General features: G+C 42.0%; 4 protein-coding genes across 8 annotated transcripts; all 4 read right to left on the bottom strand.

The window, feature by feature from the left end:
- Nucleotides 1-14,512: 14,512 nt before the first annotated feature.
- LOC117447712 (probable polypeptide N-acetylgalactosaminyltransferase 8) lies at nucleotides 14,513-36,895 on the bottom strand. The gene is made up of 11 exons (XM_034084545.1): nucleotides 36,718-36,895; nucleotides 20,538-20,886; nucleotides 20,183-20,349; nucleotides 18,376-18,562; nucleotides 17,091-17,288; nucleotides 16,825-16,939; nucleotides 16,322-16,507; nucleotides 15,592-15,729; nucleotides 15,356-15,448; nucleotides 15,083-15,253; nucleotides 14,513-14,632 (listed from the first exon to the last, which is right to left on the bottom strand). The coding sequence occupies exons 1-11, from the start codon at nucleotides 36,893-36,895 to the stop codon at nucleotides 14,513-14,515; spliced, it is 1,902 nt and encodes a 633-aa protein (XP_033940436.1).
- Nucleotides 36,896-47,012: 10,117 nt separating this feature from the next.
- On the bottom strand, nucleotides 47,013-54,752 carry ndufa9a (NADH:ubiquinone oxidoreductase subunit A9a). Its single transcript, XM_034086070.1, has 11 exons — nucleotides 54,654-54,752; nucleotides 52,973-53,146; nucleotides 51,420-51,517; nucleotides 51,208-51,299; nucleotides 50,611-50,752; nucleotides 50,386-50,488; nucleotides 50,102-50,172; nucleotides 48,714-48,790; nucleotides 47,710-47,805; nucleotides 47,380-47,446; nucleotides 47,013-47,287 (listed from the first exon to the last, which is right to left on the bottom strand). Exons 1-11 carry the CDS (start codon nucleotides 54,706-54,708, stop codon nucleotides 47,117-47,119), a joined length of 1,146 nt encoding a protein of 381 aa, XP_033941961.1. The 5' UTR covers nucleotides 54,709-54,752; the 3' UTR covers nucleotides 47,013-47,116.
- A 906-nt stretch (nucleotides 54,753-55,658) lies between these two features.
- On the bottom strand, nucleotides 55,659-112,731 carry dyrk4 (dual-specificity tyrosine-(Y)-phosphorylation regulated kinase 4). 4 transcript variants are annotated; one of them, XM_034084387.2, is made up of 15 exons: nucleotides 112,462-112,731; nucleotides 110,048-110,117; nucleotides 82,140-82,223; nucleotides 72,774-72,926; nucleotides 72,464-72,614; nucleotides 72,081-72,244; nucleotides 70,760-70,896; nucleotides 69,409-69,549; nucleotides 67,208-67,346; nucleotides 66,884-66,965; nucleotides 66,590-66,762; nucleotides 66,395-66,455; nucleotides 58,417-58,546; nucleotides 58,133-58,269; nucleotides 55,659-57,790 (listed from the first exon to the last, which is right to left on the bottom strand). In XM_034084387.2, exons 1-15 carry the CDS (start codon nucleotides 112,491-112,493, stop codon nucleotides 57,528-57,530), a joined length of 1,917 nt encoding a protein of 638 aa, XP_033940278.1. In that variant the 5' UTR covers nucleotides 112,494-112,731; the 3' UTR covers nucleotides 55,659-57,527. The 4 variants fall into 4 exon arrangements, with proteins under 4 accessions (XP_033940278.1, XP_033940282.1, XP_033940281.1 ...); XM_034084391.2 differs by lacking the exon at nucleotides 82,140-82,223; XM_034084390.2 differs by lacking the exons at nucleotides 110,048-110,117; nucleotides 112,462-112,731 and adding an exon at nucleotides 85,046-85,457.
- A 763-nt stretch (nucleotides 112,732-113,494) lies between these two features.
- wfdc1 (WAP four-disulfide core domain 1) lies at nucleotides 113,495-137,087 on the bottom strand. Of its 2 annotated transcripts, none has more exons than XR_004552317.1 (7): nucleotides 136,672-137,087; nucleotides 116,075-116,270; nucleotides 115,849-115,932; nucleotides 115,273-115,413; nucleotides 114,910-114,969; nucleotides 114,760-114,819; nucleotides 113,495-114,658 (listed from the first exon to the last, which is right to left on the bottom strand). XR_004552317.1 is itself a non-coding variant. In XM_034085461.1 (7 exons), the coding sequence occupies exons 1-6, from the start codon at nucleotides 136,762-136,764 to the stop codon at nucleotides 114,761-114,763; spliced, it is 624 nt and encodes a 207-aa protein (XP_033941352.1). In that variant the 5' UTR covers nucleotides 136,765-137,087; the 3' UTR covers nucleotides 113,495-114,658; nucleotide 114,760. The 2 variants fall into 2 exon arrangements, 1 of the variants encoding a protein (XP_033941352.1); XM_034085461.1 differs by having other exon boundaries at nucleotides 114,919-114,969.
- Nucleotides 137,088-144,179: the final 7,092 nt, after the last annotated feature.

Here is a 144,179-nt window from a genome sequence, read left to right as displayed (position 1 = left end):
AGTATCAACCCTAATAGATTACGTTGACCCAACCCAAGTAAATTAAGTTGGTAACAAACCTTATAAATGTGCAGTGTGCATCTTGACCGGGTGGCGACAATACCTATTGACGCAGCAACCACTGTAAGTAATATTCTTGTTTAATTAGACTTCTCTATTTCATTTATTCTACTCTGTATAATTGTTCTGTAGTTATTGTAGCTAAAACGGCGCTTTTGAGAGATTTTAAATCTCAGATCTGATCACGTGAACCTGTTACACAGGGCTCAGTAGGCAATCAAGCGTGCGTTAAAATAGGCAGGGCCTCTCAGATGTCGCCCATCAGCTGTAGAGAGTTAACTAATTAGAGGGGCGTGGCACCACAGCTGTGTGAACTGAGCAATCAGGCGTCCATTTAGGTAGCTCTTTCCTTGAGCGTCAGCTTCAGCGTCAGACAGACAAAGACATTGGAGTCCTGCGGGAGTAAGACTGACAAAGACATTGGAGTCCTGCAGGCGTCACGAGGGTGGCAAAGAGGAGGCAAATCCTACTCTGATTGAGCTAAGTATTGCTGGTGTCTTATTTTTCTTTAGCTTTCTAGCCCCTCATGCTATAATCATGTGTATTTTCTCCATTCCTGTTCATGTGTCTTCTCGCAATTATCACTGGCCCGTGTATCTCCTAATCGCTATAACCGGTCTGCTCTCGTCTATCCCACGTGCTCCACTGACATCCAACATCTAGTTTCAGGCGGCCTGTGGAACTGCCAGTCAGCTGTTCCTAAGGCTGACTTCATCTCTGGCTACGCCTCCCTGCAGACCCTGGATTTCCTTGCTCTCACTGATGCCCCTTTCACACCAGCGCCTTTTCAGCTCCGGCTCGGAGCTAGAGCCTGAAAAGCGCCGGGTTTTCCAGTTCACACCGGAGCTGCGCCGGCTCTTAGCTCCGGAATCCGCTTCATTTCCAGCTCCAAAAAATTGTCGGTCCAGAGGCAAGAGCTTTGGAGCTAAGAGGTGACGTCGCTTACGTCTCTCTTACGTCGAGGCGTGCAGGAAACTAAACCCACCTCGACTGTTATGCCTGCCTACAAGCAGTAGTGCCTATAAACACACTTTATAAAGTCAGGCAACACTAACCAGGCTTCGTGTGATTCTGTTTATTTGTACCTTACTTTGACCATCCGTTCACTGTTATCGATCATTGTGGAGAGAGGCAGACGTGTTGTTTTGTATTATTGCAGCTATCGGATGCAAGTAGTCAGTTTAGCTTCGGTTGCTATGCTAACATCACCCGTTTTATACCAGAGAAACTTTCATAACAGCGTTGTGATACCAAACAGTGTCAATTCAGACTGACACACATTCACTTAGGCTAAGGGGAACTGGGGATATGCATCAGCTGCTTGTGTGAGTCGGACAGTGAATACTTTAGAGCGGCCGCTGCAGTGTGAGCTAACCGGGAGCTAACGGGAGAATACACTCCTGTGGAAGAGCAGCACTGCAGCGGTCGGTAAATGCTGCAGAAACACATTAATAAACAATGAACCACGGCACTCTGGAGCAAAGTATAAGGTTGGAGAAGTCGTTATTCAATTTATTCTGGCTTCGTGTGATTAAAAGCAACACGATCATCGACCCGACGCTGTTGTTGTTGTGAGCGCCGTAATGGCTGCCTTTGGGGAGCAAATCAGCGATGAAAACGGTGACGTCATGACGCAGCTCTGGGGCGCCAGTGGGCGGTGTGCACAGAGCGGGAGCTGAAAAGGGAAACCGGAGCTGAACCAGAAAAGCTCCCGCTCGGAGCTAGAAACTGAAAAGCGCTGGTGTGAAAGCCGCATGAGACCTGGATTACTCCATCCAACACATCCACCCCAGCAGCTCTCTCCACGGCATATTCCTTCTCCCATACACCCAGACCCACTGGCAGAGGAGGTGGCACTGGTCTCCTGCTCTCTCCCAAATGGAGCTTTTCCCTCTTCAAGCTACCTAACTTCACTCCTTCCACCTTTGAATTCCATGCCGTCACAGTAACCCATCCTATACAATTAACCATTGTTGTTCTCTACCATCCACCAGGCGCCTTGGGGACTTCTTGGAGGAATTAGATCATCTCCTCTCCAACAAGTCCTCCAACTCATACGACCAAATGGGTCGATTGTTTTAAGCCCTTATTACCACCAAATATGTCGTTTGTTCAAGCGCTTAATACGACCTATAATTACGTTTTAAAATTGTCGGCCTCGAGTGCTCCCGTTGAATGCAAACGTTACAGAGGGTTGTTTATTCACAAATAACCCTCTCTGTAAAATCCTAAATTGTAGGATAGTTTGGCCATTAAAACGCTTTATGATTAGATTTCTAGCGAGAAGTATATATTGTACTTTTAGAATCCACGTCCAGTCGATATGTAGGATCTATAGTTTGATAGATATTACGAAGATGATTTGAGATTTCGTCAGGAGAACGTGTATATGCGGCAAGCTTCCATGTAAAGTTACGGGTTGAAAACAGTATTTCCGGTCTCGCCGTTTTCTTAATAAAACCAATGATCAAATGATTTAACAGTGATATCTGCACTACTCATCCACTAAAAAAACATCAGTTTATCCTAGTTAATTATACGACATTAATTGGTTTAAATTGTGTACAATGTGTTTTTCCCATAGGTTTTTCTCTTTCGATTCTGAGAGACACATTTCTTTTTTCAGAGGTTTTGATAGGCTAAAATCACGCCGCAATGCACGTCGGGATATGGTGTTTATGTGATATGAAATCGGAAAACATTAAAAATAATAATAATAATACTTTATTCCGAGTGTTCTTGCTTTTCTCTTTGAAAGTCATCACATAATGGCATTGTAATACACGGTTCGGCTGCATTAAATATTACATATCTGCCCTAGATATGTATTTATAGAGCCCTGATCAGAAGACCTTTTGACAAACTGGAAGAGATGCCGACAAAACTGAATACGTGACGTGAACCATAAATATATCAACAATTAAACAACATCTTCCATTTCTTTTCACACAATGCGTCATGTTCGTCTTTGTGTATCAACACTAATTCGGCTGACTTTTATATTTGATCCAATTAGTAGATAGTCTGTATTTACACCATAACGGTGCACATTATAGAAAGGGACTTTTTTGTAGTTTTTAAAGATATTACTGATTTTCTGAACTACCTTTCCAACTCCTCATGCAGTTGACTGTTACAGGTCTATACAGATGCATAAGCTTCACATCGAGAGACTGAAACTGTATTTTCCTTTACCGTTCTGTTTTAAACTCACAATAAAGTGAATAGTCATATTATGTACGATATTATTATGTTTTATTAACTAGACCACTGGTCTAAACCGCACCTCCTAGTGGTTAAAGCACGTTATTGAATGTAGTTGTTGAATAAGTTATATTTATTTAGTTATTGATGAAAACATTTAAATATTAAGAGTAGCCTACATACAAAATAGGGGTCAATGATAGAAATATAGAATGGAAAATATCTAGAAGATACTGTAGTGATCTCTACAGTAAAACAGTTTAGTGCAGGACGTCCAAAGATATTAACAGGAGGATGTGCAAAACAGACAAACTGATAAGGCTGAATTTTACTTTAAGGGTTGTTTATATTTCACATCATTAATCAGAATCTGCAAAGTAACAAAAATAAATGTAGTAGAGTAAAAATACCAGGTTAACCTCTGAATTGTAGTGGAGTAGAACAAAGTAGTACATGCTGCTGTAACAAAAACATTTCCCAACTTGGGATCAATAAAGTATCTTATCTTAAGATGATCGATGGCTACTGCCATATTTGCTAAATGTGCATCTGAACCTTGACAAGTGCATGTTTCAGGCTTATCAATTAACAACAGGAGGGGTCACAGACATAAGTCCAGCTGTCATGTGGTATTAATGCTGCCCATTATGGACACAAGCAATTTTCACCCATGTATTAATTATATGTTTTAAATTTGATAACACCAATGTGTTTCGTGTCCCCTAAACCTCCAGGGATGTATACAGTTTAATACTGGCAACTTCTAATTGTGGGCAATACGAAAACGTCTTTTAAAACTACATTTCCCAGTAGAGACGTGCCATAGAACATGTTGCGAAACACACAATAGGCAGCAAGTGTAATTCTGGGGGGGAGGGCCGGGCTGGACCCGTCCAAGTCCAGTTTTGGATAGTCTGGCGTGGTTCCATTCCATTTCAAAGAGCTTTGACGCTCAGCGTAACCTTGTCACACTGCCACTCCAATATCCAATCACAGAGCTTGAGGGCTAATCACGGGGTTTGTAAAGCAAGGCGGATGTTGTAGTCCCAAACGATAGCTGGGGATTCTGGGTAGTGTAGTGTCTTCGGAAACTCTGTCGTGTCTAAACTCCGAAAAAACAATTTGTTTCTCCGAATCGAAGGTTAAAAACACAAAAGCATTGTACACAATTTAAACCAATCAATATTGTGTAATTAACAAGGATAAACTGATGTTTTTTAGTGGATGAGTAATGGAGATATCACTGCGTAATCATTTGACAGTGTGGGGAATACTTCCGGTTTTATTATGAAAACTTCGAGACCGGAAATACTGTTTTCACCCACGCTAACTTTACATGGAAGTTGCCCCATATACAGTACACGTTCTCCTGGCGAGACCTCAAATCATCTTCGTATATCTATCAAACTGTAGATCCTACACATCCACTGGACGTGGATTATAAAAGTACAATATACACTTCTCGCTAGAAATCTAATAAAAAAGCATTTTAATGGCCAAACTATTCCACAATTTAGGATTTTCCAGAGAGGGTTATTTGTGAATAAACGACCCTCCGGAGCGTTTGCAATCGACAGGAGCATGTTGTTTCTTACACGACCACTAGAGGGGCTACACTTTAAAACGTGTCTCTGGGTCGTATTTAGCTGCTGAACAATCGACCTATATGGTCGTTTTTTGTAGGAGGACAGGCTGCTCCTCTCACACATCTCTGATACTGGCCCTCCCGCTGTACTTCTCGGAGACTTCAACCTCCAGACAGGGAAGATAGACGAACTAACATCTCTGTTAACCGCCTTTGCTTTCTCACTGTCTCCGTCCCCACCAACTCATAAAGCTGGCAATGTCCTTGATCTCATATTCTCAAGGAACTGCACTACTTCTAACCTCTCTGTAAACCCGCTCCACACATCCGATCACTTCTTCATTTCATTCTCTCTACCCCTTTCCAAACATAGCAAACTAATTTCTTCTCATCCTGCACCTGTCCGCCGTAACCTCCGTTCCCTCTCCCCCTCTACCTTTGCCTCATCTGTGCTCTCAGTCCTCCCTTCCTCTGACTCGTTCCAACTCCTGCCTCTAAACTCTGCTGCAGAAACTCTCCTCTCTACTCTCTCATCCTCTCTGGACTCTCTCTGTCCTCTCACATCTCGGCAGGCTCGTCAGTCCCCTCCTGCTCCCTGGCTAAATGACGCACTGCGTGCTAATAGAACCGTCCTTAGGGCAGCAGAGCGGAAATGGTGGAAATCCAAACACCGCGACGACCTCCTAACCTATCAGGCTCTCCTCTCCTCTTTCTCTGCTTCGATCTCTCAGGCAAAAAGCACTTTCTTTCAAGATAAGATCCAATCTTCCTATTCCAATCCTAAAAAACTATTTTCCATCTTCTCCACCCTCTTGGACCCCCCCCCAAAGCCCCTCCCCCCTCCTCACTTCTGTCAAGCGACTTTGTTAACCACTTTGAAAAAAAGGTTGATGATATTCGCTCTTCTTTTTCTGACTCACCTTTACTCACCGATGGGTCACCAGACCCTCCTTCCACCCGCACACTAACCTCCTTTTCCCCTCTCTCGCCAAGTGAGGTTCTTACCCTCATTACCTCTGCCCGCCCTACCACCTGTCCTCTGGACCCTATCCCTTCAAACCTCCTTCAGACTATCGCTCCTGATATTCTACCGTTTCTCACCCATTTCATCAACACTTCTCTAACTTCTGGTCACTTTACAAACAGTCTCAAGGAGGCAAGAGTAAACCCTCTCCTAAAGAAACCCACTCTCAACCCGTCTGATGTTATAAACTACAGGCCTGTCTCTCTCCTCCCGTTCCTGTCTAAAACACTTGAACGCGCTGTCTTTAAACAACTCTCCTGTTATCTCCATCAGAACAACCTTCAGGATCCGCACCAGTCTGGTTTCAAGGCAGGTCACTCCACAGAAACTGCCCTCATTGCTGTCACTGAGGAACTGCACACTGCTAAAGCAGCCTCCCTCTCCTCTGTCATCATCCTGTTGGACCTGTCTGCTGCATTCGACACGGTGAACCATCAGATCCTCCTTCGCACTCTCCAAGAACTTGGAGTTTCAGGCTCTGCACTTTCCCTCCTCACCTCATACCTCAAAGACCGTACCTACAGGGTAACTTGGAGAGGGTCCGAGTCCGACCCTTGTCAATTAACTACAGGGGTCCCTCAGGGCTCTGTTCTTGGTCCCCTCCTCTTCTCCCTGTACACAAACTCGCTCGGAACTGTCATTATCCCGCATGGTTTTTCATACCACTGCTACGCTGACGACACCCAATTAATTCTGTCCTTTCCCCGCTCAGAGACCCAGGTCGTCGCACGCATCTCTGCTTGTTTAGCTGACATCTCTCAGTGGATGTCCACTCATCATCTCAAGCTCAACCTTGACAAAACTGAACTGCTTTTCCTTCCGGGAAAAGATTGTCCCACTCTTGACCTGACTATCAACATCGGCACCTCTGTTGTTTCCCCGACCCAGACTGCAAGGAATCTGGGTGTGATCCTAGATAACAACCTGTCCTTCACTGCAAACATCGCTGCTACAACCTGTTGCTGCAGATACACGCTTTACAACATCAGGAAGATACGTCCTCAGCTGACCCAGAAAGCGACGCAGGTTCTGGTCCAGGCTTTCGTCACCTCACGCCTAGACTACTGCAACTCCCTCCTGGCTGGTCTACCTGCATGTGCCATCCGACCTCTGCAGCTCATCCAGAATGCAGCGGCTCGTCTGGTCTTCAACCTTCCTACATTTTCCCACACCACGCAGCTCCTCCGCTCCCTTCACTGGCTTCCAGTGACTGCAAGAATCCACTTCAAGACACTGGTACTTGCGTACCATGCTGCAAATGGATCTGGCCCTTCCTACATCCAGGACATGGTTAAACTGTACACCCCAGCACGTGCTCTACGCTCTGCATCAGCCAAACGACTCGCTGCAACCTCGCTGCGAGGGGGACCCAAGTTCCCATCAGCAAAAACACGTGGGTTTGCTATCCTGGCTCCAAAATGGTGGAATGAGCTCTCCATTGACATCAGGACGGCAGAAAGCTTACACACCTTCCGGCGCAGACTGAAAACTCATCTCTTTCGACTCCACCTCGAGTGATAGAACTACTAACAAAGAACTGCTAACAGAGTACTTATATACTAATAAAGGACTGGCTTATCTATAGCCAGTTGAGTAGCACTTGAAATACTTGGCTCTATGAAACCTGATGTACTTATATGATTCTGTTTTCTTCAAGGTTGTGTCTTCCTGGTCGAATGTACTTATTGTAAGTCGCTTTGGATAAAAGCGTCAGCTAAATGCAATTTAATGTAATAAATAAGTAGTATCAATCCTAATAGATTACGTTGACCCAACCCAAGTAAATTAAGTTGGTAACAAACCTTATAAATAAGTAGTATCAATCCTAATAGATTACGTTGACCCAACCCAAGTAAATTAAGTTGGACCAATCAAATTGCTTAATCTAGAAAGAAAGTGATTTAATCATGTGGAAATATTGTCCATGATTTAATTATGTTCATTCAAAGAGTTATTTCTTTGATTGCTCTCACATGAAATGTGTTCTTTTGATGCGGCATGTCTTAGCAGTCCTTTATCAGTCTGTAATGCATGTTTCCAGTTGCAAAAACCTTTAACAGTAAAAGCCGCATCAGATGAAGACGTATTTACTTTAAACTGTCTACAGGGGAAACAAAAGGCTGCGTCTGCTTTTAACGAATATTCAAGCCATGGTCTGTTGTTGTACCATGCAGCGGCAAAAGTGCGCTTCTTTCCTGAAAACAATCTCCCTGGATAACGATCCAGTTTCACCTGGTTGGGTTTATTAACCCCAAGATCATCTGGGGCTGTTGGTCTTGGAGCGGTTGCTGGCCCAATAGTAGGCTACCTGTTGATGTGCTGCAAGGTAGCGTCTGTAGTGGAGGAGGAGGAGGAGGAGGAGGAGGAGGAGGAGGAGGAGGAGGAGGAGGAGGAGGAGGAGGAGGATGATGATGCTGGCGGGTGTGGTACAGGGTGTGGCAATGCAGGTGGTGATGGTAGGGGCACAAGGAGCTGTGCCTCAGAGGACAGCGTTGGTGGCGGCCGCCTTGATGAGTCAAGGATTGGGCTCGCTAACTCAGCCCCGGGGTTTGCCGAGGTCAAGCTTGTGACATTAAGGCGTGCTGCTGCAATGGCAGGTGCAGGATCGCCAGCAGCTGCATCGGCTGCAGTTCTTTCATCGCTATTTCGTTTTCATAAATCCTTAGACCTTTTAAGCCAATTTCTGATGTCCATTTTGTAATTCAAACAGAAATGGGAGTCTACAGAATGCACAATAAACTAATCCAGAATAGGCGGCAGAGTGTGGCGCTGTGATTGGTCTAAATGTGGATGAATCACAAATCACAACAGACACATGAATTTATTTGACGTAGCCTGCGATTTTTTTAAGTTACTATCTGACATCACATACATCGTAGCATAACAATTCACCGTTTATAATTAAAAAAAAATATATATATATTTAATATAAAAAATATATATATATATTTTTTAAAGTTTTAAATAATACAAAACGTGTTTATTGGGGGAGGGCAGGAATATCAAATGGGAGGGCCCTCCCACGGCCCCGGGCATGCTCAAACTGAATATTACAGTCGTTGATACTGTCTCAGGGTCTGCTCCCCCCACCGAGCCATGCATGAACTGAAAGCTTGACCTCTGCTTCGAACACTTGGAAGCCTCCCTGTCACACCAGTACCAACCCTTGGGTCAGTCAGATGAGACAAACGGCTTCACTTAGGGCATTTGGTTCAGATACATGACTCTCATTACCACAGGGTGGGTTGTTTTTCTTTTAAGGCTATTCATACTGCTAAGCAGAGGATGTCTGTAAGTTGGCAAGCTGTTAAAAACCCCTACTATTTTTAAAATAGGCCTAATGTCAGGGTCCTCTTAATGTCTAATTCTGCATGTATTCACATTATATGGACGATGTTTCCACCTGGTAAAACTAGAGGCTGCACGAAACTCAGGCCAGACCATTCTGTTCTGCTTTAACAATTCAATTTATAGATTCTACGTCGAAACAATTAGCTTTTATTGTTTCCAATGATAACGTCACCTTAAGTGGAGGAATGCAAACCTGTTTTCAAATGTAAGGTTTTGAATTTGTTTGACATTTCTCAGTAATGACACCCTCAGACACCCAATTCCATTCATGCTATGCCTTCAGTAGTAACTCAGATGTTAAGGGGGATGAAGCTTTTCCTCCCAAATCAGATATGCTTTGTTTTTCAACAAAGGTATACATTTCCTGCATCATATCTTTCTCACAATTGTTTTTTGTGAGCTGCACACAGGTGATACTGAGTCTTCTCGAGTAATAGATTATAAACCATACCATGCTTAAATAGACTCCTAAGTTATTATTTAATATGTATGTGACATATGTAAGAAAAGGGAGGGAAGAGTCAATTATATTGAGTAATTGCTTTTATATTGGAACATTTATTTCTCAAACCTATGTTTTATGGAAGAGAAAATGTATTTCTGATAAACTAATATTTTATCAAAAGGTAAATGGTGAATTAATATAACATTTAGAATAATTGAGAAGGGGTTATATCCACAGGGACAAGCTCGCCTTTAACTTAAAATAAAATGTCTCTGCTTTGGACTGATGAGTTTATGATCCTTGCATGTTAAATGACTAACACAAACCTTACATTTATGCATGTGCATATGTCAGGAAGGCTCCCAAATAATTCTATGGGGCCTATCCTATTTTTGTAATTAAATGATAATGTGCTAATCCATTACCTTGAGTTGTCTTCACTCAGGAAAACATCCCTATCAAGTGTTAACCCAATAACTAGGACAGCTCTGAAGGCCAAGGGTCAGAGAGAGAGAGGGTCACACTCTCCGGCTGCAGAGAGCACCCCCAGCCACGGGCAAGGAAGCACGAGGTCGTTCGAGATGAGAGGATTCTACTTTTCAACTTTCTGAGGAGATTGGATGCTTCTTCATCTTTCTGCTCGGTGGGCTCAAACAGACAACCCTGCAGGATGAGCGAGGGCTTCAGAGGCTTCTATAATACAAGGTTCCTTGTTTCTTGGAGGAGTTTGATGTCTTCCTAACCTCTCCCATCAGGGGGGGGACACCATGGATGAATAAAACGAATGTCAGCCATATTTTGTTTTTCTGCAGAGAGAAATTTGAAGATCACGTGACATAGACGCCAGCCATAGTGAATGGTGAAAAAAAACGTAGGGATCTTACAATTTCAGAGGCGTTTTTTTAGAAATACTACGTCCCAAGTTGTGGACCAACGTAGTTATTACACGTTTTTTTGTGAGACTGGGTTGGTAGATCAGCAGTTTCTGTAATACTCAGAGCAGTCTGTCTGGCACCAACAACCATGCCACGTTCAAAGTAACTTAAATCACCTTTCTGATCTGCCGTTTTAACTTCACCAGGTCATCTTGACCATGTCTACACGCCTAAATGTGTTTAGATGCTGCCATTTGATTGGTTGATAAGATAGCAATATAAAGAGCAGTTGAACAGGTGTACCTAATACAGTGGCCGGTGAGGCAATAGGCTATAACTTTTCTTTGATACCCAAACAAAAACAATTCAAAGACAAACCAATTTAAACATCAACTTTATTTCCAAATTTAGATTTAAAAAGACAATAATAATCAAACATATTCTAAACATAGGCCTCCATCTACAAAACTTGCTTTGGATTCCATTGTTTGAGTTGAACTGTGAATAAAAAGTCTACCAACCATGGTTTGTAAATACACAAAATATAGCTTCTGATTTCTTGGCGGTAGAGGTATCAAAGCTCCCCAGAATAGACAAGTCATTAGAAAAACACCAAGATAATTTACACACTCAACATAAAGAATACATATTCACTCAAAAAGAGGTACCATCCATTCTGTAACACAATTTTAACTTATAACGTTTTTTTAAGACACACATTCCCTTCTCTGAATAATTCAGATCAGATCGCAGAAGTAAAACCTGACAAACATTTAATGACCAAATGCCATAGTACATACATTTAAACCTGTCCGGAACCCATTCATTAACATCGTTTTTGTAGAAAGTATACGGTAATTATTTAAACTGTGGACTTATTTAAGCTGTGAACCTGTCCTGTTAAAGTTTACGTTATCAATGCATGCTCTTTTTCCCCCCTCCCCCCATTTCTGAACCCTTTTTATTCTTCAGCCCACTGCTTTTCTCCTTTCATTGGCTTTCACTTCATTTACTTCTACCTTGATTATTTGAATTTGTCTATACTGAGGTGTAGCTGCAGTGTAAAGTTGAAATAAATTACCAAGAAAAACATTTATATTGGACTGGATGTTCACAAAACGTATTGCATTAAAATGCTTCCATATGGGGCAATTGGAACAACTGGCTGAAGTAAAACAGGGTAACATTTCATTCCATCAACGCAATGAAAGCACTTGCATCTATCTGATAGCATTTGTTGTTGTGAACACAGCTACCATGGAAGAAATTCAGCAAACTATCTTCAACATTTGCATTAGCTTTTGCATATAGTATATTTAGTGTCCCCGAGTGAAAAGATTGCAATGATGAAAATGAGCTGAATCGTTTTAGGTTGCGTTTCATCCCGATGTAAGATGCTGCCTGTCAACAATCCCCTAATGAGATCTATTGAGAAACATGCCTATCACTAACCAGGATCCTTAGCCTAACAGCATCAACGCCACTAAACCTTAAAGGTGGGGTAGGTAAGTTTGAGAAACGGGCTCGAGATACACTTTTTGTTATATTCCATGGAATGCTCTTAACATCCCGATAGAAATTAATATCTTAAGTGCTTTGACAAGAAAACCATACAAAAATGTCATCTGTGGAAGCCGTAGTACTGTAAAAAGCACGACCAATCATCTGAGCCGGCCCGGCTAAAATAACTGGATGGACCTGCCTGTCAGCCTTCCATCTGTGCACACACTTATCTCGTGCCCTCATTGGTCATGTGCGCGTTCGTGTATGTTGGAGGAGGGGCTCTGTAAGGAAGTAGCTGATTTCTTCCGGCTGTGTATTTTTTATTTATTTATTTTTTGTAATTCTAGCGCACTCAAGCTGGTTTCTCCAAAATTACCTACCCCACCTTTAAAGGAATAGAACCAAATAAAATGTCTCATTCTCTGGTCCAGTCAGAAAATATCACATCCACAATACAGTATTTAGGGAAAAGACAATACATGTAAGATAAGATTTATCAATATACTTTTAAAATCCCAAATATAGTACCTTAAAGTGGACCTATTATGCTATATTCGAAACATATATTGTAGGGCCATACCTATACAAAACATGTTTTTGCTTAAAATACCAAACAGATCACCCATTGTAGCCATGCCTCATATCAGGGGCGGTTATATGGGGGGCAGGGGGGACCAGTGCCCCCCTAAGACTGACCTCTGACCCCCCCCTGTGGCCCCCCTAACAATGAAACGTTTTTTTTAAAAGAATGTATATTTTCTGGTACTCGGTTTGCCAAAAACCGCAGGATTTTGTTGCTGTAATGTGAGATTGTGCAGACACCCTTATGTAAAGTAGAGATGTAACTGTTCATTGCCTTTATTTTTATATAAATATGGTGTTAGTGCAAACATTGCACTATAACTTAAGCTGAAGCTAACAGTAATAACTAGGGGTGTAACGGTTCACAGAAGTCACGGTTCGGTTCATACCTCGGTTTGGAGGTCACGGTTCGGTACAACAACAAAAAAGCAAAAAAAAGTCCCAAATGCATAATTCCAGGTTTGTTGTTATTTATGTTTGAACAGTAGTGCAAGTTTCAGTCTCAAAATAAAGAACTCTGACATTTTGAATAATTAACTGTATTAAACAGTTAAAAACAAACCATACACAGTACACTCAGATGGCCATATTATCTATAATGGCTGATATCAAACAAAAAGGTTTCATTTCAAGCTGTAAAACTAAAAAGGATGTCTTGAAAATATCCACCACTCGCACACCTCATCGTTATTGTAGTCCACAGGGAACCCGAAATGTTCCCACACAGCTGATTTAAAAGAAGCAGGTGGGTTTTAGCTCCTGTGTGTTATCTGAACTCACCATACTAACTTTTCTTCTTCTTGTATTTTGTTCGTTTTGTTGTTGTGTTTCTTCTTGTTCTTCATTTGTTGTTTAAGGGCGGCTGGCAAACAGCTTTTAGGCGCAATACCGCCCCCTGGATTATATATAGTGTAGTGGATACTGCCCTGAATTACTTTTTTCCCACTCGTAAAAAAAAAAGGCGTATTCGCCGTGTGACTGCATGTGCCGAACCGTGACATCCGAACCGTGACGGTACGGGACGAATACGGATACCGTTACACCCCTAGTAATAACTACAAGATCTATCTGAAATAAATAAGTGTACTGAAACAAATACCAATAACTGTATTGCATAGGTTTTCTTATGCGCAATTACTTCATACTGTCTAGTTCTCTTTTTCGTCCTGCATTTATTGTGCCCCCCTCAGAAAATAACTGGCCCCCCAGTGCCCCCCCCCCCCCAGTCAAATTGGTCTAGAACCGCCACTGCCTCATACTGCTCATACCCCTCTTTTTCAGCCCTGTTAGACTAGAGAAACGCGGATTTTGGGTCCTTAGCTTGAAAAAAAGAAAGAAGAGGAGGCGGAGCTAATGCCTGATCAGAATTCTAGTGGAGATAAAGTTACATTCTGCTGTGATAAAACACCATCCTGTTCTAAACATATTAAGGATTATTTCTGAAACAGTATGGAGCTCAAATGCTTTTTCTCTTGCGGGTTTATCACAAGGTGAGTTCCTTTTTTTATTTCCTGCTTTTTAAACACATGTGCTCTACAGTACAGGTTAGCTCTGAGTGTTAGCAGGCTTGCTAATGTAAACAAAGACGAGATTACATCCAAAACACGTCAGGCATTGTTTCTGATAGCAACTTTCTGTGGGTCCGCCGCCGATTTGACGTCATATCGGCAGCAAATCTGTATCCGCTCATTTTCTGACGCTGCGTGAGTTCCCCGACACACCGGGGACACATATGTATGTATAAAAGACATAAAAAAGTGCATTTTGCATGATAGGTGCCCTTTAAATTATAAGCATGATAGCGTGACTGACTTTCTTTGAGACTGACCTATGAGCAGAGAAGTGCACTTCTTGTTGGCCGCAAACACACAGACAGACACACTTTAAAAGGCTTTGATTATGTGTTGGACTTCCCATCTTTGGCCAGAGCACTCCTGTATTACTAGTGTATCTTTTTTAATCTCCAGACATCTTTTTGTCTCTCTGTTCTTTATCTCCTTGCCCTAGAAAAGAGATTACATGTAAACAGTAGGTATACACATTACACAGTATGTCATCATGCAACATTTTGAACAATGAGTCACCATGAGCTAACCCACCCTATCATTTCAAAGGGTGGTACATGCCAAATTATGACAACTATGCATTTTCAGATTTGGTGAAAACAGACGTGGTTTGTGAAGTCATTTGATTAATATAGCGGTAAAACAATAACGTTTCAGATATGTCAAAAACCCCAACGGTTAGATATAACAACTCCTAGTGAAAGTTAACACAATTTAGTGTTAAAAATGTTAATTATAAATAAAAGTCTTAAACACATTATGCTACATTAGATGTTTATTTAGATGCTAATACTTTAACAACAACAATATCTTTGAACACAGGGCTTTTACTAGTAACAGTATTTTACCAGTTGCTTCTTTTGCTAGATTACATTTCATTAATAGTACCTGAGTGAAGTCCCAGTAGATCCCCATTTTCTTCTGCAGAGCCTCTCTGCAGTTGAACAGCCCTGGTTCTGTTTCTTTATTCCCAATGTCAGCTATACACCGGTTGTCATTGTACTTGTGGGACTTGATGCCGCCGATGTAGAGCTCTCCGTTTGATCGAAAATAAGTAATCTAAAAAGTATTTTAAAAAGCAGTTTTGGCAGTTAAATCAGCAGCAAATACGACAAAGATTAAGGATGAATCTTGACAACCACTTTTAGAATCTTAACTTGCCTGAGGTCCATAATAGTAGCAATTGTAGGCGATGGGTGTGTTTCCCGGCACTGGACCTTGGTCTAAGCACATGTTGGCATCAAGATTCTTCATCTTTAAGTAGGGGAGAAAAAAACAACTATATAAATGGGAGCTCAAATGAAGATAAAACATTGCTGTGTAGGAGTGAATAATTAAAACACACACCTTGCAATAATTCTACCACCATTCAAAGCATTAGATGAAACTAAACTTACTCCTCCATAGGCTACTAGGTTGTCCAAGGGATCCAACTTGGGATACACATTTTCCAGGTACCATTTGAAGGGTTTACAGTTCAACCTTTTCCTTAGTTCTTTCCTCTCCGTGACATTCCCAATGTCAATTCCATGATTCTGCAGGGAGTATGGTATAAATTGTTATTTTGTAGCTTAAGTGATTGAAATTCCCTCAAAGAGGCCCCCTTTATTGTCAGAAGTTAAGGGGGCACGGGAAAGAAATGCCCCGAGAAATCTCAAAATGCACATAAAGCTTTATCAATAGGCAATTATATTTCAGTCATAAAAACATACTGTCAAAAACACCAAGTATACTAAGCTTTAAGCTCCAAAAATAAATACTTTTAAATTGAATTCTAATACAAATCGACAGTGTTGTTATAGTTAGTTTGTTTCATCCTTTCTCAAAATGCCAGCAGGTTTGAGTTTGGAGATGATTGCTTCACGTATACAAAGTGCCAGAGGGCTTAATAAGAGTAAAAAAAAGGGTTACAATAACCAACTCCTGCTCTTTCACAGACATGACTGCACACTTCTTTGGGACAGCATCATTATGCTATTTTCAAATTGTTGGCACACGATGGTGATTAATGTATGTGTTATAATTTGGGGGCCATTTCACAATGAAAACAGCCACTTATTCACAATTTACTTTTAGTTTGAAGTGCCCACAAAAGTGCCACATTTAGTTTGCCCACAAATGAAGTACCTCAAATGGCAAGTTCCAAGCCAAATTGACATTGTGTTTGTATTCATCCATCCAGACTTCTGCTACCCTCATGGCGTTTCTCCTCATGGCTCCAGACAGATCAGGCATGTAGGGCTTGTGGGCCCTCTCAATGTGGGCGATCTTGGAGCATGGAACAACTTCAATACTGCCTCCACATGTCCACACCTGTACGAGCAGAAAACTAAACATGTTATCCTTTATACTCATTTATCAAATAGAATAATTGTTCTGTCAACAAAATTATTAGTGCAGGCGCAAAGCACACAGTTTGCAGGACACCATCTCTTCCTGGCAAAGTAGCCAGACGACCAATAAAGACTCCAGGAAGTTACCAATAAAGAAATAGCCACTATCCACATCTCTATCCTCTGTAACATAGCTGTTCACCTCACAATCATTAAAACAAAATAGTGACAGGGGTAATGGTGCTTAAAGCCTGAGACTGCATCAGATTTGATGGTGGATAGGCGACGCTTACTCACTCGAATTCCCAACTCCACATTTTCACCACCGTACACTTTCATTCCCTCATCGAGAACTCCAATTTCTCCTAGATACTTCCGGTCAGCCACTAGGATTCCCATGACAGATGGACTCCTGAAATAAAAGGAGTAAACTGTGAGTCGTGTATCATTTTAAACATTCTACAGTGGAATACATCAGTTTCATTTCAAATCATCAAGAACGCCTCATCCATGTTATATTTGTTTGAGACATGTAAAACTAGACTGGATACACTTTTACTTACTTTCCAGGCAGTGAGCCATCCATGAGTTTGTAATAATCGTCGGAGAAACTCTCATACATGCACCATAAAGCCCAGTCGAAGGCATGTGCGGCTGGTTCGTATGGAATAACTGTAAGGTCATCATAGTTGACTTTGTCAAACACAGGGGACGTCACCACGGTCCGATCCCCCTTTATCTGCGTCAGCAGAGGTTCAGCCCTGCATGAGTGAAAAGAAGGGAGGAGAGCAGGTTCACTCTTCACTTTGATCATTTGTCGAGCCCTGACAGTCGGTCTACTGGAGCAATTTGTTTCTGTTGCTTAAGAATGGAAGCTTTCATGTGTTGCAACCTTCCCACCTTTATTATTTATGGGACTGTGGTAATAAAGTTTGACAAAGTCAGAGACACCACATACTTTTACGATGGCACAATAATCGACCACAGGCTGTAATGCTATTAAAATGCCTGGCTAAAAACATTTCAGCAGGTAAAAAGATCAGTTTACCGCCACATAGACTACCAGGGATCTAGTTAATAGCTCAAATGTTAGGACAAATAAGTTAGCTGTGGTAATCGCAAAGATCCACCACTTTCATTTTCTTTCTGCTAATGCCTCTCTTTTCCAGCTGCTAAAAAGACTCATGTTTTAAGTTCGGCAGCCAATATAAACTTGATAGTGCATCCCAACACTTCCAGCAGCTTTTGCAGCAGTTTGAAGCAGACTGAATTGACTGTTGCAAAATCAGCTTGCCATACTATTACAGTATACATTTGTAATTTACTAAAAGGTTCAAGTCTGAGCAGCACTCGCCCTTCCCTCATTACCAACACTGCAACTCCCTTGTGCAAGCCCTTAAGCTTCTGATTGCCTCACTGCTGCTCAGTGGTCAAAAGATCAGGCTGCGGTTGTGATGGGATCAGACTGTTGTAGTGGGATGTTGCAAGTGTTTGAATAGGGTGTTCCTAAAGCTATTATTACAGGTGACTAAAGACTTTGGAAACACACCCTCCAGTTTAAAAAAAATTGCTGTGTACATTTATTAAATTGTGTAACATTGTGATTATTTCCGTATTGGCTTGGGAATAACACAAACATATCTTGTTGAGAGTAGTTTAAATGTTTTAAAAAATGTCTACGAAACTACATCCAGAAATATTGTCACCTTTCAGGAGTAAGTGTGCTTCCACTCAGCTGGCTGGCTCAAATGAAAAGTTAAATATTTTTCTCTACAAACATAACATACTTACTGTTAATGTTATAAATAAACTGACATTGAAAAGGATTTATTTTTGCCACACTCTTACCACATTTCATGGACTTCAATGTGTGCGTCCAGGATGGCCACCACGTCAGCAGTAGCAGCCCTCCACCCAGAAGCCCTGGCGTATGAAAGGCCTCGCTGCTCATTGTGCCTCACTCTTGTAAAGCGGAGGCCTGGGTTCTGCTGCTCAAGCGACTTCACATACACGTCAAAGTCACCCTTCAGATCCTCTTGAATTGAGAGGATAAAGTGGGAATATGTTATGACATTAGGGAAGAACAGGCGTGACAGATTTGGTTTTTCCAAAGCAAGGGGGTGATACCACTTATCTTAAATTATACTGAAAAGCGTTAGATGTTTAATTAATTATAGGATGGACAACTATTAGTTATATTAGTACAATCCAGTGCCGCAGCTCTAACATTTATAGTACGTTCTCCACCCTTCTTTACACAACTCTACTCTGTTGACTTCACTGGTGTCAATTCAGTTCTGTTAGCTATAAGCTAACAGAACTGAATTGACACCAGTGAAAACTCTGCAAGATAACATAAATGTTATCTTGCAGAGTTTGATTAAAGATTGATAGGGTTGGATATCGTTTTACAGCGAACACCTGGATAGCTTAGCATCAAGACTGTAAAATACATTTGCAGAGCATGGCCTTCTCCAAAGGTCACAAAGTACAAATTGCAGAAACTCTAAAAGCAGACTAATACATTATTTTACACTTACAAATGTTAAAATGTGTGGTTTTATTGGTGATAATGTGCTGGAGCTGTAGCAACATGTGTTTAAACTGATGAATTATATTTAGTTGACATGAAAGTGTTTCTTCAAAAGCTAAGATAAAACGTTACAGATATGACAGTAGCATTCATCTTCTGAACTTACTGTCACAATCCTAAGTTCATGTCACGGTTGCAGTTTTGTAGGTTTTTTTTGTGCTGTTTTCCATGTCATGTTTTCCACTGGTCCTTTTCCCTGTGTTTTTCCTCTTGTCATTAGTTTGCCTGGTGTGTCTAGTTATCTGATTGTGTTCACCTGTGGCCCTTGTGTTTCTCCTCCCCTGCCCGGCTGTTTCTCGTCTTGTGATTACCCCTCCCTGTATTTACGGCCCGTCCACACAGCGGCGTGCGTTGACGCTTCCCCATTCACTTTGAATGGGGTGACCTCACTTTTAGCCGAAATGCATCGTGGGAAGCGACGTGAAGCGTAGTTGGCGTGGCTCGCTGCAAAAGTTGAGCAATGTTCAACTTTTGACGCCTCGGCGAGGCGTCAGCCAATCGAATCATATGCCAGTACAAGCTCTAGCCAATCAAACCGCTGCTTGTGTGTCAGGGGCGGGAGATTCATGTGATTGGTTGTTGGTCGAGCTTCAGACATGCCCGCCGGCAAGCGTCAGCGCACGCCGCTGTGTGGACGGGCCGTTAGTCTTATCTCCTCCTGTGTTCAGTGTTGGTGCTTCTTTTGTATGTGACCCAGTTCACCGAAGAGTGTTTTGTTTGTCCAAGTTTATTTAAAGTCCTTGAAATAAAGGTATCGTCAAGTGTAATCTGCGTTTGGGTCCTACCTGCTTCACTCTGCGTAACACTTACTCTTGCCAAGAGGTGTATTTCCTTAAGTATGAAACAACTGCTTCAAAGCTGGAGGATCATTTGACAAAATGCCTTCTGGGAGATTTAAAAGAAAAGTATATTTATATAAAAAAAACTGATACAAATCAGGATTCCAGTCTAAAAGCAGCAATATATTTAAAAACTAAAAGACATGTTCCAGCAGCATGGGCATCTGTAAAAAGAAACAGGATTTAGCAGTAGCGTAATGTGATTCACTTGAAACATACACACCATTCGAGCTATTATCATCCACCAAAATAATCTCCTTCAGCAGGTTTTTAGGGGTGCGGTCGATGATGCTGCGCAGGGCTCTTTTGAGGATCGAAAGGCCCTCATTCAGGTAGATCAACACCACCCCGATGCTTGGCAGATCCTTTGGGTATGTCTTTTCAAGACACCTGTTCAGAAACACAAGGTACCCTTGTCTTTTTAACAAGCTGTGTAAATGTTTAATCCAAACAGACAGTAACAAAAAGGTGAAGGATTATCAGCAAACAAATTAGGTGAACTATAAACGACCTTTAACCCTGCATTGTGTACGAAGTGACATGGTAGTTATAGCTTCATAGGAGATAACAATGCGTACCTTTTATCCCTGGTATCTGCAATAGCACGATCTAGAGGAAGGCGATCGCTCAGAAACACGTTGTAGCCGTACTTATCAAACAAACTCTGTGCCTCTCTTTGCTCATCCTCAGACAGATTCCCACCCCACTCCTTGAACAGGGGGGAGTCAGGGAAGAGTTTATTTGACTTTTTCTTTACAGGGGCCTCCTGTTTTTCCTCGATCTTTGCTTGAGGTTCCTCTTTCTGCTCTGGGAGTTTCTGGACTGGTGGCTGTACAACCTCTGCAGCTTTTCTCCTTCGCTCTATGTCCTCTTCGAGCAATTTCTGCATGGTGTCCTGCTTCTGCTCAAAAGCTTTGAGTAGGTTGTCTTGACAAAACAAGCAAAATGAGAATCATTTGTTCTATTAACCATGATAATGAATTACTATATTGACCCACAGAACCAAATTTGGACATTTTTGACACCCTGACAATAATAAGATCAGGGGCCTCATTTATAAAGCAACCCTGTCTCCTAAAAATTACGTTCCCACAGAACTAAACTGCATTCTCAATTACGTTTAGCAAGAAACGTATTTTCTCCTACGTTACGTTCGTTATGAACATATCTCAAATACGTTTATTTTCTACATATCTTCTAGAAGCATATTTTCTCCCACGTTACGTTTCTTATGAACGTATCTTAAATACGTTTATTTTCTACATATCTTTGCCATTTATAAATATCATTTTAGAGCACACCTTTGAAATCAGTCGGCGAGGCTGTAATTTCGCCAGCTGTTACTCTCATGAGCGAGGCAAAAAATAATAGTTTTAACATGCCGAAAAGCTGCTGTGTTTTTTTATTGCACCTCAAACAATAAAACAAATCCAGAGTTACGTGTTTCTGTACTTCCTCTAAGAAGAAAGGACAGTAACAGAAGATCTCTGTGGCTTCAGGCTTGATCGCCGTTCAAATGACAGCGTTGGTTTCCCCAAAAGTGGGCGGGGCTGTAAAGTGACGTAGATTTTACTCTCATCTATTATTCAAAACCATCCTATTTATTCTAACGTAAATTACATGCCAGTGTTTTATGTTTTTATTTTAAATCGGATAATGTCTGACTTTTTTTCCCGTCTGTGAGGAAAAGAAATGGGGCTTACGCCCCGTCTACACTACAGGCATAACAAAATGCTTTCAACGCTTCGCCCATTCATTTGAATGGGGTGACGTAGAAGATTTTTAAATTTCGCCGAACTGCATTGTGGGGAGCATGGCATGGCTTTGCGCGAGCATCTATCGGCAAATGTCCCAGTCCTGTATGACTGTACTCTGTTCACCTACCGGGACCTAAACCGGAGGAACCAGGCATGGCGGTTTACTTCATTTTAACATTAAATGGACAGCTAGCAATGTAGCATAACATATAATAATAAAATAATAATATAAGTATAAGCATAATATATAATCTTATATCTTAATATATTAATATACCAATAATATATAATGTATATATATATATATGTATAATATACCAATATTACCCTTAATATATAACATAACATATAATACATGCACAGCTATCAAGCATAGACAGTATATTTAGCCAGCATGGAATGTAGCATAACAATAGCATTCATAAATGGAGGAATAATTTAGTAAATTCAAGAAATTAACTTTATTATTTATTAACTTTATTATTTCATTTCATTTTATTAGAGGATGTGTGCAAAAAGAGATGGAAGACTCTGAGGGACAGGTTCCGCAAGGAGAAGAATATGGAGAAGGAGGCAAAAAGAAGCGGGGCAGGGTCTGCAGGGGGGTTCAAGCCCTGGCATATCATGGCAGTGATGGGATTTTTAACCCCATTCATCATAGACCGTGAGACGTCCAACAATGTCCCCCGGCAGACCATGCCTCCATGAGGCTGATGACAAGGGGACAGAGGGCAAGAGTCCGCCTCGGGATACACCAGCTAATTTTTGACGTGGACCAGGAAACATTTCTAATTTAATAAGTTTTTCACACATACTGATCCACATAACATTTTTTTACACTCATCACTCATCACACACACTTCACTCACAACATTACCAAATAAAGTATGCTATTATGGCTATACTGTGTCTTCACTTGTTCATGTGGTTTGTCAGTTGCAACATACCAGAAGTTTCATGTATGTCGGTATATATAATGTGCTTTCTTCCGTAATTGTTCAGTGAAAACCTATTGAAATTATGAGTGGTTTATCAGTAAAAACAGGGCTGAAAGAAAAAGGTAGTTAGTCATATCATAATATAATAATATCAATTCAAGAAACATGTTTATTAGGAATGTTTGATTTTAAAATGGCTCATTTGGAATATTTGAAAATGGGTAGCTCTTAAAAGAGCTTTTGGTTTGGAGGAGCCATGGTGACCCTACACCACTTTATGCTGCCATGACAACACCCTCCTCATTCAAATAGGAGCAGAAGGTCTCCCGCAGTTGGATGGATCGGCGTGTGGCGTTGTTTGAGCCCATCATAGGTGCATCGCGCAGGGTTGGAGCTTCATCACTCCACTCTGCGACGACAGGTGTGCGTGATGGCCTTCCTATTGTCTTCCTGCGGAGGAAGTTGTGCAACACACAGGTGGCCTTCACACACAACTCTGTTACCTCCGGGCTGGTGGTAATGACATGCCGGAACATTCTCCACTGTGATGCGAGGATGCCAAACGCACATTCAACCACCAACCTGGCCCGGCTGAGACGGTAATTGAACAGCCTCCTTTCACGGGTGAGCTGACGTCCAGGGAATGGGCGCAGCAGGTTGGCCATCAGCGGAAAAGCCTCATCTCCAACCAACACATGGGGAAGAAGGCCGAGCCGCTCTGCTCCTGGGATGACGGTGTCAGGTGGTAGCTGCAGACTGCCATCTCGGAGGCCCTATCCAAAAGCAGAATTCCGCAGGCTCCCACCGTCGCTGCTCCTTCCAAAACCTCCGACATCCACTACCCTGAAGAGGTACTGGGCATCCACGACAGCCAGTAGTACCAAGGAGTGGGTGGACTTGTAGTTGAAGTAGAGGGACCCAGAATTTGCCGGAGCCTGGATCACCACGTGCTTCCCATCAATGGCACCAACGCAATTCGGAAAGTTCCAGCGCTCCTGGAACCCAGCAGCGATGGCTCTCCAGTCCTCCGTCTGTGGTACCGGCATGCCACTGTTGCATGCCCGACCCGATAGCTGAACGCTATGGTCCTGTATGAGTCATCGGTTGCCAGGTACCTGAGAAAAAAGTAATATACATGATTTTAAAAAATGTCATACGCCACGCACGCGCGCGCACACACACACACACACACACACACACACACACACACACACACACACACACACACACACACACACACACACACACACACACACACACACACACACACACACACACACACACACACACACACACACACACACACACACACACACACACACACACACACACACACACACACACAATACTGTGTTTACCTAGCTATCTTAATTAATAAACTAAATCACAGACTTCATTCATCCATTGCATGCATTCTCTCTCTTTATATACAGAGTCATATTAAAGAAGTAGAAATACACAAAACGTACCGTAGGCAGATGGCGAGTCGCTCGGCAGGTCCGATTGACAAACGCATACGGATGTCTGCCTTTGCAATCAGTGGACCGACTTTCCCCAGCAACTCGTCGAACACGTCTTTGCTCATCCTGAAGTACTGCTGAAACAGTACACCATCCAGGCGGAGCTCTTGGACAAGAACGTGGTATTCCCCCCGTTCCAGACGTTTTCTGAGTATCGGATGTACCCAACAGCGACGCACAATATGTGGCCTCCTGCGAGACATTGCATAAACCAACGCTACCCTTGCTACAAAACCGGCATCCATTTTGGCAATAGTGGAGAAGTAGCGGGCTTTTTTTTGCATTATATGCCGGGGGCGGGCGGGAGATTCCTGATTGGTTGTTGGTCGCCTTGGGCGCGAGAAATCGCCAAGCCTCAGACACGCCCAGCTTCAAGATTTTTTGATGCCTGTAGTGTAGACGGGCCGTTAGAGCCTCAAAATACTGAAATCTGTATTTTTGAAAATCTTTTTTTCTGTCTGTCTGGACCCGGGGAGGCAAGTGACGCAGGAAAATCTCTGTGAATAAAATCCGGGGATCTTCCCCCCCTAGCAGATTTAGCATTTTCTCCATTAGCTGGGATGGCTTGCTGTCTCCTAGGCCTTGAATGTCAAGTATATGGCGGGCCCTCTCCTTAGCAGATAAGCTAAATGTCTTAAGGAGAAGGGCCTTAATCGCCTCATATTTGCCATGGTGTGGGGGGGCTTCGATAAATCCCACCAACCTGGACGACGTGGAGCTCCCCAGCGCTGCTACCACATGGTAGTATTTCAGGTCCCCGTCACGGACCTGTTGGCAGGCGAAATGTGCCTCCACGTGTGCGAACCATGCCTCCGCTGCGTGCTCCCAGAATTCCGGAAGCTTTATGAAAACATCGCGCTCAGCCATGTTCGTTAATTTTCCGGAAACTTTCTCGGAAAAGTCAGGGTCACCAGTGTAGTGCCGTGAAAAGAGAGTCGGAGGTGGTGTATTAAGAATGGAGTTCCAATCTTTATTATCCATTAATATCAGAGAGGTTAACACATGCACTGCTCTGCCTGATGAGCTAGCAGGAATGGCAGCTAAAGCTACAGGTGTTCCCACTAAAGGGTCCGTGTGGCAACACAATAAGCAAGGTGAATTATGGTCCCACATGGTGTCACCACAACAGCTAATATAACAACACATTAGTTGTATTTCCTTTAACTGGTGGATATAGAGTTGCTGCGGGGAAGGGGGGGGGGGGTGAGATGCACAGGCTGCAGTGGAGACGCTGCGCACAGCTGATCGACAGCTGGGACACAAACCACCAAATACGAAAATATAATTCAGATCCAGTCGTCATGACTCCACTCTGGAAGGATTCCCCGATCATTTCTTACAGTCTCTCATCAAGGGGGTGTCACTCACCTGTCCCCGGTACAAACACACTGCCTGAGGAAGGCTATGGCCCGGGCCCTTTCTCATTTCTCGAACTCCCCTCCTCGACTCCCCTCCTCGACTCCTATCCTCGATACTTAGTCCCGCCCACAGGAGATGCGAGCGGAGGAGCCGAGGAGAGAGGAGGGGAAGCAGCAGGCGGTTAGAGAAATGAGAACTCCTCTCCTCTGAGCGGTCATTTTAAAGAGACGTCCATTAATGATGACAGGAGGCAGCAGCCCTCTGTCTGATGGACAGATGTGTTCATGACGACTTATATATTTACTTTGATTCATTCACAGTGCGGTATAATGAGACAATAATGGCTACAGATGCGGGGACACACACACATATATGTATATATTTATATACATATATACAATTTCAGAATCAAGCAGAGCACTCTCATAATAACGTAACACTATCAGAGACTGGATATATCCCCCCCACTCTCTGGTCGCTACAATGTGGAAAATAAATTACGGGCCAAAAGTTTTATTTACAAGTATTAAAAGTAAGCAGAGGACACCAAACCAACTGACACCTGTCTGTCTGCTGCATCGACGCACACACTGTACCACACACACCTACACCACACTCACGCATATACAGCTCCTAAAACAGGCTACAGCCGTGGTGTATTTTATTGTGAAGCACTAAATGGTTTTAGAAAAATATCGACTCTTTGTTTGTAGATATCTACTAAACTAAAGCAAAAAGAGTAGGCCTGTTCTACTGAGTGATATATAGTATACACACTGCTCTGCTTTCTGCACGGACCTCACAGCTGTTCTCACTGTAAACATCGCGTCGCAATGAAAGCAGTTAATAAAATAATATCCAGGGGATGCATGCAGAGCTGTCATTGGCTGAGATAAGTCCGGCCGTGCGTCACGAGTCTTTGAAACATCTCTGTTGCCGGAAATGCATCCACGAAGCAGCCGTGGAGGACCCATCAGTGTATCCTCGGTTAGAGCTCCTCCAGAGAGCCTCCTCGACGCTCGACGCTCGATCCTCGGTCCTCGAAGCGCATTTAGAGAAATGAGACGTCCTTCAACATGGCGCGCTGAAATTCATTTCCGGGTCACTACCGGAGGACCGAGGAGTCGAGAGAGGCTTCTCAATTCTTAAATGTCCCCTCCTCGACTCCCCTCCTCGAGACTTAGTCCCGCCCACAGGAGATGCGAGCGGAGGACCGAGGAGGGGAACCGAGTAGAGAGGAGGGGAAGCAGCAGACGTTTAAAGAAATGAGAACTCCTCTCCTCTGAGCGGTCATATTAAAGCGACGTCCGTTCATTATTACGTGGCAACAGCTGCATCATCTGTCCAGTGTTTTGTCATATTTTATAATCTCTGCTGGATCAGCTGAACATTGTTCCCCCACATATTTACTTTGAATTTATTGAGAGTGCGGTATAATGAGACAATACCAGGCTACAGATGCGGACACACAGACACAAATATATTTATATAAATATATGCAATTTAAAGTATGAGAGCACTCTCATAATACCGTAACACAATCAGAGACTGGATATACCACCCCCCCCCCCCCTCTCTCTAGTCGCTGAAATGGGGAATTGAAATTACGGGCCAAAAGTTGTATTTGCAAGTATTAAAAGTAAGGACATCAAACCAACTGAGACCCGTCTGTCCGCCGCATCTACGCACTGTACCACACACACACACCTACAGCCAGGGGCGGACTGGCCATCGGGACGTTCGGGACGAATCCCGATGAGCCGGTACTGAAGTGGGCCGGTCGGACGATGTGGGCCGGCCGGTAACCGGCAGGGCTCGACATTAAATGGCCCGCTGGCCCGGAACCACTATTTAGACACCCTGGGCCAGCATAACGTACTTTCCACTTGCCCGCTCGGGCCACTAAAAATATAAAAATGTTTCCTGTGGTATTGGTATTTTGACTAGCAATTTAGTTAAATTGTTTCGTTTATCAACGCTACAACATAGCGTTCCGTCACCACACGATATTACCGTTTACACAATACCGTTCCTTTGCTTGTAATCCCGTGTTTGTGTGTGTGTTCTCCGTGTGTGCTCTCCGTGTGTGTTCTCCGTGTGTGGTCAAAAACTGTATGGCCTTCCGGCGGAACCTCTCACCAACACACATAGGTTCCTACCTTTATACCCACAATTAATTGGCTCCTACACACCAGCCCCTAATTGATAGTACCGGTATCAATTGAAAACAATGAAGGAGCCAAATGTAAAAATCATATTTCAATACATAGAAATGCACATCCTACACTTCCTGTACTAAACATAGTTTAGTAATAGGTCGCACAATAATGTTGGTCATGGTCTGTAGCTTGACAGAGCGCACCAGTCCTCCTTTGTCAGGAAAAACCTCCAATACTTTGCCAAGAGGCCAGGAACCGCGGGGAGCTGAGGAATCCATGATGACTACAATATCACCAGCGACTATATTCCTTTTCCTTTGGATCCACTTTTGCCTCTCTTGTAGCAACGGCAGGTATTCTCGCACCCAACGCTTCCAAAATAGATCAGAAATGTACTGAACTTGTCTCCAGCGACGTTTCACATACATGTCAGATGGTTCAAACAATCCAGGTGGCAGAGCTGGTTTCCCTTTCAAAAGAAGAAGATGATTTGGTGTTAGAGGCTCCAAATCATTTGGATCGTCAGACAGCTTGGTGATTGGCCGATCGTTAAGAATGGCTTCAATTTCACACATGACTGTATGGAGTCCATCATCATTCAACATCTGTTGCTGCACAACTGAATTGAGGACGCGCTTTACCATGCGTATCAAGCGCTCCCAAACACCACCATGATGAGATCCTGCTGGTGGATTAAAACTCCATTCAACTCCAGCTGAAATTAGAGCTCCTTGAATCTTCTCATTATTCAATGCAGCGAGGGCCTCTCTTAGTTCTCTTTCTGCTCCAATGAAGTTGGTTCCATTGTCTGACCTCATATGAACAACTTGACCTCTTCTACTGATGAAACGTCTTATAGCATTTATGCATGCGTCAGTGTCAAGAGAGGGTGCAACCTCCAAGTGAACTGCTCTACTTGTTAAGCAGGTAAATATCACTCCATAACGCTTGCAAGTAGATCTGCCCCTTCTGATTTCAACAGGTCCAAAATAATCCACTCCAACATTGGTGAATGGAGGTAGATCTGGAATAATTCTCTCCTTTGGAAGATCTGCCATTTTTTGCTCCATAGCTCTTCCATTGTAACGTCTGCAAAAGTGGCATGACGATATGATCTTCCTTATGGCAGAGTTAGCACTTGTTATCCAATATTTTCTTCTCAAAGCAGACAGTGTATGGTTTCTACCGCTGTGCCCTAGTAGTTGATGAATGTCCTTGAGGATGAGTGTGGAAATATGCTGCTCTTTGGAGAGGATCAATGGATGTTTCACCTCCAAAGGCATTGCTCCTTTGCTTAGCCTGCCACCAACTCTTAGTAGTCCATCTTCCAGAATCGGATCCAGCTTGTAGATGGAACTGTGTCTGCTAACTGTTCCTGTTTCAGATGTTAAAGAAGTGATTTCATCCTTAAACCTATGCTGCTGACCGTAGCGTATTATAGCCAACTCAGCTTCCAAGAGATCTTTAGGTGTCAAGATGTGACTCTCCGGGTTGACTTTGAGTTTCAGTCTTTTCACTTGACCAGCTTGTGCAGAGGGATTCAAATCCTTTCTTTTACGACACAACTCCAACAGAATTGTCTTCAGCCTGATAAACCAGGCCACCGACACTTTGAGCTTTTTCCAGTCTGAGAAGTAAGTCATGAGCTGGTCTGTTGCATCAAGTGATCCATTGACTATGATATTAACCGAGGTATCTTTTCTGACTTCTGGGTCAACCAAATCCAATATGACATCACCGCCATAATATGTAGGCCATTCCTCTTCAGATTTGACAAGAAACGTGGGACCCTCAAGCCAACTGCGGCTCTTCAGAAAGTCAGGGATCTTCATTCCTCTGGATGCAGCATCAGCTGGGTTGTCTTTGGTTCCTACATGCTTCCATTGACATGGTCTTGAAACCTCTCTTATGGTTGTGATCCTATTTGCCACAAATGTGTGGAAACGCTTGTCCTCGTTGTTAATGTACTTCAGAACTGAAGTACTGTCTGTCCAAAACACAGACTCATCCAAATGAAGTTGAAGCTCTGATTTTAACATCATATCCACTCTGGCAGCCAGAACAGCAGCTGTTAGTTCCAGTCGTGGAATGGTCACCATTTTTATGGGTGTAACTCTAGCCTTTCCTAATAGGAAAGCAACATGAACATCACCTTTGCAGTTCATTAGCCTGATGTAAGTTACAGTCCCGTAGCCATTTTCACTGGCATCAGCAAAGTGATGTAGTTGAGAGTGTATGGGTTCACCGAAGTCCTTTGGCTTCATACACCTGTCCACTTTGAGTGATGCCAACAGCTTAATGTCCTCCAACCACCGTCTCCACTGGTGTACGATATCTGGTGGAATGGCATCATCCCATCCACAGCTTCTCCTGCAAAGCTCTTGTTGCATTATCTTGGCTGGCAAAGTGACTGGTGCCAAAATACCCAAAGGATCATACACCGAGCTTGTTGTGGACAGCATGCCACGTCTGGTTAGAGCCTGCTGTTTCACTTCCATCTTGAATTTAAAGGAATCTGACTCGACGCACCAGAGTAGTCCCAAAGCTCTCTCAAGAGGAAGATTGTCTCTATCCAGATCCAGGTCCTTTAGCTCTTTAGCCTTCTGCTCTTCCGAGATTGTCTCCAAAACTGCCCGACTATTGCTGATCCATTTTTCCAGCACAAAACCTCCTCTTTTACAGAGAGCATTAAGATCTTCAACCATTTGTATTGCTGCCTTCTCTGAGCCCAAACCCATCAAACAGTCGTCCACATAGAAATTTCGCTTAACTGCTTCAACAGTCTCAGCAGAAAAGTCAGACTTGTTGTCGTCAGCAGTTTTCCTTAGCGCATAGCTAGCGCAACTGGGAGAAGAGACAGCCCCAAACAGATGCACCGTCATTCTGTATTCCTGGATCTCTCTGGTGAAGTCTCCCTCTGGCCACCAGAGAAAACGAAGGAAGTCTCGGTCTTCTTCTGTGACTTTGACCTGGTGAAACATAGCCTGTATGTCGCCCATGAACGCCACAGGTTCCTGCCTGAAACGAGTGAGAACTCCAAGCAGTGAACTGGTGAGATTGGGACCTTGATAAAGTACATTGTTTAATGATGTTCCTTTAAATGTGGCACCACAATCAAACACCACTCGGAGAGAACCTTTTCGTGGATGGTAAACACTGTGGTGTGGGATGTACCATAATTTTCCACTGCCACAGTGCTGCTGTGTTGGTACCTGTTCAGCATAACCCTTTTCAATCACTCCATTCAGAAAGCTGGCATATTCCTTATGCAATATTGGGTTACTCACAAATCTTTTCCTCAATCCAAGTAGCCTTTGCTTTGCAACTGCAACGTTGTTTGGAAGAAGGACGTCAGGTGTCTTAAGGGGCAACTTCAGGCTGTACCTGTTGTCCTGTAATGTTGCAGATGTATTCATGATTTTCATAAATGTTTGGTCTTCCCTTGACATCTCTTTTTCCTCTGAGGGCTTTTCATTAAAGTCATGATTATACTGACTGCTAAGCATGAGCTCCAATTTGGAAACAGAAATCCTATTCACCACAACAGAAGCTTGCTCCATGTCAACATCGCTGCCATTGCTGCTTCCATGTAAAGGACCATTGATGGCCCATCCCAACACTGTTCTTATAGCGTATGGGCCATTTCCACAACTGTTGACAATTTCCCAAGGTTCCAGTATCTTGGGAGCGTTGGTTCCAATCAACATGTCAACATTGGCATTTATGCTGGGGATATGAACTTTTGACAAATGATTCCACCTCTTAACATCTGCGGCTGTAGCAATGTGTTCTTTGGTTACTGGCATTTGCTTCTGTGTGAGGACTTCTGGAAGAGAATAAAAGTTATTTCCCTCAAGACCAGATACCTCCATCCCAAATAAGGAGTAAGCTGGAACGACCTTTTTCTGTCCCATAGTCTTCAAAAGAAAATTAGTTATTTTTCCTGTGATGTTTAATCTGTGCATGAGATCTTCCGAGCAGAATGTGGCTGTGCTTCCAGGATCTAAAAATGCATAGGTCTGTATAATCTCACTTCCTTTTGTGGACTTGACCTGCACTGGAATAATTGAAAGAATGCAGCCATCATTTCCGGCCCCTGTACGTCCACATGTCTGAGGGGGTGCTTGTGATTTAGCGGTTTGTCCCAATTCCACATTAGATGTATTTATGTGGAGCGCAGTAGGATGTTGCTTTTCACAAACCTCACAGATCAAGCGTTGTTTACAGTCCCGGCTTATGTGTCCAATACACAAGCATCCAAAGCAAATTCCTTTCTCCTTTAGAAATTGAATTTTGTCTCTGTGCTTCCTTTTGCTGAACTGCTTACATCTGTCCAAAACGTGAGTGTTGTGATCACAACAATGACACACCAAGCTCTCCTGTGGTTTTGAGTTATTTGTCGTTTTAATTCCGACCTCACTCATTGGGAATACTGTAGCGGCAAAACTACTTCCTTTCATTCTGTTCTTTGATTGTGGCTGAAACATGTTGGAAGATTTGATAGCAACTGATTTATGTCCTGAATCCTCGATGTCTCCAAAGATCGGATCAGAAAGGACTCGTACATGCCTCTCAATGAATTTGACCAAGTCAATGAAATGAGCTCTGTTGTTTGAGGCTTCCATGATGTTATGAGCTTTGTTTCTCCATTGTTCCCTTAGTTTGTATGGCAACTTGAAGAAAACCATTTTCATATTGGAGGGCATATCCAACTCCTGCATGTACTGAAGTTCTTCCATCACATTAGCACATCCACGCAGAAATAAAGCATAGGCTTGTAGTGCTTTAATGTCTTCTGCCTTTGTTATTGTTGGCCAAGCTAGAGCCTTTCCTATGTAAGCAGCAGCGATCTTGTACTCGTTCCCAAAATGTTCTTGCAAAAGACCCTTTGCCACAATGTAGCCACGTTCTGGAGCCATATGCTGGCAGCTACGAACCAGTTCCTGTGGCTGTCCTTTTGTGAACTGTTCTAAATAGTACAAGCAGTCGGCTTTGCTGGCTTTGTTTTCCACTCCTTGTTCAAATGCTTTAATGAAAGCCTTGTACTGAAACAGGTCTCCATCAAAGATAGGAATGTCTCTTGCTGGTAGAGACAGTAAACGTTGCTGGTGAACCAGTGCAGCTGTTATTTCATTTTGCTTTTGCATTATCGTGAATAAACCTTCAGGTGGAATTAGATTGATTTGCTGATGGTGATTTTCCTGTTGCCTTTCCCATGCAGTTGATTCACCAGTTATCAACCCATGTGATGTTCCCAGATAATGTTGCTTTTGTACATACGCATCTTCCTTAAATGCAAACTGCCTTTCAGCTTGCTTTGGTCCCATGTCCACCTTTGTTGGTTTGCTGGAGGATATTTGCCATGATGTGGAATCATACTCCTTTGCCAGGGGGTTAAGTATGTTTAACGATGCCAGTTTCCTTTTTTCCTTTTCCAGGTATGAGTTCATTCCATTTGTTGGTGCAAGCGAGGAACGTCGTGAATGTGAACCCTGTAAAACTGCTAGCCTAGCAGTAGATATAGCTAGCTCAGTTTCCAAATCAAGCTTTTCCTTTTTCCGCTTTAATTGTAGCTTTAATTGTAGCTCCTGTTCCTCCAGTGCATGCCTCTCAGTTAAGCCTGCCATGCGAGCAACAATTGCAGCCTTTTCTGCTGCTGCTATAATTTGTGCAGATGAAGTTGTACTTGACTTTGTACTGCTGTCACTTTTGTTTGAACATTTACCAACATTAGAAACACTGTCATCAGGATTGATTTCATCATTATTATCACCAGTACCTTTGGTTTCACAAACCCACACCTTGATTTGGACAATAAATTCATCATTGAACATCATTTTGGCTTTAAACCATGTTTCATGTCTTTCTCTTTCATCATGTGGCAATAAACCCATTAAAGTGTCATGCATAGACCTGGCTTCAACACACAATTCAATATAACCATCCAGAGCATTTTGAACCTTAGCATGTTCAGCACTTAACATCAAATCTTTTATACTTGTTCTTAATTTGCTAGCTTTATTTAGCTTAGCCTTTCTGCCATTTTGCAACCTCTCAAGTTTTTCCGCAAGTGCTTTGGCAGAGAGTTTAACTACCCGCTTAGTGCTTTGCGCATCACTACAGCCGGCCACGCTATCCAGCTTGCCAGCTGCTGGCAGCGCGTAATCTGACGCGCTGTCAGCTGCTGGTATGTCCGCAGAGCGCTCCTCCATATTTGAATGTCTTAAAGTCAAACGGATTGTCACAAATCAATCAGTACAATACAAGCGCTTATTGTTCATCCTTTTCACAACCAATGCATTGGAATTACGCCCCTTATGTGTGCACACAACTTAATTCCTATGGCCATTTAAACCGGTTGTAGCGCGCTACACATACCTCCTCAGATGAACGTAGTTCCGTGCCAAGCGGCGAAAAGCTTCCCGGCACCATTCAGCGCGTTGCTCCTGTCGCCTTCCTGTGCAGCAGATGAGCAAACGAGTTGTAGCCGTCCTCCTCTCGGCGTCAGGTGGCTGCTAACAGCTGTGCAGCCGGCGTGTTGTTTTCCTCCTCTCGGCGTCCGGTAGAAGGTGAGCAGCCGCTCTCAGCGTTCCATAAACGCAACGAAAAAATGTCCTCTTGTGTTACTCCAAAAAAGGCAAGTTTTTGACTATTTGTAGAGGCTAAGCCAACGCTTTAAGCCTCTGAGGATCCGCTTGGTGGGTGTAATTGACGCACACAAGTTTGCTGCTGAATAAATGTTAGAAACCAAGTTTCCAGTTTGAAACGGTCCATTTATTTGCTTCTTTTCATGTTCACCACACGATATTACCGTTTACACAATACCGTTCCTTTGCTTGTAATCCCGTGTTTGTGTGTGTGTTCTCCGTGTGTGGTCAAAAACTGTATGGCCTTCCGGCGGAACCTCTCACCAACACACATAGGTTCCTACCTTTATACCCACAATTAATTGGCTCCTACAGGTATCGCTGACCCCTGACAAGCACTTAGAATTATATTGTCAAACATTTTCCTGTTCTAGATAATTCACAGTTGAACAAACTGGAAAGAAGCCACAAACTAGGATAAATATCTTTTTTTTCGTGAGCAATGCAGCCTGTGGTTAAAGGAAATTATATTTTAAATAACATTTTAGACAAATGTTAATGACTTACTGCAGGTTTTGATCAGTTGAGATGAGAATGTACTGTATCAATAGCCAGTGATGTACCTGAACGCGTTCAATGAACGATCGTTCATGAACGCGTTCATATTTTGGGCGAACGTGAACTGAACGTACTGTATTTCCGCTAGATGAACGTAATTGAGAACGCGTTCATTCTCAGCGCTGTATAACGGCGTTCAAAAGTGCGTTCATTCTCAGCACTGTATTATATAACGGCGTTCAAAAGTGTGCCAGATTTCATATGCCTTTCAGCCGAAATCCCAGTTAAAACACACAGTAAACAGGCTTCAAAATAATGCGGAAAACCACCCAATCTGGCAACAGCAAGCTGCCTGTGACGCGTACGCGCCTGTCACCCCTGGCTGTCGCACTAAAATATAAATATATTAAATATATCAGACTCCTCACAACAAACAATGTGGAGCCGCGGAACCGGCGAGCATTGAATGAATGAATGAATTAGTATGGACGAAGCCGAGAGCAGCTGGAGCAGCACTCGCTCAGATTGAGACTCTATGGTAGGGGTGGGGAATCTCCGGCCTCCGGGCCGTATACGGCCCGCGAGACAATTTGGTACGGCCCTCGAGGTAATTTATAAACACACGCAAAAAATAAAAAAATTAAAGAAATCTAGACCGCAAAAAAATTAAACAAGCGAGTGCCTGTTTTTCCTGGCCAAGGTCAGGGTCCTTGAACACAACACGAGCCTAACGTGTCATCACGTGGTATATGTCTCGACTGACAGGGGTGCAGTTCTGACGGAGAGCACCAGAAAGCCACTCCAGCACTTCAGAAATTGCAGTACCGATAAATCCATACACATGCCGCAGTTTCTGCGTGTCTGTGTCTTTAGTTGAAAGCCCAGTGGCGATCTGCTCATCTGTCATACTGATCAGACAGTCAATAACTGTGTTGTTATCATTAGCATCTGGTTAGCTAGCTATGCTAACGGATATAAGAAGCTTTTTCTACAACCAGTGAGGTAAAGGCACATCTTTATATGATCATTATAGTTATAAAAAAAGGTTCCCCACCCCTGCTCTCCGGCGTCGGCGTATGAGCATTTAAACGAGTTTTACGTTAAAGTCAGTACTGACTCAGACGGAAAAAATCAAACGTTTGCCTGTAAACTGTGTCCGCCCGGTTTGAAAAAGCAAGTCCGTACATCGACGGCGTCGACAACAAACCTTAAACGGCACATTGAGAATAAGCACACGACTAGCCTTTCACGGTATGTGTGAGTGGCGAATAAAAAAGAGAGCCAAAACAGATCCACTACCACCCAAATCCCATTAACATCGTACAGGAGACAAATAATAGCTCGCAGCAACGTATTGAAAAAAGAACTATAAACTATAAATTAGTTCATTTTTGAAACCATGAACTTTAGTTCAACATTTTGAACTATGAACTATGAACTGAACTAGTTCATTTTAAAATTTGTGAACTGTGAACTGAACTAGTTCATGTAGAAAGTGAACTTTCCCAACACTGTCAATAGCACACATTTGAACCTCAGTAAGCAACATATGTATATGAATATATTAAAATGTATAAACACATCGATAAATGTTGGTTCATTTTATTTCAAACTTTTTGTTATATGCTACCTTTAAAAAAGTTGCCATTTTCTAAGGGCACTTTTATACATCATTACAGATATTGATATATCTGAATGAAATGAGCATGGAAACATGAATATAAAAGCACAGGATGTCTAATAACTTAAGTTTAATCCAATTAAACATAATTGCCTTACAATTTCCCATCTTTATAGGCTACCGATTAAACCGGATTAAAAAAAAAAGTTAAAAAAGTGTAACATGAACTTAGAAAAAACAAATAATTTCCTTGACTCACAGAGGTTGTTGACGCTTGTCTCCAGGTCAGATAGACTCCTGATCACCCGAGGAGGTTCAATATCTTTTTCGGACCCCGCTGTATCCTCATATCCACTCTTTATATACAGGCTCACGTAGAAGATGAGCCCAATGATCATTAATATGAGGACTGGTCGCTTTAATCCTGCTCCTCTCATACTGATAGCAGACCCGACGACTGCACAACTATGCAGCTGGTAAAATGCACATTGGGTTGTAGGTTATTTTTGTTGAAAGGCGTGATGAGACCTGCCCATAACCTGGCGCAAGTGCTCCTAATTTAATAATTAGTAACGCCCCCAGCTCTGGTAGTTGCTTCCGCTGCTAACCGTTTGATAAAATGCAAGCAAACCTAGTAAACACTCTATCGTTGTGAAATAAGATTTGAAACAAGGACACAGGTAACAACCATTCCTGTGTGTAAAAGTGGAACAAGGGGGTAAAGAAAAAGCAGTTTTCAGACGTAAGTACACTCACAGAAATATTTAACCCTAACTTTTAAGATTTATGTAAAATAATTACATGACAAAGTTCCATTTAATTTTTTTAATATTTTGAACATAAACCTAACTAATAAACTTTACATGATGCATATTCATCAGTGTAATAAGACCTACTCATTTGAAATGCATATTCACCAGGTTTATGTATTCAGTATTGATATAATTTATTGAATTTAAATGCATATTAATCAGATTATGTATTCAGAATACATTAAGTATATTTCTTTGAATTACATAGTAATTAGGTTACCTATTCAGATGAATAATGTGTATGTGTTTGAAATACATAACAATTAAGCTTAAATTCAATCAAAATGCATTAGATTTATGTATTTTTGTGATTAATATCCAATTAATTTGTCTATTTTCTGTTCAACAATATCTCAATGATTCATACAATTAGACCACCTTGTTGATTCAACAAATGTATTAACATGAAAGCAAACCTCTTCTCTTCACACAGACACAGTACTCAGCAGGTAGTGTAGCTCTTCAAGCAAGGCATCTACTGCTGTAGATGGAACATGTAAAACGATAACTTTAATAGAACAGAGGCAAGTTAGGAACGTTAAACAAAGTGTTGACTGAGCACCTGCCGTTTCTAGCTTTCTGTGAATCACCTGAGCAATTTGAGTTTCAGTGCTTGTACTTTGTGGGAAAGCTTGGACAATTCCAGGTCCATCAGGACCAGGAACCCATTTTATTCAGAGATCTGTGAAGGAAATTAAAACATTCTCATCAGTGATCAATATCTGAAAGAGCCAAATAAGAAACTGTTCTTTGATACAATGTAGGGGAGAAAGGACAGTAGGAAAGAGGCAAACCTCTTCTGTCCACCCCCCGCTCCCTCACTCCTACCCTCCGCCATCTCTTCTCACCTCCTCTCTCCTAATCTCCTCTCATAGGGTAAGGTTTACTCCTCCCTCCTATCCAACCCTCTCCAAACCTCTCTTGTGCTGTCCTCCCTCTCTCCTAACCTAATTCTGTTTCCTGTTAGGAAATAGAAGGAACTAACCTTTCCCTATCCTGACCTTCTCTCCCCTAACCCATCAACCCTTGAAAATTCCCCCTTCTACTAAATAGAATCAGTCCCAACAGCCAAAACAAAGTATCCTTACTACTACACTGTTTTATGACTTACCTCTTGACATCCGGCTTTGGCTTTACTGACTGCCTCAGATCCTCAGCTGCCTTTTGACAGAGAAAAACAATAATTATCCCATTATTTCTCTCCATGGATATCAACCCTAAATACACTACAAGGTACGGTAAAGGAGGAAGACAGGAATGGCATTATCTTTGTAAACTACATTGTAGAAAAAAATCGAGAATTAACCCATTTAGCCCTACTTTTACACCTTTTTAAAATCCTATGCTTTATGTATGAGTTAAGTTACACTGTGGTAGGAGGTAACACACAATAAAGCTATATGTGTGAGAGCAAGAGAGAGAGAGACACAGACAGACAGAGAGGGAGAAGATCTAGAGGAAGAGAAAAAGCAGGACAGAGAGAAGAGGGAGACGGCCAGACACAGAAAGAGGGAGGGAGAGAGACAGAAAGGAGAGAGTTGGGTGAGACAGACAAAGTGTGATAGGATAGAGAGGGAGAGAGAGACCAGTTGATCAGTCTTGTGTTGGTTAGAGTTCCAGTCAACATGTCCACTTACTGGCAATAACTTCAAGGAAGACAAGAAGGCTTCCCTCTCTCTGATGTTCTCAATGCGTTTGAGTTCATAAGCAGACAGTCCACAACATGCATCCTAGTGACACATTTGAATACTTTATTTGGTTCCACAAATTATATTACATAAGACAGGGAATCAAATATATCAGGGCTAAGCAGCACAGAACACTTAGGGGAACACATAGCACCTCCTTATCCACACGGCTAAGCTGCCAATAATAGCTGAAACAGAGCAATATTTGGCAATTTGTTGCACACACACACACACACACACACACACACACACACACACACACACACACACACACACACACACACACACACACACACACACACACACACACACACACACACACACACACACACACACACACACACACACACACACACACACACACACACACACACACGAGAATCAAGCTGATCAGATTCAAGAATCAAAACCGACCTGACATAATCTGAAAGGCCTTTCTTACTAAATAACATTTCCAAAACAGGTGTCAATTACATAACTGCTGCTTTATGAGAACTATCAAGTTTCTGTGTCCTCACCTTCTTGTTTGGGGCAGAATTGTCGTCACTGGCATATTGGAGGCGCTTAGGTGCCAGGACCCGACCCTTAACCTCAAGCTCCTCCGGACCATGTGGATTTACTTCCTACAAGTAACAGTAGTACCACCATTGCCTTGAGGGAATTTCTTACTCAAAACAAACAACCCATTGGACTCAATGACAAACTATTGGTGTTCAAGGTCAATGTGACCTAATGTCCATCCCATTCTCATGAACGCCACATGTTATCAGGCACACCTGGAGGGAAATTAATTACATCTGGCACAAAGGACAGAAGGATGACAAACTTACCACATATTCTTTGACTAGTGTGTCCAGGTCTTCATTGAGGTAGATGCTCAGACAGCTCAGCACACAATCACGCCTCATGTTGATGTCTTCACTCTGAAACAAACATTACATGATTCCATGCTGGTCAGTGTCAGAGACGCATGTGCTGAGGCCAGCCAAGCCACTGACATTTCCCTCCTTGACCATCCTGAACTCACCTGGTTTCACCCCACTCAGTTAAAACTCACACAGGTCTGAGCCCGTTCACTACACAGTAATTTTGAAAGTGCCTATCCTTTTCCAAACCGTTAACAAAAGGAGCTTTCCCATATGGCCGAGTCAAACAAACCATATGTGTATTAGGTTAGACCAAAAAATACTTACATTATCTGTCTTTGCCATCACGGCTCTGATCTTTCTTCCTGCAGCTCCACCTTTGGTATGGAAAACTCTGATCAGGTCGTCGGTCAGGTGGTCCAGTTCTCCAAGGAATTTGGAGGTCAGAGGTACAGCCGCATAAACTCCAAGTTGATCTGTAAAAGACAACACAGACAGGACACAGACTTAAACAGGGGCAGCTGTAGCTCAGTTGGTAGAGGGGTCATTCATAGACCGAAGGTCAGTGGTTCGAATCCCGGCTCTGACTGTCATGTCAAAGTGTCATTGAGCAAGGCTAGCACACTGCACAGTTGGGTGCACAAAAGCGCTATTTAAGTGTAGACCATTTACCAGATGTGTGACATTAAATACATGAGTTACTAAACTTCAGATTCACACTTACCTCACTGACGTCAAATAGTGCTGGCCATTTGTTTAGGAACTCTGGAATAATTGGCTCCTGGAGAATCTCCTGTCTCCTAAGCGAGAAGGTACGCTGCATCTTCTCCTTAATCACGGCCTCGTCCTTTTTCTTCTTTTTTACCTGAAATGGAATGAAACTTTATTGTTATTATACAGTACAGATTCTTGTAAAACGAGATTTGGTTAGAAACTCTCCGCAAGGGTACACACAATACAATTGAGAAACAGATAATAGAAAGGGAAACGCTAAGCTAGATGCTAGACAATATGATTAGGGAGTAAGAATATTATACAAACTGAGTGTAATAGATAAAGAAAAATGAACTGTGCAAAGTAACCAGAAAACAGCTGAAGTGTTCAGTGCTGTGCAAAATGAACTGTTGGGCTGCTTGAGCTGAGCTGGACAGGAAGTATAGTGCAAAAAAACATGACAGGTGAAAAGCTGTGATCATGTACATACTGGTCATACCGTGAACATAGTGTAATTATGGATAGGTAAGATACAATGTATTTCACATTATACCTCAGTCAGTCGAGCCACCCTTTCCACCTCCAACCCGTCTCTTGTTTCACCACTAGGGATGTTTGGACAGAAATGTATATCTCCCTTCCTGGGCTTCCTGATGTTGGCTGCTGGCCACTTCGCTTGTTTTTCAGAGAGTTGATGGCAACCTCGGGGTGTCCAGCTCGGCTGAGGAGAAGACAGGGTTTCCCACACATAGACTATACTTGGGCGGGCCGCCCAGGTATATTAACGGCCGCCCAAGTATATTTCGCGACCCATTTAGGTTTTTTCTTTTTAATACCTTTTTAATAATTTTTTTTTTTAGAATTTTTTTTGTATTCGTCCGTGACCACGACGCCATCTGCGATCGATTAACTTGTGGACAATGATCCCTCGCTCCCTTGCACTGATCTCCCCTCCTTCTGGCCTGTTAAGTGGCCTGCCTCACACAGGGTGACTGGCTGTCCACATGATGTGGCCTGCCGACATGGCCACTGTCATACAGATCATAAATCAAAGCCCTTGATTGGTCTCTGTGTGTCATTCAAGCTCGGGATAAGCTCAGCTCAGGTGAGGTAAAGGACTCTCTGAGTGTGTAGATAGTTAACTTAGTCTAAGTTCTCAGTGGGTCTCAAACGGTGTGGTCACCAGTTATGTAAACACATATTAAGGTGAAAAAAGGTAAGATACACTTTTAAAACTTGTTGAGAGAAAACTATTCTTTGCTGCTGCCTCAAAGAGGAGCAGGGGGGAGAGGAGGGAGACAGGAGAGGCTGATTCAGGAGCACAGACACACTCACAACTATAAATGAACCAAAAATAAATTAATAAACAAGTTTCAGTGTTTTTTTCATATTGGAAATGGTATGTTATTGGTTATGGCCATGATTTTATGATTATTGAAATGTATACAGTTCTGTTTAATATAGGTGTTTCCATAGATCTAGTCTCTATATTTTCCCCTCAAAATGCACCAGATTGATGCATTTAACTCCAAAATAAAAAATAAAATCTTACGGGGGGGGGCATGCCCCTGGACCCCCATAGAGGATTTGAGGTCGACCCCCACTAAAAATCACATGGATAGGTTCCTAAATACATTTATAAATACATTTAATTTTTTAAATAGTAACCCATTTCCATATGTTCATGTGTAGGTAATAGATTTAAACTATAGGGCTATCATTATGGGCCCTGCCTGTACCTGTTCGCTCTGCCATCGCGTGAAGGGTCTGCTAACAAGCGACCAACAGAAAGGTTAATGTTGTTGCACGTCACCTCACCCCCCCCCAGGGGCGGACTGGGACTACAAATCAGCCCGGGACTCTCGACCGGCCCACTTGGGTACCGCCGGCCGGGGGTAAAATGGACTTGTATTACCACTGGCCCCACCATTGTAACCACTGGCCCAGAGCATTCGTCCAACAAAAATAATTGACTAATAATGAAGAAAATTAACACATTTGTTGCAATAGTAATTTATGCACTAACTACATTACTACAACATTTGAATCATCAGTTCTTCCACATTTTCCTCAATTGTTCATATTTGGTTTATTAAAATAATGATATTGTGGTCATTGTTAGAAAATGTCTGCTATTATTATGAGTATTATTATTTGTATAATGCGCTTTCTGCCTTCCTGTCATTAGGAGTTAGACATGTAATGGCTATGTAATTTATTTGATTAGAACCTTCATTATCCTAAACTGCTGGGACATTTCGCCAATACCTTTTATATTGTCTACTCTTCACTTACGTGTGTCAGCATAGGTCGGCATTGATGTACAGAGCCGACAGAAGACCTTGTTTATACTGGCATCATATTGAGAGGTGCAGCCAGTGACGCGTCCTAAAACCAGGAAGTAAGGTGCTGGTTCCCTCGACAAGGGTTTTGGAAAATAGCTGGAAATAAGGTCTGTGGAAAACAAACCTGTTTGATAAATGCACGTTTTGTTCAGCCGGATAATCTCCACATGTCTACCTTACTTTTATAATTTTCGAATCATAAATCTAATCGATAGATTAAAAAACGGGTTTTAGCACGCGTCACTGCCACAAGAAGCCAACTCCATCCATCAAGCTGAAACTTCCTCTCCCTCTTCTTCTCATGCTCCCCGTCACTCTTCTTTAACTCCTCCGGTGACTTTCTTTTATTTGAAGATTGTTTTTTGCACGGCGCTTGTCCGGTTACCGCTGGTATTAAAAACATTTTGGCGAATGTCGGCGCGATAGTCTGTATTGAAGGAGCGCGCTCACGGGAAGCTCACGGGAGCCTGCTCACGCTGCACTCAGCAGCAAACAGCTGTTTGCTTTTCACCCAACAAAGACAACCGACTCACGGAATGCTATGTTGTAGCGTTAATAAACGAAACAATTTAACTAAATTGCTAGTCAAAATACCTATACTGCAGGACAATTTTTTTAAAGCAATATTTTTAGTGGCCCGAGCGGGCAAGTGGAAAGTACGTTATGCTGGCCCGGGGTGTCTAAATAGTGCTTCCGGGCCAGCGGGCCATTTAATGTTTAATGTCGAGCCCTGCCGGTTACTGGCCTGCCCACATCGTCCGACCGGCCCACTTCAGTACCGGCCCATCGGGATTCGTCCCGAACGTCCCGATGGCCAGCCCCCCCCCCCCCCCCCCCCCCCCCGCTACCACCACTACTGCTATTTCAGATATGTGGGAAACAGATCTGTGGGAAACACTGGCAGTTAATGGACCAGCACCAGAGGTGTTCCCATACACACAGGCGTTGGAGCTGTTCTTCATGAAATCCCAGAAGGATGAAGTGCTCTGACAAACAGTGCCATCTTTGCGCAAAATGATTATACAGGAATGAAAAGTCAATAAATAAACATGTTGTTAAAACTTTTTTTTTTTTTTAGTCCTGCTATTGTTTAACCTCTAAGTAATTACATTCAATATATTTTAGAATTGACAGGAATTATACAGATTATAATTAATTTCAATACATACATTTAAAAAATATGAGTATTTAAATAAAATCAAATAGATTTAAATGCTTAAAAATAAACTCTGCATGATTCATTTCTGTGAGTGTAGGCTATGTGAATTAAAAGTGGTAGGTTTATGGTAGTGATGAAGCCTTATGAAGCTTTTTTAGCTTTCCAGTCAATTGGTTCGCAAAAGGGTACATCTCATGAGGCTTCATCATGGGCTTCGCCTTCATCTGGACACAAACCCCCTGTTGGTAAAAGTGTGTAAAACAGGCAGATTGGACATCTCAACAGTAGGCTTTGCTCTATCTCCTACCGAGTTCCCAATAAGTAAAGCAAGCCTTAGAATAACTCTAAAATAACGAACGTAAAATCATATTTTCATGTTAACAATATTGTATTTATTCCAGTTCAATGATTGTGGTTGAAAAGCCTAAGGAGGCTGGTAAACATTGCAAAGAGGGATTTGTATTCCTTAATAGTATTCGTAAACGTAACCATGTTGTAGCCTGAGAAATGCTAAACCATATCAAGATACATTTATGAACTACATTATCACTTTCAGCTGTAGCAAACAAACAAAAGAGACGTATTGACCAGTCGTTGAACCAGGGAACTGCTTTCCAGCTGAGCCATAGCACCAGCGCCGTCCCTGGCCAACTTGGGGCCCCAAGCGACATTGTGAGATGAGGCCAACTGATATTTCTTAAACCTGTATTCAAATGTAGTTCCCTCTGTCAGCAATGTATCAACAACTACTGCAGCATCTGATATTTAAGAAGTGTGTTACATTTGAAAATGGCAGAAAGTCTTGTTGCAATTTCCAGATATTAAAAGAGGTCCTTTGAGTTCCTCTGGTAATTATCAAATAGTAGCAGTTAAGTGAATACTGTTCAAACAATACCTGTGTTTGTGTTTTATATTGATTTATCTGTTTCATCCTTTCATAAATGTGAGGACTAAAATGGCGGTAGACAAAGAGCTGTTAAGGGTTTTATTGCTGTGGGGGAGCTGGAGCAAGACCCCACTGTGGTCTCTGGAATGTGATGGGGGGATGTGTGTATGTGTGGAGGCTGCAGAAATAGGAGACAGTGAGGGTCAGAGGTGTTTGTTTGAGATGACTGGAAAAGACGACCAGTTGTCCTTAAACTCCACCCCTTCCTGTATCATTGGTATGAAAGCCTATCCAGCTTTCTGTTCTGCCTCTCTCTTCTCGCGCCGCTTGGACTGGAAGGTCGTGGCGGCCTGTGGGCAGGGGCCAGGAGTGGGCCTACTCCTGACATTATGCATATGATATGATATGGTTTTGTATGGTAATGTATTTGATTGTATTGCATTGTTATATTACCATTAAATAGATTATTGTTAAACGGTTAATTGTATGCTCTGGACTCCTTCCTGTATTATAACCAGCTTGTTTAGGGACGCGCGGAGATTTGAAAAAGCGGACTAGTTGTCCACTAAAATCTCCATCACTACACACACATTTCTATCAGTATTTCTCTGTGTTGTGACTTGTGGTTGACATGATGATGACTGTTAGGAGTTAAAGGTGGGGTAGGTAATTTTGGAGAAACCAGCTCGAGTGTGCTAGAATTTGAAAATACACAGCCGGAAAAAATCTGCCACTTCCTTACAGAGCCCCTCCAACACACACGAACATGACCAATGAGGGCACGAGATACGTTTGTGCAGCACAGATGGAAGGCTGACAGGCAGGCAGGCCATCCAGTTATTTTAGCCGGGCCGGCTCAGATGATTGGTCGTGCTTCCACAGATGACATTTTTTTATGTATTTATTGTCAAAGCATTTAATATATCCATTGCTATCGGGATGTTAAGAGCATTCCATGGAATGGTGCACGGAGAACTGCTCACAAGCCGATTGGCAGCACTGTTCAATGTTTCTTGAAAACATTACACTGTAGTATGTGACGTGTAAATCAAGAACACTGTTGTGTAACTTCAGTTAAATACTTGTATGTGTGTAGATTAGAAAGAGGTAAGATAAAGGATCTGCAGTATTTTATGAAGTATTAATCGTACAACGGTCAGTTTTATTCAAGTAGAAGTGTGTATACATTTTACCTGGTAGTAGGCTGTCAGTAATGGCTACGCCTCTTTATTTGGACTGGTAGATCTCGGCACACTGGCAACTTTAAAGTAGCTCTCGGTTCAAAAAAGGTTGGGCACCCCTGCTATACATGGATCAGAAGATGGCTATCAGGCGGGTTCTTATCTTTGAAGTCCCAGTGCATGGGTAACTGGTTTAGTTTTGTCTGACAACCATTTTAGTATCAGTTGTTCTGTCTTTCCTTCTTAGATAACCTCTGGCTGCTGGAAATGTATACGACATGGGGATGTTAACCGGAGTGACTCCAAAGTAATTCAGAATATTATTGGACAGAAAATGGCACTTAACCACACCATACCTCAAGAGATAAATCCATGATTTGACTTTTCTAGGTACCTATGTAAGGGTTACATCTAATTTATTAGATATGTGCATGAAAAATGCAACTTTTGGGTTTTACTTTCAATGTGAGATAAGCTGTAGCAAGGCACAACCTTTACGCAGTCACACCTTAGCAGCCAAGACAAAGGTCAGATACAAGTCATACAGGATTGTGCCAATCTTCACCTTCATAGAATTTAAACTATGCCCCATGTTGAATTCTTCTTCCTTAACTGTTATGGCTTCTTACTGTTGCCATCTTTATTAACCCGTTAAGCCAGACCGCTTTTTTCAAAGAAGCCTCTGTCTGCGGGAAAGATTCCCGTAAAAGATTTGTATTGTCTTCTTTAGGCTTTTGTGAAACACTGAGTTATTCAGTGCTGTGGTATGATAAACACACAAGTTAATGTACCTGCAGGATTCTTCTGCTTTCTTCATGTAAAACAGATCAATAATCTATAATGGTTAAGTCGCATCGAATAAAAACAATGAGCAACGAAAAAGTGAAACACTTAAAGCAAGACAACATTTAGAGGATACTTTTTATTAATTTATGTACAGAATATAGTTAATGACCAAACAATAAGAGGGACTGACATCCTATGGCTGCCCTGGTGTTGTTGCTATTCTAATAGCTGACAGTCTTGGCGGGCTTTGTATCATCCTGGTCAGCTTCCAGGTCACGGAAAGCACGATGGCGACGTAAAATCTCGATTGCCTTTTGTTCTACAGAGGAAGGAGTGATGCCTAGATCCTCCAGACCAGGGAGTCCTGGGTACGTCAGGTCTGTTGCGTGAAACTGGCAATTAAAAAGCACAGTGCAAAGTTAGTGTTGGCTTTAGAGGCTCCATAGTTGTTGGCGCAATTCTCTAAAAATCTTGGCTGTCTTACCCTGTCGATTTTGTCTGGGGTTGTCCAGGGCTCGAATGGACTCATTGCGAAAAACTGAGCAGCAAGGCTAAAGTAAAAACACACAAAAAAGAAACAACTATAACACGATTGTACTGTGGTATATGACAAGTTACTATTTGTTCTGTAAGGGGATATGTTGATGAGTAGGCTGCTGTTTGTTTGTATAATGTGTTCAATCAGCACACAATACACATGTTAAACATTTCTGCAGAATTTGAAATGAGAAAAAATAAACCTCTAGAAACATGTGTGTTAATACCTTTTGGTTAGTTTAAAAAAAAGATTAGTTTTCTTATATAAAGCACTTACTGGTATAGTGGGCGGGGCAGGGGGTAGGCCACAAAACGTTTGTGTGCCACTGCGTAGATGTACTCCACCAGGTCATGCAGGAGGTAACGGTTTGGACTAGAAACCAGGATAAAAGGAGGAAGAAAACAGGTTACGGAAGAGATCCATTTCCATGTTAGTCTTTGCTGACACAGATACAGGTCATTAACTATAGACGACAAGATATGTAGACAAAAGGTGTTCATTCTTCTGCACCCAATGTCCTCCATACAGATGATCGGATTGCTGTTTTACACTTTATTGCAAATTAACATTATCCGTTTGCATAAAGAAAACAGAATTGCTTTTGTCAATTGACTGTATACATTTCAGAATACACAACATGCAATTTTTTTATTAAAACTGTCCAATGGTCTTGTTCAGTATGATTACACCTTCTTTTCTACATGCGACGGCTGTATGCGTGTCATATGTTCAGCTTTTAGGTACATTTTATGAAGCTAAAATCATAATGTTTTCCCATGGCCCCCGGGGACCTCAGAGCCTCTCATTGCTGCCTGTGCAAGAGAGCTAGGGATAAGAGCAGGAGGCAGCAATCGGATCTCAATGCATCTTGGTACCACTTTTGATGGGATCACCTCAGACACATGTGAAGGCCATGTCTGAACAGGGCATTTGTGCAGGGTTCTGTCTTTTCTTTCCTCCCAAGACTAAAAACGTATACTTTTGTAGAATTCCTATTGTCCTACTATTAAAAATACAACAAACATGTATTTCTGTGCAATGCAGCCATTCAGACCCAGGAAATGTTTTGATGCATTAAACGTTAAGGACTACAATGAAGTGTTTTTTTTGTTACACTTTTTTAGACCAGTACAAAGAATGGTTTTAATGGCTGATCGATCTTGCTATGAATTAAAAATCTGTAAATAATTTGTGTTATGATTGTAGAATTTCATGATTGCTCTACTCCCAGGGAAAGGTTTTCAAACAAAGGGATTATTTAAGGGCTGACCACCACCTACCCAACTAAAGCGTAGGTCTTTCCATTAGCATCCGGGTCTCTGATAGCATTGACAATGGCCTTGGCCACATCCACCACCTGCAGGAGGAAAGAGATGGTTATTGGTATAATTTTAATATTTATAACATAACATAGGATTTCATAAAGTATTTTTAAAATAGTTTATACATTATTCAAATATAGGAATAGTAGATAGGATTACTTAAAATATAGTACCTTATATTTCATCTTTTTTCCCTTTAGACCCTTGCGGTTTATTCTTAAAAACCCTTACCCACCCCCCATTTTCCCTCTGCTGGTCTATGGCCTTGTAGAGGGTAACGGGGTACAGAGTCGCTTAGATAAGCGGGGGAGTGCATCTGACGAAGAGATAGGTTGTTGTGCTCCCTCTCTCTGTTTCTTATCCTATATCTAATAGAACTGCTCGGGTCTTGATAGATTGAGTGGGGAAGTTCATGAGATCTTTCTAGAGGGTTATCAAGAATAACTTTTATCCAATGACCTTTTCCCTCTCTGTCTGTGTCTGTGTATTCTCTTGTTCCGATTAACCCAGCCAAATCTTTTTTCTTGTTTTGTATCTATATCTACGCCGGGACCCGGAGTCGAGGCTGATCCTCTTGCTGTAGTCCTGTGTCCTGGATCCTCTATCCTGAGTTCTGGATTAAGCCGTGGACTTCGGGTCGTGGCTGAACCCGTCTCTGCGGTCCTGCCTTGGGTCTCGTCATGCTGCTTCCCTGATGGCTTCCACAGGATTGTAGCGGACATCATCATGGATTCATCTTCTTATTACAGACACATGCATTTCCTAACATTCGGTCTATATGCTGTAAAATGTATTATCTCTTGGATTTACACACGGCATCTATTGCACGTCTGTCCGTCCTGGGAGAGGGATCCCTCCTCTGTTGCTCTCCCTGAGGTTTCTCACATGTTCCCCTTAAACTGTGGGTTTTCTCTGGAGGTTTTTCCTTGTACGATGTGAGGGTCTACGGATAGAGGGTGTCGTTTTTCTCATACTGATATTCTGAACAATCTGTGCTGTTGTATTTGCTGTAAAGTGTCTCCACTGTAGGCTATTTTTATTATATCTACAGCACTTTGGCTCGACCAAAAATCGTTTATAAATGTGCTATATAAATAAAACTTGATTTGATTTGAAGCCCGGATTGTTTGAACATTTAGAGTTATTCACTGTGTATCGTTTCCTAAAGACAAACAATAGAGATAGATAGAATATAATCAATGGGAGCAATACAGTGATGCTCCTTGTGAAATTCCTTCTGTCTTAAGCCAACTTAACCTGAAGTCAGGAGCTAAGCGATTTCTGGATATTTAAATGTGTGATAAAGGGATAGATTTCAGAAGGGGTATTGCTTTAAATAAACGTACATGAACAGGCTGCTTCACGGTCTTCTTCCCCCGGGATATGAGTGGAATAGCATTCCCAAACCACCGCATATCTGAAAAAGATTTGAAGAAACACAGCATTTGGAGTGAAACTCTTCGAACATCTACTCCCACTGTCAAACAAGTGGTCCAACTTGTTTTTGTGTATATACCTGTGTTCGTACACGGAGTGTTAGAGCATTTTAGAAAAAAAAGACCCGTTTCTCATTACTCAGAGACTGGCACATTACCAATAAAGCCTCATCACTCACAAAAAATAGTCTTACTTGCAAAATAGTTGAAGAACCTGTCCTCCCTGCCAAAGATCTCCGAGGGCTTCATGATGATCGCGTCAGGAAACTCATCTCTCACTGCTGCCTCTCCTACGGCCTACAGTCAACAATGATGAACGATATGTCTACAGGTTAACCTTTTACTGGCATGCATCCAACATGCCACAGACACATAGATACACTTTGTACTAATTGACAGAGAGAGAAACAACCCTCTACCTTGTTCCTGAGGTATTTGGACGGGCTGCGTATGTCGGCGTTGAGGTGAGACATGTGGACGAGCTTGGTGACGCCGGCCTCTCTGGCTGCCTTGGCAATCTGCTGAGGGATGCTCACGTAGACATCCTCGAAGCGATAGTTACTTCACACAAAAAGAGGAGAAATACTTGCATGTGAATGTTTCCTTCAATTTACATGGCCATTCAGTTTTGTTCTCCAAAAATCACCAACATTGCAAAGCCAGCTTTAATTATTTTTCATGTGAACAACAAAATATAACATAAATCTCGGGATGCACTGATGCATAGGCAGTTCATCGGCCACTAGAACAAAATACAAAAAGGGCCATGAGATTTAACTTGTCCCAGGCAAATACACAACATTTATTCATTTAATACATTTGTTTGATTGAATTTGTGATCATTCAAAGTAAATGTAATGTAGGGCTTATATTACAAATGTACTTCCCTGGCGCAAAAAAAGAATAAAAATCAACAACAAAAACGTCAGCATTGGCTAAATGGTTATGCTCAACACTGGTATTGGCTTGAAAATGTGTAACCGGTAAATCCTTAGATACTATTTAACCTACTATACCTTGTCTCCCACTCTCTGCCCACCAGGTTGATGACAACATTAGAGTGCTCCAAAGCGTGTTTGATGGAGTCTTTGTTCCTGGCATCCCAGTCCTGCAAAGAGACAGAACAGAGACAACGTGTTTGCATTTCATTTAAGGCTCCAAAGTGTTTATATCAAATACTTATTTAGAATATTTCAGCAAGATTCCTGTGTGTCTGTGTTGGTCTTACCATGAAAAGGATCTGTCCAAGATCACCCATGGGTCTAAGGTACATGACATCATACTGATCGCAGCGGTGAGGGATTACAACCTGAGAGCCAATCCGACCTGCAAATCATCATTTGATAAACGCATACAATCAAATCTCTGCGCAAGGAGCTAAGAAAAGGAGAACACAGGGGTAAATTGTCAACAAAATACCAACATTTAAATGAACTGGAGTGATAGGCTCAAAATAAAATGCATGTGCCCTTTTAGAGGATTTGTTTACATTTTTTCTCTGGTTATCAAGAGCTAAAATAAAATGCTAGATTACCTATCAGTTCTCATAAACCACTGAATTCAAAACATATGATCATAACTGAGATTATATCTTATCAGGGATATAGCAAACAAGGGGGGAAGTTTTAAAGCACCAGGGGCCTGTACTACGAAGCTGGTTCAACCTAACCTGGATATGTTTGAGTTAGCCGGTTGGCCTAATCCAAAACAAACGCGCTCTCGCTAAACTGTACTACGACGCTGGTTATCAAGTGGATCGCTCAAGCCAGCCGTGTCCTATCTAGTTAGGTGCGCGTTCACATGAAAGGGGTGGTATTTGGAGCATTCGACCAATCACAAACATGGAGAAGCGTACTGACAGCGCAGCGTCATACTTCCTGAATGAAAAGTCAACTATAATACTAGTCAAATATGAAGACGTTAAACTTTAAACATCCATGACTTAAACACTTTATCCAGGATCAAAGCCACATAGCTGCACCTGCAAGGTGAACACAGCTGGTAACAGAACAAGTGTTTGAATGCGTACATTAACAGGTTTATGATATCACTGCCCCGTCTAAAACACGATCTGACTTCAATTACATTTGTCTCGAGTGTTTCGTCAACTTAATGTGTTGCTTAAAATAATACTTCTGCATACAGTATGTGACACTGTGAGTGTTGCACGGCCAGATACGGCTCAGCTGACTCAGATAAGGAGATATATGATACATTATGAAGTGATATGCCGTGGACTGTACTTAATGTACTCTGATCCGGTTACTTATGTTGTGGCCGATATTTAAGTAAGCTTTCTTAACGCTAATGTTATAATAGTCAGATTGCTCTGAAGATGGGAGGTGATATTCTATTAATGTTCACGTTCACACAGTCGGTGATTTTTGCCGGCCGTCTTTCCTGCAATGGCAGCTTTCTGTATTTCCTTTCTCCTGTAATATGTCTTGATCGCTTTAAACTCCGCACACTGAGCTCTGATTGGTCAGCAGGCGGTGCTTTCACTGAGTTGATCTCTTAGCCTGCAACCTAACCTGCTCCGGAGCAGGTTAGCCGCTAAGCATAAGTTACCATGGAGATCTAGCCTGCTAAAAAGAGAACCAGCGTCGTAGGACCGGAAAGCCGGAGTTTTCCCTGAAGTTAGCCGGCTAAGCGAAAATCCTGCTTCATAGTATACCCCCCAGCTCATAAAGTAAATGAACAAAATGTGTTAAATATGAAGTAAATATTAGCGAGTGGAAAGATATTTTACATCCATATTTACACCGTACATGTTAGACTCACCCAGCCTGTTGACCACATATCGCCCCAGGAAACCTGTAGCACCAAACACCGTCGCCGCTATCCCACTGGAGGAGGAGCGGCCTCCTTTCCCTTTGGGGAGGACGGCATGGTGGAGCTTCCTCTGCTGGACGGAGGTGACGGAGGCCGCTGACAACACAGCAGGGGAGCAGCCACCTGCAGAGGGACACAGGCAGCGTTTCATACACATCCGGTGGTAAGACTACAACTTGACAATAACGTTGGTACACATTGCTTAATCTAATTTAGCAATTCAACCAAACTTCATGCTGGTTATGTTTATTTTTAAAATTATTTTTATTGAAGATTGTGGAACTGTTATTGATGCTTTCTTTGATGTTAGCACACCTACTTATATATACTGTATATCTATCCATCTATTGATAAATATAATAGTGCTGTCAATGTTTATGCCGGCGATTCATCTGGAAACCGTAACGCGTTTACATTTTTTTTAACGCCAATTCATCTAATTACCAAGTTTGACCCAAACTTCTTCTCATAATTCCAGAACGGATGTTTACTATAAATTGCATGGCACTACCTCTGTGTAACCTCAACCTGTGTATCACACCTTTTACAGAAATGACTGCTGTTCTCCATGATAGTGGGTTTATTGATGTTATAGCCAAGTGTGGGGAAATTGTCCGAATTCAGGCAAAGGTTTCAAATATCACGTATAATTTAGTTACACAACATTTTGATTTCCCTTACAAATTTGTCATGCAATTATACAACACCACACGCGTATGTGTTTTACCTCCCCCCTAAATACAAATACTTTAAACAAGATGAATCATGATCGATCACAGTTTATTATTGTTTTTATACATAAAAACAAACACAGAAGGGTGTTTTTAATGTAATAATGTATATGGAATTAAAAACCCCATTCTGTGTAACATAATATAGTTAACATTCACCACAGACTACAGCCTTGATATCAGATCGTTACGCTGAGCATTGCACTGCTATGGTATTTTACGCCACTATTATTTTCTCCCTCTCTCTCACTACAAACTACAAAACTATATATAAGATATAGAAAACTGGTGAATGCACTGAGCAGATGAAGAAGACGTCTTTTAGGGCTCCATGCTTACTTATACTACTTACGAATAATACAATTACAAACAGAAACCTTGTGATGTAAAGTGAGCAGAGAGGAAACAAACGGTAAGACAGTGTCACTGTACAGACGCATATTATTATCAGCATCGTTAGTGTAAAACCACAGATACGTTATTAAGTAATGTTTAGATCCCGGGTTGTATGTTTATTATAAACTGTAACGTTCAGTCATGTTTTGAGCCACTGAATCAGACGTCACGTCAAGTTGGACAACTGGAAAGGACATTGCTAAAGCACTGCCAAACGTAACTCAATACCCTCAATTTACAACACATAACGAGGTTTGGGTGGTAATATGGTAAAGTAACTCAGCTGATAGTATTTTAAATAATCAAAAAGTTAAATTGTAAGCTAGTAGAAGCCCATGCTAGCAGGTAAAGCCGAGCCTGTTAGCAAGGTCACTCACTCGCAGAGTGTGTAGTCTAACTGTGAGCCTGGGTTGGCAAAGCATGTGTAAAGATCTTAAATCACACCATAATACTCTAAGTTTTTATTGTAGTTATCAAATGCGTACTGATTTTACATTACTCACTTGCAATCCTTGGAAGGACACCAGCAGGACGGCTAACCAGCGCTAAGGTCGCCATCTTTCAGACTACGGCAGACCGTGTGGGCCAAATTACGCATCACCACTGGCACACGGAGACAGTCTAAAAATGAAAAGTGCTGTCTTAACAATACATGGTACGCTATCAAAAAATACACTAACATGCAGCCTCTGGTTTAACAATGAAAATACTTTAAAAATAAAATGCTTTAAACAACATGGGCATTGGGCAATATATGAAAGGCCTGAAAAATAAATCTATTGTGATCAAATAATAAAATTGTTAATTGTGTGGACGTGGTTCTTCTGCTGTGATCATTCATTTACTCGGTCATGATTAAGGAATATTGATGTTATCATTGGTTGCATGAAGTTGCATTACAATGGGGACAGAACATAACCTTCGGATTAAATAGTCATGTGCTAATAGGCAGTCGATTAACATTTATCTTTGCTTTCTATTCCCATACTTCTGACATTATATTTTCTGATTGAACTCAAATGGTGGAATATGTGTGTTTCCAGAATAGCCTTGCAACCTTAAATATAATGAATATATTTAATCACAATTCTATACAATCTATTTTAAAATTAGTAATTTTGATGCACTGAATAATTTGAAAGTAAAGAAGGTCCAAACCAATACTGTCATCACCTGTTCCTGCACTCAGCAGCAGGTGGCAGCACTTTAACATGTACCAGCCAATCAGAGCTCCTGCTGCTAAGAGCAAAATGAAAGCTGCAGATGTTTACATCGAGGCAGGTGCTTTATTGAGATATTGTATTGATAGACAAATTAGTAAATTAAATACTTACACATACATCGTATCATGATAATAAGGCTTTGTAAACTAACCACCTTACGAGTGATTCAGATTTCAATAATGTGCCATCGATGCCTCAGTGTCATTTCAAGTTGAAGCAAGGAAACAAAAACACTAAAGTGAATAAGGAAATATTGAAGAATATGTTCTTTGAAACAACGTTTTATTTGATCATAAAAGACAAAAAGACATAATAATTCATATAACTATAACGTCACTTTTGCTATTTCATCTGCAATCAAACTTCCTAGGATATCTTGCGGCTTACTAATGGATAGTGAGGGCAAGGGTCTATATTCACTATTTCTCTGTTGGTGCCCAAAGACCTAAACCAATTGTAAAAAGCTGGTTAATAATGTTAACCATAATTGTTTGTTTTGTAACTTTAGAAAAAGGGATCCTGGCAGGGTCTGAACCCTTGTCTGTTTGATTTGTTTCTAATCTGAATATATACACACATCATTAAAGTGCAAGATTCCTAATACTGCAAGGCACAAACTATCAAGATCAGGATTGTCTTTTTGTTTCTAATATAAAAAATGAATAACGCAGACATACAACAAATATGTTCATACAGTTACAACACAACAAGTAAAACCTTGTCTAAACCCTCAACAAATATCTGAAATATTTTCTTAAAATATGTTTTATAGTACACAAACACAGTAAATCACAGAAAAAAAAAAAAAATATATATATATATATATATATATAGATTCTATTACAAATACATATTGTATGATTGTTGAATGCAGATGTTAAACAACTATGAAACATAGAATCAAACATATTCCAAAATAAATACATTATATTCAGCGGAAATCACTTGTCATCGACTGCATTCCACAATTAAAAAGTTAATGACAATAATTGTATTTGTCAACATGATTAAAAGATGATTTATTGCACCCACTTCTCTTAATATTTTACGATTATTGAAGTAATGCTAAAATGTCTAAAAGAATATCAGAGATTTGGTAGCTTTTATACCCATGCACGTCTACTACTTTTTATCACGGAAACTAAAAGTGTTTATTGACTAACCTGTTTATCCAAGATGTCAATGCACAGCAAAGATTGGGTTCAATAACTAATACATGAGAGAGAAACAGCCAACAGCTGATGCTGTACTTTGAATTAGGATTTAAACCATTTGATCTAATTTCAACATATGCATACTTGTGTGGGGAGTAATAATTGTGACACATTAAAAAATAAAAAATATAGCCTGCAACTAATTTTGGAGAAACCAGCTCGAGTGCGCTAGAATTTGAAAATGCACAGCCAGAAGAAATCGGCTACTTCCTTACAGAGCCCCTCCTCCAACACACACGTACGCGCACATGACCAATGAGGGCACGAGATAAGTTTGTGCACAGATGGAAGGCTGACAGGCAGGTAGGCCATCCAGTTATTTTAGCCGGGCCGGCTAAAATGATTGGTCGTGCTTTTTACAGTGATACGGCTTCCACAGATGACATTTTATAATGGATTTTTTGTCAAAGCACTTAAGATATTAATTGCTATCAGGATGTTAAGAGCATTCCATGGAATATAACAAAAAGTGTATCTCGAGCCGGTTTCTCAAACTTGCCTACCCCACCTTTAAGTATTTCATAAAAAAAGTACAACTGGTTGACTTCCACAGAATAAAATAATTCACTGTAGCTGTAGACTTAAAACCATAAATAGAAGATGTCCATCTTTGCTGATGATCAGTTTGTCCCGTATACATCAATATTTAGTTTCAATATGTGGAAACATATTGTGTTCTACCTGTCCGTAGAAAACATCCACTTCTTTCAAACATGAAAGTCCGACTCATGCATGATGTTCTGTGACGTCACGTAGAGACTGAAGCAACATGGCAGTGTTCGTAGTAAATGAGAACATACATTCTCATAAATTAAATTGTGTGCAGGGACAACAAAATGCAACTTTGTCTCAGCTGTCCATTTACTATGACTTCACCAACTCCATCACTATGAGCCTAAACAACATCTTGTCACGACCTTAGCACGATTCCCTCTGCCTGTTATATGATGGGGGGCAAACACTGAGACGACTCCTGGCTATCTTTTCTCTCCGTGCCCGCTTGCTCTTGAGGCTGGATGACGATGTGAACGGGCCTCTCTCCACTCTTGGTCTCTGTGGAGCGATTGCCATCACCATTTTCATACACCTCCTCCTCCGCTGAGGCGCCGATGGGCCGCAGACGCTCAGCGGTGGCCATCTTTGCTGCTGAACCGTCTCTCTTCAGCTTGTCCATAGCGCTGCTGTCTGAGCTGAACTTCTCCGCTGTCGAAAGAAACAAAGGACATTAAATGGTAGCTAAAGATAGATAGATAGATTCTTTATTCTTCTTATTGGGAAATTATAAAAAAAAAAAGAAGAAGAATCTGCATTTGACCCATCCTGGTATCAGGGTCATTCTAGGACTTGAACCGGTGACCTTTCGGTTCCCAAGCCAATCCCTCTGGACCGAGCTAACACACCCTACTGGCTCAGGTTAATTTAAACCAATTATCTTGATATGTCTGCTACTTTGGAACCAGTAGGACTTTGCTTTATTATAGCCGTTTGTATACTTTGCTTAAAAATGCTCCTTAATAAAGACGATGAGGTGGACTGTACTCTTACCAGGCTTGCTAGTCGAACTGTCTGAGGCCTTCTTCACTGTCGGCCTGGTTCTTGGCCGGACTCTGTTGAAATTTCCCTCTAGGATCCACTCATGCTGTAGCCCCTCATCTGGAGTCATGCGTTTGGTTGGGTCCCAACTGAAACACACAGAAAAAGAATTAAATGTTTCAAGTGCAACTTTCAATTTTTACTTGGTACTTTAATAAAGTACCAACTTAATGTAAAAGTCACATCCAGGGTCTTTACAGCACATTACAGATAAAAGAAAGTAGATGTGAACATACGTGAGGCAGCGTTTGATGAAGTCCAAGAACAAAACATCGTTCGTTTTCAACGCAGCGGACAGCTCCTTGGAGTTTGGCCTCCTCTTCTTCCCCTTGCTGTTCGTGATGTTCCTGGGGTTTCCTTTGGAGTCTGATCACAATTGTCAAACACAGTTCAGATTCATCATCTCTTCATCTACAGAGTTATCTCACACCTTCTGCAAAGGTACTGAAACAGCCCTTTTAAGAGTTTTTAATGATCTGCTCTTAGCCGCCGACTCAGGCAGCCCAGCTGTCTTGGTGCTGTTAGATTTAACTGCTGCCTTTGACACTGTGGATCATAGTATCCTGTTGTCACGGCTTGAACAGTCCGCAGGCATTACAGGCTCTGCCCTTGCATGGTTCAGGTCTTATTTGACGCACCATAGCTTCTCAGTGCAGTTAGGTGCCTTCTCCTCTGCCAAAGCCCCTCTTACCTGTGGGGTTCCCCAAGGCTCGATGTTGGGCCCCATCCTTTTTCTATTGTATATACTGCCCCTAGGTTCAATTCTCACAAAACATAATATCCCCTTCCATTGTTACGCTGATGATGTACAGATTTATCTGCCTCTCAATCAAAATGCCAACTCACTACAGCAGTTGAAGGACTGCTTAATAGAGATTAAATCCTGGCTGAGCCAAAATGTCCTCACCCTTAATGAGAGCAAGACCGAGGTCATCTTTTTTGGACCCCAACCAACAGTCTCCCCGGTTGATATTCTGGGCTCCCTCAATAAAAATATCCTCCCCTCTGTTATGAACCTTGGAGTGACCTTCAACAGCGCCTTTAAATTTGATAAGCAGGTTAGCACTGTAGTTAAGACCTGTTTTTTCAAAATACGACTATTGGCTAAGACCAAGTCGTTTTTATCTTTTAAAGACCTAGAAAGGGTTATTAACACCTTTGTTACCTCGAGACTGGATTACTGCAATGTGGGTATGGACCAGGCCTCAATTAGACGCCTGCAGCTAGTGCAGAACGCAGCTGCACGTCTTCTCACTGGCCATAAAAAGCGCGACCATATCACCCCAATTCTGGCTTCATTGCACTGGCTTCCAGTTCGGTTCAGAATAGATTTTAAACTCCTTTTATTTGTTTTTAAAGCCCTAAATGGGCTGGCTCCTTTCTATATAGCCGAACTCCTCTATCGCTACACCCCAGGCAGAGCCTTAAGGTCGGCTGATCAGCTGTTGTTGATAGTAGGGCTGGAGCGACGCGTCGATGACGTCGACTTCAAAATATCGTCGACGACATATTTCCGCGTCGACGCGTCGCTCGCGACACACACGTGGGTCACCCAAAGCAACAACCAGATCGCACTTCAAACACGATGGAGACTGAAACGGCTACCACCTCCTCCTCACAGGATTGCGCACGAAGCCCCCAAACAAAAACATCTCGCCCTAGGTCTTCAAGAGCATGGGAATATTTTAAAATTAGTCCAAAAAGGAAAAATATTGTCATTTGCAGTCTTTGCCAAATGGAGTTGGCATATCACACCAGCACAACGGCTATGTTGGAGCATTTAAAGCGGAGGCACCCCATTGTCTCTCGTGGAGGGAACAATGATAAGTAAGTACTAACTTTGGCTAAATTTACGTCTGCAGATTGTCAACTAACGGAGCCAATCAATGTCCAGGCCAGGGCTGCACGTAAACTGGTGCGCAGTTGTCATGAATTAATTAAAAACATTAAAATGACCACCAGCACATCCAAGTGTGATAGAGCTCATGAGTTGCACTTGCACTACCAAGCATTTTCACTGTGTAGATGTAGTACTCTACAAGCTTTTAGATAAACATGAAATGCATTGTTGGACTTAACATTGTTTAAAAAGTAACCACGTTAGCCTTCAAGTAAGCCAATTATACCATAGCACTGCAATGAGTTTAAGAGTAGATTTAATATGCCCCACTGTCATAGCTGTTGTTCCATTGTTCATTGCTGTTGTGTTTTCTAGGACAAAGCAAAGAACATTGACGTCCTATCTCGGGAAAGAGGCGCAATGCACTCCACAGAAGGCAGCCGAACTCAGCAAAAAAATCTTGAGTGTAAGTCATTATTTGCTTCCTTTGAGCATCTTCTAGGAGGGAATGACTGTCCTGATCCCATTTATTGTGTCCTGATTTATTAGCTAGTTTATAGGTGTTTCTTCACTTGGCCTTTTTATTTGTGTCCTTGTTTGGATTATGTAATAATTAGGGCTAAAAGATTAACGCCACTAATTATTTTAACGCGATTAGCGCATGTGTATTTGTTGTCCTCGGCCGCCCCGTAGCTTCAGAGCGCATCAAGTTTAAAATACCATCTAGTACAAACTGATGCTGACAGTTTGTAGCAGACCAACACACTTCCACGCTCACCGGCAGGCACCGACTGGCTATTGGGAGGACCGGGAGGGTGTGTGTGTATCTGGGGCCGAGCGAGAGAGAGACCTTACGTGAGAGACCTTACGTGTATGTATTGTCGTTGTTAGCATCTGGTGCTAGCTAGCTGCGCTAACGGATATAAGGAGCTGTTTCAATGAAAACAGAGGAGCGCTCTATCCACACAACTGCGCCGAGCACTTGACTTGATGCAGGCAGCAGACAGCGGGACATTGTACGAGAAGTCAGCACACTCATGATTGTGCAACATGTTTGCAGCGTCCAGGCAGCTCCCGTTCGAGCATATGCCTTGAGTTGCACATAGCTCCAACGATCCAACACACACACACACACACACACACACACACACACACACACACACACACACACACACACACACACACACACACACACACACACACACACACACACACACACACACACACACACACACACACACACACACACACACACACACACACACACACACACACACACACACACACACACACACACACACACACACACACTGTATTGTATGAGAGAGGTTCCAGGTTGTTGTGTTTAATATTCATGAGAATATGTGTCATTGTTCAAATGATAATAAACATTTGCATAAAGCATATTTGTCCACTCATATGTTGATAAGAGTATTAAAAACTTGAAAAATATGCCTCTAAGGTACATTTAGAACAGATCAAAAATGTGCGATTAATTTGCGATTAATCGCGATTAACTATTTTAATCGACTGACAGCCCTAGTAATAATTAAGCTTCTTACACTGTAAGCAACATGGCTCTATGAAAGGGGCTGTGTTGTTATTAATAATAATAATAATAATAATGATATATTTGTTTTATCTTACAGGTGATCGTCAAAGACATGAGGCCTTTATCTCTCGTTGAGGGTGAAGCCTTCGGAGAGTTGATTGAATATGCCTGCCCAGGCTTCAAATGTCCCTCCAGGTGGTGGTTTACCAAGCAGCTGGAGAAAGAATACCAATGTGTTCTTGATGATCTGAAGGGAAACTTAAAGAAGAGGTCCTCAAAGATAACGCTCACCACCGATGCCTGGACAAGTATTGCCACAGAGGCATACCTTGGAGTGACTTGCCACTACATTAGTGAAAACTGGGAGATGGTCACATTTGTTCCTTGCACAAAGCCCCTTGAGGACAGACACACTGGTGACAACATCGCTCTCTGGATTGAGGAGGTCGCTGAGAAGTTTGACTTTTCTCTCCACGATGATGTCCTGGCAATTGTCCACGATAATGCAGCGAACGTTGTGAAAGCCCTTAAAATACTTGAGGAGAAGCATGGTGTTGCCTCACTTCGATGTGCTGGCCATACCACCCAGTTGATTGTCAACCATGCACTGAAAGAGCCCCGAATCAACAAGGCACTTGGGGCAGCAAGGAGCCTCGTAACATACTTCCACAGCAGCGAGGTCGCCACCCTGAAGCTGAAACTCAAACAAGAGCAAATGGGCACACCGCAACAAAAGTTGTCACAGGATGTACCCATCAGATGGAATAGCTCTTTTTATATGATCAAACGCCTCCTTGAGCAACGGTGGCCTGTAACCGCAACCCTCTCAGACCCAGAGGTCACCAAGGCAGGAAAACACTACCTGGGTATGAGAGCTGACCAATGGAGCATCCTGGGGAACCTACATGAAGCACTTGAGCCCTTCGAGCAAGCCACCGTCTTCCTGAGTGGAGAGGCATATGTCACGGTCTCTGTCCTGCCTCCGCTGGTGAAAGGCCTACAGAAGTCCACGCAGAAAGCCTTTGAGTCTGCTCCAATTGCCACCTTTCAAACTGCAGCCGCGGCAGAGATTGCTTCAAGGTTAGTTTAAATAATATGCAGCTCTTTAAATCTCTTAAAGTGAACTAACTGAATATTTGAATTAAACTTTCCCAGTTTGCATCAATGTTTTCCCATTATGATTTTATCATGTAGAGCTATGGATTCTACTGTTATCTTTATCTTGAAGCACCTTGAATTTCTTTGATTTAAAGTGTGCACATTAAATCCATTATTTTTCAGATGGAAGGTTGAGACCACTTATGACGAGGACGGGAAGAATGTGTGCATCTTTGCCGCAGCCCTTGATCCGAGATTCCAAAAACTGAAGTTCCTGTCCACACAGATGACATCCTGAAGGTGAAAATAAAACTTCAGACCCTTGCACTTGATGCCAGACGAGTACGAGTGAGGGAAGAGCCTGACTCCCCCAGTGGCCAGCTAGATCACTCAAGAGGACAGAAGCCAAAGTCTGTCCTGGACACATTGCTTGGGTCAGATGATGATGAGGAGGAGGAGATGGAAGATGACGACCCAGCCCATGACCAGAGGGAAGATGCTGTCAGGAATGAGGTGCTTCTGTACTTTGGGGGGAAAGCCATTCCAAAGGACAAAAACCCACTCCAATGGTGGAAAGAAAATGAAGCAAAGTTCCCCTCCCTGGCTGTTGTGGCGAGATCTTATCTGGCTGCACCTGCAACATCCACACCTTCTGAACGTCTGTTCTCAGCAGCAGGGAACATTGAACAAAAAAAGAGCAAGCCTCACCAAAGAACACGTGGACATGCTCACATTCCTCCACAGTAATTCAAAGTAGGAGGAGTATAGTTTTGAGGGAGGAGAGAAGGAGGAAAGTGGCCAGTACTTATATTGCAGTAATTGCACACTCTTCATTAGCATGTAAGCTGCCAGAATACTAGTAGTTAAGAGTCAGTTTCATTGTGCATCAGGTTCTTGTGTTGTTATATTGTTACATTTCTGTACTGTGCACGGCACAGTGTTTGTTTTTGCACTACATTTTTTATATTTTGTACAGAAGAGATTTTTTGTTGGACTGTAAGAGTAAAATGGCCTTTTTATTTTGGATACATTTATTCTATATTTCTTATTTTGCTGTGCAATACAAAAAAACTATTATCAACCTGTTAAACCCCGAGTCTGTTTTTCAGGTTTCAGGCTCCAAAATGACATTCCCAGAACAAATGACCATATCTTCCCTTCTAAAAGGGTTCAATTCATAATCTTTTTTCTCAAAGTAATGATAAACCTGTGAGTTGGATGTAGAAAAGTCAGATTCAATATAGATGTTTTTTATTTTAAAGAAAATTTAGATTGAACATAAAATATGTTGTACTTATAGTGAAAACTAACCTTGGATGATGGGTTAGTAGACTCAAAGCTTTAGGAATCCAAAGTACAACATACAATAAGTACCCTGTATCAAGATTGATGCAAAACAAGTGATATTTGACCTTTTTAGACAGATTTAGCACAAAAAAACCTCTTCTGGGGCTCTTTGGGTGGATTTTCCTTATCTCTGGCCTGGATTTTGACATGTGACATCTCTTCCTGACAGTCAGAGCCAATGGAATCGATGTGGGATACTATGTATCCCACATAAGGACTATGTGGGATACTATGTATCCCACATAGTCCTTATTTGGTAATGTGTGTGTGTGTGAGACTGCTGCATAGCCAAGACCGGAAGCAGCAGCTAGCTCTGGTGGCTACCATTAGCAGCTAGCATTTGCGCTCCGATTTTTACATAAAAATGGAATTTTGGATTATAAATTCAATCATTTTTTTATACATAGACGTTAAAAACCTATGGATTAACCGATTCAGCCGGGTTTTTTCTCATTTTAATGCCATTGAACACGTCTTTTGATCAAATTGACTGCTACTGTGGTGAGACGATCTCCCTAGAAGCTCCGTAAAGGTACGTGTTGTGATGACTGTGTTTGCTTCCCCTGTCGCGAGTCCGGATCACTCAGTGATGATACTATATACCTACATAATCTGTGGAGTCTCAGTTTTAATCGGATATCTTGTATGTGCAGCTACGATAAGTAATAAGGGTACCTTTATCTTGAGTGCTGTGCCAATGTCCGTTAGCATTTTTCGCTCAGGGGTCATTTAGATGCTTCTTATGAGACTTGTGTTTTGTTTTGGTAAACATGGTTTGTATCGTCAATTAGCTGAGATTATTTCCGTTAATCTGGTATAACACATTAATAGGTTCTTAAATATTAAGATCCCCTGAGACACAGTGTCGTGAATTTTTTTTTGACATTACGTTTTTTATGAATTGAACAACAGAAAAATAATCGTTAGATTAGTCGACTAATCGATCAAATAATCGCCCGAATAATCGTTTTCAAAATAATCGTTTCCCCCCAGCACTAGTTGATAGTGCCTAAAACCAGGCTTAAAACCCGAGGGCATCGAGCTTTTGCAGCGGCTGGCCCTAGGCTCTGGAAATACTTTGCCCCTCCATGTGAGGTTGGCCCAGACCCTGGGAGTTTTTAAATCAACACTAGTACTCACTTTTTCTCTCTGGCTTTTGTTTAATTATCTATTTATTCATTTATTTAGTTATTTATTTATTCATTTAGTTCTTTATTTTAATATTTACAACATAACATAGGATTTCATAAAGTATTTTTAAAATAGTTTATACATTATTCAAATATAGGAATAGTAGATAGGATTACTTAAAATATAGTACCTTATATTTCATATTTTTTTCCTTTAGACCCTTGCGGTTTATTCTTAAAAACCCTTACCCTTACCCACCCCCCATTTTCCCTCTGCTGGTCTATGGCCTTGTAGAGGGTAACGGGGTTCAGAGTCGCTTAGATAAGCGGGGGAGTGCATCTGACGAAGAGATAGGTTGTTTTGCTCCCTCTCTCTGTTTCTTATCCTATATCTAATAGAACTGCTCGGGTCTTGATAGATTGAGTGGGGAAGTTCATGAGATCTTTCTAGAGGGTTATCAAGAATAACTTTTATCCAATGACCTTTTCCCTCTCTGTCTGTGTCTGTGTATTCTCTTGTTCCGATTAACCCACCCAAATCTTTTTTCTTGTTTTGTATCTATATCTACGCCGGGATCCGGAGTCGAGGCTGATCCTCTTGCTGTAGTCCTGTGTCCTGGATCCTCTATCCTGAGTTCTGGATTAAGCCGTGGACTTCGGGTCGTGGCTGAACCCGTCTCTGCGGCCCTGCCTTGGGTCTCGTCATGCTGCTTCCCTGATGGCTTCCACAGGATTGTAGCTGACATCCTCGTGGATTCATCTTCTTATTACAGACACATGCATTTCCTAACATTCGGTCTATATGCTGTAAAATGTATTATCTCTTCGATTTACACACGGCATCTATTGCACGTCTGTCCGTCCTGGGAGAGGGATCCCTCCTCTGTTGCTCTCCCTGAGGTTTCTCACATGTTCCCCTTAAACTGTGGGTTTTCTCCGGAAGTTTTTCCTGGTACGATGTGAGGGTCTACGGATAGAGGGTGTCGTTTTTCTCATACTGATATTCTGAACAATCTGTGCTGTTGTATTTGCTGTAAAGTGTCTCTACTGTAGGCTATTTTTATTATATGTACAGCACTTTGGCTCGACCAAAAATCGTTTTATAAATGTGCTATATAAATAAAACTTGATTTGATTTGATAGTCCCATCCTAGAAATTCATTTAACTTTTGAGAACATTAGTAATCCTATCTCTACGGAAACAAGACATATTAAAAAAAGATACAAAAATAGAGATAAATACTCACCGAAGAACAACCTCCTCCTCGATGCTGACTGAACAAAATCATTTGGAGGCATCCCAAGAACCTGTGAGTCACAATATTAGACATCTTAACAACCTGGAGCAAATCAACAACCATATTGGAAAATTGTTCTGTATTTATATTTGTGTGCAAAACAAACACATTTAAAATGGGCAAACAACTCTTTCCACGTCGTACCTCCATTATGCAGGCTATCTGCTCCACTTCGCTCTCTCCTGGGAAGAGAGGATAGCCTGTGTACAGTTCACCAAGGATGCAACCCAGACTCCACATATCAATGGCCATGCTGTAGGGGTGACCCAGGATGACCTCTGGAGAGCGGTAGAAACGACTCTGGATGTATGTGTACACTAATGGAAGAGACAGAAGAGACTGTGATGGATATAAGTTCTCATAATGTTGCATTTCTCAGCATATCCAGACATGGTACATATTGTTAAATATTCTCTCAGTTGAGTTTCATGCCCCTACCTCTTTGTTGTTCGTAACAGCTTGATCCAAAGTCCACCACCTTGATGTTCCCTGGCCCTCTCTGAGACAGGAGGATGTTCTCCTGTTCACAAGCAGAAGCAAAACATAAAGTTCAAACTATTTGCTTTTATGTAATGCTGATGCAATATTATACTCATCCACAAGATGGAGCAAAATTCATAGTTTATTTTTGAGGATTTCTTTGCAGTACAATTGCCAACAGCGGTACAGGGATTTCGTTCAGAAATCAGGTTCTGATGACTATATTTTAAATTGTGTCTCGATTATACATGGAAAAAACAAGTTCAGAAACTCTGGGAGTACCGGTTTGAGGTCGCAGTGGATTATCTTCTCCCTGTGTAGCATCTGAAGGCACCGCAGGAGAGCATGGGTGAAGCGGCGGATCAGAGCGATACTGAAGCCCTGGAAGTTGTTTTTTTTTATCAGCTCATACAAGTTCACCCTGAGGAGAGAAACATAATGGGATGTATGGTTAGCTTACAGTGCTGTTAAAACACAAACATTTGTTTTGTTTCCCTTCACGATAGGCGGACTCCTGTTCAGCGTGATGATGCTTAGTAGTCTCATTTAGTCACTTTTCAGAAACCACATTTGTGCTGTACTGATGTACTTAATGTTGTAGAACCAAATGTGAAAATCTGCACAGTAAGGGATAATGTGCAATGTGGTGGTCATTAATAAAAAAAGAACACCTGACTGGCTGATTATGGAGCCCAACACAAAGGGTCTTCTATTTTCATTAATGAAAGCCTCGGAGAACATTATTCCACTTATTACACGACCCATACAACCAACAACTTGACTATATTTTGATCACCTAAAAACTATCATATTTCTTCTGCTAAGAAAATAATACTCACTAACAAGTCCTTAAACAATGCCAGAGCCCATACCGTGTGTTCTTATGTGTTTATTTCCTGTCTGCCTTCTTCTGTTGATTTCTCTGACATCCAACGCTCTGTCTTCTTAGCGCTTTCCTTCCTCCTCCTTAGCAATGGTCATTATTTTGCTTAACAGTGGTGTGTTATCAAGTATTAACACCCTCGAATAATCATAGTATTCAACTAAGCCGTGTTAAAGCATGTATTAACCACTGCTCGTATTTCAGGCAATTAACCAAAAACCAATAACTTCACAACGAGAAAACCCAGAAATGCTAAAGTTCCAACTTATTTCCATGGTTTAGGACTCATATCCACATCCTTTTTTTAAATCAAATTTTAACAACTGTTTCTTAACTAAATGATGAGAAAAAAGGCTGCTAAATCTGAAGTCACTCAGCACTTTACATCACCATTAATATAACGTCCACTGTCAAGTGAATACTCAAATAATCTATGAATGTGCTCACGTTCAGAGGGATGGACAGAGACCCAGAATGTGTCCTCCTACTACCTTTTGCTACTTCTAATAGGCCTAAACTTCTTCAGAGTGTGTAACTGGAGCCTTCACACCATGAAGCAACAGGGGGTAAGAGATAGGACCCTAATCAAGGCCTTAACTAAAGGATTCTGTGACAGTAATGTTAGACAAGGTGGCGGTTCAAGACGTCCTCTAAAGGTCATTCAGCCTGAGTGATACACACAACGATGTCCCTTCAGATGGGTATCAGTTCCCAAAACACCGGAGGCTTGGACCCCATTTACACGCAAACGCAAATGCATACGAAACTTAAACGAACCGAATACGATATCAAAAAAGTCTTCCGTTCACACGAGACCGCTCGGGAGCTCTGGAGACGCTGTAGTACATATGCCGGGCCTGTAAGTGGCGCTGTACTTTCACCACAAAATACACCAAAAGCAGCGGAGAAGACCCCAGAGCATGGTTGCCATGGTTACCCTTCAGTTTATGCCCCGCAGTGGATTTAGCAACATGTAATTCATGTAATTCTCCATGTCCACTGCTGTCCATGCTGATGGTTGTGGTAGAGGAGCTGTAGATTAACATCACTAACTAACATCTGTAGCATGGTCGAGCTGTAGATTTTGGACTAACATCAGTAGCATGGTCAGTAGCAGTAGCAGTAGCTACTGACAGTAGTTACTGCTACTGCTATAACAGTGAGCAGCAGAGGTGGGGAGAGGCGGGGCTATAGCTTCATCGGTATCAGGAAATGATCGTATCGGGCGTACACAAGGAGCCGTTTGCCCCCCAGAGCGTTCCGTTTGCAGATCTATCCACATTGGGACCTGTTATCGTTTGGGAGACCGTTACCGCGTTTCCGTTACGGGCTAGTGTGAACGAACGGGCTATACGAAAGAGAAAAGTAGCGGATACAACCGTTTGCGTTCTCGTGTAAACAGCATCTTAAGGTACACAGGGGACTCCTGATTGCCTGTTGTCACATAGTATTACTGGAAAAGAGACGAGTCATTAGAGCCTTTGATAACACGTTGCAGTGATCTAAGCGTATTGTTGTTCTCGGGAAGGTGGCTTACCCGGAACACACTCGATCAACAGATTAATTATTCAGTAATGTGATAACTCATGATTGTACTAACCCGAGAAGCTCAAAGGAGATGCAGAGGTGATTTCGGAAGTAAAAGTACTCCTTCATGTGGATGACGTTGTGCATGTTGTCTTTGTCTTTCCTCTTTATCACATCCAGGATCTTCAGCTCAACCAGGGCTTGGTGATGAAACCTACAGACACATTTACAGAAGCTGTTAGTTAACTGAAATTAAAAAGTATGTGATTGAGATTCTTCTTTACATTTTATTTCCAAGAATTAAGCTGGCAGAATAATTAAAAAGGGATATTGTGCTTTTTGGGATTGTACCTTTCCTGTAGTGTTTTATAAAGGTTTTTGTGCATGTAAATGGTCTTCAAAGGCTACCATCCCAAAGTTCCTTCCAGAGGGAGTTTCTCTCCCACACACTCCCTCCTGCCTGAAACGCCTCGACTGTAGTCTTTGTTTACCTCTGTGACATAGTTACATCACAGCATAGCACTTCTATTGGCTAGAACTCCAACACATTGTACATAAAAGGCTAAGGGCCGGGACATTTAAAAGCAGTTGACCAATCACAACAGAGCCGGCCTGCTAACCAATCAGAGCAGACTGGGCTCTGGTTTCAGACAGAGGGTGAAAAGAGGTGCTGCAGCACAGGTAGTATGAGCAAAAATAAATAGCTTTTTGAACATTAAAGCATGGAGACATGTCCCAGTAGAGGCAGCCACACCAAATATGAAACCTGAAAATTAGCATAATAGAAATACATTTATTCAAGATCCTAGATTCCAAAGTGGTGAGAATGCTTGGAATCTTTTTAGAATATATGTAATGAACATATCTGCTGATGTTTTTCTCTTCTGCAGAGGTTTCTCCCAGCACACCACACCCTAACATCCTTAAACATTCCTTTATGTAAAGGTTTTTTTGTTCCTCTCCCGGAAGAGATAACATCGGCTATTGCAGGGCAGAGTTTGCTTCCTCTATCTGTTTTCTGTATTATTAAAGTGGCGGTAGGACCCGATGGCTGCTGCGGCGAACCTACATGACCTTTACATGATCCTGGGGGAATGAGGACAGGTAAGACTTTGACTTCTATCCTGCTAAAACATGATCTCAGCGATTTGGCAGACTCGTTAAATGTAAAGTGAGCACGGGACAGGCATTTGGGAAAACCTCACAACAGTGTCAGACCTCAAGTGAATGAAAAAAAACAACTCCTTAAATGTGATTTGTGAAATTACTTATCTATAGAGTGAGGTATAGCGTCATTTAAATACAAGAGTAATAAATGGGGTATTTTATAAAAATATTCTGGATAAGTAAATTGAAGATACTTTCTAGGAAAGGTTCAATCAAATGTAGCGAGTTGTGAACTAGAGTGAAATATTTCTGTGTACCTTTTCTTATTGCGTATCATCTTGATGGCTACGAGCTCATTGTTCTTGTGGTCGAGACATTTGAGGACCTGCCCAAAGGAGCCTTTCCCGATCACTTCGAGCACTTCAAACCTGTAGCCAATATGGTCATGCAGCACCTTGAGGAGCAAGAAGGAGAGCACAGTGAATATTTGAACGGACTTAGAACCTCGGTATATATCATCATCATCACCATTAACAAATAAATAAAAACATGTTTTTTGGCACTTCATATATGTGAACAACAGGATTTTTTTAATGATTTACATTAAAAAGAATAGATTGTTTTTCATGTATATGTCCGGAAGTAATACATTTATCAAATCAGATGAAAGTTGCTTTTTGAAGTAAATATAAATGTAATACATTCAGGTAAATGTGTACATGATAGCTACTGTTAATAGTTTTGTTAACATATTTCCTCAAATACAGTTAGTCTGCACATCATGCTTCCTCACACTGATCTGTGTGTGCAGTGTTAACTGTGACTGCCAGCTGAAGCCTGTGACAGTGAGATGAGCCTCAATGAGAGTCTACACACAATGGTCAGTCACTCAGCCCTAAACAGCTCATTCATTACATATCGCATAACACATACCTGTCTGTCAGTCACAGGATTTATCCCAGATGATGACCTCAGTTCAGTTTATTGTGCCAAATATTAAACAATGAAGACCAACAGACTGGCTGTGGGTTTATGTCTGCAGCTCCAGGATTAAGATCACATGAAGGCATCTTGTCTTATATAGTTTAGTTTAGGCAGTTAAAAATACTTTGTGTGTCTGCAGAATTTTAGTCCATCAAGCTGCCGACTTTTATAGAACTATGGTGTTTATCTGTTTAAACTTATGACTGAACACTTTGTAAACAAAATCACACGTGTTTAGATTCGATTATTTTGGTAGCTACAGTATGAGTTTCAGCTCTTGCTGGCAATTCATGAAAAATCACATTTCATCACCTTCTCTCTGTCAAAGCTTACTTCAGCAACTGTTTAGAAAGTCTTGGTTGGTGTATTTAAGTGCCTCTAGGAAATGTTTACATCTAAGGCTTGGGAGTCTCAAAACAGCCTCACTTTTTCAATCCAAGATGTATCTGTTTCCATGACAAAAGTTTGTATGCCAGCCAGGCTTGAGTTTCAACCACAAACCTTGTATATGTAATGTATCACATTTTTACATTTAACAATAGTTTGAAAAAACCAATTGTCATCAGTGACAAGGAAGACTTTTCTAAATGGTCTCTACTCGTAACCACACTACATTAAAACAATGATATGATTGTGACAGACCACCCATCTTACCCTGACGTAGCTTCCATGCTCGTCATCATATCCACTGTTCTGCGGTGTTCCTTGGGAACCCTCGATCTTCTGAGAGCCGGCACCAAGGAACCAGATCTCTGCGTAGTCCATGATTTCCTCCTGCTCAAACTCTGTCATCCGGTCCTTGAAGTTCTTCAGTGCCTCTGCAACAGGAAGAAAGAGGAGGGGGTGAGTCACTATGTTATTGATCACATCTCTGCCAAAAGCAGACATTCGTGAACAGTTGACTTCAATGCCAGCTTTTTTAAAGGCATCAAAAATAGTTACTTAGTTATATGTGTGTGATGTAACTCCCTCCAAAGATTTAAAATGGAATGGAATAACATTTCTGTGATACACTATTTGTATCTGCAATAACATACCCATGGGGGACATGGGTAGCCTTTGTCCCTCGAATGCCTTCTCTTTCTCCAGCTTGTTGCTGAAAATCTTGCTGTTGCGGGAGACGGACATGTTATCCATTGCTGCACCAAAGCGCATGCTGAACTGCTGAGCGGGCTTCTGCCTCTCATCCTGTACAACAGACACACAGGAAGTCCATTTATAATTATGAGCAAAACAAGATTAATATCTAGTGTGACCTTCAACATGTTTTCATTATCTATCTATCAAATTTGAGATATATTAGCGACTGTGGATGTTTTACAGGCTGCTGGTGTATGAGAGCCTCACCGGGTGTGACTGATAGTTGTTTTGGCCCCCCTTGTTGGCAATTTGGGGCAGGATGCTGTCCGACTGCTGGTTTTGGTTTTTGGCATTGCTGACCACCACTTGGACCACGGGTGGCTGAAGCTGAGGCAGGGTCCCTACACCAGAACCAAACTTCTGTAAACAAGAGGAATTGAATTGTGAATATCAGTGTGACCTGGAAGAAGGCCGATTGCAGTCTAATTGGCATAAACAGAATAATTAGGAAAATCAACAAAGAGATCGGCCAACTTCCACAGCTAAAAGGCTTTTAACACTAGAACCGCCAGGGGTCACTGTATACCTAAAACTGCCAACGGGTCAAATGTACCCGCTATTAGAATGCATTGATTTTCAATGTTCTTTTATTTATCATACTAGAACACAGGGTTAACAGTGAGTTTTGCACAGTCATGAAATGTATACCAATATAATCTGTGGACTCTCAGCTTTCATATGATATCTAGTTTGTGCAGATTGCATGAAGTATAAAAGATCGCTACCGTGAGTTATGTGCAAAGTGTCTCTCCATCTCTCTCTCAATCTATCTATATTATAACTATCTATCTATCTATCTATCTATCTATCTATCTATCTATCTCTCCATCTATCTATCTATAAGGAACCGCAGTAAACAACAGGTGTTGCTATAGCAACACGTCATGTTTATGTTTTTGCGCGAGATCAATAGCGCCAAAATCACTGCATGTTCTATAAGGTAAATATTACCCACTGGTGCTGATGGGTATAAATGGCAATTTCTTGGGCAATTTTTTCAATCTGACTTCCTATTGACAATTTTTAACAACAGAGGGTGCTACAAAACACACTTTCAGGAAAAGTCACGGACTGGGATATTTGAATATTTGATTGAACAAAAAGTTACAAACAATCAAGAAACAGCTGCGGGTAAAATGTACCCGTTGGCGGTTCTAGTGTTAAGATATTTTTCTGTGGGGAATAGCAGTGTCTTTCAACACTACAGAAGAATGAAAAGCACATAAATACACAACAGAAGAACCATGTACAGGGAGTGGGTCATTGAGTGTGAAATCTAAAATAATTATTCTTTTTAGACTTAGCTACAAGCTTGTTATTAAATGTTTCCCAAGCATGTTTCTGTGTCGCTGCACCTCGTCAGTTGTGTATTCTCCACTAGTGATCTAGATCTCTTCTTTATTTGCTGTGGCTCAGATGACCAGGACCTCCAGTAGGCCGCGGCTGGAATTACTGATCAGGTTGAGAGTGAAATGGGGACAAAGCCTGTGAGGCTGGGTCGGGACAAAGTCTGTCTGTGGTGGCTCCGTGGGGGAGGTAAAGAGCAGCAACCTGCTTTTCACTGGCTGCCATCCTGCTTGCTCTACTAGCACGATTACATGTGTCACAGCTTTGCAAAGCTAAGCCCTGCCAATGACTGGCAAAATTAGATATCCCACCAGCGTGTATCCATGTTAAGGGGAGCATTATTGATTATATGTCTTACTGAGCTGTGACTCCACTCGAATATCATGGAGAAAAGCTGCCCCTACATACTGCAGGATATCATGCAGCCTTCAGCGATGTATAAGCAACATAATAATGCATCCATATTAATTATTAACAGCATGACAGGAAATAAAAAAAGATTTCACATCCTTTTAGTAGATCTGATATTTCATCTCATGTGTTTAGAGCTTCTGCACGATCTGCCAACTTGGTAATGACGCATAGAGATAAGGCTAAATATAGGTGCAAGCACCTGCCACAACAGGCAAAGGAAGTAAACACAGGCAGCGGGGGGCATGCTGCTTAAATAAACTGCACTTGTATCAATGAAAATCTGTGATGGGTCACTCGGCATAACCACATGTGATGACAGATGGGTGAAATTATATCCATGATTTTTTTAAGGAGTTAATAAATGTCCATATAAATGAGTTAGAACATTATCATGGATGTTTGAGTGCGGAATTCGGTTTCTAAGGAGCAGCTCTGTCATAAATATAAATAAAATAAATAATACGTCTTTATGATGCATACCCAAGCGTTTTAATTCTAGGTGAAAAAGAACATAACCTTGTCATTGTGACGAATGTTTATCGTGACCCTAAATACATTTTATATGATTTATTTCTATAATTTCTAACTTAATTCAGAAATGGCTTACTGTTGACTAACGTTTTATCCCTAATGGTATTTATTTTGTATCTTTGTGGATTTGTTTTTTTATAGTTTGAATTTCTGTATTTTACAAAATGCTATCTGTTCTCCTGAAGAGCTCTTATATTCAAGCAATGAGAGTAAAATCTATCAATACAAATATCTTTAGAGATAAAAAAATCTTTCAAGCTATGTTTTTTTAATTGTTCACGAAAATAATTTAAGCCCATTTCACATAACTCCAACATTTGAAAGATGTGTTGAAGAAAGATGACTACACTGTAAAATATTACCATGATTTCACAATATGTATCTGTAATATTTTACAATAAATGACTGTTTTACCACTTTACAGTCTTTACCTGTGATGTTCACAATATAATAATTTCACAGTGAAATCAATACAGGCACAGTTAATTACTGTGAATGTACAGGATCAATGATTACCAGGATTTCACAACATGTTACTGTATTATTTCATAGTAAAATACTGTATTCAGACCATCCTCTGTGATAACACAACAAATTAAGTGATTTTCTTGCTTTTATCGCTCTTGCTTGGCTTTAAATACTAATTTCTTTCTTTGGTGCAGGTTTTACTTAAATTGAAAGCGGCACCGCTTCATGTGCCTTAAAATAAACGATGCAACATATAAATCATATGTAAAATTTAAATGGTTGTCTTGGCTTATTGTTTTCAGGTGCTTCCTGGGCATTAAACCTGAGACGGGCTCGAAAGCCAAAAAGAGGCATGGCAATTTAAACCCCCATGTCAGCACATCCTTCAGAAAACTTGTTGACTTTGAGTGGATGTCTGTGTAGACATGTGTTACGTGCTCCCCTCCTTGTTTTATTTTCTGTCTCCCTGCTGCGCAGGCGCACATTACATTACATTACATGTCATTTGTTAGATACTTTTATCCAAAGCGACTTACTGTCAGTACTGTGGACAATCCCCACAGGAGCAATTTGGGGTGAAGTGTCTTGCCCAGGGACACAACGACATGCTGACTGAAGTGGGACTCGAACTTGGTACCCCCTGATTCGAAGTCCAGCACTCTATCCACTGCGCCACAGCCGTACCTGGTCTGCCCCTGGCTCCGCCTCTGCCCAGGTGCACCTGGGTTGTGTTCAGATAGTTTAAAAATCAGCTCCTAAATTCTAACCCTATCTCCTATTCTTTGACCTCTGAGTGAAACGTCACGGGGTTAAGGGATAGTGGACAGGAGAATTCAAAAGGTTTTAGGAGAAGAGACTGCGGTACTTTAGAGAATCCGACTGCACTTTCACTATCCGACGTGTTTATGATGCGCCAGCGGACGTCATTTTGTGCGTCTGCTGCTGTGGGGAAACTATGGAAACTACATTTTTCTATACAGCGGACTACAACATGGATGTTTAATAAGAACGAGGGACTACTGTAAACTCATCTAGAGACTCTGCACCGTGCTCTGATGCTGCTGCTTTGCTTTATGAACGTGGACAACAGAGAAACATATTCTTCATGACCAAAGTTGGAATTGAAATAAAAAAGGAAAGTGAAACTTATGCTCGTCACCCTCTCCCTCCGGTCTACATTACAAAAAATTATCCCAGTATGATGAACTATGAAAATATCTTAAAATCAATACAAATGTATTTATTATAAACGTTAGTCTTTAACACCTATCACTGTGTATATCACCATTCAAACATCTTTTAAAAGTTGAACAAACCCCACACAGCTCAGTAAAGACTGTGAAATGTTGACTTTATTTGATCATTTCAGTACAAACTAACGTTCATATTTCTCTTTTTGATTATAATACTGATGAACGTTTAAAACAAAGCACTTTGGCAACTTACCACATACGTTTTAAAAAGCTTAATAGGCACCGTAACTTTCATGATATAATTTCTCTTTAATTTTCTTAACCTTCAGAAACCTAAAATCCCTGTCTCCCTCAGCACTCTCAGCTTGCATCACCCGCAAGATGTCCGCCTCCCCCCCCCCCCCCCGCCTGACAATCCATGTCAACTAGTGGACTACTACAACACCACACTCTCCTCCTGTCTTGATGAACTGGCTCCCCAAAAAACTAAAACTGTCTCTTTCACACATTCAGCTCCCTGGTACACCCCTGAACTCCGCCAAATGAAATCACAAAAACGCCAACTGGAACGCCTCCATAAGAAAACCACTCTAACAGTCCATCTCCATGCCTACAACGACCACCTACATCAGTACAATAATGCGCTCAAAGCAGCCCGGACCAACTACTACTCACAACTGATACACTCCGGCTCCAGCAACCCCAAGGCTCTGTTCTCCACCATCAGCACACTCCTTAAACCCTGCGACAACGCCACCCCATCCTTCACAACCGCACAGTGCAATTCTTTCCTCTCATTCTTTCAATCCAAAATCGACAGCATCTACAGAAACCTGACCTCAACAGCCCTCCCCATCTCCCCCACTGGCTCCCCCCCCCTTCACCTCAAAGCCCCTATCCCGGTTCTCCCCTGTGACCCCAATGCAACTTTCCACCCTCATGGCCGGAATGAACTCCACCTGCACTCTGGACCCCATACCAACTACATTTGTCAGGGAATGCCTCCCTCCCATCTCCCAACTCATAACCACAATCATTAACTCCTCCCTCTGCTCTGGATCAGTCCCCCCCTCACTCAAACTGGCTGCTGTTACACCCATACTGAAAAAACCCGGACTCACACCTGACATCATGTCCAACTTCCGGCCCATTTCCAATCTCCCGTTCCTATCAAAGCTACTCGAACATGTTGTAGCCTTCCAACTAAAATCCCACCTCAGCTCCAATAACCTGTTTGAACCCTTTCAATCAGGATTCCGGACAAAACATAGCACAGAGACAGCCCTCCTCAGAATCACTAACGACCTCCTCTCCTCCTCAGACTCCGGCAATCTCAACATCCTCATCCTCCTCGACCTCACAGCAGCGTTCGACACCATCGACCACACCATCCTGCTGTCCCGCCTGGAATCATCCCTCAACATCACTGACACTGCACTCTCCTGGCTGAAATCATACCTCACCAACAGACACCAGTTCATCCACATCAATAACTGCACTTCCTCCACTGCCCCTCTGAACCAAGGCGTCCCCCAGGGTTCGGTGCTTGGTCCCCTCCTCTTCATCCTCTATATACTCCCCCTTGGAAAAATCATCCGTCGCCACAACCTCCAGTATCACTGCTACGCTGATGACATCCAACTCTACATCTCCACAAAAACCATCACTGCCACAACAAGGGAGACTGTGGCTGCGAGGGAGTGCGGTCGTCTTTCCACCAAAAGGTTGTGGGTTAGATCCCAGCCCATGCAGTCAACATGTCGATGTATCCTTGGGCAAGATACTTAACCCTGAGTTGCTCCCGATGGCATGGCCAACGGTGTGTGAATTTGTATGCGTGTTAATTCCTAGAGTAATATACACTGCTCTGTATGAATGGGTGTGAATGGGTGAACGACATGTAGTATGTTAAGCGCTTTGAGGGGTCTTAAAGACTGGATAAAGCGCTATATAAGTACAGTCCATTTACCATTTAACTCACTCCACACTCACCAACTGTCTCTCAGAAATTAAATCCAGGATGCAAACAAACTACCTTCAACTGAACAGCGACAAATCTGATATCATCATAATCGGACCCCCATCCCGCACCAACACCACTCAGAACTTCAACCTCACCCTTGACAGCACCACTCTAACCCCCCCTCCTCACATTCGCAATCTTGGAGTAATCTTTGACAGCCAGCTCAAATTTGACAAACACACAAACCACATCACCAGGACCGCCTTCTTCCATCTGAAAAACATTGCCCGCCTCCGTCCCTCACTCACCTTCCCGGCTGCTGAAACCCTCATCCACGCATTTGTCACTTCAAGACTGGACTACTGCAACAGCATCCTGTATGGTTCATCATCCAAAATCCTAAATAAACTACAATACATCCAGAACTGCGCTGCCCGCCTCCTCACCCACACCCGCTCCAGAGACCACATCACCCCCGTCCTTCAAAACCTGCACTGGCTCCCTGTTCGTCAACGAATACACTTCAAAATCCTTCTGCTAACACACAAAGCTCTCAATAACCAGGCTCCCCCCTACCTCTCCGACCTGATCCACCACTACACCCCTTCCCGCAGCCTTTGCTCATCAGAAGCGAACCTCCTCTCTATCTCCAAGAAAACCAAGCTCCGAACCTGGGGGGATAGAGCCTTCTCCATCGCTGCCCCCACCCTCTGGAACTCCCTCCCACAACACATCAGAGACTGCACTGACCCCCCCACTTTCAAAACACTGACCAAAACACACCTCTTCAGACTGGCTTTTAATCTGTGAATTATGCTGTATTGCTGTTTTAATAACTTTTAAATGTTATTTTATCTTGTTCTAATAACTTTTAAATTCTATTTTATCATGTTTTATCACCACTGTAAAGCGTCTTTGAGCACCTGGAAAAGCGCTTTGAAATGCAATGTATTATTATTATTATTATTATTATAATTTCTCCGTCATAATCGATTGTTTCCGTGAATGGCCGACTGTTGTGTGACGTCAAATGCTGCGGCTGCAAGGCATTGTGGGGCAGCATTTTCTCCTCTCCTTTCGGTTAGGGAGGTCCAGTGGTTCCTAAGCTAAAGGAGGTTATAAAGGAAGTTTGAAACCACCTTTCCTATCATTACAAGCCTCATCCCAATACCCCTCCTCGACTCCTGCTTTCCCTCACTCGCGTCCCTTCCTTGCATCTTAGCTCCGCCTCCGTAAGATGCGAGCGAGGGACACGAGGAGGTGACGCGAGGACAGAGGAGTCCTCAGGTATTAATTGGGATGTCCTCGTTCACTCAAACGTCACTCAGTCTTAAACGACGTCTGTTAATGATGACATGTGCACAGCTGTATCCCCTCTCATCGGGCTTAACTGAATAACCCCTTAGAACCGGCCCATTTCTGATTAAATATTTATTTAAATGAATGAATCTTTCTCATGTTAGTCAAGGAATTCAATGTATGATGGTTGGTCCTGCTTTTGTGTTCCGTTTTGGTGTAAAATGTAGCCTACATTTAAATAAAAATATAATTATAGTAATGTGAAAGCCTTTTAGAAATGAATTGCACATAATAATTCCCACGGAGCTGTGAGCACTTATACATTTATGTGACGCTTTTCCACTCATCTTCCAGTTGTCGGTTTTCCTCTGTTGAAATCTACCAGCTGTGAAGGTGGGGGCGGGGATTTTATACGCGAGTAGTGAAAATACTTCTGCATAGTCTGCTTGCGTGTATCCCATGGATGTATAATAAGAACTGGATACAGCGTGGGAGGCTGGGCCTCATTCATTCCTATGAGAGTTGCTCATTAGCGCATGATGATAAAATGGCCCAACTTTTAAGAGAGTGAAACGTCACAGATTACCCGGCATGCCTGAGAAGTACCCGTTTGTGCACTCATAGCGCATGCGCAACTTTAACCAAAATTCTCGTTCACATCAAGCACGTCAATTTGCGTACACGTAACAGCACCGTATATATATATATACACACACAGTGCAATAAGCTTCTTAGTGCAATAATAAGCTACAGGGACGTTAATCTAACGTCGGTAATATTAACTTTATTTAATACAACATTTACGGTACAAGATTTAATCATACAGCCCATGTAGTATAATATTTTACAAATGATGAATTACAGCAAACATGTGCAATATATCCATTATTACAGCTCCGTGGGATGGCAGTAAGGCGATATGGGTCCGTTCTTATTGTGCATCCATGGGTAAAGATAAACGCATGTAGTGCTGAACACGTAACATGAACGTGCCAGGCGGCGCGGTCCCGTGGGTTAGATGCTCGTTCATAATGCAGAGGGAAATAACTCTCAGAATAACGTTATTAGCAAATGTTAACAACTTGAGGAACGAATGTTTTTAATAAGTGCTATACAAGTGTTCATACTGGGTTGTTTATTTAGTTTAAAAAAAATTATCTAACGAATTACAGACCACTCTTTCCCAATGTAAGTCAATGGGAAAAAGTGTTTCCGGGCCCAGCAACCTAAAGGAAGTGTAGTACCGCCGTTTGGCCACAACGAATATTCTCATCAGACTCCGGCGCACTTCCTGGGGGCTTGGTGTATCCTCCCTTTCGTCCTGGCTCCGCCTCTGCCCAGGTGTTCCAAATTCCACTCAGCCGTGTATATAAAGAGAAGCTGGAGGAAAAGGAGATCTCGCCTATCCTAACGCCGGGAGACACTCTCCTTAGAATACCTCTTTGCCATTTTGAGCTGTAGGCCATATTTTTGCAGACGTGTTTATGTTTAGCCTGGAGGACCTGGTAGTCCAGTTTTCGCGGCTTTATTTTGTTTCCCATAGGGTTTATATTTGATTTCTTGTTAGGAGGGCTGGCTCGGCTACCCTCATTCTGTTTGTTTCTTTTGGCCACTCCTCCAGACCTCTTTTTGTTTCCCGTTTCGCTTGTGTGAGCAAACGGCTGATTATCAATAAATGCTCGTTACCAAGTAGCCTACCGGTTATTGTGTGTATTCTTTCATGTTGCGGGTTTCAGCACGAGCCACTACCGCGGAGTAGAGGTTGGGGCCGTAACAACATGTCCAAGACACTATGAAATGTACTTTGCACTTCAATGGAGTAATACAAAGTTAAAATGGGCATTTTCTTAGTTTTTCTTTGTTGATTGAGCTGATTGAATTGTGTAGTTATGGTACAATCCCAGTTAACTAGTCAAATTTACAATATATTATCGTATTATTTACATTTTTATATTTACAGTAAATTACTGGCTACTGTGTTGCATTACTTCTACAGTAATAGTGTGAAAATACAGGTAATTACTGTAATTTACATTTACATCAAGGTACCATAATACCACAGTTCTGTACTGCTATATCACAGTAATTCCATGGGCATGGCAACTGTAAAGTCACAGTATTTAGTAGTACTTTTATTCTAATTTACTCTAAAATATCTACAGTAAATTCCTGTGAAATATTACAGTCAATGTGAAATATTCACAGTCAATTACTGTGAAATATTCAGTCAATTACTGTGAAATAGTTACAGTCAATTACTGTGGAATCCATGCAACTAGTAGCCAGTAATGTACTGTAATTTTACAGCCAAACATTTTACAGTGTAGTGATACATATTGTGGTTGGGGTCGTCCTGACCTGTGAGCAAGGTCGGTTTGCTCCAAGACGTTTTCCCTCTGCTGGGAGTCTGTGAGGGTGAGGGAAAGCCTCCGGTCGAGATGACTGTGGGAAGAATAAGCAGTTAAATACGAGAAAAAAACAGATGCTGTTACATAAGAATGCCATCTCCAATATGAGATAAAGGAACTCCTATACCCTAACAGAGATCGATTAAAGCAGACCTAAATATTATTATGATTAATAATATAAATATGCAGGCTTCTTGAGTTCATGCTGCGTGGATTCTGCATTCTCTTCAGAAACACACAGCCTGTGGGCAGCTGTGCAAGATTGCAAGCAAAGAATAATACACTGTGATCTTAAAATAGATAATTTCAGCAAAAACCCAGCATCAACGTCCCTCTCTCGCTGGTATTCTCTGTGTACCTGCTGGTGTGTGCACATGTGCATATCCATGTGTCTGGCAGACGTGCCTGTGCTCACTGCAAACCCACCTCAATGTGTTAAAGGGAAGAGACACAAATGTTATAAAAGAACGGAGTTCCGGATAGAAAAAAAGAAAAAAAGAGTACCATGTGAATGTCTGCACGATTCTCTCTGACACCAAGCCAGCTTACACATGCCTCAATAATCAGCTGTTGGAGGGGACACCATATGGGTGAATCAAGCTTAGCTCCATATGGGGACACAAACACTCTCTGCCAGGGAGTCGGTGAAAGAGGCGGGAGGGAGGGAGGGAGGCTGGGGTGTGGTCCATGGGTGCTATATAAGAAATAGCTTCCAAATCACGATCTTAACCTCAGATTGAGAGGCAACATCAGCTGTCACTGCTGTATCGTTTATTAAAGAAGGACGAGCCACTGATCTGACTCCAGTTTCATTGCTCACTGTACAAAAAGTAAACACATCCTACAGACAGGCACGGGCCTTGCTGCTCATATTGAAGTTGATATAATCTTTCAGTAAGACAAACAACATACAGCCAATGAAAGGTATGACACATCATTGTTGTCCTGTTTTATTCTCAGGCTCCATGTGGGTCACTGTCAGGTTGGCTTCTATAAAATCTCCTGTAAACAGTCTGTGGTAAGCCTGGCTGATGAGCTATTAGCCAGAAACCGAGTGACATCATAGCTCGTGCCCAGGTGCCGTGTGCACACATTTCTGTGTTTTTCACCCTTATTTGTTGCTCTGATGTCCTAAAAGAATGTCTGAACTGCCAGAAATAATATTTTACATTAATATTATTTTTCATCCTCATTGAAACATTTTTAAAACTATTTTTAAAACTAATCGTAACTACTGAATATTTAAGAATTTTAACACCCAAAAAAACCCTTGTATTGTTGTCAAAATGTATGCCAAATGCAACATAGTCAAAATGATTAATACAATGTACAATTAAAAAACAAAAAATGTCCCTAGTAAGGCACAAGGGTTAAGATCCCAAACAACAGAGCATTCATATTTATCGATCTCAGTATCTCCATCTAAAATTCAGTTTTAAGAAGGTGAAAGACATCATTTCAATTTCAGATTTAATATATTTTTTTGTATGACAATAGATGAACTTCCCTGTGTAGACATTCAGTAAATGCAATCCATTTATAAAGGAAACATGATTGAGTGCGTTTCCTCTCAATGTGCCGACATACATAGATGAAAGGGAAGACACAGAAACAGAAGTCAGGAGCAATGCTGACTCTGGGTGACTGTTTATCTTTGCTGGAGGTACAGTATGACCATCGCAGCAGGGGTCTATGTTGAGATATAACATACAGACATGTATAGTGTATGACTCCATGTATTACTGTGTACCATATTGTCTATGTAAGTAGCTGCGACTACTAACTGTGTTCATTGGTTAGCGCTGTACCACATGATTGTGATGTCACTACCTGGGGTATAAGCATAGACAGTATATATAAAGGGTATAAGACCGTTGGAAGTCACGCCCCTTCTCTCTCTGTCCTCAAGTCTCTTGAGATGTGTGCCTATAATAAATAACGCCGTGATGAATGGCTAAACTTGAACTGCTGAGATTATTCACCTTTCTGCTACAGGAGACAAAAGGTATAAGTCTAAATCTGCTAACAGTCTGAGAGCAGATCTGGGGTCAGTTGCTCAGCAAAGCAATAAAACAACTGAGGGTAAACATCAACAAACAGTAAATGTGTGCCCACTATCAGCTGACTACATGCATAGTCATTTTTCAATGTTCAATCAATAAGGGCATCACATTTGACAGGATCAATCCTTGTGATGTGGTGGTGGTGGTGGTTTCTAAAAACGTTAAAAAAGCTGAAAGTCTTCTACAATCCACAAACAGCAGGGGCAAAATGTACAAGTTTCCATGTAGGGTGTGAAAAATGCACCAGAACACATATAGGCTGCGGAATATGTCAGCACAACAAATGTGGTTAAACAACGACTGAAATAGAAATGGATCAGATTTTTCATCACATCTTGGCATGGGGTCAGGAAGAAGGGGGCGAACAATAAAATAAGAATTCAAATGGCCAATAGAAATAATTCCAAAGTGACAATCACTTCAAATTATCAGCATGGATCAAAAAGATAAACCAAATCTAATGGTTTAGATTTGTTTTCTGCCATTGTAAAAGGATACCTGTGGAGGGTTTGGATCTGGGTCTGGAATGAAGCCCTGTATCTGGGCAAAACAAATTCTTATTGCGTGGAAAAGCAAATATAGGAAATATGTAAGTTAACTTTAGACAAGTATGAGGTTGCTACCAAGCTAGACCAGCCAGGCAATTAAAATAAATTCATAGAGACACTCTGATTGACTATAAACAGCTTTCAAATGATAATGAATACAAACCAGCAAACCAGTCTTTATCCAAATAAAATAGCCTATTTTATCAATCGACCAGTCCACTTGCTTTCATATCAAAGTGGCTCACCTTGTTGTTTATTTCTGGCAACATGTTGTGTTCTCAGTGTCAGCCTTTACAACTACTTGGCAATCCAAATTCAGAGGAGAGATAATAAAATCCAAGAAAGAGTCATAGTATATCCAAATCTGTCAGTCCAGGCTCAAAAACAAGACGCACTATCCAAAACTTCGCGCAGAGGACTAAATCAACACTGATGAGTACAATCCTGATGACTGATCACATCCACTGACCCAAACCTGCAGGACTCCTGGTTTTACGCGCACGAGGGTAAATGCGCGTTCGTCCGAGAAGCGATTAGCGAGACAAGCTGTCGAGGGTCTCTGCGCCTTGGCGCGTTACTGCCAAGGCTCTGAGGGAGGTTTCTGCCGCGGACAGACGGGGCTTTCCCGATATAGATCGCATTTATCCGTTTGCTGTCATCCACCTACACCATGCGGTATGACTGATGCGCTCTCCAATACCGACGCTGAGCAGAGAGGGTTTCACACCGACGCACGTACGTCGTGGCCACACTCAATTTACAGAGGCTGTTATGAAGAATGCTGGCTGTTAAACTGAGCTCCAGAGAGGCTTTGTACCCGCAAAGTCGTGTCACACTGGAAACATTTTATCGTGTGAAAACAATCCAGATTGACGTCATTATTATAAGTGTTTCAACTTTGAACCAGCTGCAAAATCTAAATAAAACCATTTTAAATTAATCATGAATGAAAATGATGACTTTTAAATTGGTATACATGGGGAAATAATATATTATATCATCTGATCAAATTACCGAGTTTTAGTATTGATTTGAAAAATAACAAATGTTAAAATATGCCTGGCTATAATTCATAGCTCCAAACCTGTAGTAAAAAAAAAGTAATAATTCCCATTTCTACCTAGACCTTCTAGACATTCTATAAAGGCCTGAAACTACATTAACTGACTTCATCCTCGAAGTGCAGGAAAATATTATCTAACCAGGTTGGTGTCTTGAGATCAAAATGTTTTTTATGGCCAACACGCTCCAAAGGAAGAGTGGAGGAAAAATATGTTTCTGTTTAATTGATACAAAGACAAATAGTCCCCAACCTGACAACTATATTATCTTGAGTCATTGAACAGACTTGACAGAAAGACTTCAGGCCAAGTTTTCTCAACGCAGAGAGCAGGGAATAAACTAAAATGCAGAACATGAGAACAGACATAATATAAGAATATTGTTCTCCAGAGACTAATTCCCACCACATAATACAACTCAGTTGCTTAATGCGATGAGGAGATGATTATGATGAGGTGACAGCTGTTATGTAACAGCGGTGGCCACTACAGTAATCAGTCTCAGGACAGCATAACTGTATCCGCCCTCCTTATTACTCTCTCCTAATCTATTCCCTTATTCCCTAATCTGTTTGTGGTTAAGAAGTGAACTGTACAATACAAACAAACAGTGACCATGGAGTTAAATCCATGGAGCTATAGTGTTTACATTATGTGTCACAGACATATGTAAGGTATTGCTAAAATACATGCAAGAACTGAAACAGGATTTCAGGATTTTGTTCGGCCCCTGCTGGTTGAGTGGCCCTTCATCAGAGTGGGGAAACAGAGGGACAACAAGAGGAGGACAGGGTATACTCTCAGGGTGGGAGGCTCTTTTAAATCAGGCCTGATTAATAACAACAAGGGCATACATTTTACACAACCTAGATTACAGCTGGAGCAGAATAGATGTGCTGCTGTGATATAATTTTAGACACAGTCACACATTACTTTGCTTCTTAAAGTATCCACATGCAACATTATTAGAAAAAAATACTAAATGTGTTAAATCACATTATAGTGAAACCACAGACCAACTGAGTTTAATAGAATAGTTTGATATTTTGACCCTTATTTGATTTCTTGCCGAGAGTTAGATGACAATATCATTCTCTTGTATTTATGCTAAATAAGAAGCTATGATGCTAGCTTAGTTAATTAAGACTGGATATGGGGGGAAGCAGCTTTGTCCAACAGTAACAGAAGCTGCTTAACAGCAAATTAACAAATATTTGGACTGTTTAATTTGTACAGGAAACAAAGTGTAAAAATATGAAGTTGTTGTATCATTTAGTTAGACTTTTTTTTAATAACATCTTTATACAGAGCCAGGCTAGCTGCTTCAAGTCTTCCTGCTAAACTGAGCTAACTAGCTACTGGCTGTAGCTTCACCCGTTATCTAATGTGTCAGTATATTTCAGCAGGACTAACACACAAGGACAAACAGGAAGTGAAACACACGGTTTGGGTTCAAATAAGCACATTTGTTATGTTACCTTCAAAATTCAAAAGCTTTTATTGTCATTGTACAGAATACAACGAGATTTATAGTCATGCTCCAGCGAGTGCTTTAAAAACAGACATATTAAAACACAGATTAAAAGGTCTGACAGTTTCGACCAGTAGTGCACACAGCTTCGGATGGTCATGTACATGACCAGGATTAATAAATAAATGAATAAAATAGAATTATGATAATATATATATGATAAATATTACAGTGTATACATAGAGACAGATCATGATTATTGCACAGTGGGGATATGGAGAGTTATTTTTGTGTGTTTAATGTCCTAACTAAGTTAGACACTTAAAATGTTTCACACAAGTTAAGACAGCTTTCGTGAGTTAACTCAGGCATGTAACTTTAAATAACTACTACTCAACTACCCTCTATTATGGACTTAGTTGCTCTTTGTTCTATGTCACCTGACTACCTTTTTGCTCCCACCATAATATACAGCCACTAGAGGTCGTTGCCTAATATTTGTGAACATTGTTGCGTAGATCCACCTGGCCGATAGATAGTTATGGCCTACTGATTCAAAATAGAGAAGGGCCTGACTACCTCAAAACTATGTTCTCGCTGACAAATAAAAGCCACAATTTATTCGACTGATAACATTCAAGTGACTGTTAATATTTAGCCAAAGCTAAATTCTCATACACCAAGCGTATTTCGCAAAAGTCAAACTATTAATTTAAGATTTCCTTGCATACAAAAAGTGCAAGTCATGCTCCAGCTCTGACATTTACAGTATATTCAGAATGTAGCAGAGATGAAACAGTAGCCTACATCTTCAAACCACCGGCAAATCAGCCAAAGCTCACCGGGGACAGTCATTATGCTCTGTGCATTTTGTCACCGAGGTGACAACGCATCGGTGAGCAAAACAATGCAGATACAGTATATCTCACCATGGCAACTAATAATAGATCAAACAAAGTGTTAGTTAATTTTTTTCTGACATGAGCAAAAACAAGGACTTTGCTAACAGTGAGCCTAAAGACTAAAGGGTTAGGCACAGGAAATAGAAAAAAAAGGGAGGAAGAAAGGAAAGAGAAAATCCTGTTGCCTCCCAAACATACCTCAGGCTGGACCCTCCTGTTCCTGCCCCAGCAGCAGCAGCAGCCCTGAAAGAGGCTAAAACCACAGCAGGCGTCTTCCCACATAGCACATCTCCCCCATGCTGTCACAAGCACACCCTGAAACCCACTTCAGCCTCTAGACAACATTTCCATCCAGGGGGGAGGAAGTCACGCAGCAGGTCAGAGATCAGGTAGCCACCCTCGGAAGCAATATGAAATATGTTGAAGATGATGCCAGGACTACTTTTCCTCCTGCTGTAAGTCTAGAAACTGCAAGTCATTGTGCTGCTCCTTAACTCCATTTGACGTAATCAAATTCTTCTGGAACTTGACAGTGCTTTGATGCTGCAAAGCTCAGTAATGCTGGATTTCCACTGTCTTCTTCAGATGTGTCCGGAGAATATGTATAACTTCTCCACGCAGAGCTTACTGTGGTTCCTCATAACTCTCCCCTACACTCTGGACTCTAATCCAACTCATATAAAGTTACACTATGTTGGTTTGGGACCTTGGTGCCCCTTGGTTTTCCTCTGTGTCAGTTTCCTCCACAATATATTTCTTTGCTCCGGGATAAAGACAGAGTAGAGCGGCAGGCTGCTGACAGACAGTGAGAGGATGCTGTTGTTTTCTGTTATTTCTATAATGATAGAGGGAGTGCTCTCTGTCTTCGCCGCTGCCAGTGACGTATGGATTGGGACTCAACAAGGGACTCATCCTGAACCGGAGACACAGCAGCAGGGGCCTGACACTTTGCTTCCTGTATAGGATGCCTCTGGGAGGCAGGTAAGGAGAAGGGAGGGGGTGGGGGGTTCAAGAGGGAGAGGTGTATCCTCCCAGGTGGGCTCTTCATGGGGCTGAGGAAGTCAGACAGGGAGGAGGTGCATCTCTAATGAGCCTCCCATGTGGTTAAACAGACGTCCATCACTTTCCTCTGCCTCCTCACTTGCCACTGTATCTAGGAGACACCGGCAGAGGGGCTGTCAACCCCCCCCCCCACCTCCATCTCTTCTACCGTTCCCCACCTGCTTCGCTGCTGCCACAAAACCCCTGTGGGATGCAGCAGACTTGCTGACAAATAGTGCGTAGGTGAAAACATATCTCACCACACCCTGCTGCCCTGGCCTCCTGCAGAGCCCACAGCAGGCAGGACACACTGAGTATTCATATTGCTGATAGTCATAGGGGAACAAAGTCTAGTAATGACATCTCTGTATCTCTTTATATATTGGTTAAAAAGCAGTCGTAACTTAATACAGATGCCTTCAAATGACCTAAATATAGCCTACAAGCAAGAAGATTGCTTTTTTTTTCAATACAGCTTTTCTAAATATTTATCTTTATGCTGGTCATGGGGTCAGAAAAGTACCAAATCAATATGCCCAATTTAAGCTTGTGTCTTAAACAAAGTCATCTCACGCTTTGGCTAAGGTTCGGTGTAACTAATGTAACCCACATTAGCCGCGCAAAGCAAGCACTGCAAAGCTTTATGGGAGTTTGAGCATGATGAAGAACATGCACTGGATAATATACTTTATGTTTGTATAATAGTTGAGAGTCTAGAGTAGACAACCGAAGTGAGTAAACCAACTTAAACGCACATTTGCGGATTGCTATAGATCCTGTTGGCATTAAACAAATATGACAAATTGTATTACAAAGAGTTTGTGTTTTTCTTACATTGTTTCCACAAACAAATGTGCACTCTAGCCAAATCAAGAACTTTATAAACATGAGACGATGGTGCTCAAAATACAGCTTTTGGGCCAAACAAATCGACACAATATTAATTCCTTCACTTTTACAAGCCAGAGTAACTTTTCGTTTTAAATGTTTTCAAATAAAAGGAGCCGTCCTGAGTGACTAGAAGTATCTTACATAACTTCTTCCCCTCTACCAAAAATAAAAACTGTTCATCACCTTGTTTTGGTGACAGGAAAAATGTTGCTATTTCTGTAGCCTGAAGCTCCAGGCTAATGTATTTTATTACTGCCCTGTCAGCAATTCTTGAAGCTTATGTGACACACAGGGGTATCCTCTGTATCCCTGTTCTCCCTATAGCTTGGGATTTTAATTCAACTAAATGTAGTCCATGGCTTTATAACGATCCTTTGACCAGGTGTTGGCCTGCATGGGCTGCAAATTGACCACGTGTTTAAACCAACTTTGAATAATGAACAGCGGGTGTTCCTCCTTGTAGTTGACCAAAATAAATTATTTTGGGTACTGGCTAATTGCTCCAAGCTGTCAGACTCGACAAACTGAAAAGAGGTGCGCTGCCAGCCAAAACAGACATTATCAGAGTAACTCATTTGGCAACAGAACAGTGTTGGTAGTTTGACCCAGCTTGCAGCATCTGCAGTTTTAGACGCAGAGCATGCTTCTCAAGGACAGGGTGTCACCATGTGAGATATGGGTCGAGTTCACAAGTTGACACAGGCGAAGTCACTTAAACACTCTCACAGACATAGAGACAATTATAGGCTCAATTGTGGCTTACATGATAATGGTGATGGAAATTGGTCTGGATTAGCAGATTAACAACATGTTTTCCGACGATTTGGCCTGACTCTTTTTCATCAGGTCGTCATTGAATATAAATCTAGTGGAACAAGATTTAAAGAAACATAGTCCAGGGAGTTTCACTGACTCAACTAGAACAACTGTAACATTGGTAGCTGATGAACAATCAGTCATTGTATTAAAATAACCCCCAATAGGTCAAATCAAATAATGAATGTTTTGCTTGAGTATCATCCTTTAAAGACTGAGTGATTGAGTGCGTTTGTTTTTGTTGAAGTTCATCTGTGTTTATGTGATTCACAAGGACACAGCTGCAAATTAAGCAGGGCTCAGGCCAAGGCTAATCCCATTAGCCACGTGAAGAGGGTGATTCAAAACAAACAAACTCCTTTATTCGTCTTGTGTCCAGTCACACTAACCAGTGTTTAATTGTAGAAAAGCTCTGTCAAGGTCAAAATGAGCTAATGGAAGCCAGTGGAAATCCTTCATTATAATTATGTTTGCTGTGTAGCTGCAGTCAGGAACATTCTGTCCTGATGTATATATACACACTGTGTGATCACTCAGTGATATATACAGTACATGTAGCTACAGAGTTAGAGCAGGGTGTGTGAAGGGGGCAGTGGTAAGTTGTTGTGTTTTGATGACATTTACTGCAACTGCATGGTAAATATGGTGGCTCACTATGCCCCTTGATTAATATATGTGACAAATAATAATCAAAACTGTCAAAATGCTATCATAAGATCATATGTTTTCAATACCAGTGGTTCCAACAACCAAGTTGTTTGGTCGAAGGATTGTGTGTTGCACATTTGCCCAAAAGGGACAAATAGTATATGTTTTATTTTTACTTTAGTACGAATGCATATACATACAAATAAATGACTGCTTCGTCAAAACATTGTACCTAGAACTTTGACTGAAATTCTTATATATCGTGTTTCGTTCTGGGTATTATGTTACTTGAATGCCACCATAGGTTCTCATGCTTGAAAAGGGAGGGGTAAGTGGAAGGTATTCAGTTTGTTGCAATCTGCAACCTCACCACTATATGCCAGTAAATCCAAAACAACAGGCCTTACATTTGGACACCAGACATTTGCAGAATGACACTTTTCAATAAGTAACACTCAATTATTGCTATAAATGTTCTCTTTATTTAATTTTCAATGTTTGTTTGTGCTTATGAGATCCTTTGCCTTGTTAATATTTCATAGACTGACATTACACCATGATTATAAAATGTTTTGTGTATTTGTGGGCATGTTCTATGGGGTGGTTGATAGAGCTTGACCTACCACTGATTATTTGTTGTCCACTGTGGCAGGCCCTTAAAACCACCAACATAAAAAGGTACACATCATCTTCTTGTCCTTCATAATACATGACACATCACTTTGTGTACTGTAATAACCACAAACAGATATAGAAGTGCTTCCTGTCTCTCTTCTTGACCAGACATAGAACCAGAATTGGGCCATAGGCAATGCTCCCTAGTTTTCTTCTCAGGATATTGGACCGTGGTGGCACTATATACAATAGCATTTTCCAATTTCCACAACTCTGACTCTAGAATATTAACCCCTCACCTTTGAGGTTTACAGACCGAAAAACAGACAATCCTAACCCTTTGTCCCAATGTCCTAAAAACATTTACTTTTCATCTTATGTGGTATCACCAAAAACCAATCTATTTCCCACAGCCATACTGTATTAAAAGTTACAACCTCAACCTCATAGCGATGCAGCCTTCAGAGAAACATGGCCTGGAAAAAATGACCCTGCAACAGCTTTTTCTTTGCCCTTGTCTTCATTTACGATTTTCTGGGAAGCAATTCAATAATACAAATACAATACATAACCCAATACATACATTGTGTATGTATTGTAAGACCCTTGCAATCAAATTAGAGAGAGATTAAGGTAAGGTCATGGCATTTGTCAGGGCAATACATACTTCCTTATCTTCTTTTGTATTACGTTTCAAGTAAAGAAACACAGGAACCTAAATATTCGGTACATGGAGCTGTTCATTTCGTTACTTGCTTTCAACATCTGATAAAAATAATTAAAACATTGCAAATGTTTGCACAGTTCACAAAAAAATTGGTCAAGTTCCTTGATGTCCTGACCAATTTCAGTGATGTAACTATTGTTGGCATCCACATTTTTTTTGCTGTTTTGTAAAAGTCCCAAGAGATGTTTAAATGAAAGAGTACATACTCAAACAGATAGAAGCTTCTTAACTTCTCCTTATACATGCTCTACCTAAACAGTGTATACTTTTCAAAGCAACATAATGCTGTATTGCTCAGCTATGCAAGCCTTACCTCATTAATCATCCTTTCATCCAAGATCTGCTGCTTCCAATCCCTGGAATGAGTCCCAACCCAGGGCCCCATGTGGCTCTGCCCGCCACGCAGAACCCTACTGTTCTTTCAATAATGCCAATCCCATAAAATGATTAGCCCGATGCGAGACAGCTGAAGCATGTGTGGCATAAAAGCTTGTACAGGTACGTGTGTGTGCGAGTTGACATCCATATACATTTTTTATCTTCACACTTTTCGGTGCTAAATGTGCGGACAACACTGCATGCTTTACTCCCTATCATGTGCAGCGCGGCTGTTGACCTGAATGCCCCAGACTCTGCCCTCTGCCAGGTCTGAGAACCTGAGGATGGAGGAGGTGCCGCCAGGACTGTGAGTGATGATGGCCGGGCATCTCTGGGGCCACACAAATTGCCCTTAAATGGCCCCGATGTTACCTCTCTTGACTCCAAACTTCAAGGCAACCCATTTTTCTATGTTTTACTTCCAAAGAATGTGTCCCTTCTCTTTCTACTTACTTTTAAAATCTTGCTGCCTGTGCTAAAACCATCTAAGTAACTTCATGCATTGCCTGTATCCCACAATGCTACCCTCTGAAACCTTCTATTTACAGAGGGCATAGGTGAGCTTAATTTGTCCCCCAGGTAAAATGAGCATTGTCCGTCCTTCTTTTGACCCCATAAGCACCGACTCCCCTGTCACCTTCCACAACAACCTCGCAAGGTGATCCGCTTTTGTCGCCACTTGGATACAATAGACCCGACATCCGTGCTACTGACACAGACGATACACTGCCTTCAAACTGTTACAATTAGCGCAAATTGCAGGTTTTAATCTGACGACATGTTTGGCAGATGTGGACAATGAGGGCTGAAACGTTTGTTGTCTTCAGGTGCCACGCAGTGTCATTAAAACACAGTAGGCAAATGGAGAACCTGTGTTAGATTCTAACGGCTTTATTATCCAAGGCTCAGGTGTTACCTTGCACTGCTCGGCTGATGATAGCCAGATTTATGTCCCACTAAAAAAGAAGGAGTGTTACTCAATTAGCCCACTGCTAAAGTGTCTCGAGGACATAAAGGCCTGGATGGCGTGCAACTTTCTAAAACTGAATGAAGGAAAGACAGAAGTAATGTTTTTTGGTGGCACCACTGGCACCAATTCTGTAGACCTGGGTTCCTTGGCTCAATACACCAATCCCACCATTACGAGCCTCGGCATTAAAATGGACCCTGAACTAAAACTTGAGTCAGATTAAATTGGTGGTAAAAACGAGCTTTTATCACCTGAGGCAGCTAGCCAAAATAAAACCTTTTCTCTCCAGACAGCAGTTTGAGACAGTAATCCTTTGTCACCACTCGGTTGGATTACTGTAACTCTCTCTACATGGGGGTCAGTGGGTCCTCCCTCGCTCGTCTGCAGCTGGTGCAAAATGCTGCAGCAAGGCTTTTAACTGGCACACGGAAATATGACCACATTTCCCCCATTTTGGCTTCGCTCCATTGGCTGCCAATACATTTTAGGATTCATTTCAAAATCCTTTTATTTGCTTTTAAATCCCTAAATGGCATGACCCCACCATATCTTTCTGAGCTGCTACACCCTTACACGCCCACCCGCCCTCTCAGGTCAGTGGATCAACTGCTCCTGAATGTGCCCAGAACCAAGTCAAAGCTCAGAGGTGGCCGTTGCTTCTCTGTAGCGGCTCCCACACTGTGGAACGATCTGCCCATGCACATCAGACAGGCCTCCACACTGCCTGCTTTTAAATCGCTTCTTAAAACCATCCTCTTCTCAGCATATTAACATATTTTAGAGTGTTGCTTTTATTGCCTATTGTTTTTACTTGTACTTGTTTTATGGTGTGTGAGATGTGCTGTTATTTTTTTGTATGTTTTGTTTATTTGACTGTACAGCACTTTGGTCTGCAGTGCTCTATAAATAAAGCTGTATACCTTCCGAGCTGGCATTCATGCCTATCTCATTCAGCAGGTGCTACAGGTGTATACTGACACACTCTGTCCAACACAGAGACCGACACAGGCATGACAACGACCAACATAATTCGGATTATCTTTATCACAATTACTTAACAGTATTCTGTCTTATTGTAATAGGACATTTATTTAAAAAAAATGTTTCAATCGTTTTGTATAAACACACTCCCTTGTTTTGTTTTGTTTCTGCTTTGGCTGTGTCAAATAATACTAGGGAATAAAAAAAGCTTAAAGATGGATCCCTGTATAGATCAGTATGATAGTTGTAGAATATGTAATATAAATATGAAGCGACTCCAAATAAAGAATACAAAAAACACTTTCAGCACTACATAGAAAATAAAACAACCCAATTCCTTATTACTGTTGAGATCTGGAAGAAAAATGAAAAACGTGCAATATAAATTACATTATTTTAGTTGTGCAATCACAGTAATAATTTCCTTAAACTGCTTCTGGATCATTCTACAATTGACCAGTAGCCGATCAATTTTTCTTCACCATATAAATCTTATAGGTCCTCTTTTATTTATGCTACTATTGTTGCTTGTATTACTGTTAATATTAGTGGCAGAATTTGCTGGTTTTGACCAACACATCCTCACTCCCAGGTCGGCCTATGTTGACGTTATGTCAAGTCCCCTGCCGGCTTTTTCCAACGCAAGGGGGGGGGGCCTTAGAGTCCATTTTCAACGCAAGGGGGGGGCCATTAGCGTCCATTTTCAGCTTTCCGGGATGTCCATATGCATCTATGGACGCTCATGGAAGCACGGCATTCGTTTGTGTCGACTGCCCTTAAAAGGCAATGAGAGCGTCCATTCTCATTGGATAACGGAGAATTGTACACCCGGAAGTAAATATTCCCCTTACTGACGATTGATTTTACAGTGATATCTGCACTACTCATCGACTAAAAAACACCAGATTATCCTTGTTAATTACACAACATTGATTGGTTTAAATTGTGTGCAATGCTTTTGTATTTTTCCCCTTCGATTCGGAGAAACAAATCTTTTTTCGGAGTAAAGGATGGCAGAAGACACTACACTACCCAGAATCCCCAGCTATCGTTTGGACTACACCATAAGCTCTGTTTGACATCACGTGATCTTCAAAAAAAAAAAACATGGCCGAACTTCGTTTTATTCTCAGTGGAAAATGCCTATTTTAAAGTTAGTTTGGCCATTAAAATGCGTTTTGATGTCATTTGATGCGAGAAATATGAGTTGTTATTTCAGATGATGTGTGCAGTGGATGTACATGATCTTTAGTTTGCTAGTTATTACGAAGATTACTTCAGGAAATTGCGTCCAACGTTTTCATTGTTACCAAGGTGGTTGCTAGGGACGCTGCTATCGATATTATTTCTGTTATGTTGTGTAACTGTTTAATGGTGTTATCTTTATTGCTACCCCCTTCCCCGTCAATGTATAGTGTTGGTCCACAGCGCAAACATATTAGTTTAACAAAATCCACATCTAAAGATACGTTATTTTCCCTTGTGCAATTCCAGTCTCACATCTCAGAGCACATTGTCATTAACAAATACCGGAAACAGACCGAAAACATTTTTTAAAAATAAAATAATACCTTATTCCGAGTGTACTTGCTTTTCTCTTTGAAAGTCATCACATACCTGCATTGTAATACACGGTTCGGCTGCATTAAATATTACATATCTGCCGTAGTTCTGTATTTATAGAGCCCTGATGAGAAGACCTCTAGACAAACATGACGAACTGAAAACGTGACGTGGATCATAAATATATCAGCCATTAAACAACATCTTACATTTCTTTTCACACAATACGTCTCCTTGCAGTATCAACACTAATTCGGCTGACTTTTATATTTGATCCAATTGGTAGATAGGCTGTATTTACACCATAAAGGTGCACAGCTGATATAAAGGGACACCTGGTGGTTAAAGCATGTTATTGAATTTCATTTTTTTATTATTAGATATTAATAGGATCCTTATTCTCTACTAATAGTTCATTAAAGACTGTATATAATGACTATTTTGCACATCCCGTTCAAGATTTCAATATTTTCTAAGGTTTATTGACATATCATATAGGCCTACACAACTATGGTGTAGTTCTACACTGAATGAAAAACTTGGGTCGCAGGTTCCTCAATAGTGCATTACAAGACATCTATCAATATGTGTGTATACCTCCAGCAATGTTAACTATGTTGAAGCACTTATTTTAACTGATATTATACATAATGTATTATACTCTTATAAGATGTATGCAGATATTTCATCTCCGGCCTTGTCAGGTATTGAACAATCAATAAATAAAGAACACAGAATTGTTAAATATAAAACACAGAATTTGTGTGATTATACTAAATGATTTACAAATAAACACCACTGCATATTTAACTGTTACACATGCTGATGTAACGCAAATGTTCCAACTTGGGATCAATAAAGTATATCTTATCTTAAGCTGATCGATGGCTACTGCCATATTTGCAAAATTTGCCTCTGAACCTTGACAAGTGCATGTTTCAGGCTTATCAATTAATGTAATGTTATCAATGAACAAGAGGAGGGGTCACAAACATAAGACCAGCTGTTAAATAAAGCTCTTCTGACCTTAGCTGACATGTGTGTATATATATTAATGCTGCCCATTATGGGCACGAGCAATTTTCACCCATTTATTAATTATATGTTAAATGTGAGTGTTTCCTATCCCCTAAACCTCCAGGGATGTACACAGTTTAATACTGGCAACTTCTTATTATGGGAAATACGAAAACGTCTTTTAAAACTACAACTCCCAGTAGAGACGTGCCATATAGAGAACATGTTGCGAAACAGAATAGCCAGCATGTGTAGTTCTGGGGACAGGGAGGGGGGGGGCGCGGTGGACCCAAATCCAGTTTTGAACAGTCTGCCATGGTTCCATCCCATTTCAAGTGCTGTTCGAGGCTCGGTAACCCTCGGAGCACACTCTCCAATCACAGAGCTTGAGGACTATCACGGGGTTTGTCAAACAGAGCACATGGTGTAGTCCAAACGATAGCTGGGGATTCTGGGTAGTGTAGTGTCTTCTGCCATCCTTTACTCCGAAAAAAGATTTGTTTCTCCGAATCGAAGGGGAAAAATACAAAAGCATTGCACACAATTTAAACCAATCAATGTTGTGTAATTAACAAGGATAATCTGGTGTTTTTTAGTCGATGAGTAGTGCAGATATCACTGTAAAATCAATCGTCAGTAAGGGGAATATTTACTTCCGGGTGTACAATTCTCCGTTATCCAATGAGAATGGACGCTCTCATTGCCTTTAAGGGCAGTCGACACAAACGAATGCCGTGCTTCCATGAGCGTCCATAGAAGCATATGGACATCCCGGAAAGCTGAAAATGGACGCTAAGGCCCCCCCCCTTGCGTTGGAAAAAGCCGGCAGGGGACTTGACATAACGTCAACATAGGCCGACCTGGGAGTGAGGATGTGTTGGTTTAGACAGTGGTGGTTATATTTATCACCAAGATATATTATGATTATGAACAGCAACCAATGCTCTTATATAACACCATTTAAATAAGACCTCGCACATTATTACACAACAATGCTCCCGGGCCTATGGAGATGGAAGGAGAGGGTGTGAAGGGGGAGGACGTTGGCATACCCTGCTCAGCAGCTCTGCTTTGTATGACTCACCGTTAAAGGAAAACAGACGCTTCATGCAACCAAGCCAGGCACTCATTAACAAATCTCCCTGGGTGGCTGTTTACCCAGCATTCTTCTGTAAATCCAATTAATGTTTGTCAGACTTGGGGAGTGTCTCAGTCCAGCTGTCCTCTCCATGCAGAGGATGGTGAGCACATCCTCACTATGGAAATGTGCAGCTGTGCCATAGCAGCCCAAGTAGGCTCAGGCTGGGCAGCATAAGGCCAAACACAGCTTCCCAGCGCTGTGTGGACCAGTGGGAGGGAGCGTAGTCATACACAGCATCGAGGATGATGCTCTTTATTACGGCGCTACACGGAGACTCACATGTTGAGAAGCAAGCGCCATGTGACGACCCTGACAACAAGCCACAGGCTGTTCTGTACGTGAATGCATACAAACACGTCAGACAAAGAGGTGACAAGGAAGTTGGCATCATATTGGTTATAATTAGGGCTGTCAAACGATTACAAATTTTAATCAGATTAATCACAGTTTAAAAATGCATTAATCATGATTAATCACCATTCGAACTATGTCCAAAATATGCCATTTATTTATGTATATTGTTGTGGCAATGGAAAGATAAATGAAAGAAGGCGGATATATCCATTTAAAATACAGTATCTATGTTTATTATAACATTTTTCTGCGTGTCAAAATGAAAGACAACCCACACACCTATCAATCATCAAACCGTGGGGTCTTAATTCATTACGTGTTGATTTATATCAACGGGGAGTACTTCAGGAAAGTCGACAGAGAGGGGGGGGGGGGCGGCGGCGGCAGCTAGTGGAGTACTTCGTGACCACGTGAACGTTGTGATCAGCTGTTTTAGCGCAGTTCTCCAGTGAAGGGGGGAGTCTCCCTCCGCAGCCGGTTGGCGTAGTTTTGGCACAAGTCCGTCGTACAGACCGACGTTAACAGCAGCCCTGTCCGTGCACACGGAGACCGACTCTGTCGTCCGGTGATCTAACCGCCTTCTGGAAAAGCTTCACAAGTACGTCGGTACGCAAATGCGCTTTGTGACAAAAGTGACGGTACGCATTTCAGATTACCAGAGATGGGGACTCGAGTCTGCGACTCGGACTCGAGTCGCACTTAAATCGCACACACAGAGACTCCAGAGTTGACTTGGACTCGTGACCAAAATACTTCAGACTCGACTTGGACTCGTGTGTTGGGACTCGTGAACAATCATTGTGTTTTCTATTTTTGGCGTATTAAAGGTGGGGTAGGTACATTTGAGAGAAACCGGCTCGAGATCGCTAGAATTTGAAAATACACAACCGGAGATAATCTGCTAGAGGCTGCTACTTCCTTATAGAGCCCGCCTCCTCCAACACACACGAACGCACACATGACCAATGAGGGCACGAGATAAGTTTGTGCCCAGATGGAAGGCTGACAGGCAGGTAGGCCATCCAGTTACTTTAGCCGGGCTCGAATTTCATCAGGTACTTGAAAACTCACCCGGAGAGGTCAGTCACATTAACGCAGCGTTTCTCAAAGTGTGGGGCGCGCCCCACTGGTGGGTCGCAGAGATGTGAAAATTCTAATTTTTTTACATTTATTTATTATTTATACACTGGTGGAATATCAAAACAACGGAACACCCGGGGTACAAAACGTATCAATGAAAAGCGACCCTCTACCACACAAAACAACACCTGTAGATAACCCAATTTGTGTTCTTTGAAATTGAAAAGGATATTGCATTGTGTTTGTTACTTTCGTTGCAGTTGTATGTCTTAAGTGTAATTTGGCATGCTTTTATTTTGAAGGCAAGTTTACGCTGTTGACAGTTGTTGTTCCTATGGAAACAAGAAACGTTTCACAGCGGGCGGAACTTGTCATAAAGTCCGCGATAATAAAGCCCACCCATTTAGAGGGAAGATATGATTGGTCAATTGTACTGTCATTTGACATTACTCGCTCGTTCAGTTACTACAGCTGGCCCTCTGTGAATTCATAGCTGGACGTCCAATCAGCTCCTGTCTTCACAGACTCGCAGAGAGGAGCTTCTTTAATTTAACCCTTCACATTCAAACAGAAACTGAATAGGCAGATTCAAAGGATTTATTTCTTTGGAAATGTTATTTGAAATACAATTTAATCAAGTTATTTTTGGTAAAACTATTGACAAATATTACTAAAAACATATTTAAAAAAAATATATAAAGAAAAATATAATTTGTTTTAATGTTTTTAAATATTATTTTGTAGAATATCTTAGGCCCTCAGAGACAGGCTCGCCACTGGTAAAAATCTCTCATACACACGTGTGAAACGCTCTCACAGACACACACAACAGCGTTGCAGTCGGGAAGAAAAGCAATGTGGAGCGAGAGAGCAAGAGAGAGAGCACACCTTTATCTATTTAATAAAGTTGTACAAAATAAAGTAAGAAATCATTCCAATGTGTACTATAGGACAGTAAAAAGTTTAAAAGGGGAGTGATTAGTCAAATATGCATAAATAAAAAGAAAGAATGCTAACTAGGTAACATAAGATAAGAATAAACAAGTTTAAATGATTTGTTGTGATCATATTCTAAAGATGTTTGGATTATTGAAAAGTATACAGCTCCCTTTCATCTGAGTGTTGAGAGCTGTATCCATAAATTCATGTTGGGCTCAAAGTAGGGCTGCTCGATTATGGCAAAAATCATAATCTCGATTATTTGGGTCAATAATTGATATCACGATTATTAAAAACGATTAACCATTTACTTTGAAAAACATCAATTTATTGAAGAAAATAATTTGAAAAGTATGTTTTTAACAGTTGATTACCCTGAACTTTAAGTATAATTCAACTGAAAAACCTATTTAAAAAATAAATAAAATCGTTTTATTTCGATTATGTTGTTTTCATAATCGTTGCAAGCCAAAATCGTAATTGCGATTAAAATACGATTTAATTGAGCAGCCCTAGCTCAAAGTGCACCAGATTGATGCATTCAACTTCAACATTTAAAATAAATCTTCCTGGGGGTGCATGCCCCCGGACCCTTGAGGATGTGACGTCCACCACCAAATAAAGCAGGTTAAAATAATTAAATTGCATACATTTTATTTTAGAAAACGGGTCCCACAGACCCAAACAGCACTCAAAGGTTAAAGGTAGCATATAATAATGTTAAAATGTGCTAAATATATACACTGCAAAAAAACTAAAAAGAGGAGTAAAAGTAGCTCACGACTTGTTTTATTTTTTGAAAGTAACCCTCATCCTAAAAAAAGTTGGAGACCCCTGTTATAGAACGATACATTTGACAATTTTAAGCTTGGCCTACCATTTTATTGGAGCGATGAGGAACAGGTGGGGCTTGAAAAGGCCCACCTGTTCAAAGTGGGGAATGACAGAAAAAGTTTGAGAACCACTGCATTAACGCATGGACGGTTAGCAAACATGTTTAGCTCAGCATCAGCTATGTAATGTTAACTTAGCTTGCTACTAGCTTTGTAACTGAATATTTGAAAAGATTAGTGAATTGCTTGTCACACTTGTTTGAGTTGAGTGGCGTTGACATCCAACTCTTGACATGACATAAAAAAGGTCGGTAACGTTAATCATATTGTATTGCAATAGCCTGTTTAAAGTGATCATATAACAAACAACTAATCAGTACTGATACTGTATGCTAATAGATATAGGAGTGATAATAACACAGTAGCCTAAATGCTTTGAATTTCTTAGATATAGCTGTGCAGTATTCTTAACAGACTGGATAGCAGCAGACAATAGAAGGCTTATTACAACCAGAAGAGACATGAGACTTTTATCTTTTTAGAGACTTGAGACTTGACTTGGACTCGTGACCAAAGACTTGAGACTTGATCAAGTCTCACCCCACAAAGACTTGAGACTTGACTTGGACTCGTGACCAAAGACTTGAGACTTGATCAAGTCTCACCCCACAAAGACTTGAGACTTGACTTGGACTCGTGACCAAAGACTTGAGACTTGACTTGGACTTGCAAAAAAAGACTTGTGAACATCTCTGCAGATTACGCACATAACCTGGGTACTAGTTAGTTATGTGCACCCCTGTACTACAGCAAAAGTATTCTCCGTCGGGACTTCCTGCAACAACACCACGCCGTTATCAAAGATGTTCTATTGAGAAGACGATCACTACGTGACAAAAGTTTTCAAAACCGTGGCTACTGAAATCAATCTTACTAACTGCTGTCTGTGCAATTTACTCCGCGCGACTTGGCAGACTTTATTTAGCTTACTTTAACATCATTGTTCATGGTGCGGATAAGCCATTTCTTGGTATGGGTGTAGCCGACCAGCCATACCCTGGCGCTGCCACTGGTGGCACGTATGGGGCGGGCCATTCTGCACATGCGTTAAATGCGTTAAATATTTTAACGCAATTAATTCAAAAAATTAATTACCGCCGTTAACGCGATAATTTTGACAGCACTAGTTATAATATAATTCATACACAGTGTGTGGCAGTGTGAACCCTGTGCACTGTGACACTGATATCAGTGTGTAATTCAGCAAAGGTGAGCTCCCTCTAATTGACCGCTCTTAATTCAGGGGGTCCGGTGTCAACAAAGGACAGAGCTGTGATGAGAAACCCTATCAGGGGCAGGGTTCATCAGAACAATGGGAAGGCCCTCTCCCGCCAGGTGTATGCGTGTGCCCTGATAAACAATAACTGATAACCACATCCGATTGTTAAAATAATTCCCCCTTCCCAAGGATATAAGGGAAAAAAATGGTTGTTAATTTGTGTTTTGCCACTATCAGATGTAATGACAACAAATAATATTCTGCTTATCCTCACGGCTTACCATACTGAATCCAAATGTAATGTATTCAGGGTCCTATTTCCTCACCATACAGGTTTGAGATTTTACTGGCAGAGCATTGTTGACTCCACATCACGTTTTAGTTTCAAAGAACGATTAGAAAGTGACTATTTTTGTATCTGAGGGAATGTTAGCTGGCTAACATGGTGGAAAAACACATTTGTCACTGCAACTGATAATTATTGATTGGCGTAGTGAAATACTGGTAAACGCAACTGGTCATCTAAAGATTCAGAGTGTATTTATATAGGGATGCAAGTAGAGCTTAATTACATTTTAATCAAGCTCTACTTGTACTCTACTTTAATCATTAACAGACCAACAGATCAACAAAATAAATGTAACTGCTTTGTTGATCGATCAATGGTTACACCATACATTTTCTTGTTCCAGTTGCTCCAGTAAAGTTAGCAGTTTTTTTCAGTTTATGGCTGTTAAAGACATAGATTAACTGAGAAAATAATCAGCAGATGGAAAAAAACGTTCAAGAATCCTGAAAATAGGACACGCTAGCTGCATATATCGAAATCCCTAGACAATAAGCATAATCCAGCATGAATTTATATCAGTACTGCAGACCCACTACTGTAATAATATTTTTCTGAATCTCAGCGAGTCGACGATTACTCAGAAATAAGTAATGTTTATCTATAAAGTAAAATGAAGCACTTTATTGGAAGCCTCTGACTACTCTTTATGATATAACATTTGTGATATTGGGCTATATAAATAAATAAAAATAAATAAAATAAAAATAAAATAAAATAAATATAAAAATAAGGCTGAAATGCCGAATGTGGAATTTAGCAGTGAGTCATATGGTGTAAAAGTTGCAAATATGAAAACATACTGCCTGGTAGTCTCAAGGTGTTTCACATCTTGAAGGGGTGCATATGCTCAGAGCAGCTGCTTGCGTCAGTGCTTTATAATGACGCAAATGCGCTCTATTGATATCCTTACTTCACTTCGAGAACATTTTACTCATAGTGAAAACACACACAGGTTCAAATGATGTCTCAAACGCAGCTCTTTCTGGAGTTTCTCACTGATGTTCAAAGAGTAGTGTCGTTTCTTTTTTGAACGTCATCAGGTTTAATAATCTGTTGGCAGTTGCATTGCTTATTAATGAGAATATAGGGGGCCTTTTAAAGAAATGCTGAGTTCAAAGCAAATACAAGTACCAGGATGGGATTAAGCACTGGAGAGAGCAGTCAACGCACCCTGCATAATGCAATATCTACATGTAACTTGGAATACTAAAGTTTGAGGTTGGTTTTGAATCTACGCTTTTCTGTCATGATGGATATTATTGCTGTTTCTCATCGGCCTCTTTTGACCTCTTTTAAAAGGACACACACACACACACACACACACACACACACACACACACACACACACACACACACACACACACACACACACACACACACACACACACACACACACACACACACACACACACACACACACACACACACACACACACACACACACACACACACACACACACACACACACACACACACACACACACACACACACACACACACACACACACACAGGGCCCCTCCCCGTCGCTATATTACGTACAGGGTACCCCTTTCCCGTCATTTTCTACGGGAAGGGCGTCCCATAGACCTTCATTGCGGACAGCGGACCCCTTGACCGTCAGGTTTCTACGGGAAGGGCGTCCCATAGACCTTCATTGCGGACAGCGGACCCCTTGACCGTCAGGCTTCTACGGGAAGGGCGTCCCATAGACCTTCATAATGCCTATTTTAAGGTTCATTTGGCCATTAAAATGCGTTTTGATGTCATTTTATACGAGTAATGAGTTTTTATTTCTGATTATTTGTGCAGTACATGTACATGATGTTTAGTTTGCTAGTTATGACGAAGATTACTTCATGAATGTGTACACATTCATGGTTGCTAAGGTGGTTGCTATGGACGCTGCAACAGCTCCCAGACCACGTGATCAACAACAATGGCTGTCCTTCGTGTTATTCTCGGTGGAAAAATGCCTATTTTATGGTTCATTTGGCCATTAAAATGCGTTTTGATGTCATTGTATGCGAGTAATGAGTTTTTATTTCTGATTATTTGTGCAGTACATGTACATGATGTTTAGTTTGCTAGTTATGACGAAGATTACCTTACGTCTGTGAGGAAAATGCATGGGGCTCAGAGCCTCGTATTTTTAAAATCTTTTTTTCCTTCTAATTTGTTATTCTTTTCAAAATAACACACTGTTATTTACTCACCAATAACATACAATTATCCTTGCTTTTATTTATTGGTTTAATTCCATAATCTCGGTCTTTTTTGGCGTTCGTCAGGAACTGAATTTAAAAATAAAAATAACCGGAAACAGACGTGGGCATTTCGAGCGATTACCCAAGATTCTCAGCTACGCTGATTGGATGTTTTAGCCGCAATGCATGCTGGGATTTGGTGTTTATATTATATGAAATCCGGAAAACATTTGAAAAGACTAAAATAATACTTAATTCCGAGTGCTCTTGCTTTTCTCTTTGAAAGTCATCATATAACGGCATTGTAATACACGGTTCGGCTGCATTAAATATTACAGATCTGCCGTAGTTCTTTATTTATAGCGCCCTGATGATAAGACCTATGGAAAAACTGAAGAAATGCCGCCGAAACTGAATACTTGACGTGGATCATAAATATATCAACAATTAAAAAACTTCTCAATTTCTCTTCACACAATACGTCTCCTTGCAGTATCAACACTAATTCGGCTGACTTTTACATTTGATGTAATTCATAGATAGGTTATATTTACACCATAACGGTGCACAGCTGATATAAAAGGACTGTAGTTTTTAAAGATATTACTGATTTGAATTGGATTGCATTTTGAATGTAAATACTGATTCTGAAATAGTATAGCAATATGCTGTAAAATTATGTGAAAGCATGAATAAAACTACATATCTTCAGATGTTGTACATAAGTGTCTGTGTGTACCTTGTGTGCCTAGTGGTTAAAGCACGTTATTGAATTATTGTTTTTATGTGTTATATTTGATTAAAAAAATATTAAGAGTACATATACTTTCATAGGGGGAAAGTAGAAGGTCTGTGATAGAAATATAGAATATAAAAAATCAAGAAGATACTATAAGTGATCTCTACAATAAAACAGTTTAGTGCAGGATGTACAAAGATATTAATAGGAGGAGGTGCAAAACAGAAAAACGAATTAACCTTTATTTAAACATTAAATAACAGATTACGATCTTCTTTTAAATAAGAAAAAAACGTTGGGGGTATCTATCTACAGATAAATACAAAGTACTTAACGTCTAATATATTGCTTTCCTGCAATGTTAACTATGTTGAAGCACTTATTTTAAACTGATATTATACACATTAATTATACTCTTATGTATGTAGATAGAATAAGAAATGTGCAGAATATGACAGTTTAATGGTGGAGGTACACACATATTGATAGATGTCTTGTACTGCACTGTTGAGGGACCTGTGACCCAAGTTTTTCATTCATTTCATAACTACACCGTAAGTTGTGTAAATGATATGTCAATACACCTTTAAAATCTTGAAATCTTGAAAGGGATGTGCAAAATAGCCATAATATATAGTCTTTAATTAACTATTAGTAGAGAATAACGAGTAATTAATATACTTTATTACTCGTTTCCATTAATGTCAATTGCAGATACATGTTTAGTCTTCTCAAGCACAAGTATCACATATCTCTCCTGATTGTTGGCACTTGACAATCACCTTATCTGAATTTTACTCAGGTGTAACTAAAGTCTGATTTAAGGGTTGTTTATATTTCACATCATTAATCAGAATCTGCAAAGTAACTCAAATAAATGCAGTGGAGTAAAAATACCAGGTTAACCTCTGAATTGTAGTGGAGTAGAATTACAAAGTATCAATGAGCTTTCATGTGGGTATATTAATGCTATATATTGATGCTGCGCATTATGGACAGCGATTTGTATCCATTTATTAATTATATGTTTTACATTTGATAACACCAATGTGTTTAATACTGGCAACTTCTAATTGTGGGAAAACGAAAAAGTTCAGTTGAGACGTCCCATAGAACATTTTGCGAAACACAATAGTGTAGTGTGTAGTTCTGGGGGGGCGTTCGATTCCAGTTTTGGATAGTCTGGTGTGGTTTCGTTCCATTTCACACAGCTGTTTGACGCTGTAACCTTGGCGCACTGCCACTCCAACATCCAATCCCAGACCTAGAAGAGTAATCACGGGGACTGTAGTCCTCAACGATAGCTGGGGATTCTGGGTAGTGTAGTGTTTCGGCCATCCTAAACTCAAACATTTTGACAATCGCAATGATGCTCGAACTGTCCCTTATAGGCCTACGTCTGTTTCCGGTTATTTTTATTTTGAAATTCAGTTCCTGACGAACACCAAAAAAGACCGAGATTATGGAATTAAACCAATAAATAAAAGCAAGGATAATTGTGTGTTATTGGTGAGTAAATAACAGTGTGTTATTTTGAAAAGAATAACAAATTAGAAGGAAAAAAATATTTAAAAAATACGAGGCTCTGAGCCCCATGTATTTTCCTCACAGACGTAAGGTAATCTTCGTCATAACTAGCAAACTAAACATCATGTACATGTACTGCACAAATAATCAGAAATAAAAACTCATTACTCGCATACAATGACATCAAAACGCATTTTAACGGCCAAATTAACCTTAAAATAGGCATTTTTCCACCGAGAATAACACGAAGGACAGCCATTGTTGTTGATCACGTGGTCTGGGAGCTGTTGCAGCGTCCATAGCAACCACCTTAGCAACCATGAATGTGTACACATTCATGAAGTAATCTTCGTCATAACTAGCAAACTAAACATCATGTACATGTACTGCACAAATAATCCGAAATAAAAACTCATTACTCGCATAAAATGAGATCAAAACGCATTTTAATGGCCAAATGAACCTTAAAATAGGCATTATGAAGGTCCATGGGACGCCCTGCCCGTAGAAGCCTGACGGGCAAGGGGTCCGCTGTGTCCGCAATGAAGGTCTATGGGACGCCCTGCCCGTAGAAAATGACGGGAAAGGGGTACCCTGTACGTAATATAGCGACGGGGAGGGGCCCTGACCGTCCGTCAATATGTGACGGGATGGGAGTGAGAACGTGTTGCGCGCGCGCGCGCGCGCACACACACACACACACACACACACACACACACACACACACACACACACACACACACACACACACACACACACACACACACACACACACACACACACACACACACACACACACACACACACACACACACACACACACACACACACACACACACACACACACACACACACACACACACACACACACACACACACACACACACACACACACACACACACACACACACACACACACACACACACACACACACACACACACACACACACACACACACACACACACACACACACACACACACACACACACACACACACACACACACTGCCCCTGTTGCCCAATATTCATATGTTATCTACATTGTGTTCCCTCTCTATTCATCTATTTCCACATCAAAGCGTCTCTGTTTGAGCAGAGGTAGCTTTAGACTGAGGTGACCGGCACAGTCCTGCATAGTGTTCCACATCAAACGGTTTCAGTCTTTCCTGCTGCAGTGGACTGTCCTGCCTCATGTGATGTTCCAAAGTTTAATCAACAGTAAGTACAAAAGTGTCCCAAAGGAGCTCAGTGAGCGAGATCCTAGGGACTTTGAAACCCTATTGAGTGGAATCGGTCCACTGCTGCGTGAATGGGTGCTTTTAGGGCAGAGCTGGAGTTGTGAAACTCTCTAGGAGGTGATGTCAGTGCATATACATACAGTATAGTGACTGCCTTGTAATGGCTCCAGGTTGGGTATGTCTGCTCTTCCCACCTCTCTCGAATGGTTCAGTGGTGCAGGCCAACATCACAAGGTAGAGTATGTTCCCTAATAAATCACTTCCGCTGAGTGCACACAATCTCCTAAATAACATTTGTTCAATGGCCTGGAGGTCAACACAGGGTGTAGGGTTGCTTGGAGCCAAACAGAAACATGACCACCACTTAACTTATAGTAGTGAACCGGTCAGGTTGTCAAGAAAATAACTGAACTCAAGCCTATCAAAAAACGTACTAAGCACATTATACTGTCGATTAGTCAGAAAGTAATAGTAATCTCACCTTGATCAGCAGTGGAAAGGTGCCTTTTCTCTCCTTTAGTAGCCTTTCCAGCTTAGTTTTGGAGCCAATTCTGTATAATAGAAGACATTTTAGTCAAAAATGTTTGCGCACAAGGAATTATGTTCAATATTATGGATGGAAACATATGAATAAAAGTGTTAAATTATGTTAAGCGTATCATGTCACTGTTAAAAAGTGAACACATTTGTAAAATGCAGCCAATATTGTCCTTGCTGCCCATGACCTTGACTGAGATGAAAAGCATATTTAAATGTTTAGAATAATTACATTGTTGATAGAGTCACAACTGTAAGAACATTTTTCATTAGTGCAGCCTTTTGCATAAACTACACTGACACCTTCTGGGCACATTACATTACATTACATTACATTGCATTTAGCGGACGCTTTTATCCAAAGCGACTTACAATAAGTACATTCGACCAGGAAGACACAACCTTGAAGAAAACAGAATCATATAAGTACATCAGGTTTCATAGAGCCAAGTATTTCAAGTGCTACTCAACTGGCTATAGATAAGCCAGTCCTTTATTAGTATATAAGTGCTCTGTTAGCAGTTCTTTGTTAGTAATTCTATCGCTCGAGGTGGAGTCGAAAGAGATGAGTTTTCAGTCTGCGCCGGAAGGTGTGTAAACTTTCTGCTGTTCTGATGTCAATGGGGAGCTCATTCCACCATTTTGGAGCCAGGATAGCAAACCCACGTGTTTTAGCTGATGGGAACTTGGGTCCCCCTCGCAGCGAGGGTGCAGCGAGTCGTTTGGCTGATGCAGAGCGTAGAGCACGCGCTGGGGTGTACAGTTTAACCATGTCCTGGATGTAGGAAGGGCCAGATCCATTCGCAGCATGGTACGCAAGTACCAGTGTCTTGAAGTGAATTCTAGCAGTTACTGGAAGCCAGTGGAGGGAGCGGAGGAGCGGCGTGGTGTGGGAACATTTAGGAAGGTTGAAGACCAGACGAGCCGCTGCATTCTGGATGAGCTGCAGAGGTCGGATGGCACATGCAGGTAGACCAGCCCGGGGGGAGTTGCAGTAGTCTTGGTGTGAGATGCCGAGAGCCTGGGCCAGAACCTGCGTGGCTTTCTGGGTCAGCTGGGGACGCATCCTCCTGATGTTGTAAAGCGTGTATCTGCAGCAGCGGGTTGTAGCAGCGATGTTTGCAGTGAAGGACAGTTTGTTATCTAGGATAACACCCAGATTCCTTGCAGTCTGAGTCGGGGAAACAACAGAGGTGCCGATGTTGATAGTCAGGTCAAGAGTGGGACAATCTTTTCCCGGAAGGAAAAGCAGTTCAGTTTTGTCAAGGTTGAGCTTGAGATGATGAGTGGACATCCACTGAGAGATGTCAGCTAAACAAGCAGAGATGCGTGCGACGACCTGGGTCTCTGAGCGGGGAAAGGACAGAATTAATTGGGTGTCGTCAGCATAGCAGTGGTATGAAAAACCATGCGGGCTAATGACAGATCCGAGCGAGTTTGTGTACAGGGAGAAGAGGAGGGGACCAAGAACAGAGCGCTGAGGGACCCCTGTAGTTAGTTGACAAGGGTCGGACTCGGACCCTCTCCAAGTTACCCTGTAGGTACAGTCTTTGAGGTATGGGGTGAGGAGGGAAAGTGCAGAGCCTGAAACTCCAAGTTCTTGGAGAGTGCGAAGGAGGATCTGATGGTTCACCGTGTCGAATGCAGCAGACAGGTCCAACAGGATGATGACAGAGGAGAGGGAGGCTGCTTTAGCAGTGTGCAGTTCCTCAGTGACAGCAATGAGGGCTGTTTCTGTGGAGTGACCTGCCTTGAAACCAGACTGGTGCGGATCTAGAAGGGAACGGAGGTTATGGCGGACAGGTGCAGGATGAGAAGAGATTAGTTTGTTATGTTTGCTCCTATTTTAATGCACGCTTGATTGCCTACTGAGCCCTGTGTAACAGCTTCACGTGATCAGATCTGAGATTTAAAATCTCTCAAAAGCGCCGTTTTAGCTACAATAACTACAGAACAATTATACAGAGTAGAATAAATGAAATAGAGAAGTCTAATTAAACAAGAATATTACTTACAGTGGTTGCTGCGTCAATAGGTATTGTCGCCACCCGGTCAAGATGCACACTGACTTCTTCAGTTTTTGAATCCGCTATCCACATGTTGGTATCATTTTAAACACATTGAGATCCTCTGCCTATAGTTAATGGAGGTGTCAAAAGTGGATGGTTCCAACATTTTTGAATGGTAGCTACTTGACATAAAATAAAAATGTTGCTAACTAGGAAAATATATAGGCTATAGTTTAAATCATTATTACACTGAAAGATACAAACACCACAACAACATTGTGTTGAAGATAAACAAACTACGAACATTTATCTTCCACATAGCCTACTTACAGGAGAATTCCGCACTAACCTTTTGTCGGATGATTTGTTCGGCGCACTCATGGTGAAATAAATCAACAAGGTGGCGGCGATGAGGCAGTCACGCGCGACATGCCCAATAGTTTGTTTGAAGTATCCGACCCGGTGCTAACACTGTGTGCTGCGGAGCGTTACCATCACCGGTTTATACAAAAACAATGGCTGTTATACTCGCCACACTATGTACTCACTGACAATTTGATTCTGCTTCTTTTTTTCCCTCTGACGCAGCTTTTAGGCAGGTGCTTACGTCCGTGCTAGCGCTGCTATGAGAGAGGGGAGAGGGTGAGAGAGAGCTAGACAAAAGGAGAGACAGGCACCAGGCACCCACTGGGCTATATATTTTCCACATGTCGGTGTAGCATTGCAATAACAAAGCATTTCCTGAATGTACAAAGTTTAGTTTTACACAAGGATTTCTAACTTCCACATGCAGATGCATACTTATACAACATGTTCTCTTCTATTCATATGTTAAAAAGGTTAATGCAGATCTGAATGTTGAAATTGTTGCCCTTTAGGCCTACTTATTTGGTTTTAAATGTATGCCCTGTGGCCTATAGCCTACTGCACCAGCAGAAAGAATGATATAGAAATAAAAAACATGGGATGGATCACCCTACTAATAATAAACTGCATTGTTCTTGTTGTTCTGAGTTTGTATCTTTATGCTTTGTTGCACTTATTTTATGTTGCTTTGGATAAAAGAAAAAAAAGACAACATTTCATACTGTTGCAAACTATTTTAAGACACTGTAAGGTCATATGATTCAATAGATGACGCATAATACTGAATTCATGTGTTTTTTTTGGAATACTATTTAGATTAACCAGAAGGAAATTTGACTTTTTAGAGGATATCCTGAAACTGTCAAAAACAAAATCCCTGATGTTTTCGGTCTTTACTTAGAATTTCTACGAATAGAGACTCAACTCATTATTCATCTCAAATTTGTTTCTACTGCTAAAAAATAATAACACTACCAGAAAAACATCACAAAACTGATTTCAACAATATGGTTTATTTAGAATAATCAAGGCAACATGACAGCACCAGTCAGATAACAATCAGACTCCACTTTAGCTCTGCACACAGAGTATGGTTAACAGCTTTTAGTTTGACCCCTCAGTCTATTATGTGACCAGCTTTTTTATCCTATTGGTATTATTATAGGCAGCAATATAAGTGAGCACCACTTGCATTTATAACAAAGACAATAGCGATTTGATCATCCAGTTTCAAACATCTGCTCTGTGCAAAAGCCCTTTCCCGCACTGCAACAGGGGATGAGATAGTGTAGAAAGCCAAGTATTTTTTAAATAATGTTATATAATTACTTAAAATTATAAAATGTTCCAACAATCTAACTGCATTAAATTAATTTCAGGACATTAATCACAGATATAAAACATCCAGTTTTATTTTGATTGAAAAATTAACCCCTAATCTACCTTTTAGTATCAAATTACAGACGAAACAATTGTATCTTATTTTGAAGTAACAGTCAGCATCTGTTGGCCATTACTATCTACAGCTGTTCCAAATATTTTCAAACTGACACAATCCACACAGTTATTGAACACATTCTGATTAATTAGTCTGAATATTAAAAAACATTTGGTTTTAATTTAACAATGAGAACCACTGCAGCTGGAAGTTGCTTTATTTGTCTATAAAATGTTCCAGATTACAGATCAGGACATTTGAGCGCCGTCCATATGAAAAAAATACAGAAATATAAGTAATACACCCGCATGGTTTAGATTTTTTCTGCTGACCAGCCTCAAGGTTAGAGGGTGTGATTTCAAGAATAAGAAAGAGTTGCAGGGAGAGGGAGGGTTGTGTATAAACAAACAAAAAATGGCATTGGTTCCTTTTGAGACATTTGATGAACAGCTTTGGTGCACACCCAACACATTCTACTCCATTCATTAACAAACACCAGGCAGAGAGACAGAAGAAAAACACTTATTTCTTTGGCTGTGTATTGTAGATATATCAGACTTCTCTCCCAAAGGTGGAGGTCAGGCTAAAATACAGGGCTTTGCAAAGAGGAGGTAGCAACTGTAGGCCATGGAAAACGGTCAAATCTGATCCTGGTTCAGGTGTGGTGAAAGATGATTGAACAGAACTGGGCTGATGTCTGAGGTTGAGTTATGGTCGTAGCTGAGTCTGAGGTCAGGTTGATCTGAGAACAGATAATTAAGAAAACATAAGGCTTTGTCGAGCGGGAGATACAGGTGCATTTGGTCTTTGGTTTTTGATAGTTTAAAGTGGCTGGAAACATACTTCATCCAAGGTGGTTTTGGTGATGTTTTTCGTAGCGCACTGCGTTGCTCGAGCTGGTACCTGTCAGTGAAAGACCCATCATCATGTCAGGCAGATTGGCACTTATTACTGATTTGGTAAAAGTAAAGGTTTTCAGGTAGTCTACATTACCTCACTTACCTAAGTAGTCCTTGTAGTCCTTGTAGTATTTGTGCCTCAGACCACGTCCATCTTTAATAAAGCCAAAATGGGAATACAAAATAAGAGACTTAAACCTGATCTCCAAATGGTAGACATTGTACTTATGCCAACACCTTAGCTATAGATCACAAGTTCAGGCATTGTTCTGAAAAGTCACTCCAATTTGTATATTTTAAGATCGTTTTAATAGGAAAAACGTGGCCCCTCACAGCCTTCTGATGAAATTAAGATAGGGAATTAGGTATGTCAAAGGCCTGGATTCAACGCTATAACACATTGCCATTGCCAACCATTCAGCTATTTAAGTTAAGTTAAGTTATAGTTTAGCCGTACCTGAATTGCCACGTTGCTTGATGCACTGTCCCCGGTTTGGGATGCCTGCTGCAGGGTTTCCTTGGTTGATGATGTGGCACTCGTAACCCGTAGGACAGTGAAGAGGCTCGTCTCCATCCTCCGTTGTGCTGCAGGCCTCAGCTATTGGGCATGAAACACACCAGTGTCATTTTGTTGAATATGTGGTTAGTACATTAATTTTTTGTATTTACCTCCTTTAACCTGTCATGTCTATGTATACATTTCTCACTCAAATTGATAGCATCCAAACTCTGAAAACTTCGAAAGAATAGCCCGTTTTTTTTTATATATGCGGTATAATGTCATCATATGGATCTTATTCACAGGGATCATATGAGACTTGATGTTGTAGTTCAAGAGGATAGACTCGAAAAAAGACTTTTACCTTGACATGACAGGTGAGTAAAGCTATGGTAAAATCAAACAAAAACCTATTTTGTTCTGTTTGGGAAGTCCTAAGATGCATTCTAATTTTGAGAAGTTAGGTAAGAGTTTTTTAAAGTCATGCTGGTTGACCATTGAGCTACAAGTCCCAGTATAGGTGTGAGTACTCACCCTGCAGAACCTCTTCAGGCCCATCTAACAGCCAGCCATTGCCCCCTAACCACCGAGGCTTGGGCTGCACCAGCCAGTCCAACACTGTTCAGAAAACACAGAACCACAGCCAATAAAATGCTGATTAATATAATTTCAAACAGAGAAACAATAATGGACCAATTTCCAAGTAGATTAAGATGCAAACACTTGTATGTGTCCGCATGTGTCTTAAGGTGTTGCTGACCTGGTGGTGGCTGGACAGACTCCAAGCAGGCGTAGATGCATCCGTTGTAGCAGCAGCGTTTATGGCGCTCACACTCTGAGTCTGAGCGGCAGCCCGGCACCTCACAGGCTCTCTCTGGCAGCATCTGGGGAGGCGGTGGACACCGGTCATTCTTCTGGTGCTGTGTGGACTGGGGGTGGTTGGGGTACTCGTAGTCCTGAGGGAGAGAAAATGAGACCAATGTCCATGTTTGTTAATTGTTGTTAATAATTTATGTGAACGCTAATTGATACTAAATGTAACATCTTATTAAGTTCTTAACTGAAACACGACTTGTAATTTTGGAATGGACATAAAGTGCACGTTTTGGCCACCAGAGAGCAGCAAGGGATCTGTGTGATCTTTTCATCTCAACACAGCAGGGCTAGCACTGTAGGCTTCAGTATGCATGCCTGCCTGCTAACGTCTTGACCTGGATTGGTAAGGTAATTCACTGAGGGAACAAACACATCCCTGGTGATCATGAGAGGTGGAAAGTAGGCCACAGAACCCTGAGCCAAGCAAAGACACACTTCACAAACTACGACGGCTTTGGTAACACATGCATGTGTATGCGTGAGTGCACAAACAGCAACACACACATTTCTGCACTGATCTGCTTTGTATGCTTTGCAGAGGCTAACATAACGAGATCTCTATCACAGCCACAGACTCTGTTGTTAAACTGTTTTTCACCAAGCTGCAGCTCTTAAATGTTTCCTGCTTATTGGTTTATACTTGTCGGGGAAATCATTTGTTGGTTTTAACACAGCTGGTATCAAATATCACATGATTTGTGCCAAAGTATAATCTGATCTGGTTTATGTACACATGGAAGATATTATAACAAAATTCCAAGAAACACAGCCCTTATAGACTAAACAATAACTCATACTTTCTCACACTGTATAGGCTGTTGTATGACACCCTACAGAGTGAGCAAGTTCATTTAACTCCTATCTTCATTTATATTATAGGCCATTTGTTGGGTGCTATGTGGATATCTTTGAACACTTTGCACTTCTACGGCGAAGGAAGTTATGTAGAAGTTAGTTTTGATATTTGATCCCTTTTTAAACATCATTCCAATGCTTCATATTTGATTCCTGCAGAGTTGTTTGTTATAGGAACACATGCAGTGTCAATGAAAAACAAGCACAGCCAGAGGGTTAGTGAATTTATGTCTTTTCAGTCATGTGGGTGTTTTTTTCCTGACGATACAGTCTCAGCCATTCATTTGGTAGGGTGTCCCACAGAGGGAGACTATGACCCAATTCCAATCCACCCCCTATACCAGGGGTCTTCAACTAAAATTCAACGAGGTCCAGTTAGAGAAAATCTCCCCATGCAAAGGTCCGGAACATCAAAATGTCTAAGTTGCTTCATGAATTAGTGTGATATATATTGAAGTGACCTGTAGCTTTATCAACGTCTGCATGTAATCAACAACTAACTGCCAATCACATAAAGAAAGTACAATTCAAAAACAACAATATTTATTGTCAATTAACATTACTTAAATACTGTGGATATGTGTAATGTTTACATATTGAAGTTAAATGCATCAATGTGGTGCACTTTGAGAGCAACATTAAGAGATCTATGGATACATCTCTCAACACCCATATGAAACAGAACTGTAGCATATTTTCCTTTTTGGATATTTTACAAATCACTCACCTTTTAAACTCTATTCTTGTTATTTTTAACAACTTTTTTGTTGCTGTCATATAGTATTTTATACCTGTTTTTCATTTAGTCTCATTAATAACTATAATGATCATATCAAGGTGTGCCTTAACCTCACTGAGCTGAGGTTATTTGAGCCTCTCAGGAGATAGCTCTCTTCCACCTGGTTGTAGAAAAGCTCTTTAAATTCGTTAGCATAGCTAGCTAACTAGATTAACTACATCATCGTTTTTATCGTTGTAATGCCATTGAAGACCAGTTTAGACCAGACAATGAGGAAGGTAAGCCGTTAGCCTGGCGTATGTTAGTACCTAGCGCCACTTGTTTTGATGTACGTTTTTGTTGATAACCTCGCGAGTTTGTATCTTTCAGTGTTGAGGTGGGCACCGTTAGATTCTGTGTCTCCTTGCGATCATAAACGATGTGTTGGATGTGCAGCTAGGATAAGTAATAAGGGAGCTAGGAGTGATTTTCGGTGCAGTAATAGGTTAGCATTTTTCGCTCGGGGCTAATTCAGAGGCTAACTGTTAGCATTGTGTTTTTGTTTGTTTTTTATTCCGGATCGTATGCCACTCTATTCGACCGAATCGGTTCATAAGCATAGGCCATGGGATGCCTGGTAACTGTAGATGCTTCCACATCAATGTCATCTCCCGACGAATAGTCAAATTCATCGTTCAAAACGTCGATCTCATTGCAAAATTCCTCCATCGCTGCCATATCTGCTACGTTGTGTTGACTTCACGTATGGATACCCGGAAAGACCCATCCAGTGACGTCACCATTTGGGACTCCCCTAATGGCGGCGGCCTGGTCCCGGAATTCCCCACCCGGCCAGCGGATAATTAATTTTCTTTTGGCGAGTAATATCATGTACAATAAATATTACGATCAATATCCATTGTAAAATGAATAAACTACCGGAATATTATAACTGTAATTGGTGTTTCCTTTCCCCTTTAACCTCACTGAGCTGAGGTTATTTGAGCCTCTCAGGAGATAGCTCTCTTCCACCTGGTTGTAGAAAAGCTCTTTAAATTTGTTAGCATAGCTAGCTAACCAGATACTAATAACAACAGATCGCCACTGTGCTTACAACTAAAGACACAGCCACGCAAACACTGCGGCATGTGTACGGCTCCTTATGGGTATTGCAATATTTTAAGGGCTGGAGCGGCGTTCCGGTGCTCAGCACTCCTTTCAGACGAGACATATACCCAGGGGCGCCGCCAGGGATTTTGGGCCCCATGAAAATATATCACATTGGGCCCCACCACCTGGCACAGGCCACTTTGTTTATAAATTACCTCGAGGGCCGTACCAAATGGTCTAGCAGATCGTATACGGCCCGGGGGCCGGAGGTTCCCCACCCCTGCTTTAATATAATAACATTAGTATTAATATCATAACCAAAATGTCGGTGATTAACATTTTGTTTACCTAATACAGACTGATCACTCAATGCTTCTAACTGTCCATCATCCTAAATAGACTAAAAGCAGTTTTTTGTTTTATATAGATCATTGGCTGTGTGGGTAAATACTGTTTGAAATGTATAATTTAAATTAGATGTTAGCTTTTTGTTATATATATATATATTTTGTATTCCAGTCTCCCTTCAGATATGTTAAGTGGCATGTCATTCAACACAATGCTGCTCACCTCCTTCAGTTGGGAGAAAAGCTGGTTCAGGTTCAGCCTTATGGGGGGACAGGGCTGCTGAGCCTAAAGATGGATCTGTTGGTCCTGGCACCAGGGGGAGGGACAACTGATTTAGTATGAATAGGCGCTAAAAATGTGCCTGCATTTATTAAAGGTAGGGAGGTAAGAATGGAGAAACCAGCTCAAGTGCGCTAAAATTTGAAAGTACACAACCGAAAAAAATCTGCCCCTTCCTTCAGAATTCCTTACAGAGCCCCTCCTCCAACACACACGAACGCAGTTTGTGCACAGATGGAAGGCTGACCGGCAGGTAGGCCATCCAGTTATTTTAGCCGGATGATTGGTCGTGCTTTTTACAGCGCCACGGCTTCTACAGATGACATTTTTGTATGTATTTGTTGTCAAATCATTTAATATATTCATTGCTATCGGGATGTTAAGAGCTTTCCATGGAATATATAACAAAAAGTGTGTCTGAAGTGAATTACCTACCATACCTTTAAATGTCAGCTAAAAGAGCAGTGAAATGAAAGACCTCTGAATTTTCTGTAAAGATATTAACAGTACTTAATGTCAGCTTAGTAAACAAAAAAACATTAGCTAGCAGACTAATTTGCACCACTCATGGACCACACCCACCTTTTCTTGTGAAAAACTGGGTGACTATTTGTCACCCTTTAGTCCCTCTCTCTTGTCTTTCTCTTCTTTTCTTAGAGCCTGACTTTGTTGGTCGTTGAAACATGGTACAACACACGTATGTAGGCTAAGTACTCGCATCCCTCCTCACATGCTTTCACTCTCTGCAAGTGCTGGTGCCACAACGCGTTTGGAGGCAGGACCAAACCATTACATGTAAATAGAAGGGGGTGTACAGAGGCTTTGGGTAATTAACTTTTGGAAGAAAATAAGTTAAATGAATCGTAAGTTTAGTGAGTAATTTATCAATATAATGTTCTATTAATGTTAATTATTGAGGATTGATGAAAGGTTACTTACATTTTTATTCTTAATGTTCTAAACATTTTGGGGCCCCTGTCAGTCACGGGCCCTTAGAATCGTCCTAACTTTTCACCCCCTTACGGCGCCCCTGCATATAGCCTACCACGTGAAGACACGTTACGCTCGTGTTGTGTTCATGAACCTGTCCTTGGCCAGGAAAAACAGGTACTCGCTTGTTTAATTATTTTTGCGGTCTAGATTTCTTCTTCTTTTTTGAAGTGAGAAGTTGTCTGTCTGTCGGACTGACTCCCTCCCCCCCACCCCCAAAACGAAAACTCTTCGGTTCTCCACGAATTACACAAGTCACCCAAATCGGCGTTAAAAAAGCGGGAGGCGCCGAAAAATCCCCTATTCATGTATTGATTATAGCTCCGGGTCCGTCTGGGTCCGGATCCGGACCGCGGTCCGCCTGTTGCCGACCCCTGCCCTATACCCTACCCACTACCCCTCCGTTTGCGCATTCGCGTGAAGGGTCCGCCACATTAAGTGCTGTTCCAAACCAACGAGTGTGGAGGGGGAGTGGGTTATCAAGCCCTCAAACAGTGAGGCTGCAGTCGAATTGTCAGTTTAGTTTAGGCCCAATTCCAAATCACACCCTACCCACTCCGTGGCGGAGTGACACTCGCAGCTTAACGAGGCTCCCTCCTTTCAGGTTGAGGGTGTAAATACAGCGGCAAGCTTTGGAACAAACTCCCCTCTCTCCGGCAGAAACAGGAAATGCCGTAATTGTATGTAACAACGGTTTCAAATCAGCATCTCTTAGACAAAAAATAAAATGAATAACTAAAATAAAATGTATCAGTGAATGTTTGCAGGAACTGTTTGTAAACAGCGTGTTTCATGACGGACACACACAGCGTTGAGTCCGGTCAGGTAGGGCAGCAGGTGAAGTTAGCACCAATGCAGACTCGCTGTTTGAGGGCTTGATAACCCACTCCCTTCCTTTAAGAAAGAAAAGGAGAAAATGCTATCCCACAATGCCTTGCGGCCGCAGCATTTACCGTCATACAACATTCGGCCGTTCACGGAAACAACCGATTATGACCGAGAAATGATATCATGAAAGTTACGGTGCTTATTAAGCATTTTACAACTTATGTGGTAACTTGTCAAAGTGCTTTGTTTTGAACGTTCAACACTATAATAATCAAAAGGAGAAATATGAACGTTAATTTTTTACTGAAATGATCAAATTCAGTTAACATTTCATAATGTTTACTCAGCTCAGTCAGCTGTGTGGGGTTTCTAAAACTTTTAAAATATGTTTTAATAATGGTGATATACACAGTGATAGATGTTAAGGGCTAACACCTTTATAATATATACATTTGTATTTATTTTAAGATATTTTCATACAATCATACGTATTGGGATTCATGTGGATTAATACGTGTGGACCGGAGGGTGACAAGCATAAGTTTCACTTTCCTTTTTTATTTAAATTCCAACCTCGTTCATGAAGAATATGTTTATCTGTTATCCATGTTTATAAAGCATAAAACAACCCCATAGAGCATGGTGCAAAGTGTTCTAGATGCGTATATACAGTAGTCTGCCAGACCCGGTGCCGTGGGAGGGCCAGAGAGGGCCAGTGTTACGACTGGAGCACACAAAAACTGATAGGACCCAAATGCACGACTCTAGACAAAAGATGATTCAAAAAAAGGTTTTACTGTGATGATAAAACAAGGTAATCCATTCACAAGGTTCAAAACGATCTGGCACTTGGTACAGGGAACACAGAATATATACAAAAGCAAGGGACTCCACAGGTGCAAACAATAAGGGCGGGGCAGGTAATCAGGTCAGTGGACAAACAGGCAAGGTAGGAATCGAACTACCTGAAATGAGAAGGGAAATGACAAACTGTGAAGTTTAATGCTACGATGTATGTGATGTCAGATAGTAACTACAACAAAAATCGTAGGCTACGTCAAATCAATTAATGTGTCTTTTGTGATTTGTGATTTTTATTGTGCATTCTGTAGACTCCCATTTCTGTTTTAAATTACAAAATGGACGTCAGAAATTGGCTTAAAACCACGAGTAGGTCTAAGGATTTATTCAAAATGAATCGCAATGAAAGAACTGCAGCCGATGGTGCTGCTGCAACGGCAGGTGCAAGGTCGCCAGCAGCACCATCGGCTGCAGTTCTTTCATCGCCTTAATGTTACTAGCTTGACCTCGGCAAACCCCGGGGCTGAGTTACGCTAGTACGCACTGCATAATGTGGTGTTGCTCTGTATTATTATGTTTGCTGCTCCAGTCAACGGTTGCCCACGTTTAAGGCCCAGCAAAGCTGTTGCTGTTATGTTTTTATTTCAAATGTGTCCCTTGCTCATGAGTTATCAGTGTTTGTGCCGCCACGCACACAATGTTTCAAATGTGGTTTCTATGTTGCCCATTATTTGTGTATTTATTTGCGATAGGTGTGCGTCTTTACGCAATGCTGTTGGCCATGCTGTTTGATAAAATATTGTGCCGCGGCACATGACGGTTATGTGTGCCCTCCCATGAAAATCATATGCCCTCTCTGTAGATTTGTTCTGGCGCCGGGTCTGAGTCCGCCGTTCTTATTATACATCCATGTAGTCCGCTGGATATAAAACTGTAGTTTGAGGGTGTTTCTCAATGTCAAGGAAGGATGATCCAGAGCCACTATTTCAAGGATGCTACGTAATTGAGTCTCGCAGAAGGACTGTTCCAATGTCCTGGCTCCTTGGAATTCTACGGAGACCGGCGGTAGTGGTAGTATGTTTCGTGCATGCACCAAATAATAATAAATTAGAAAGAAAAAAAGATGACAAAAAATACAGATTTCAGTATTCTGAGGCTCTGAGCCCCATTTATTTTCCTTGCGGAGAGCAAAAAAACTCAGACATTATACTATTTAAAATAAAAGGGATAGGGTTAGGCTTAGGGTAAGATATTGAGTAAGAAAATGTTTTTATGAATCACACAGCTTCTGATATTCTAATACCCGACCGGACAAAAAGACGTGGTGCAGGCACGAAACATACTACCAATAGAAATACATTGCTTTTAAAATCGCTCTGTGTGACACACGAAAAAAAAATGCGAAAATCGTGTTGGTGAACACGAATCAATAGATTAAATAAATGTTGTGACTAAAACATGAAATGCCGTGAGACTGGGTTGCACCTGCTGCACTACATGACCGGACTCAATGCTGTGTGTGTCCATCAGGAAACAAGCTGTTTACAATAATAATAATAATAACTTGAATTTATATAGCGCCTTTCATAACCTCAAGGTCGCTTTACAAAGAAACATACAAGGACAAGACATAAAACATAAAAAAACAACATAAATAAAACAGGGGGCAGAAATGGAAGTGTAAGTAAATACAGCCTATCTACCAATTGGATCAAATATAAAAGTCAGCCGAATTAGTGTTGATACTGCAAGGAGACGTATTGTGTGAAAAGAAATGTAAGATGTTGTTTAATGGCTGATATATTTATGATCCACGTCACGTTTTCAGTTCCTCATGTTTGTCTACAGGTCTTCTCATCAGGGCTCTATAAATACAGAACTACGGCAGATATGTAATATGTAATGCAGCCGGACCGTGTATTACAATGCCGGTATGTGATGACTTTCAAAGAGAAAAGCAAGTACACTCGGAATAAGGTATTATTTTATTTTTAAAAAATGTTTTCGGTCTGTTTCCGGTATTTGTTAATGACAATGTGCTGTGAGATGTGAGACTGGAATTGCACAGGGGAAAATAACGTATCTTTAGATGCGGATTGTGTTAAACTAATATGTTTGCGCTGTGGACCAACACTATACATTGACGGGGAAGGGGGTAGCAATAAAGATAACACCATTAAACAGTTACACAACATAACAGAAATAATATCGATAGCAGCGTCCCTAGCAACCACCTTGGTAACAATGAAAACGTTGGACGCAATTTCCTGAAGTAATCTTCGTAATAACTAGCAAACTAAAGATCATGTACATCCACTGCACACATCATCTGAAATAACAACTCATATTTCTCGCATCAAATGACATCAAAACGCATTTTAATGGCCAAACTAACTTTAAAATAGACATTTTCCACCGAGAATAAAACGAAGTTCGGCCATGTTTTTTTCTGCAGGGAGAGATTTGAAGATCAGGTGATGTCAAACAGAGCACATGGTGTAGTCCAAACGATAGCTGGGGATTCTGGGTAGTGTAGTGTCTTCTGCCATCCTTTACTCCGAAAAAAGATTTGTTTCTCCGAATCGAAGGGGAAAAATACAAAAGCATTGCACACAATTTAAACCAATCAATGTTGTGTAATTAACAAGGATAATCTGGTGTTTTTTAGTCGATGAGTAGTGCAGATATCACTGTAAAATCAATCGTCAGTAAGGGGAATATTTACTTCCGGGTGTACAATTCTCCGTTATCCAATGAGAATGGACGCTCTCATTGCCTTTAAGGGCAGTCGACACAAACGAATGCCGTGCTTCCATGAGCGTCCATAGAAGCATATGGACATCCCGGAAAGCTGAAAATGGACGCTAAGGGCCCCCCCCCTTGCGTTGAAAATGGACTCTAAGGCCCCCCCCTTGCGTTGGAAAAAGCCGGCAGGGGACTTGACATAACGTCAACATAGGCCGACCTGGGAGTGAGGATGTGTTGGACCGGGAGCCAGTGGAGGTTGAATAGAGTGGGGGTGATGTGCTCCCAGGGCTTGTTGCGTGTGAGAACCCTGGCAGCTGAGTTCTGTACAAGTCGTTCCAGCAAACATCCACTGATAAATTGCGATGTTAACAACCTCATGATAACCTCATATTTTTTTACTTAGGATCGTATGTGTTTAGTCTAGAAAAAGTTAAATGTGTGCATTTTATTGTAAAGTTGTGTATATTTACAGACTGTTGCAAAAACTAAGAAGCTTATAAACATCAGGTTTAAAACTAAAAGAGCTTTACAAAAAAGTAACACAATTAAAGATGTTTGGAGTTTTATTTGAGTTATTAATAATTTTTTTTTGTCCAAGAGATGCTGATTTGAAACCGTTGTTACATACAGTTAAGGGATTTCCTGTTTCTGCCGAAGAGAGGGGAGTTTGTTCCAAGGCTTGCCGCTGTTACACCATAGCATGTATGATTTACACCCTCCATCTGACAGGAGGGAGCCTCATTTAGCTGCGAGTGTCATTCCGACACGGAGTGGGAGTGGGTAGGGTGTGGTTTGGAATTGGGCCAGAGAGTGGTGTTTTTCTTGAAACTCGATTAGTAATTAGATAATCAGCTTGTGGGTTGCGCATGGTAATTAAAACTGTGCTGTTTATTTGGCAGGCTTACTGAACCAGCTCTTACAAACCATCCGGAAAACGAAAGCAAGTGTTTGGCGCTGATGTTAGAATCACTCACACTGTGTGCGTATGTGTGTTCACTTTAAACTACGGCTGTCAGTCGATTACAAATATTTAATCGCGATTAATCGCATGATTGTCCGTAGTTAATCGCACATTTTGTATCTGTTCTAAATGTACCTTAGAGGAAGTTTTTAATAGTCTTATCAACATAGGCTATGAGTGGACAAATATGCTTTATGCTAATTTGTATTATCATTTGAACAATGACAAATATTCTCATGAATATTAAACCCAACAACCTCTGAACATTACAAATATTCGCCTCAATTCAACCTGGAACCTCTCTGATACAATACAGTGTGTGTGTGTGTGTGAAAATCTCTCTGCTGCCAAATAAAAGGAATGACTGGAATATTAGAGGCTCGCTGTGTGTGTGTGTGTGTGTGTGTGTGTGTGTGTGTGTGTGTGTGTGTGTGTGTGTGTGTGTGTGTGTGTGTGTGTGTGTGTGTGTGTGTGTGTGTGTGTGTGTGTGTGTGTGTGTGTGGCCTAGCATTACTATACTTGTGGGGACCTAAATCTGTTTACATAGTCACTGTGGGGACTCGCCTCCCTTATGGGGACAACATGGAATCATTAATTAATCATTAATTTTAGGGTGAAGACTTGGTTAGGGTTAGGGTAAGGTTAAGGGTTAGGGTTAGGCATGTGTTGGTTATGGTTAAGGTTAGGATAAGTCTCCAGGAAATGCATGTAAGTCAATGTAATGTCCCCTGAAGTGATGCATACATGGTATGTGTGTGTGTGTGTGTGTGTGTGTGTGTGTGTGTGTGTGTGTGTGTGTGTGTGTGTGTGTGTGTGTGTGTGTGTGTGTGTAGTGTATCTATTGTACAGAGCAATGCTCCAGTGTAAGTCCAGTAAATAAGCCATTCTTAGCTAACAAGTTTACTATATCTTTAAAGACGACGGTCTGTCAACGAAAAAGCTATTTGTCCTGCAAAACAATCATGTTTTGAGCACCTTGTTAGCTGAGTGGTAACAGTGCATGCCATAAAGCCCTAAGGTATATGACTATCACAGAGCTCTCTCTGGAGCCTTTGTACAAATGTTTTACGTAAAAGAGTAAAAGAAGAAAAATGTTTTCTCCTTGAATACATAGCCCTAATCACTTGAGCATGTTACAGTACCTCCTGTCTGTACATGCTCCCACACACTGTAGTCTGTCTCTTCATTCATGGTACTTAGGAGATAAGGAGCCACGGTAGTTCACAAACTCTCTTGGTGTGCAACTACAATTTATGAATGAGGACTACAAAGTGCGCTGTGTTTAGATAATGACATAATGACCGCTGCCCTTACTCCCCTTGTCTCATATCCGATCTGCTCTCAGAGTCTTGTACAAATGTCTCCTTCAAAGGATCAAGTGTGCCCTTCCTGTTTATGTGACTCTGATAGTAATGTGTATGTTTGTGTGTACACATGACTTACATTCTGAAGCCATTCATTCTTTATTGAGATTTGACTGATACTTGCCAACACTGAAGCTCTTTTTTACTGTACTTTTGCCCGCATGTCATTCACCTGCTTCACTTTCATGGCTCCTCTTCAGCCTTCATGTCTCTGCCATGCTCTACATCCTGAGCTCTTTCACACTATCCTGGGCACATCTCTCTGATGTTCTACGATATTTATTTACACTCCTGTCATTTCCTTTTCATTTAATCGTGTATTTGGCAGGGACAATGCACAGTGATGAACACTTCATTTCCATCCGCAGTCCCTCACATAAAACATGTAAGAAAAAAAGTGCAAAAGAGCACGAGCAGTATACAAGTATTTACCACATGGCAGTACAATAGCAGCTACGACATATAGAGTGCAAGAGAAGATAAAAGAGCTACATAAAGTGCAAGAGGAGATACCCCTGTATTAAAGTGCATTTAGCGGTGACTGCACGTCTGTTTGTTTCTCAACCATTCTTTGAGTTGACCTTTGAACCTATTGAGAGTGGGACAATCCCGTATCTCAGTTGGGAGGCTATTCCACAATGAGCTGCTTTTAATGGAGAGTACATTTTGTCCAAAAGTGGTCCGTCTACGGTGGACTTCACACCTGTCTGCTGTGCCGTTCTCCTGTAGAGACACTGCCTGAGGGTCTGTGTGTGATGTTCATGTCTATCTGTGGGCATGTTTCCCCCTCTATTTCTGTCTGTCTCCGAAGCACTCTCACTATCTCTCTTCCTCTCGACTTTCTCCTTGATCTGTTTGGTGTTGAAAAGCAGTGGCATCATGGTGACTGTTTCAATTTATCTCCAACTTCTTTCGCTAAGTTTGCCTTTCCTTTGCTTTTCTCTTTAGCTCTTTTCTCTGTGGTTCATTTGGGTGCTGGTGGGGCGAAGCCACTGAAGACCCTGTCTGGCTCCATAACTGTACTGGGATCAGACCGTTCATGGTTCCACGCAGAGATCCCAGACAGATACTGAGTTGTCCTGCTTCCTTTGTGCATAGATGCCTGCACAAGCGCAATCTCACGCATATGCACATACAGTACATTAAGGTTAAAGTTGTGCACATTATTCATAAACAAGGAACACCTGTGTTCTTTCATGCAAGTGTCAGCTAAAATTCACCAGATCTCCAATGCCTACGAAATGAAGGAGCTCACAGCAAACATCTGGTTAGCTTTTGGGTTTTCAGGACTCATTTCCTGTCTCTATACCAGCCATCTGTTTGACATAATGATAGACAGACGTGCAGGCAGATAGAGACGCAGCAGACTGAAGTGTGAGGAAAACAGACTGCTGTAAATCAGTGGGAAATGAGGGTTTCAGTGATGGAACGACATGCTGACAAACAAACAGGTACATTCACAGCTGGGAAAAGCAGTACTTGATTTGTGAACATACTGACAGAGATTTCTCACCTAGAAATGCAAAAAAACAAGCTGAGGTGTGGTTTACACAACAGGAAGGGGGTTAACCAACTGTGCATGCAGATAATTAGTGTTGGGAAAACCAAGCGTCTGCTACCTGTCAGAGTTAGACTGAGGTAGCAGGAATACCCGAGATAGGGTGCCCGCACACACAAATGTTCTGTAATACACTTCTATTCTGAGTTTGTAGATGTTTATTATATTGGGTATGCAGAGATATTAATAAAAATACTGTAAACCTCACATACTAAGATTTGCTATGAATTTTGGCTCTGTTGCTGGTTGCTCTGGGCTCTCTGGTGCCATATTAAAGCAAATTAGAGGTGACAAAAGCCCCCAAAGAACATATTTTTCTTTGAACAACTCCCAAGTAAAATGCATGCAATTTACCTAAGTTAAAGCACAAGAGAAATTGGCATTCAAATATTCTTCAAGTTCCAAATGTTATTATTGTGCAAAATGGCCCATATCAGAACCACATTTGTTACACTGCACAGGTGGATTATAGGGGTGCATTCATGTCCTCACTTTACAATAAAGTTGGGTTTTATATTCTGCTGGGGAGCTCAACTTATAATAATAAATCATGATACATATGTTTGTACTAGCACATTTGCCATGTCTTCAAATGTATTTGAAGTAGAATTATAAAGTTGCATAAAATTGTAATACTCAAGAAAATATCAAGTACCTCACAGTTGAGTGAGGGTACTTGATATTGTACTGTCTTTCTTCTCTGATATCATTGCCAAAAACAAAAACAACGCACGTGCCTTGTTCGCTACCGTCAACAGATTACCTAACCCCCCAGTGTCAGTAGCCTCTGAATTTCTATGCAATGATTTTGCCTCCTTCTTCACTGACAAAATTCAGAAAATCAGACAAGCAGTCAGTGCCTCTGCATCAAGTACAACAAATGTTTAGTCTCTGTGTCCACTTAACATCAATTCAAACACCATGACACAATTCCATCAGATTAATGATAAAAACCTAGAGGACATTATACAACTTCTGAAATCCTCCTCCTGCTGCCTTGATATTATTCCAACAGGGTTTTTCAAAAATGTTTTTCCTTGCATGGCCTCAGATCTACTTCATATAGTAAACAAATCTCTTCACTCAGGTGTTTTTCCACAGGTCCTGAGAACTGCAGTCATTAAACCGCTCTTAAAAAAGCATAATCTAGACCAGGGATCACCAACTACATTTGTCCAAGGGCCGAAATGTAACCAAGAGACACTATCGCGGGCCAGGGATTTTTATATAGCCCAGAATTTTATAAATAGTATTCAGATTACTTTTGGAATACTTTCTTTTTCCATAACAGATGGGTATGTTTTGGTGCACAGGAGACACTTATTTTACTGTTCTAATGGCTTATCAAGAGCACAAACACGACATCTTGGTGTCATTCTGGACAGCTCTCTCATCTGCACCCCACATAAAAAACATCACCCGGACTGCATTCTTTGTACTGTCTTAAAACCTTTCCTTGGAATATGTTATAAATTGTAAAGTGTCCTTGGGTGCTTTGAAAGGCGCCCCTAAATAGAATGAATCATCATTATTATTTATTATCTGAAACGATGTAACAACTTTTAAAACTTTTTTCAGTCACTTGCCCCATGCATTTAGCAGCAGCAGGCCATTCACTTTGATTTTATCCCGTTATAAATGTCATAATTTCGACAATAAAGAAATGCTACATAAACGTTATCTTGCACATTTTATCTAACCATCTCCGTTTCTAACTTTCAATATATTTTAAAAGAGATCTCTCTCTCTCATCTGCGTGCGGGGGCGGGGCCTCACAGACACGCTGCATCTCTCTCTTGCTCACAGACACACTGCAGCGCAGTGCAGTGTGCACACAGTTCTGCCGGTAATGAATATTACATTTTGTGAGGAAACTTTCCCACCAATAATTCCAATAAGTATTCCAAAATGTATTCACTTCAGGTTTACGAAAGTAACTGCAATCAGATTACTCGTTTTTCAAATGTAACGCCAGCTGAATGCAGTTAGCCTACTTGATTTTTGTATTCTGATTACGTAACGACGTTACATGTATTTTGTTACAACCCAACCCTGCTTCTAGGCTACTGTCCCGCAGCTCCAGCCTCTCTGTTGGACTCTGTCGCAGCGGGGCTACTGCTGTGGTGCGGAGCGCATTAACCAGACTCTTCACAACGAAGGATCACTTCTTCTTCAGGGGAGGGAAGGTTTCGCAGTACGCAGTCTACTGTCCAGCAGCTGCTGCCTCTCTGTTGGACTCCGGTACTGCACCTTACTCACGAGACGTTGTAAACAAAGAAATGGGTGGAACGCAGTAACCACTCCGCCAACGCCACAGTCACCCCCGTCGTGCGGGCCGGATGAGAATGTCTAGCGGGCCGGATGTGGCCCGCGGGCCGCCAGTTGGTGGTCACTGATCTAGACGCTTCAGTAATGAACAATTACAGGCCCATGTCAAACCTCCCATTTCTAGGTAAAATCATTGAAAAAGTAGTCTTTCAACAGTTGAGTAATTTCTTGCATTTAAATAACTGTTTCGATGTGTTCCAGTCAGGATTTCGTCCAAACCACAGCACTGAGACTGCTCTTGTAAAGGTCTTCAATGACATCCACTTAAACATAGACAGTGGCAGAACTTCAGTGTTAGTATTATTAGATCTCAGTGCTGCGTTTGACACTGTTGACCACAGCATATTACTAGACCGACTGGAAAACTGGGTGGGACTTTCAGAAACAGTTCTAAATTGGTTTGCATCCTACTTAAAGGACAGAAACAACTTTGTTTCTATCGGTAAATACACATCTGAGTTGACAAATATGACATGTGGGGTTTCTCAAGGCTCCATCTTGGGGCCTCTTCTCTTTAACATCTGCATGCTACCACTGGCTCAGATAATGAAATACAACAAAATAAGTTACCATAGCTATGCGGATGACACACACATTTACATAACCATTTCACCAGGAGAGTATTCTCAAGTTAAAACACTGAGTAAGTGCATTGAACAAGTCAATGACTGGATGTGTCACAACTTTTTCCAATTAAACAAAGATAAAACTGAGGTAATAGTTTTTGGAGCCAAGGCAGAACGTTTAAAAGTTAGCGCTGAGCTTCAGTCTGCAATGTTCAAACCAACAGATAAAGCCAGAAATCTAGGTGTAGTCATGGACTCTGACCTGAGTTTCAATAGTCACATTAAAACAGTTACCAAATCAGCCTACTATCACCTAAAGAATATATCTAGGATTAAAAGACTAATGTCACAGCAGGATTTGGAAAAACTTGTCCATGCTTTTATCTTCAGTAGACTGGACTACTGCAATGGTGTCTTCACAGGTCTCACTAAAAAATCTATTAGAAAGCTGCAGCTGATTCAGAACGCTGCTGCTCGAGTCCTCACTAACACTAAGAAAGTGGATCACATCACTCCTGTTCTGAAGTCTTTACACTGGCTTCCTGTGTGTCAAAGAATATATTTTAAAATACTGCTGCTGGTTTATAAAGCACTGAATGGTTTAGGCCCAAAATACATGTCTGACCTCCTGCTAGATTATGAACCATCCAGATCTCTCAGGTCTTCATTACATTACATTACATTGCATTTAGCTCACGCTTTTATCCAAAGCGACTTACAATAACTGAGTTCGACCAACAAAATACAAACTTGAAGAAAACAGAATCATATAAGGTCATATATCAGGTTTCATAGAGCAAAAACATTTCAAGTGCTACTCAACTGGCTTTAGGTAAGCCAGTCCTTTATTAGTATATAAGTGCTTTGTTAATAGTTCTAATGCTCGAAGTGGAGTCGAAAGAGATGAGTTTTCAGTCTGCGCCGGAAGGTGTGTAAGCTTTCTGCTGTCCTGATGTCAATGGGGAGCTCATTCCACCATTTTGGAGCCAGGATAGCAAACCCACGTGTTTTTGCTGATGGGAACTTGGGTCCCCTTCGCAGCGAGGGTTTCTTCAGGGACTGGTCAGCTTTCTGTCCCCAGAGTCAGAACTAAACATGGTAAAGCAGCGTTCAGTTATTATGCTCCAAATATCTGGAACAAACTCCCAGAAACCTGCAGGTCCGCTGCAACTCTGACTACTTTTAAATCCAGGCTGAAGACTTTTCTTTTTGTCGCTGCTTTTAATTGAAACTGAGCCGTTGTGTTCATCAGTAAAGTGGAACTTCTGTGTGAACTATTCATATCTTAAACTGCACTGTACATTTTTATTCATGTCCTTTGTAATCATGTATTTTTTCTTTTAATGTTTCTTTTATTATCTTTTCTTTTTAATGACTGTTTTTAAATGCCTTTGTCTGAATGTCTTTCATTTTTGTAAAGCACCTTGAATTGCATTGTGTTGAAAGGTGCAAAATAAATAAACTTGCCTTGCCTTGAGTGATTATGCATACTTACATTCCACCACTGAAAGAAACTGAGGCAGCAGTCCATGTGGAAATGCTTTTGTCTTTTTGGTTTGTGTATCTATGGTAGCAAGAGGAAACTGCCCCAGTGTTAGTCCAATAATGTGCTTCTGACCAGCAGGCTTATATCATCTGACTGAGATTAGTCCTGCTTACACACACACACACACACACACACACACACACACGCACGCACGCACGCACGCACGCACGCACACACACACACGCATCATATGACTATCTATCCGTCATATTCATTTAATCGGTATTGAATTGTTATTGTTGCTATTCATTTGTTCTGTACATGCAGCCTGAAGGACTAAATTGTCCTTTCTTTATTGTTTTATCAATTACTTGAGAGGGAAAATAAAGCTCTTGAACTAACAAGGTTAGATTAGCTAAATTGTTCATTAGAAAATAAGTTCACACGTTTTTAATAAGATGTATTTGTATATACGACCTCCTGTCTCATAACTGTCAATCATGTCTGTGTTGTGGAGACATTTTGAATCAGACACACAGGAGGTTAAATAAAAAATTAGTGGTGCAACGAAGCACCATTCCTGTGCTTTAAACACTCAGCGTCTGCATCCACTAAAAGGGCAGCAATGTCAAGAGGGCTGCAAGTGAATCCACAAATATCTGTGATTTTCTTTCTTTCCAATAGAATTGTTGCCATTTAAAATGCTGGTTTGACATTTAAACAGCTTACGTTTGCCAACGTGGTGCTGCATTTGTCATGCATTCCTATGACTTGTCGACTGTCAGGCTTAAAGGCCACAAACTATTTGTTTGGTGAGTAAAATGCATTCCTTGCGTGAGGAAGTGAACGTGTAAGGTTGTAAATGGTAGGCTACTGGTAAAAAAGAGTATACAACAGGAATGTGAAGCAGCTGCTTCGAAGTGATTGTGTTTTTCAGTTATATTTAATACACACTAATTCTCAAAATGTCAAGATTAGTCCCCTTCAATTCATGTATGGCATGAACATCATGCTGTTCTCTTGATAGCATCCGGGTTATTATTTTTATAACTTCAATAACAGCTACAGTTTCAGTTAAAAAGCAGTGTGAGGATCTGTTTTGTTTAACTTAGCGGCCCCAGGCCAAGTCAAACAGACGGCCAGCCTAAGAACAGGAAGTACACATGTTCCTGAGCATCTGCAGGGCCCCTGTTTTAATACCAGGTGCTGTCAGATCGGTCCACATCATCAAATAGATGAAAGTGTAAAGACTCATGGTAGCCTCAATGTTCGTGCTTACTGACATGTCCAGGCAAGTGTCTGAGCCAGACTCTGTTATGGCTGTATGAGAATACATAATCTTGTGTGTGTGTGTGTGTGTGTGTGTGTGTGTGTGTGTGTGTGTGTGTGTGTGTGTGTGTGTGTGTGTGTGTGTGTGTGTGTGTGTGTGTGTGTGTGTGTGTGTGTGTGTGTGTGTGCGTGTGTGTGTGTGTGTGTGTGTTGTGGTGACAAAAATAATGACTTATATTGCAAAATAACAACTTGTACCGCAACATAATGAGAATCTTTCTCAAAATAATGATATAGTATCTGAAAGAAATAACTTTATTTTGAGTAAGAAACGTTGTCATTATGATCATTGCAGGCTCTTTTTTTCTTCACAAATGTATTTATTTATTTTTCTTTTACAGTGGGAAATGGTCTTTTATGTTTCAGTTGATCATAGTGTATTCAAAAAATTTTTTCGACCCGTGATATCGTTGTAATAAGATGAATGTAAGACAGTCACTGAGCACGTTGGTGGCCTTTGGATTTTGAAACATTTAGACACATTTTCCTTTCAAGACACTATTCCATAGCGCAGTGCTTACTTGAACTACTCAGAAACTATAACTTGTCTTTCTGCAAAGCCCCAGTGTTATGAATGAGGCTAAGGGAGTGTATGTATGAGTGTGTGGGGGAGGTGGTGATTAAAAAAATGACAGATTGAAAGATGCAGAGATGAAAAGGTTCAGAGGGGAAGAGACAATCTCCAACTGCCCAGCCTTCTCAGCATGTTCCAATTACAGCAGCTTTGAAGCCGAGTCCAGCAAGACGCTGCTTTTGACCCATCCTGAGAGCAGGAGGAGGCGAGGGAAAACGAGGGGTGGTGGTGTGCTGAGAGGCACATGGCCGAGGGGAAGGAGAAAGAACGGCAGAAAGTATAGCTGATTCATATGAGTGAAGGGGAGATGGATAAAGGCTGAGAATGACAGAGTGAAAAGGGGCCAATGAGGGCATAAACAAGTTAGAAAGTGAGAACATTGAAGCACGAGAGGGAAAAAGAAAGAGAAGGCAGCACGCTACAGTGAGCCCTTGTTAGAGTTGATAAATCAGCTACACTGAGCCAAGTTAACAAGCAGGGGCCCGGTCTACCAGTTCAGTTCCTGCACTAATAATCCACAACTCAACACACAGAGACACACGTTGAACATCCTGTGTGCCCTTCAATTACTCCTATGGAAACTTGAAAATCATCGACTTTTTACAACCTGTTGCATACTCCACTTTTTACTCCTCATCAAAACTGTCAATGTTCATGCTTAAAGTAAAGTGCACTTGCTCACAAACTGTTATTTTTCCAATTGTGGAAGATTTTCGTATCCTTTCCTTGAAAAAATGCAGTAAAACAATGCAGTAAAGCTACTTTTGACTACTTTAAATACTTTTGGGTGGTCTAGTCATGCATCATAGTTGATGATCATACAGTATGTTGTGTTGCAATATCTGTATTCAAAATAATAATTATAGCTGTCAAAAAGGTGTAGTTGAATGGAAAATATTTACCTGTATCCCTTAAGTTAAAGTAAAGAAAGGTAGTAAGTACTGTAGTGTATACGTTCTTTATAATCACATCTATTTACACAATACAGTAAATACAGACTACAGCTGGCTAACCTGTTAGCTGAGCTAAGCTTAGCATAAGGACTGGAAACATGGAAAATAGCAACCACAAATTATTTGAATTTATGCAAAAAACAAAGCAAAAAAACAAGTGAATGTTTAATCGTGTTTGTTTAAACCACGCAAAACCTGAAATGACTAGTTGCAGTTATGTTTGGGATGCTCCCGGCCAAGAAATACTTGTAACAACGTAACAGACACATCTTTCATTTATGGATTAAACAAACGTGATATAACACATGGATAAGTGATGTTTAGAAGTGCTAGAGGGTAGAGCTTGCTAGCTGTTTTGCAAGTTTATTCGTCTCATTTAACTCTTTGCAACTAATTAGCAGTTAGCTTTTTCTTTAATGTTAAACACACTTGCTTAGTTAACACCACTGCTATTTGGCTACTAGATTCAATCACTCTTACCAGGTCAACTTTACCATCTCTCACCTCAACCAAAAAACTGCTCTCAGTGTGTGAAACAGCTCTGCAACAGAGCCAGCATTGTACTACAGGTCTGTGAGCTTTCACCTACTTCTACTTTGGAGGATTTTCTTAAAACAGCCACAATATAGAGATAGAGAAGAAAGCCACACACTCATGCATGCAAAGGTGAGGTTAGCAGTCCCACCTTTTGGTTGAGTCCCCTTTTCCTGATCCTCCTGGCATCACTTCCTGTGGCCAGAGCCAACAGGGACAGCAGGAGCATTACAGAGCCCGGCATGGTCTGTGTCCTGCACCCCAAACTCCTTCTTCCTCCTTAGAGGTATTCCTTCTTCCTCTTCTTATTTCAAAGTGTGTCCTTTACAAGTCTGTGGTGCCTTTCCAGCTGAAGCAATAACCAGAGAATACACAAGCCCTCTCCCCCCAACCGGACCTGCCTTTATATCCGCCTGAGAAAAAGTGCAGGACAGAATGACAGAGTAGAGAGAAGTGAGGGGAAAGTACAAAGGGAATGAATGGAGGCAGTGTAGGGAAGAAATGAAAGAAGGAAAGTTAGGGGAGCAGGGGAAGGGAGAAACAGCAGCTGTCTGTGCATCAGTTGCCGAGAGCTGGAACTGTCTGCTGGCATAGCGTGTGCACATGTCTCTGGTAGAGGAGGGGAGGAGGGTGAGAGGAGGGAGGGGAGAGCATTAGATAGGGTAGTGTGTGAGACCTCCGCCTTGCCCCCTAGTTGCATCTCTGTGCACATCTGGTGAATTTTATGTGAGTTTGAGAGAGTTGTGTCAAAGTGCGGTTGGATCATGTTATATTCTGTGGCTTTGCTTCACATGTTTTACTGGAGTGCGGTGTTGTAGGAGGGAAAATAAATGGATTTGCTAAGTGTCGGCATGAAAATAATTATGGACTACTAGCTTATAGCATGAGTTGTAATCATTTACTGACCATTCGGTGTACATTCTTGGTTTTTCTTAGGGACATAGCGTGTGAGGGTACACTTGAACACACCTGAATCTATTCCTGTGTAATGAATTTGGATATATGATGTGTGATTTTAGTTGTCCATGACAAATTAAAGCATGTGGTGTGTTTCAGGGAAAGGGGCCTCTTTGCCTTCCTTTTTCATAATTTCACCAGTTGTACCCTCTCAAACTAGGACATGTCCCCCAGTCTCACCCCCCACCTTACCCCTAGACCTTTCTCCCCTTTCCCGTCCCCTCCCCTAATTCCATGCTCAGTGTCGTGCACTGAAAGGAAGAAAAGAATGCTAAGCCCGCACAAATCTCAGGCATTATTAGTTTTACAGGAGCAGGGCTCATGTCACAGGGAGGCCCTGGCTTCACTTACACAAAAGACAGAGTAAAGAGTTAGAGGGAGAGAAAAGAGAAGGGGGAGATGAAGAGATAGTGGAAAAGGCCGCATGAATGAGTATGTGAGACACACAGATAAATGAGCCTGTCCATTACAGAAGGTTTGGTAGCATCATTATTATGCGGAATTTAGAGGGGACGTATTTAGCAAATGTTTAGGTTCGTATTTGTATCATGTGTTTCTTCCAGAACATTTCTTTACTCTTTTATGTAAAAAAACAAAAAATAATTATCAGACCGTGTGTCTGACTATACCTGTATTTACTCTGTCTGAAACATTGGGTTATGTATTGTAACCCTTGTCATATTAGCACAGGCGGAGCCCTCTACTGGACTCTATGGGTACTACCTTACCCTGCGAGCATTCTCCCACTGAGACTTCTATAGACGTAGCCGGCCTTGGGCGGGCCTACCTGAATGCGCGCGCATCACACCATATAAAAGGAGGCCTCGCTTCCTGACTATCATCTATATACCTCTCTTCAGTGAGCGGAATAGGACAGACAGTGCCCTGAGTAGAGGGCTCCGCCTGTGCTAATATGACAAGGGTTACAATACGTAACCCAACATTATATCTCTCACAGGCTCCGCCCTCTACTGGACTCTATGGGTACAGTGGGTGGAGCCACGATGTATACGAGCACTGTCGTCCAACAACAACATTCCACCCTACTGCCCCTGACCGGCTTTTATGGTCAGCAGCTGCTGCCCCACATTCTCCTTTAACCCGGGTGTAACCGAGGAGAAATCAGGGCTGTGGCTGACAGAGCACACCCTGCTGCGCTTACCTCGCAGAAAGTGTGCTCAAAAAACAGTGCCGGGGTCCCCCCCCCCGCCCACAGACGGATGGGGAGAGCCCCCTCGGCCCCGAATGGGCTTACTATACGCCTGCCTCCCTGAATCCCTAAGGATAACCGGGAGAGCGCCAGAGCCCATGCCCCACACTCAAACACTGACCCTGTGCAGAGTGTGTGGAGGGCTACCCCCCTCCGGCCTTTCGGCAGGAGGAGAGAAGCCCTCCAGCCCTGTAAGGGCCCAGCGTGCCCCTCGCCCATCCCGGGACCCTCAGAGGGCCCGAGAACAGCGAAGGCGCATTACGTCCGGGGAGGGGGTCAGATGCCAACTGACCCACAACCCCCCCCCCCCTACCAGTCCTGTGTTGCCCCCGCAAGCACAGACGAGGAGAAAGAGCCCGAAATGTCCAAGAGATAAAACCTTATGAAGGGGCCTGGCGTCGACCAAGACGCCGCTGTGCATATATCCTCCACACTCACACCGTTGAATAAGGCTGTCGACGCAGCCACAGCCCGTGTGGAGTGTGCACGAACCCCCATGGGACAGGCTCTCCCTGCCTGTCCGTAGGCATGTGCAATGCACTCCTAGAGCCAGCCTGCCAGGCGTTTCTTGGACAGAGCTTTCCCGATCACCCCGCCCCCGAAGCACACGAACAGCTGTTCGGTGCATCTAAGGGCAGCCGTGTGCTCCACATAACATGCTAGCGCACGCACCGGGCAGAGGAGGTGCAGTTTAGCTTCCCTGGTCCCACCATGGGGGGGAAGACTAAAACCCCCTAACTGAATAGCCCTTGACCTGAACGCACTCCTTAGGCTCTTGGGCACACAGGAGGGGTTCGGTCTGAGTGTAGCGCCGCTCCGGTCACCCAGAATCCGTAAACAGCTCGGGTACGCCGACAGAGCAGTTAACTCGGACACTCTTTTGGCTGACGTTAAGGCAAGTAGCAAAGCTGTTTTCCACGACAATGCTTTCAGAGAGGAGAGCTCCAGAGGCTCAAACGGCCCCGAGGCCAGAGCCTCGAGCACTAGGGGCAGGTCCCACTGTGGGGTGGAGGCGTGCACTACTGGGCGCAGCCTCCTGACCCCCTGTAAAAACCGCGACATCAGTGGTTGACTAAAGGCTGACCTGCCGCCAAATCCCTCATGGCAGGACGAGATGGCTGCTGCATACACCTTCACTGTTGAATGCGCAAGCCCTCTGTCCACCAATAACTGTAAGAAGGATAAAATAGAGCCTAACTCACAAGATAGGGGCTCTATTCTCCGCTCCTCACACCATCGCTGGAATCCTAGCCACTTTGGCCTGTAACAGGCTGTGGTGGATCCAGCTCTAGCTGCCTGGATAGACTGAATAACACTGTCAGACAATCCACCCTGTCTCAGCCTCAGGAGCCAAGCCTGGAGAGGACGGCCGAGAGTGGGTAACGCCCCGATTGCACCTGCCTCTTGAGACATCGCCCCCCAGAACTGGGGAACCGCCCAGGGCTGGCCTACCTTCATCTGTGTCATCTCTGAGTACCACGGCGCCCCAACGCGGTCCGGAGCCACTAGGATGACTGGCAGACGTTCTCGCCTCTCTCTCCTCAGGAGAGGGAGAATGAGACGCAGCGGTGGAAAGGCGTATAGCAGCTTCCTTGGCCATGGCTCGTGTGCAAACGCGTCCACAAGCAAGGGTGGGTCGTCGCTCCGAGCCACGGAGAACCACAGGGCACAGTGGCTGTTTCGCCGGCTGGCGAACAGATCTACTTCCGCTATCCCGAACTGGGCCCAGATCTGCTTCACCACCTTCTGGGGAAGCACCCACTCGCCTGGCAGGGGGCCGCCCCTCGACATGAGGTCGGCCCCTCTGTTCTCCAGTCCCGGGATATGGAGGGCTCTCAGAGATAACACCACCTCTGAAGCCCATAACCACAGTTCCTCCGCTGTGGTCAACAAGGCGGCAGATCGGACTCCGCCCTGCTTGTTGATATAAGCCACTATGGTGCTGTTGTCGCTCCTGACCATTACATGTTTCCCCCGAATTAGGGGCCTGAAATGCCGGAGGACTAATACTACCGCCCGTAGCTCTAGGAGGTTGCTGTGTCGAGACTCTGTTAGAGCCCAGCGCCCACCTATAGCCCTCTTCAGGCAGGTCCCTCTCCATCCTGTTCTGGATGCATCCATGAACACTGTGATGTAGGAGGTCACCCGTCTCAGTGGAGACCCCCTCCAGAGGTGATCCGGGGACCCCCAAAACCGGAGGTTGCCCTCCACTGAGGGGGGGATGGTCACCAGCCGCCGCCTGTGCCTCTTGGGATCCAAGCGCAGGCTGGAGAACCACCTCTGCCAACACACTCTCACTCCCTAAGCGTCCAATAGCGACGTTTGGTCAGTGTCCGTGGCGTCCAATTGTGACGCTCCTAGGCTCCTTCAGCGTCATAAAGGGACGCAAATAGCTTTCAACTGATTGCAATGTATTCCCATCTGCGTCGGGATTTGACGCACATGGATGCACGGCATTCGTTTATGCCGGCTGTGAAGGCACCACCGCCACGCGCATGCGCTGTGCCGGCTGGAGCTGTAGAGGCACCACCGCCACACGCATGCGCAGTGCCGGCTGGAGCCGTAAGCGTGACATCTCAGCTGGCTGAAAGGAGCATACAGCACGAGATACTCACAACATCTGCCTGGGCTTCTCAAAACAGTTACACATTATCTGTTTTCACAAGCCCAGAGAGAGTCAACCCATATTCTGGAGAGAGAGGTTCTCTCTCTCCTAGAAAGAAGGGTTGTATCTATAATGCCCGCCGAGCAGAGTCAGATTACGCAGACAAATGTCCTCGTAAAGCACCCGCTCAACATGGGCCTCATAATAAAACTAGTATTGGTTATTATGTAATGCGTAGTGGCACTACACCTGACTTTTCTAGTACGGGACGCGCCTACGGGTGCTGTCCTTTCACGGAAGGTGGTCACCACGGACGCATGTCAGACAGGCTGAGATAGGGTATTTACGAAGGTCGCCCGGTGAGAGGTATCTAGAGCAGAGACCTCCAGCGGGCGCACGTAAATCACCCGGAGCTTTTAGCGGTGGTTCCCACCCTAACACGCTTCTTGCCTTCTCTCAGAGGACACCATGTCCTCGTGAGGACAGACAACACGATATTGTGTATGAACCGCCAAGGGAGGTTGCGTTGTCTCCAGTCACACACACTGGCACACAAACTGATCCCTTGGAGCGGCAGACGTCTCCTCTCTCTGAGAGCGACACAGGTACCGGGAGTTATGCACCTCGGGACAGAACTACTGTCCAGAGGTGCACCACTCTATGCAGACTGGACTCCTCATCCAAGGATCGTGAGTCCGCTATGGGTGTGTTACGGCGGAGCCGTGTTAAATCCGTTTGCATAAAGAAAAAATGCTCAATGACAGCTGTTCTCTTTAATGCACGATTTAAACGCACTGTTAGGCGGGGACGCACTCCTACACGATTGACCTCCGGGTCCTCTGTACGCGTTCCCACCCCTGGCTCTGATACCCCCAACTCTGGCCAGAGTGAAGGAGCAACGCCACACACTTATCTTGATGGTTCTGCCCTAGCCCGCAACATACGGGCTGGCGGAGATATATCAGCTGTTGTGCGGGCAGCCATGGCAGCCCCCACCACGCAGGGACAGATTGTCTCAGGCGGGGGGGGGCAATCCTTCACCCACGCCCAGAGCGCGGGGCACTATGGGCCTGACCCGTGAGTGGTACAATCTGAATACAGTGGGACTCCCTCAGAAGGTGATAAACACTATTCAGAGTGCGAGAGCTTCCTCCACCAGGTCTCTTTACGACTGTAAGTGGAGGGTGTGAAGAGTGGTGCCTTCAAAAAGGGCACATCTCTTTTCAATGTCCTGTCGGGGTGATTTTATCATTTCTACAGGACTTGATCGATAAACACAGAGCTTTCTCCACGATCAAGGTGTACCTGGCTGCTATTGCTGCATGCCATGTGGGCTTTGAGGGTAAGACGGCTAGCCAACATCCTTTGGTCTGCCGTTTTATGAAGGGAGCTCGCAGGCCCCTGTCTCCAGGTCGCTGGTGCCCTTATGGGACCTGGCAGTGGTTTTAAATGGGCTCTGAATGACCCCATTTGAACCCCTGGAAGGAGCTGACATGAAACATCTGTCACTCAAGACAGTGCTGTTACTGGCCCTGGCATCCGCCAAGCGAGTCAGTGATATTCATGCGCTTTCTGTACATCCTTCATGCACTCAGTTCGCCCCAGGGCAAACGAGAGTGTTGTTGAAGCCCAACCCTGCCTTTACACCAAAGGTGGTTGGTTCGTGTACCCCAATTGACATTGAGGCATTTCCTCCGCCGCTGGTTTCCTCCGGGGAGCAGCAGCGGGATCTATTGTGTCCAGTCCGGGCTTTACACACATATATGGATAGATCAAAGGAGCTTCGTCTTAATGAACAACTCTTCGTGTCCTGGGCTAACCCTCACAAGGGCAAGCCTGTTACTAAGCAACGGCTCTCCCACTGGATTGTGGAGGCAATTGCTTTGGCCTATACGAGTCAGAATTTGCAAGCACCTTCGGGTCTGTGGGCTCACTCTACTCGGGGCCTGGCTACATCCTGGGCTTTGTTCAAGGGTGTTTCCATCCAAGACATCTGTGCAGCGGCGAGCTGGTCCTTGCCGCTCACTTTTGTCCACTTTTACAGGCTAGACGTCTCCCTTCTTAGATAGGGCAGTGAGTCCCAACCACACGTGACGAGACGCCACTGTGGCCAAGGAAATCACCCGCCCTGCTGCAGCGGCCACGCCATGAATCAGATTGTTCATCTGACCTATAGCGCGGTCCGGATAATCGCTATCGTCTTGAGACAGGAGGGCGGGGGCGACTGCCTGGGGGGTGATCAGGGAGACGCCCAACACGCCGAGATTATTTGCTGCAGCCGCCATCTGCGTACCGAGCTTGAACATCTTGTCCAGATATTCTAGTGTGTCTCGGTCCCGGGGCAGCGGGGGCAGGGGTCGCTTACCCTCCGCCCAACCAGCCGCCCGCGGAAGCAGATGGGCCGCCAGGCTCTCATCAAGGGGGGGCACACCCGAACACGCTGTGTCCGAGCGGCCCTCCACCTTGATGATACCTGCCATAGCGGCTACAGGGGCCGTTTTAAATGGCTGCTGCCATGTCGCCTCCACACACCGCCATATATCAGGCAGCTGGGGCGAAACGAAGGTCGGCTGCGCTGGATGCACCAGGCCGTAAAACCCCTGTCTCAGGCGGCTTACAGGCCTCGGTGGCAGCGGTGGTGGGAGCGGTAGGCCTACACGCTCCTCCGCCAGGGTCATCACCGCTGGGAAATCCATCCGCGCAGACCTGAGAGTCGGACCTCCAGACACCGAGGCGTCCTCGTCCTCCTCCTCCGGAATCGGGGTTGACTGGCCCCACGGAAGGGAGAACCGGAACGGCACTTCCTCCTCTCCTGAATCGCCCATCTCGACGACGTCGAGCTCCGAATCCTCCACTTCCTCCTGCGGGGGCCTCCGCCGACAGGAAA

The sequence above is a fragment of the Pseudochaenichthys georgianus genome, chromosome 6 (genome assembly GCF_902827115.2).
Source record: "Pseudochaenichthys georgianus chromosome 6, fPseGeo1.2, whole genome shotgun sequence".
Classification (NCBI taxonomy): Eukaryota; Metazoa; Chordata; class Actinopteri; order Perciformes; family Channichthyidae; genus Pseudochaenichthys; species Pseudochaenichthys georgianus.
This window is presented reverse-complemented; position numbering and strand designations above follow the sequence as displayed.

Excerpts from the sequence above, each read along its gene's own strand:
- LOC117447712 (XM_034084545.1), bottom strand. The coding sequence starts at position 36,895 with ATGAGAGGAGCAGGATTAAAGCGACCAGTCCTCATATTAATGATCATT. Across the intron at positions 20,887-36,717 it reads GACAAGCGTCAACAACCTCT|ACAACCTACTCAAAGCTTTT; the intron begins GTGAGTCAAGGA and ends TGTTTTGTCAAG. Across the intron at positions 15,730-16,321 it reads CTTGGAACTTGCCATTTGAG|AATCATGGAATTGACATTGG; the intron begins GTACTTCATTTG and ends TACTCCCTGCAG.
- ndufa9a (XM_034086070.1), bottom strand. The coding sequence starts at position 54,708 with ATGGCGACCTTAGCGCTGGTTAGCCGTCCTGCTGGTGTCCTTCCAAGG. Across the intron at positions 50,173-50,385 it reads GTTCTTCAACTATTTTGCAA|ATATGCGGTGGTTTGGGAAT; the intron begins GTAAGACTATTT and ends AATCTTTTTCAG. Across the intron at positions 47,288-47,379 it reads CCCCAGACAAAATCGACAGG|TTTCACGCAACAGACCTGAC; the intron begins GTAAGACAGCCA and ends TTTAATTGCCAG.
- dyrk4 (XM_034084387.2), bottom strand. The coding sequence starts at position 112,493 with ATGAGTGCGCCGAACAAATCATCCGACAAAAG. Across the intron at positions 70,897-72,080 it reads AGCATGGAAGCTACGTCAGG|GTGCTGCATGACCATATTGG; the intron begins GTAAGATGGGTG and ends TTGCTCCTCAAG. Across the intron at positions 66,456-66,589 it reads AGATAGCCTGCATAATGGAG|GTTCTTGGGATGCCTCCAAA; the intron begins GTACGACGTGGA and ends TGTGACTCACAG.
- wfdc1 (XM_034085461.1), bottom strand. The coding sequence starts at position 136,764 with ATGCCGGGCTCTGTAATGCTCCTGCTGTCCCTGTTGGCTCTGGCCACA. Across the intron at positions 116,271-136,671 it reads AAAGGGGACTCAACCAAAAG|GACTACGAGTACCCCAACCA; the intron begins GTGGGACTGCTA and ends TCTCTCCCTCAG. Across the intron at positions 114,820-114,918 it reads GGACTACAAGGACTACTTAG|GTACCAGCTCGAGCAACGCA; the intron begins GTAAGTGAGGTA and ends TTTCACTGACAG.